The following is a 103,068-nucleotide window of genomic DNA, read 5'->3' as shown; positions in this document are numbered from 1 at the left end:
TTGAGGCACTTAATTAAAAAAAAAAAAAAAGTCAATGGTCATGATCTGACTCCCTGATGAAGACTTGATGCCGAAACACGTCAGAGTACTTTTTTTGTGATGTATTTTTGAATTTTAACGGATGGTAATATCATCCATGCATGTGACTTTTAATCGAGGGTAAACGGTTATTGAAGTCCTCCCACGTCTGCACTGGTAAAGATAAAGCTGATGTGAGGGTGACGCTGCTGTTTGCAGCAACACATGGTGTAATTCATCTGTTCTCAACGAGAACTGATGAACAAATACAGTCAAATGGTCAGAAGCAGTCAATATTATTCATCTAATGGTTTTATTTTGGGGCTTTTTTCTGTATTAACAACTCTGAAGGACAAAAATGTTCAATAACTCAGAGACAAGTAACATTAACCAGCTGTCACTCACACAGATGCTTTTAAGGGGCCATGACCCAATCAGCCCTGCATTTCAACTAAAAAAAAGTTTTATTCCAAAATACAATACTGTAAACAAACGACACCCTCGCTCACAGTGGGATTGTAAAGCAGAATATTATCTGTGAACGCTGACCAGTGAATTACAGCCAGATCTGTAATCTGTAATACAACGACTCAAAAACATGAGCGCCTCAGTTTTTTTTTATCATGTTGATGAATTACATGTAGTCTGTAGAAAAAATAGATTAATACACTTTGGAAGACAACTTTTCAAACATTTTATGGCATCTGTAGTTAAAAAACAAAACAAAACAACATCACTACTTTTGTTCAACTTCAGCATGTTTCTAGTGACAGCAGTTCAGCAGAGACACTAACTTGACTTTGGTAAAAGTTGAATGAAATGATAAACTATCCACAGCTTTCACACTTTTAAAGGGACAGTGCATCCCTAAATCAAAAACACATACTTTCCTCTGGTCTGTAGTGCTGTTTATCCATCCAGATTTTTTTTGGTGTGAGTTGCACAGTTTTGGAGATATAATGGGACTAAATGTCACTCAGCTTGTGGTGCTCAAAGTGGCAAAAATTTACATTTGAGAAATTCAAAACCAATGTCTCTTTCCAAAAATCATGACCCAGTTATTCGAGATAATCCACAGACCTTGTTGTGAGCAGCTTCATGAAACAGGGATGTGATGATACATCACTCTGGATCGATATATTGATTTAATGTTCAACGATCCAATATGATGGACGCAAAATGAAAATATCGATCTATATTGTTGTCTTTAAGACGTCTTTATTATGGAATTGTGTCACTATTGTCTGAAAGAGTTCAGTCATAAAACTGATGAATCATAATTTAGTTTTGTGGGTTGATATAACTAACAGAACTGAATGTGTTAAATGGACATATGAAACTGTCTTACAGTGATCTGGATCCCTGAATTGAATCAAAGAAAGAAAGAAAGTAGTTCTGGTAAACTCGAAAGTTGTTCCAATAGATTCAGCTGCAGAAAGAAAGTAGTTCCTACATGAAACTGCTCACAACAAGCAGCAGCAACCATCATACTGGAGAGAAAGCAGACATCTCTATGGCCGATATCTCCACAACTCACACCAAAGAATTCCACATGGATAAACAGCACTACAGGCCAGAGGATAAATAGGTATTTATGATTTTTGTGGTGAACTGTCCCTTTAATTTCTCAAGCCTGAATTATACTTGTGTCCCCACATGTCACCATAGGCACTTCTGGGAGTCATTCTCTGTGTGCAGCAGTGACATAACAGTGATCAGGGAGTGTGGAATGTGAGAAAATTCATGTTGGAGCTCATTTTGGACAGAAATTTTGCATTAAAGGGATAGTTCAGGTTTTTTGAAGTGTGGTTGTTTGAGGTACTTATCTAGTCAGTGTATTACCTACAGCAGATGGCTGTCGACACGCCCCAGGTTTAGAGAAGCAGCAGGCGTACCGGTGTGGGAAGCTAAGCAATGTACTGCTGTGGACAGGGTCAGCAGCAAAATGGATTGTAGCCACCTAAAGAAATCAGTTTAAGTGTAAACTATATTTTCACCACTTGCTGTCAGACAGACTTTTCTCATTTGAAACCACTGCCAAACATCGTTCTCTCTAAAGCAACCATTGGAAATTCATATTCAGTCATTTTACTTCATGGAACAAGGGAGTTGTTGGTCTACCACTGCTTACATTGTTTAGTTTGTGTTATTATGTGACATCTGTGTTTTAAAGGGCTACTTCAGATTCTTCAGAGTCACACAATAACACATCCATGTTCTGTGAGGTAAAATGACTGTTTTGGTCAAAGAAATCTGGTGGAGAGAGTGACATGTGGCTTATATACCAGTGGCCTCCCATCAAAAAAAGACCCTATGCAGATAATGAGTGGACAAAACTGATGGAACTGAATCACCCTCTGATAAAATGTAGCAAACTATTAAAACATGACTGAAGAGTTGAAACAAGACAATTACACTGGATCACATTATATTTTATATGTGGTCATGTTGTCATGTCCAGCCCTTTACAGAGACACTGTCACACAGACAGAAGTATAAAATCAGTCTCCACCTGGAAACAACAGCTTTTCTTCTACATAAAGTTCAATAAGTTGGTGTGTTTCCACTCAATGCTAAGTCCAAATCCTTTTCCAGGCCAATGATTCTTCAGTTATTACAATTAATCAACTGGCTGTTCATTCAAAGCATTTTCTGAAGTCTGATATTTGGCGAAATAAGCCTGTGTACTGCGGCAGAGTAAGAGGTTAACCAACATTGTCCTGTAGAGACAGGCTCCGCACGAAGACTGGAAGCAGAGATCAAACTGGTGTGTATCAAGTCAAAAAAGTCTTTTGGGTTGTTGGATGGCTTTTCTCCCACCTGCTGCTGGAGATGATGGAGTCCCAGTCTAAACACACACCCTGGACTGGATCTGACCCCTGATACAGGACTGTAGTCACGGTCCTGCATCGCCATCTCCTGGAACATTTCAGTCACTGAACGCCTCAGTAAAATTCACACAAAAAATAAAGTCACAAAACTCTGTGGATGGCCAAGAATGAACTTTTACACTTGACAAAAAAAGTATCTTCCACTGAAGTCAACACACACTTACATACTATCATACTATTTAGTAAGCCAGAAAAAGATTTAGTACATCTCAATACACAGTATGTCACATGCAGTATGCCAAAAATTCCAGGATGTCGTACTGCATCGGTCACATTTTGCAGAATGCAAGCCACCATCCTTTTCTGGCTATTCTGACCCACAATCCTTTGTGATGAGTGTATGAGAAAGTAGTATGTTCCAAATTCATGCATACTGCATGTAATAGTACATGCTAAAAGTAAAAAGTAAAAGTATGTGATTTGGAGTGCAGGGACTATGTACAATCAAAGATGGTGCAGGTTTTCTGGAGCGCTGTGAACTCTGCTGCCACAGATGGCTGGAAGGTGTACTGCAACAACACTGATGAATTAATAACGTGTCCACAATGTTTCCCTTGAAGGGACAAAACTGAAACTTCATGGTGGTCATGGTCTGTTGTTGCAAAACGGTTCCCTTGATTGACCAATTCCCTCCCCGCTATGCTCAGATTATTTTAAATATTAATATTTAGGGCACTCACATATTTAAAGAGGATTTTACCTCACAAAAAACTATTTAGATGAGAATTTTTAAATGTTCATTTTTATTTTTTCCCCACTTAAACATCTGGTGGGCCAAACTGAACCTTATAGCAGGCCTGCAGGCATCTCTTTGGGCAGTCTTGTCCTGTAGCTTCCTTCTTTGTTCAGGATCTTTGATCTGAAATGGTTTATATTGACTTCAGTGGAAGAGACCCGTCTTGGTTGGGCTGAACAATTCTGAAAAAATATCTAATTGTGATTATTTTGACTGATATTGCAACTGTGATATGCCTCATCATATTAGAGGGAATTTTTTACATTATCTCATTTTCATTGAAAACATTACTATGATGATAATGGTGTGATATTCACAGGGATCTGCAAACAATGTCTTCTTAAGTCAGTAGAATATGATGTGTAGACCAGGACACCTCTGCAGCACAACAGTATTTAATGTAAAATGATATTGTGACACATTTTGCCTTTAACAAATATTGCGCCTCTTGTAATTTGTAAAATGCAGTATACTGTGATTTCAATATTTCAAGTAACTGTTTGAGCCCTGTTTCTTTGTCAGAGTGAGATCATTTCTGTTACCTTGGCTCTACTGTGTTATTCCACTTTTTAATTTGCCTATTTTCAAAAGGGTCCATGGAATGAATTTTATGAGCCGCTCAGTGACTGTTTACAGAGTTTACAGAGAACGCAGTCCAGGACTGGAATAGGTAGTATGACAGTCTTATCTCAGGACTAACTGTGGTTCTGCACAGAGATTGATCACCGTCGATCAGTCATTCTAACTAAGCAGGTATGTTTTCCAAACTGAAACTAGGGGTGTCACATTTCAATATAATATTCAATTTTCAGTTTCAATAATCCAAATGAAAAGGGGATTGCAGTCATTTTTTTCTCTCCATCTTTGCCTACTTTCACACGTCCAAAGAAAAGACAAACACTTGTTTGACTGACCCTTCCTGTCCACCGTCACTACATCTAGCAGCGCTCCGTGTTTCCACTGGGAACATTTATCTGTTTCAAATGGCGTTTTACACAACTCTGCTGTGAAGGATGCAGGACGCTGACATCTTAACGTTGCACGAATGGGAATTCTTTTTTACTTCACATCTGTCTCAGTCAGTAACTATATTGAATGTTTGCTTATCTAACCACCGCACAGATGACTTAAGTTACTTAATGACCCCTTATAACCTGAAGCGCTGTGACTGTAGCAACATGCAGGCACCGGGAATTTGAAAGATTTTGAAAGTGCTGAAATCTTTTTAAATTTGAAAATCAACATGTGACCTTAAAATCCAAAGTCAACTCAAATCATGGATTTGGTAAATTGTGACACCCCTAGCTGACACTGCAGGCACAGATGAGAGATGTTCACAGGCGCACTCCCTGTGAGAAATACTAACATAAATCAACTGCTAACCTTGAACCTCTCCTGCAGGAACCCGAGGTTCAGTAATATGAAAACAACATGTTCTCCCAACACAGCCTAGCTAACACAGCATTCTTGTCAAACTACAGGGTGAGGTTTTCCTGAAGCGGTTGCACAGTGAAGTGATCAGTGTCAAAGGTGAGTCAAACAGTCCCAGCTGATGTCCTCGTGTTCAGCAGGCCACGACAAAACATCCATCAAACTACTCTGGCCCCGAACCTGAACGCAATTCAGAGTCAGTCAGCATGTGGGATCCTGAGCATGTTGTGTTTGTCCAGTCACAGCTTTTGATAGCAGTGTGTGTGTGTGTGTGTGTGTGTGTGTGTGTGTGTGAGAGGGGTGAGATGGGCTACGAGTCTTTGAGCATGCTGATCTGGGCAAAGATCTTGAGCGCCGGGCCCAGTTTGATGTTCATGGTTCCCATGAGATGATCCTCCTTGAGCAGCAGCAGGGCCTGTCCGTCGATCTCCTGAGAACGGAACTCCTCAGCGATCTCCAGACAACCTACAGACAGATTACAGCACAGACAGTCAGATTACACCACAATGCTGCACAGAGGAAAGAAGAAAATCTTGCAACAATCATAATTGCCTAAATGCAATTTGTTGATGTTTGGTTAAAGAAGGAAATAAATAATTTAAAGAAGTTAAATACAGTAAACATGATTTAAGTTAATTGATTTAGAAGGAATAAGAATTATTTACAGGTATTTTCATGTTATATGTAGTATAATGTAATCGTTTAAAATGTGTGTGTATAATTTAAGATGTATAAGATGTTTTATTTGTAAGGGTTGGGAGTAGGTAACAGTTTGGTGTTTTCAAATATTTGCCCACCTTTCATTGACTTAACTGCTGCTCCTGTGAGGAGGCAGGTTTGGGGTAAACCTGAGGGCAGTCAGTCAGACAAACAGAGAGTGGAGCCACATGGTTTTTATCTCCCTCTTTTCCTCACATTAATGATTCTCGGTTTAATTTAATGGAGTAATTTTGCAACTTTGGACATCTTTTTTTGAGTTAAACTTTGTCGTGTGGTCCTGTCAGAACTGTTCTTTGTTGTCAGATAGATTTGGTTCAGTCAGAGCTGCTGAATATTACATCATCCATCTTTGCTCACTAGGTTGCTCTAAGGTTGCAAAATAGAGGTAAATATTTGTTCAGTGACTCTCTGTTGGGCATCACTCACATGTTTACACAAAACAGCCTTGAAACATAAACGCTTCAGGTCACGGTTATTCCTGAAAGACTACAGGTGTGTCATATCGTATCCTTCACAATATATGGTTATTTTTTTAAGATAAAAAAAAATTGATAATGGAAAAATTAGAATATAAAATTATATAATATTACCTACTTTCTATATGCAATGTTGTACACTCAACTGTTTAGTCTGTTTACTGTTTATATTTTATTGCATCCAATGTTTCTTTTTTATATTTCCCCGTTTATATCACTCCTATTGTTTATTTTTATTTATCCTTCCATTGATGTTATTCTTTTCTTTTATATTCCCTATTGATTATGTTCCTAGTTTTAATCTTTCCTTTCATTTACATTCCTTTGTTACTTACTCATTAATTTATTGTTTTTTAATTGATGCTCTTTTTATTTTGCTATTCACTTTGCTGCAAATTTTCCTGTTGTGGGACTAATAAAGGAATATATTATCTTATTATTCCATTTTATAATATCTAGTCTTATTTCTGCAGTTATTTTGGTGAACGTAATGCACAAATAGTGAAACAGATTACTCTACACAGTAATGTTGTAAAGTAACTTATTACTTTCAAATGAAAGGAACTAGTTATATGTAATTTATCACATTTTCAAAGTAACTTGGCCGACATTGTATCAGTAATATCAACAGTCTAGGTCTGAGTCCAGCCAAGGCTCTTTTTTTTGCACGCCTGCTCTCTCATCCATCATGTCTTGTCACCTCCACACTGCCACTATCAATGTTTTCCACTGGCCAATGATAAACTGCACAACATCTGTATAACAGCTGAGGCAGGCTGCACCCACCTGGCAGAGAGGAGATGAACTCGTAGACGTCCTCGATGTTCCACTGGCCGGGGTCACTGGGTAGGAAGCTGTAGGGCAACAGGGGCAGCTCAGGTTCTCGCATCTCAGGCACCCGCGGGGAGGCGGACAGGGGGGGCAGGGGTCTTTTGTAGCCAGACAGGTCTGAACATTGGCTGGACTCTCCTTGCGCAGGAAGGACCGAGTGACCAGTGGACAGAGAAGCGGCAGCGGGCTTCTGGACAGGGGGAGTCGTCTGTCACAGGGTTAAACACAACACTGCTGTTAAAGACTGAACTGACAGGAAAAATATTTACCTCTGACATGGTGACAGGAACAACAGAAATGAGCTATGAGACAGATAAAGACGACACATCACATACAGTCACAGTCAACAGCTGACTCCACTCTCACCTTTTTTTTTGACTCCAAACAGGAGTTTTTGTGGTTTCCGTTCAGTGCTCTTTGTTTCTTCATGTTCTCCACAGAGGTTCTGCGGTTTGGAAAGAGACCCATTCTCTTCGTGCAGCCCACATTGTAGCTGCAAAGAAAACGAACACAGTCAGCTGAAACTTCCTGGTACTCGATTATGTCATGTCAGTTTCAAGAGTCACATTCTCCATTTAACATTTTATTCCTATCATCATATCAGGTTTTTGTTGGTCAATGGTGCAGTCTATTTCTGCTGCTCAAAATAGAAATACATGTCCAAACCCCAATTCCATTATAGATTATGTAAAATGTAAATAAAAACAATGCAACGATTTGTAACTACTTTCAACTTGTATTCAGATGAATACAGTACAAAGACAAGGTAGCACAGTTCTGACTCTGTATCTTTAAATATCTGATATCAAAGGATCTGGGTGACACTTGATAAGGACATTCCTAATTTCCACCACAGGGTGTATTGTAGACATAAGGTAAAAGAAGAGACAGTCATGTCCTTCCTGCTTGGTCTTACCGTTTGGCACAAACTGTAGAACAAAACCTCTTGGATCTTTTGAAGAGGTAGGCAAAGTCCACCCTGCCACACAGCTCACAGGTCAGCATGGGCTCCTGCTGGGCCTTTAACTCTGAGGGACACACAACCAACGCACACACAATCAGTGGGACACATACAGGAGTGGCACCACTACCAACAACAACCACAGGAAACCCATCTGTGTGATCATTGTGACCTCGTGAATCACACGTAAGTACATAAGGCCAAAACAAGTTCACGTCTCAGGGTGTCTTGGATCAGCCTCAGGGCCTCGATCTACTGCAAACAAAGTGCTTCTCAAATCATCTAACTGCAGGTTGGGGCCAAAACTTTTGTAATTTCCCAAAACTTCACACAGTGATTGGACTGGTTTGAGAGGGCGTTAAAATATGTGGGCTTTGAACTTTTTTTTTAATCTACACACAACTACTTCTGTCACTTTTTACATGTACAGGCGAGTGCAATGAATGCTTTCAAGAAGAGACTGTCTGAAAGTGCGCTCTCTTATACCCATTTGTACTATTGCGGCAAATCCCTCTAGGCTTTTTCCTTCACCTTCAAGTGTGTCCATTCAGATCAGGTATAAACTGTTTTGCCTGATGAGATTGGAGAGCTACAACAATGCATATGAGCTGGAAGTAAAGCCACTGCTCCTTTGTTTCAAAAGGAGCCAGAAGTAGTTCAGTACACAGATGACAGAGGTATACAAATTGGACTGCAGATGTTTTAATTCTTGGACGCTTAAGAGCAACAAGCCCTTAAAGTCAAACCAGTGCAGGCCCATTGACAGTTAACTGGATCACGCCCAAGATGTTTTAGCTGTGACTAACAATTATTTTTATGGTTATTTAATCAGTTGCGTATTTTCTTGAATCATTGATTAATAGTTGTTTGTTTTAGAATGTCAAAGTGGTGAAAATGTCCGTCAGTGTTTCCCAAAGCCTAAGAAGATGTCCTCAAATGTCTTGTTTTAATCACAACCCAAAGATATTCAAGTTATTGTCAAAGAGGAGAAAAGAAACTAAAAAATATTTACATTTAAAGAAACTGAAACCAGAGAATTTGGACTTTTATCTTTATTCAAAAGACTAGACCAGCTGAGGTTCCTCAGTGGTGGAACTAGTGTGAATATGGTCTCTATTTGAGAGGTGTGAACCAGGCGTGCCAGAAGGGCCCGGGGTGTCATTTCTCAAGTGTATACACACAAAACGGTGGCCTGAAAGAGGCAGACGCCACATCCCATGCAAAAGTTGTGATCTGAAGAAACAAACATGATGAGAGACTGTGTGTACCTGTAAGTTAACTCGGACTCATGAGTGAGCATGTTTTAGAGACAAAGAGGAACTGTGTGGCTGAGGGTGAGCTGTGAAAGGGTGAGGTGGTGAGTTGAAGATTGTAAAAGTTGAAATATGTGAGAGGGCGACTGTGATGTCACAGTCACAAAGTACATCACCACCTGCATGTGTGGACTGTGTAAAACAAAGTGTGTAAAGTATAAAGTGCATAAATTCACAGCTCTTGCACTACTGGTCTAGTCCATATCCTCATCATCAGTCCTGATTACAATGCAAGTTCACCACAACAAAACTTCAATCAATAAATTGTGTTCATGTATCAAACTTCCATTTTCAGGCGATACCCTGGGATGGAGGATACCACTGATTGTCACAATCAGGTGTGATGCATCAGTCCGTTTGCTGTAAACATACATACCACGCCATCCTGGTACAGATACAAGCTGCGGTTCTTGCCAACCAGCTGTTACTAGTAGGGAATAATCAACAGATGTATGTGTTTGATATGATTTTTGTGTCAAGAGTTTCTTTCCTTGGTTTGCTGCTCTGCAGCTCATTACTGTGCTTCAGCATTCATGTTCTGCTTTGCACTGACCATTTATGTTTTACTGCGTCTGTGTCAATGATGGGATATGAAGCTGATCCATGTGCACACATTTCCAGGTGGTCTGTGATTTATAAAGACTGCAACTGAGCGTACACACAGTTTAATAAGTCTTATTATTTTTTATGATTAGGATTATTTTTTGGTGCGTGCCATTTTCCCCTTGAGCATGAACACTTTTAGTCTGGATCCTACACTCTGTTTTATAAATGAGACCCCCTGTGTGTCTTAACTCAAAATTTTGTGTCTGCAGGTCCACAGATGGTCTATCCAGATTCACTTTGCTGTGGGCAGGTTTATCTATTTATCTGGTGTACTATAAAGGAAGGTAAATAACTGATAATCCCTGTTAGCTAACCATGATCAAGCAGTGAGGTGGCTGCAGCCTCCTGGTTGGCTTGTTCGTAGAAGCAGAAATAATCCGATGTTGGAGACAGGCCAGAGTAGGAAGAAAACTAACCGCAGTGAAAGCAGTCACACAAGTATCTTTAGCAGTTAGCACCCTGCAATGGAGGTGTGTGAGAGAGTGGCTTGCTTCTGAAGTTGAGGAACTGATTAAATGGCGCCAGAGACGCTGTATCAGTCTTCATTATAACTACTGTCATCAATATTATTATGGAATTCATGCTGTGAAATATATTGATACTGGGAGAAGGTGCAGCTCTGCAACAACAGAATGTTATATATAGTATCAAATTTGTTCACTGAGAAGAGAAACGCTCCCCACATGCATGACAACACTGTGCTACCTGTCTGGAAACTTTACCCTTTGTTGAGAAGCCGTCCAACTTTGAGTCTGCTGTGTGTCTCCTCAGGCACTCAATTGAGAATGATGGACGTTCCACCTACAGACAGGAAAAAAACACATCATTACTGCAGCTGATAATGCTTCAAAAGACTGAAATTAACCACAAAATGCTGTAAGAACACAATGTACAAACATCACCTGGCTCCTGCCTTAAATCTTGCCATCACTGACTATTCTTACATGGACAAAATATTCCAGTCTTTGCCCTTCTCCTGGAAAATTTTAATATTCATACTAGGCTGCTTATATGGCAAATGAAAGTGAATGTTCTATTATTATCCTCATTCACATAAAGCTGTGCATTCTCCCAAAATGTTACTAACTATAAGTCTTCACTCCTGCTTTAACAGTCATTATGGCCAGTGATTCTTTTTGAGTCACTTTGCTTGCTGTCTCTGTCACACCGAGATCACACTGTGAGTTTGTGTATTAGTGATTTCACTCACAGGGAAAGGCTCAGCACCCTCCTGTATGACGAAGCCTTCTATCAGATGGGTGAGGATGTGGGACTTGAGAAGGGCCTGGGCTGGTTTGCTGTCTCCATTGTGCTGACTGCTGTTTGTGTTCCCATTCCCAGAGGTCATGACTGGAGCAATGGCCGCCCCTCACCTGTCAACACAAGCAGCACGGCAAACTCAGCAAGTGCTCGACACTTGGACCTGGCCCCCAATAGCTGCTGTTCAAGTACACACAGAATGCAATGTTTGAATCATTCAACATGTCAGTTTAATGTTGCCCAATGTTTTGGCAAAGGATGACTTGTTAGTGTTACTCAATTTGCTTGGGTGTTAACTCCTAGAGAACCACTTCTGAATCTGGCACGGATGTGGTTCACTGAAGCAGCTTTTAAAAAATTAAATGTCTACTTTTTAAACTTTAATAGGGCTGCAACTAACAATTATTTTCATAGTCAATAAATCTGCTGACTATTTTGTCGATTAATGGATTAGTTGTTTTTTCTATAAAATGTCAGAAAAATGTCTGTCACTGTGCCCCAAAGCCCAAAATGACTTCCAGAAATGTCTTGTTTTGTCCACAACTCAAACATATTCAGATTACTGCCATAAAGGAATAAAGAAAACAGAAAATATTCACATTTAAGAAGCTGGAATCAGAGAATTTGAACTTTTTCCCCTTGAAATATTGCTCAAAATAGATTATCAAAATGTGTTAGATCAATTTAATAATCATTTAATAAGCGACTATTATATTAATTTCTGCAGCTCTCAACTTTATTTCTCCATTGATCTTCTTGTAGAACTGAATTTTCCTGTATAAATGCCAGTGCAAGGAATTTTAATTTATGCCGATTTAAAGAGGGAGACCCATTGTGTCAAATTCCGTTTCGATTCCCCTTCTATGACCTATATATTTGTTGAGATAAGCAACGCAAACTAGAATTGACCAATTTCAGAATGGAGTTTGGTGTGACAGTGTTTTCGCACATGATCAGTCCGTTAGGCTAACGTGGACTTGTGTATGTTGTTGTTGTGGAAACGCATAGCTCTGATTATTTAAGTAGAAACGACTGATTCAGTAACATTACCTGCAATCCACATTATCTGGTAACGTTATTATGACTATTTGTAAAACAGCTTATTATTAAGTTGACGGGTTTAAAGAATTGTAACTTACAGAGCGTTAGTCAGTTCAATCCAAACGCGCTAACAAAAACAAAGCCTTTCCCAGTTTCCTTGTTTCCGCCCGAATTGCACAAACTTCAGTGGAGTTTACGGACACCAAAACCCTCCAAAATCCTGGTTATCTGCCAATCAGTGTTGCGCAATCTTAACAGCCTTGTATCTAATCATTTAGCCCAGTGGTTAACAGAGATTTACTAGTTCAACATATGAATGAATGGAAGTACACAGCATTAAAACCCACGTTTCCATGGCCCCTTTTTAAAAACAGAGAGTACAGCCTCACAGTAGTTGTCTTAACTTACTTCAACAGTCGGAAACCTCCTGTGAATGAGTTAGAAAACAGGCGCTGCGCTCAGTAACAATGGTAGAGGGAAGAAAAGCTCTTTGTTCAACGGCTCCAAACAACGCTTTCATTTACTCTCGCTCCCTCCGCCACAACGGCGAGGAGAGCGGCCAGTCCACCACTTGTAACACCGACGAAATGTTTAATAGCGAGCTAAACGAGCCGCGGAAGGACACACCACGTTACACGAGGACACGCAAAGTTAGCAAGTGATTCATATCCTCACTATGTTTCGACTTTCTGCTTATTCGAGCTGCAGACGCTACAATCCTGTTGGTGTGTGCGTGTGCGCTTCATGACCAAGTCGGAGTGTTTCACACCGAGGACTTCCGGCAACAACCTTCAAAATAAAAGCTAAGTGAATTATAGCATTTTGTAATTAAATAGTCAGTATTGTTAAGTATGGAGGTTAATTTCCGCAAATGTGATGAAAAATATCCTGTAAGTAATTATAATGACAAACTTTGTGAAAATAATTGGAAACTTTTTTCAAAAATAATGACTTAATATCTCAAAATCATATATATATACATATATATATATATATATATATATATATATATATATATATATATATATATATATATATATATACATACATACACATATTTATATATTCTATCATTCTTTATGCTCGTTCTATGTCTGTTTTCATGCGCAGCATGGCATGTAATTTCTTTGTTGTAAAGCACTTAGAGCTGCATTTTTATGACAGGTGCTTTACAAATAAAGTTTATATCATATTGTTATTATTACTAGCTTTTCTCTGGAGCTTTCACATGCTACTCTTAAGCTGGTATTATACTTTAAGTGTCTGCAAAAGCTTGAGGGCCTGTGTGACATATATACATATATTTTGTGATCAGAGGAAGTTCACAAAAGCTCTGTGGGTCCATCTGCATACCCCCAATTTGCTGTGACTGTGTGGATTTGCCCATGTCAGCTATATGTCTGTTTGGATTATAAAGGTGGTATTACACTGAAACTATTAATCAATTATCAAATTAATCGCAAACTGTTTTGATGATCACTTAATCAGTTTGAGTATGTTTTTAAGAAAAAAAAAGAAGAAAAAGTCTAAATTCTGAGATTCCAGTTTCATAAATGTGAATATTTTTAGTTTCTTCTCTCCTCTGTGAAGTAAATTTAATATCTTTAGGTTGTTGGCAAAATAAGACATTTGAGGCCATCATCCTTTGACCTTAGATGGATTTTGGTGTGGTTGAAGGCATTGTTTTCCAATGTCAGAAATGAATTTCAGTGCAAACTGCATCTACTGTGGAAGACTGCATTGTGACTGAAACCACTGGAAAAAAGCCAGTAAGTGGAGTTTATTTTCTTAACCACTTACACTGGTCCAAGCAGCCAGGTCCCTCTCTCCCATTTCCACACATTTATTCTGAAGGCAGAGGGCAGTAGTTATTACTGTGGCTCTGAACGTTAGTTAGCTTCACACTGTGTGTTGTAGTAGTAGAGGTGGTGTAGAAGTGAATGGGAAACAGAAGCATGTGGACATCCCAGCAGTGCAGTCACAGCAGAGTTCTGAATACAACTTCATGTCTGACTGAGAGCTTCTGGGAGGAGCTTTTATGGCGCTAATACAGCCATCCTGCTGTGTGGGAACTACAGGCCTGCAGAAACCCAAACTGAGGACTGAGTACACAGACTGCTTAATTTAGCCTCCAAATGAAACATTTGACCAACACATAAAATATCTTTAAACTGATAAACACATTAAGTAGTGTTCACGTCCAATGATGAAGATAATAAATGCTATTAAAAGTGAAAGTAATCTTTGAAGTGACAAAATCATCTGTGGTACAGCTGTCAAATATATAAAATATGATAATTCATATTATATATATATTTTAATCTGAAATTATTAATTTCAGATTAAACTCATATGAAGAATTTAAACTGCACAAATAATTTTATATATTCACAACTTATTGGCTATGTAATTAAATGTCATGTTTTATATCCACTCTCTTTTAAATGCATTTTAGAGATTAATCAAAACACCTCTGACAAATTGTCAATTTACCAAATTAAAACAGATTAAAGATGAATTAAAGACTATTCTGAAGCTGCAGTACAGAAGCCCGAGCACTTCCTGCCTAATGATTTCACTTTCAAAATAATACACACATTTCTAACATTGCCAACTTCACTGTAATTTAAGGATTGGGAGCTTGAATATTCTTGGAAACCTTTTGTTGAGTTAACCCCACAATGGATGGAAGATATCACCATGGACTTTTTTACACACATTGAATCACAACAACTCAATTACCTGTTCAAGAATACATTTTAAAAGTAAAATGATACATATTACAGGCTATTACAAATAAATTTGCTATACTGCCTCTGGTGTAATACCATATATAACTATCATACTGTAATAATACTACACTGTCAACTGTCATGAAATTTTTAGACTACATTTCATTCTTAAGTATAGTGCACACTTAAGCTTTACAAATGTAGCCTCATCTTTTAACATTGCCTATTTTGCTGGTTACTCAAATCACCAAGCTATGCTAAGTGAAAAGGCTAAAATGTTGTGTTTGCTTGCTAGCGAAGAAGATTAACAAAATGTTAAATTGTTTGCTAGCTAGCTAAAAAGGTTAAAATGTTACATTGTTTGCTATCTAGCTAAAAAAGTTATCCAAACATTGCATTGTTTGTTGGTTAGCTAAAAAGGTTAACAAAATGTTACACAGTTTGCTAGCTAAAAAGTTAGCAAAATATCACATTGTTTGTTGGCTAGCTAAATAGGTTATCAAAATGTTACAATGTTTGCTAGCTAGCTAAAAAGTCAAGATAACTTACATTACTTGGTAGCTAAGCTAGCTAAAAGTTAACAAAACGTCATATTATTTGCTAGCTAGCTAAAACGTTAGTTAGCCTACTCATAATGACTTGGTTTAGAAACTCTAGATTACTTTGTTCTCTGAGAAAAAAAACTTGGCCAAGTTAATGCAGCAATATGCCTATGGCCAAATAATAGATTTAAAAAGAAAGACAAAGAAAACGGTTGGTTTTAGAGAGGTTCAAATGTGTGTACAATGATTTAAACTGGTTGAAAAACTAATCTTTGGTGAGGCGACTCAGCCGTCAACTTTTATTCTGAAGTACGCTACCGGAAACAGAGAAGCCGCTGCTCCTGACTTGGTACTCCCGCCGCTTTCCAATAACGGGACATCTGTCCAGTGCGGTCCTCCCTCTTGTCTGTTCTGTTAGGACACTGTTTGAGATAGTACACTGACTTCAGCTCGAGTCTCATGTCATCGCTGGACTTGATGAAAAAAGAGTGTTTCACATCAGGGACCCTGTCCTCGACTTCTCTCAAAAGGAGGTTCATCAAGAAGAGGAGGGTCGCTCCGAGGGGGCAGCAGGATGCGGACAGTGACTGTCAGCTGTGCAGGTGAGACACACTGAACTGAACTCTCCCACAAAGTTTCATTCACTAGAATCAACGTTGATTCTTTCAATAATCATGAAGTCAGGATGGAGTCCTGCTCAGAATCACACCCTTCTGTCAACACTGCATGACTTTCTGATGTCAGGAGAAGGAACTGTCTCAATGACTGTGGAAACTGAAAATGTAAGGTGTTTCTTTAAAATTTGAGTAATTACTTTGTTTATGACATGATTTTCCACTTTGTTCCACTTCACAACCCTTTTCAAGATGTAATGTATTTAAGATTTAACCAGTGAGAATAGAATGAGAGGCTTTTTTTAATCACATGTATAATTTAGGGCTGCATTCATTACTTTTATTATCAGTTATTATATTGCTTTGTCTTATACCTTAGTCACATATAGGTAAAGTAGTGAAAAATGTTATATCAGTTTTCAGAGCAGCAAATAAATTATTAATATGATTAATCAACCATCCATTCATTCTTGAAAACTGGGACAAATTGTGTCCTACCAAAAGAGCTTTAAAAAATATTGATACCAAGTCCCTAATTCTATTATTTTGTGGAAATGTATTCTTTATGGACCCATATATGAAATATATGTAATGTATGATTTTTTAAAATGTATAAACTGTGCCGAAAAACACCTTCCTGTCCCAGAGAAGAATTCACAACTTCAATCAAAAATGTGTTAAAAGCCTTTAAAATCTAAAACTAACAATACCAACACATAACATAGGTATAAAACTGTGTTGTCATTGTCGTCTTTGTTTTAAATTCAGTTTTTAGTGAAAATGTTGGCCAGATTTTATTAGGGCTGTGCATCTTCACTGATCTCATGATTCGATTCTATTACGATCATCCTGTCAACGATTCATTTAGATTGGATTTCATGATGTATTTTCTATAGTATTGCACATGGCTACTTTTTCATCAATGAATACAAGCAGTCAGATAAATATGAACTCCCTTTTTTACTGTTTAGAAAGTGCTTCAGAAATCATATCATAAAAGTCTAAACAGTAAACTGTAAAATAAATCAATTGTATAGGTCTAGCCTCCCTGTATTTGTGTGAATTTGTTCCATCCTCAAAAACAAAAATATTTCTGCAGTCTAGCTGCAGCTTCTAGCAGCTGTCTTCTGCTCAGGTAATTGCTAATAAAGCTGCAACGATTAATTATTAATCCATTATTAAATTAATCACTAATCATTTATCATTAAATTAACTATTATGATAATTGATTAATGGTTTGGGGTAATTTCTTTTAATCATAAAGTGTCCAAATGTTCTAATTTTATCTTCTCAAATGTAAATATTGTCAGATTTATTGAGTCCTCTTCTGACAGTAAACTGAATGTCTTTGTGTTTTGGACACAGTTCTTGGCTGAGCTGGTTCTGCTGTTTTCTCAGTAGTGCCAGCTGTTAGCTTCTGAGAGTGAAAACAGCTAACGTGGTTTCTCAAGTCAGTGGTATTTTCAAGGTGGTTGATTTTTGTGTGACAGACTTAACACACAATGTGTGTCTTGTTCAGTTCGTGCTTCCCAGCAAGTTCATAAGATCTGAAATGTGCCCAGAGATCTGTCTTTAAAATACTAGGTGCGTTTTAAATCACTTGCTCTTGATAGTCACCTCCCTCCGCCATATTGTGCTTGCTATGTTGGTGGTTACTAGGCGGTGGTTACTATGGCAGTGGTTGCTACCAGGAAGTTATTTTGAAATTTATAACTTTATTGTTATTGTTAATTAAAGGTCCAGTGTGTAAGATTTCCTGGAATTTATTGTCAGAAATGGAATATAATTCATAGGTATGTTTTCAGTGGCATATAATCACCTGAAAATAAGAAGAAGCCCTTTACATGGGAGGGAGCAGGTCCTCTTCCATGGAGGTTGTCATGTTGCACCGCCATGTTGGTACAGAAGCCCAGAATGGACAAACACTGGCTCTAGTTATGGCATTTTGTGTTTTGCGCAAGTTTTGCAAAACTGGCACTGGTACTGGTACTGGCACGGTCCTGGCACATTCCAGAGTGGGATGGGTGGTTGCTGGCCCTGCTACGGAACAGGGTTAGCCCCGAGTTTGTGGGATTATCCCCTGAAAATCAACCAAACATGGGATAGAAGGTGCCAGTGTGAAACTGGGTTAAGGCTGTTAGTAGTCAAGCATAAGCAAACATTTAAACAAGAAATACTAGAACTGGAGTGTGACTCGTATAGTCCTGAGCTTAGGTTAACCCTGGGTTAACAATGTACATGTGAATAGGGGCGAAATTATCTCAGGGTCAACTCTTAGCCCAGGGTTAAAGATACAGCTTTGTAGTGTGAAAAACTTAACTTCAGTGTGTTGTATCCCTGCTTTTCCAGGTGTTCCATATTTTCCCAGTCTGGCAGTAGTCGCACTGTTCGTCGGATTCTGATAGCCTGCCTCCTCTCTTTCCTGGCCCTGCTCGGCTCAGTATCCATCGACCTCAGCTCCAACTTTGACTTGCTGCACACGACAGAGGCCGCTTACGACGAGCTAACTTCATGCAGGACAATCGCAATCCTGCAACTCGTCAGTAAGCTCCAAAAGATGAGACGTTTATTTGCCAAAGACATTGGCAATGAGACCCTAGAAGCAAGTTTTTCAGAGGTCGTGTTTCCTGTGTTCAGTCATCTCTGTAGCGAAATGGCGGGTCACAGCAACAGCCATGGGCTCCCCTGCAGCGTCGAGTTGGCTGGATTTTGCTGGGAGTTGAGGAGGACTGTTGAAGAATTTCTAAATGCTTCACTGGATACAAGCAGCACAAGCAAAAATGGTACATCTGCTTATTCCATGGCCATCGGAAGACTTCTGGACATCTGGGGTACAGTTGATGATATATTAGTCAAAGTCAAACAGAATTTTAACTGGAGGGATGTACTGTCTGCAAGACTTCTGGTAACATTTATAGAGCTCAACTACCAGTTGATGGACCTCCGCCTTTTGGCAACTCAGACTGACTTCCAGCACAAGTGGACTTATGTGCTAAATCACTTGGGCTTTGCCAGAGTTATGACAGAACGACTGAATGACTGCTGGTTAGAGAACATAGACCTCAAGTTAAACTCAAGCCAGCACGTGGATTCTTATATTTTTGACACACGTCCTTGGCAAATCTCTGGAGCAGGACCAGAGCTTTTGTCTGGGTCTCACACTGGAGTTCAAGCTCTAACAAACACTCAGCAGTGCTTGTTCGATCGCGCGGTGCCGGCTCTCAGGTTGGCATCTCGATCTGTGTCTTCGGGGCTCAGCATGAGGGTCTGCTTGCTGGCCATAGCCTGCCTCATCTACCCGGTGGTGATGTTCTCTTTTAAGCAGATGACAGAGTGGATACAGAACTATGCCCAGAGCTTGAAGGAGAAGACCGAGGACCTGAAGCTCCAGAGGCAGCTGGCTGAGGATCTGCTGCACCAAATGCTGCCCAAGTCAGTCGCCAAGCAGCTCCGCCAGCACAAACACGTCGAAGCTGAGAGCTATGAGAAGGTTGGTGCAATTGAAAAGAGTGTGTTCTTTTGTGCTTTTCACATTGTGGTTTAGCCCAAGTAGACGGTCACTAAGGACAGGTTATACAATAGATGAGTGGTAGGATTCCAATCTTGGAACCTGTCCGCTATCATGGGGCAACAGCTAATGTTTTGGGGCTTCCAGTGTAGCCAGCGGATATCATGACATTGGGTATCCAGGCTGTTTGTTCTGATAAGGAACTTGAGATGTGACGATGGAGTTGGAAGCTAATCTCTATAGATAGATATCTGCATATAAATATAGATAGATCTTGAAAAAGCTACACTGGTTGATGGGCTCCAAGATTACATTTTAGCCAGTGCATTCCACCTCTTGCTCTCCACTTGGACTGGTTACCTCCACGCAACCAAAGCTACTCAAACCTGATTGGTCAATACTACTTGGGTAACATATATACTTGGGGAATATATATATAATATTCATTTTAGGGGGGTCAATGTGTTGACACCTAGCGCAGCTTCTGGAGGTTGAAAAATGAAGCTAATATAGTGCATTTCCTCAAATGACCACTTGAGGCTGGTTCCAAAAGTGAGTGGGGTGCTTATTGGAAACAGGTATACAAAAATGTTGTAGTACTAATGGTATAGCATAGTGGTGTGTAATTCTCTAATTTGTGAAATAAAACACAAAGTAACAAATGCATATATATATCTGTACAGTAGCTAGGCTAGCCAGTTAGCTTAACAGTCTTTACCGTCATTATAGCAGTACAATAAATACACATAGCAGAGGGGATGAGCAGAAAGAGAGGGAAGTGGAAATAAACCCATAATTTCAACACAAAATTTCAAAATAGAGGTCTCTGAAGATTAATGACTGAACATGAAAAATTCCCAACATAACATGAAACACAAAATTCATGACTTGGACTTGACTTTGAACTTGTTGGTCTTAACTTGTGACTTGACCTGGGACTTGTTGGTCAGAACTTACCAACCCCCGTTTCCCTCTTTCCATGTTAGGCATGAAAAAGGAAATGAAAACCAAGATGTAACTGTTCTTGCATTAAAAGGACAGTTCATCCAGTAATAAAAAGTACATATTTTTCCTCTGCTATTTATAAATCTAGATAGTTTTGGTGTGAGTTGCAGAGTTTTGGAGAAATCGGCTGTAGAGATGTCCGTCTTCTCTCCAGTATAAGGGAGCTAGATGGCACTTGACTTGTGGTGCTCAAAGCACCAGAAATATACTTTTGAAAAATTCAAAACCAGTGGCTCTTTCCAAAAATCATGACCCGGCTACTCAAGATAATCCACAGACCTTGTAGTGCAGTAGAATCTACTGGAACTACTTTAGAATCTACTTCCCTCTACTAGAGAGAAAATAGTTCCCACATGAAACTGCTCATTTTTGGAAGGAGATACTGGTTTTGAATTTTCTAAATGTATTTTTTGGTGGTTTGAGCACCACAAACTAATGGCCATCTAGTCCCGTTATATCGGAGAGAAAGCAGGCATCTATATGGCTGATACCTCCAGAACTCCTACAAGAAAGCACAATAAAAACAACTGCAACACATGCAATACAAATACAAAAAGGTCTGAGGTTTGAAAGGTAGAAACAGACAACTGTGTGGAAGACAGAAGACAATAACCTTTCCTGTCCACGTTCCTCCCTATTCACTTTTAACATTCATTTGAACAAATTCAGAGCTTATAATGTTATGGGCCGCTGCAGCGAGGAGGCTACCTTTACAAGATCTGCAAACATAATGAATGAATTTGTGTGTTTGCTGCCTTTGTTGCTATTGTCGTCATAATTACCTATAATTGCCCTGTTCCATATTCATCAGGAGATAAAACAAGTTATACGGGTGAAAATTGCGTCTGGGTTATTGAAGAGGTTTGAAGCAGCTGTACCGAAAGCACTCTGCACAGGGAGGAGGGTGGGGGCCGTTACTGAAAGGGACCGTGGGCTCATTTTTGTAATGTCCCGGAGGTCTGGAGTATTCTGGAAGGAAAATGTAAGAGCCACAGAGTCTTTCTCGTTTTTCAAACTAAGCAAATCATGACTTACTGAGCCTTGAAGGATGATAAAGACCTTCCCGACACTGCTTGTTAGGAGCAGCAGATGAAACATCTGCTAGCATCAGAGGTGATCCTGGACTTTGAGCTTTACTAAATAGACACAGACACACAAAACTTGCATCATTAAAAATCCTTATGATCAAAGATGCCGATTATTGTGGCTGGAAAGACCAAGTGAGGCTGGGACTCCATGTAATCTGTTTGATTTAATCATTTAAAATGAAAATTAAAGATGATTCATGAATTATTTTGACCTCTCCTCCTGGTATGCAAATAGTTTTTTGATTCAGTTTGTGCCATGAATTACACATATGACTTGTCAATTAAAAACATAATTCTACAAATCAAGAATATCGATGTTTGTTGTGGGCTTGTCTTGTGTGAGACCTGATCTTATCTGAAGTGTTTTATCTCCAGGAAGAACGAGTAAGACCCGTTGCTTTTGAGACTATGAAAACACACAGACATTGTAGCTGTAGCAGCTAACATTAGCTTTTGGAGGGAGAAAGTCATGCTGTTACTTACCTGACTGTTGTGCCTCAGTGTGGCAATATAAGGGACACCTTGCCAGCAGCTCCATGACTAGGGGACATGAATCGAATGGGGGTGTCTGGGGGTCCGCCTCTATGAGATTTTGTGTGTCAGACACTTCATTCATCCTTTTTATGCATCAATTTCACAGTCCTTTGTTACTCTTAATGTGAATTTAAGGGAGATAAAGAGTCAACAAAAGGGAAGCACAGTGTCATCAGTCATATCAAGATTTAAAACATCAGTTAATAAACAGCTACATATGATTTGGTCCATCAAAATAACTCCATGGAGACCTGTATTTGGACAGCCTCTTTTTGTTGGAGATTTGAGTTGGAGGTATTCACCAACATTAAAAAATTCTCTTTCGCAAGTTCCAACTTGCATTAGAGTGGGGTATGCATGAAAATACAGGACACATTGCGTCTCATTTTAATTTGGAAAGGGACAGAGGACTTTCGGACTTTCTTTTTCAATAGGGGACAATCCCGTTTTGTAAGGGGCGGGTGGCAACCCTAGATGGTGTGTAGCCTTTCTAATTACGTATCTTCACAGTCTGATGCTTAAACACTTTTACGACAAATGCAAACTTCATTGACATGTAAAGTTGTCTTTTACATTGACGAACATCATATGGGTAATTTGTCAAGTCAGCAGTATTGAATCTGAACTGGAACACAACCTTTGAATTTCTCAAAGTGAAAACCCACATCCATGTTTATGAGCAGGTCATAAGGCCTGGCACTGCTACATCCATTGTAGATACCAGTTTAAATCAAGCTCAGGTCAATTAAAATTTAACTTTTTATTAATACTTCCTCTAATATTATATGCTAAATCTCTGCCACTTGTTTGTGGATCTTTCGCAAATATGTATTAACAATTAGGTTGATCTGGTTGTTCACCGCTAACCTTTACACTGAAAGAGTATAAAAATTAGTCAGCTAACTCCTGATTTACAAAGCTAGTTCATTTCCAAATGAGTCAACCCCACAATCATCAAACAAGCTCATTTATGTCAGTCTTTAAAGGTAGCATATGCAGGATTTGTCGGTTGCTGTTTGTAAATATATTAAGCTGGAATGGAGAGAGACAACAGCAATGGACGCAAGAGCTAAAGAGTGATTTAAGAGAGTTACAACCAATCATTTTACACAACTAATTCTGTTCCAGGTGACCATTTTTTTCTCTGACATTGTGGGCTTCACCTCTATCTCTGCGTCCTGTACTCCTCTGCAAGTGGTGGAGATGCTCAACAACCTCTACATGTGCTTTGATACGCGCATCGATTCCTATGACGTCTACAAGGTAACAATGAAATGAAACACACACGTAAAAACAAAAAATCACACGCTGCTTTGGCTCACAATTTGACTTTAATAGTCCACACTACTTTTCTTTAACTTTTTGAAAAATATACTTATTTTTCTGAACTTTGGATGGAGCCAGGCTAGTTGTTTTCCTCTGCTACCAGTCTTTATGCTAAGCTAGGCTAATCATGTCCTGACTCCACCTTTGTACTTTAAGTTTGTTTTGTTTTTTCCGATTTGGACCCTAAAGTTTCAGGGGACAGTTCACTTACACTGCAGTGGTAAATATTTGCAGATGTACATTTGAATTTGTTTTATTTACATGACTTACTTAACACAGTGTTTCCCAAACTTTTCTTGGGGACCCATTTTTTTGAAATGACAAACCATTATGACCCAAGTAACAATAATGCTTATCAATAAATTCTGATAAGATTCGTGTATAAATAAATGTTCCTAATCATTTTTACTGCTATTTTTGCATCATCCTTTGTTATGTTGTTGCTTTATTGAAAATATATACACATGTTAAGATTTATAATGACAAATAAATGCATTCAGGCTGAGTAAACAGACCATTTTGTATTTATTTCCTCTTATTGGGGAAACAACACAGGACATTTTAGCCTATTTAATAAATGAGGCAAAATAAGTGCATTTAGATGGAATTAACAGGCTGCTGCTTTTTTCTCTTATCAGCAAATTTGCCTAACTGGGGACCCAAATAAAATTTCCTGTGACCCACCTGTGGGTCCTGATCAAATCTTTAGGAATGACTGACTTAACCTGCTAATCCAGCAGCAACATCTGTCTTGCAGCCTTTTATTTCTCGCTCTCACCAACGACTAAAAGCCAGTCAGACATTTACTCTCTCCCAGCCTCTTGCTTGGTCACCTTCTGTCAACATCCTCTTCGGTGTCTTTGCCTTTCCTAAGCTGCTGTAGAACCTGCAGCGGAGACGGAGGCTGTTTCTTGTGCTGATAATGAGTCTGATCAGCAGCAGCTGAGCCTCCCTGTTTGTCCACCTGCAGCACTGAAATCACACCCCTGTGCCACAGAGAAGAATTACTTTTATTGTTATATGCAGCATATATTAACAACACAGGACATTCTGTTAAATGCGTTTAATCTTTTCTGCAGCCTGCAATATAAGCTCTGCCTGAGAAGACAACTATATGGGAAAAATGTCCCTGAGGCAATCACGTCAGATATTTTTATCTGTTGAAGCAGGAAAAGCACAGGTGGAATTAATATCCATTTATTCTCACAGAGTCAGATCCTGCTTCATGTTGGCTCACTGGCGTGGCCGACCGAGACACTTCAACCAGCACAGCCAGCATTAATTTTTTTTTTTGTCAGTTTGTTCATTCTCATCCATTAAACCATTACTAATGGATGGGAATGGACTCATTAGTACTGAACATTTCCAAAAATAAATGAATTGTATTAGACCAACTTACTGGGACAAATAGATAATTTACTGCTTGGGATTTCCCAGCCATTATTGATCGCTCTTGTCAGTTGAAGACCTGGTTAGCCATGTCATCGAGCCAGCATGAAGCAAACTTGCCTGTGCTGGTATAAATGGATTTTAATTACAGCTGTGCTTTTCCTTTTTGACACATAAAAATGTCTGACATGATTGCCTCAGGGAGTTTTTCCAACTTAGTCATCTTCTCAGAGGCAGAGCCTAGGCTGCATTCCTATGTTCCTCTGATTGTCCCATTTCCTCAGGTGGGAAGTTGTTCTCACTTTGGTTTGTGCCTGAGCTTTTAACTTATTGCTGCACCAGTACATGCCCTGAAACCACAAAAAAACATATTACACAGTACACATGAGCAGAAATTGATATGCAATATATGAATTAAAAAGTTCATCAACCAAACATTAAATGTCATCTGCCATGTATGATGTCAGCAGACGACAACTTGGCAAGTTGTGAACCAAAGTTTTCACCAACTTTCCAAGTTGCAGCTTGACTGGGGTGTTCATGTGAATTTTCCCAGTTGGGAACTCATTTTAATCCGACACCACATGAAAGCATTGCCTCTAAGTTGTAAACCACCCACACTTGGCTCCACCAATTTTCCAGGGCTGTCGGGTCTGCATGACAAAACCAGGCCAAAACCAGCTCAATGGCCAATAAAACCGGTGCCAGTAGATGGAGAGCACAGGCATAGGTGATGTGTGCATGTGCTTATCAGAGGGCTGCACTACAAAGGAAGCTCAACACAGCCAGGCTTTCTTTGCATGAGCTGGCTCGACAAAACCTAAAATCCCAGTCAGAGATAACAGGTATCACAAAGGTGGTTAGCAACTTACTTTGTTCGCCCAGGCTTTCTTCAGTCTCTGTGCACGCTCACATAAAAGGTGGCGTTTGTTGCGTCATTTGACTCTTCTTCCACGAAAAGTGAATCGATCATGAGCTGCCCACTTCAGTCAAAATGATCATGTTGTTATAATTAAGAGCTGGGGAACATAAACAAAATATATTATGGCAAAAAGCAGCACTGTTGCTGCAAATAAGGCAAGAGAAGAATGCTGTCAGAAAATTACAGACCGACTGACTGTGACCTTAATGCTGCCGTTTATTTTTAACATGACTGCACATTAAACAGTTAAATTCATGTATGTGGAAAACAGACTTTAAATCAAAGTGGTATGTAGTTGTTTCTTCATTATTTTAGTGTGTGGTTGATATACTGTGTAATTTAAAGTGTTAATATGATCAAAGCAAACAGGGAAAAACTGACTCTGCATCACCAAACGGAGGTTTCCATGGTAACACAATGCATAGAGTTTGTGCTGCTGTTACATTGTCTTACATTTCTGCATTACATGGCTTCAATCAGTGATATTACAAACGTACAGCTCAGCAACGTTTCATTTTTAACGTCTTCTCCAGTTTATAATCTATATTGCTCATAAACAACCTCATTAGGTCATTGAATAAAAAAGGTCTCTGTGCTGTCCAGCTACTGTATACTGGCATGCTAGATTAGTTTTTTGTCACCAAACACAATGTTTTGGTCAACAAAGTTTTAGCTATAGGCTAAGATGCTGATGCATTAACTCCTTTTATACATAGTTCTACCTGGAACAACATAAAAGGTTTAACTAGAACCATCAGTGAAAGATTTCACCAAGAACCCCTTATGAGAAGTTCTACAGAGAACCCTTCTACAGTGTAACTGTTCCACCCAAAAACTCTCTCTAGGGGTTCTATTCAGAACTTTTCCACGTTCTAAGGGTGCCAACAAGAACCCATCCAGGGTGTTCTACTGAGAATCTTTTTATATTTCAAGGGCATTATCCAGAACCCACCCAGGGGGTTCTACCAAGAACCTTTTTATATTCCAAAGTTTTTTTTCATCTTTATATTCCAAAGGTTTTACCTGGAACCCAGGGGGTTCTATCAAGAACCCTTTTATATTATTGTACAAGAAACCCTTGATGAAAGACTTCCTCAAGGACTGCAGCAATCCAACTCTTTTCATCCAAAAAGGGTTCTTTGGATGAAAAGGGTGCTTAATGGGAAGCGAATGTGTTTCCCTGGGTAGAACCTCAGCCCTACAGGAAGAACCCTTTTGGAACCCTTATTTCTAAGAGTGTATGACTGGTGTCAGTCTCTCCATATCTTTGTCAGTTGCTCATTGTCCTTCCCTGATTACTGCATGTATGATCCAAGGAGGATTCAGTTGCTGGTGTTTGGTCACAGTCTTGAATTCTGTTTGAGCAAAATGTTCTCAAACTATCTAACCAGGTGGAGACAATCGGGGATGCGTACATGGTGGTGAGCGGTCTGCCTGAGAGGAACGGGGACAGACACGCTGACGAGATTGCCAAGATGTCGCTGGATCTGGTGGCAGCTGTCAGACAGGTCACCATACCTCACATGCCCAACCAGAGGCTGCAGCTCCGAGCCGGCATCCACACAGGTGAGAGGAGCTCGCTGTAAGAAACCAAGATAAGATGTCAGGTCGTCACAGCTGACACAAAATGATCATATATCAGCACATTGATTCACTATAACCCTGCCAGCTCCCTAGTCCTGAGTCTGGGTGAGCCTCGTGTGAACAGAGCAGCTCAGTCTCTAGAGTGAGCAAGTGGGTGTGCTAATGATGATGTGCGGCGTGCAGCTTCTCACCTGTGAAGCCACTGATAGTTTTGATTTCATACAGACTATCTGTGTAATATGAGCCTACACAAGTCTAATATTTCTTGAGCTCCTGTTTTAATGCCTTTCTTCATCTGTGATATGAAAACACCAGAATACAGTCAGAAAAGTAAAAGCTGTAAAAGTGTGCATCCTACAAACAGCGCACCACTCTCCTACCAGACAGTGATATTTTCCCCCAGGATGATGACGGCATTCCCTGCCCAACTCTGACATGCCTTCACCATCCTGGGAAAAATGTTGCTGCTAAGTTAGACACAGAGATCGGCTAACTCCAGTGGAATTTTGTCCTTCTCCCTTTCCATCACAATTTGTAGTATTTCCAACGTCTGACACGGGGCCCCATGTTATTCTGCATGACATGATGCCTCTCAGTCATATCAATAAGATAAGATAATATAAGATTTCATTGCGGTACAAAAAATACACAAATCTATATGTAAATGAAGCCTGATTTGACTGATTGATTGATGGACATCAAAATTTATTGAGAACTTCAATATCTTCATCCTCTCTTGTCCAAAACCTTGGTGTCTTATTTGACAACCAGCTCTCATCATATCAATAACATTATCGAAATTTAATTCTTTCACCCATATTACAAAACTAAGATCATTCTTAACACTCCTGCTGCTGAAACATTGGTACACATATTCAATTAGGTTTTATGTTTTACGGTTTGCTGAATGTTTTTTGTATTACTGTGTGTATCATGTTTTATGTTTTTTTTAAGTATTTTTTCTGTGCTTTATGGCTAATGTTTTGCATTATTGTCATTGTTGGGGCAAAGAAGATTTACCAAAATTATAACTGTTGTTGTTGTTGTTGTGGAATGTATTGAACTGTTGAATTCCTCGCTCTATAGGTCCATGTGTGGCCGGGATAGTGGGGCACAAGATGCCAAGATACTGTCTGTTTGGAGATACTGTCAACACGGCCTCAAGGATGGAGTCCACCAGCCTGCGTATGTGTACAGACACAAAATACAACACAACACACCACACACGTATCTCTGTGCATGTATTTCTACAGATCTCACACAAGCTTGTAAACTAAGTGTAACTTAGCCTTTAAGAGTTGGGCTGCTAGCTAACTAGCTAGCTAATCTACAGCAATTGTTAATGGAATGAAAATAAAATAAAAACAAAACTAAATAATATTAATAATAAAAATAATAAAGTCAAAAACAAATTAAAAAAAATGGTAGCCAGCTATCTAGCTAAACTATATAAATCGTTAGATAACCAATTAGCTAGCATTTTGCTAAAATTTACTAAGCTAAGACCTTTGTGCGTCGCTTTTACAGGTTCCCCACATATTTGAATCATCTCCAAAATGTGGCTTTCATATACGAGTTGATCAGGATTTCTAAGTACAGGAAACAGGAAAGGAGAAAATCGACAGAAGTTCTGCTGGGTACCAAGCTTGTGCAACTGTTATTGGAGCACAGCGCAAAAAGGGACAGGACTTAGAAAGGGTCAGTTGGTCACCTTTTGAATTCATATTGGAAACAAATCAACGGCAGCATATCAAGAGAAAGCTGTTGTTTCCACGCCATTGTAAGAAACAAGGAAATGCAAAACCCCTCCTATAGTTCTTTCTTTCTTTCAACAAACAGCTGACTTAGCAAAGATATGAAAGCTGTCAGTGACATTATACAATAAAGCTAAATTTTTAAGCTATCGCTAAATAGCCAACATGAGCAATAACAACTGTTGCTACTACTACTACTACTTGGCAGTCTGGAAGAAATGTTACGAGTTCAATATTAAACTTAAACCCTTTACTCACTGTTCAGCAGTCGAAAGCAACACCAATATTAACTGTTTTGCTTCTATTGCCACCTCTTCTTTGCTGAGATCGTGGTGTCTTGCCCTTGGGGAAGGGTTGTATCTAGATGGGAACCTAAGATCTGCAAGACTGTGAGATTTGTATGTGTTGTTTCTTCATTGTGCACATCATACAAACTAGAATCAATTTAGGTTTAGGGGCTAAAAACATTTGTTTGGGGTTACAGAAAGATGGTGGTCTGTGTTAAAATGATCAGTTTCATGAGATCCTTTGCTGGTCTGGGGCTCCCATCTAGACACGACCTCAAGGCAGCGCTGCTCCTATCGTGTTGGACTGAGGGCAGACTGGACGCTACAATGACTCAATATTGTGCACTATGTAGAGGTGCTTTTATGAAACAGGATGGACTGGGACTAGCTGGTTAACATGCTAACTTCAGTAGATATCTCTGCAACACAATGCATAGACGTCTGTCAAAACTTAGTTCTTCACATTGTGGTGATAATTTTAATTAACTGTTTTTTTGTTTTTTTTTACATTTTAAGCTAAAATGTGTACATACACCAATCAGGCATAACATTCTGACCGCTGACAGGTGAAGTGAATAACACTGATTATCTCCTCATCATGGCACCTGTTAGTGGGTGGGATATATTAGGTAGCAAGTGAACATTTTGTCCTCAGAGTTGAGCAGGAAAAATGGACAAGCGTAAGGATTTGAACGAGTTTGACAAGGAGCAAATTATGATGGCTAGACGACTGGGTCAGAGCATTTTCAAAACTGCAGCTCTTGTGGGGTGTTCCTGGTCTGCAGTGGTCAGTATCTATCAAAAGTGGTCCAAGGAAGGAACAGTGGTGAACCAGTGACAGGGTCATGGGCAGCCAAGGATCACTGATGCACATGGTGAGCGAAGGCTGGCCTGTGTGGTCCGATCCAACAGACCAGCTACTGTTGCTCAAATTGCTGAAGAAGTTAATGCTGGTTCTGATAGAAAGGTGTTAGAATACACAGTGTATCACAGTTTGTTGTGTATGGGGCTGCATAGCTCCAGACCAGTCAGGGTGTCCATGTTGACCCCTGTGCACTGCAGAAACCACCAACAATGGGCAAATGAGCATCAGAACTGGACCACGGAGGAGTGGGAGAAGGTGGTCTGGTCTGATGAGTCACGTTTTCTTTTACATCACATGGATGGTCGGGTGCGTGTGCATTGCTTACCTGGGGAACACATGGCACCAGGATGCACTATGGGAAGAAGGCAAGCTGGCGGAGGAGGTGTGATGCTTTGGGCCATGTTCTGCTGGGAAACCTTGGGTCCTGCCATCCATGTGGATGTTACTTTGACACGTACCACCTACCTAAGCATTGTTGCAGACCATGTACACCCTTTCATGGAAACAGTATTTCCTGATGGCTGTGGCCTCTTTCAGCAGGATAATGCACCGTGCCACAAAGCAAAAATGGTTCAGGAATGGTTTGAGGAGCACAACGAGTTTGAGGTGTTGACTTGGCCTCCAAATTCCCCAGATCTCAATCCAATCAAGCATCTGTGGGATGTGCTGGATAAACAAGTTTGATCCATGGAGGCCGCACCTCGCAACTTACAGGACTTAAAGGATCTGCTGCTAACATCTTGGTGACAGATACCACAGCACATCTTCAGGGGTCTAGTGGAGTCCATACCTCGACGGGTCAGGACTGTTTTGGCAGCAAAAGGGGGACCAACACAATATTAGGCAGGTGGTCATAATGTTATGCCTGATCGGTGTATATCTCCTTTAAACTAGATAGTTCCATAGATCCATGCTCAGCTTGACTTTGGCCAAGCCTCAGTTGTGTTTTATGGCATTTTTTGTTGTTTGTGTGTCAGCTCAGAAAATCCACGCCAGTTCAGAAACCTACCTGGCTCTGGCCAAAGACAACGCCTACGATCTGCAGCTTCGAGGAGAGATCGAGGTTAAGGTGAACAAGCCAAACTGTGAAATACATTGTCTGTGTAGTAGTGAGGTTTTTTTTTCTCTCCAGGTTTTCAGAAATTGTATTAAGTGTGGGATGGATGTCTCTGAAACCTCAGCATATAAAACCAAACTCTTTGGATAGTTTACCTTTGGTGAACAGAACATTTAAGTTGGATTTCTCATTTGTCATTTGATTGTTATTTCATCTCTCTGATGGATTGTGAGTCACATCCAAGTGTCACTGTTCCTTTCTCCTGTCTCTTCTTGTCCTGTTAGGGTAAAGGCAAAATGAACACATACTGGCTGATCGGCCACAAGAACTACAGTGTTCAGAATGACAGTCTGGTTTGTCACTGGAATCCCAACATGGCCAGAAAGAAGAAGGCGGCAGCAGCGGCGGCAGGCAGTCAGGCCTCTGTGGGCAATGTGAGTTGAACTGATTCATTTTTCTAATAGAGCAGGTACATCACCATATTACATGTCCATGTCAATGTAAATTCTCTCTTTAAGTTTCTTAAATTTCATATATATGTTTGAGCCTATCACAGCAAAATCAGTCTCTATCATTATGGGCGTATATTAGGGATGTTCCTGGCAACTAATTTATCTGTTGATTAAACAAAATTTAATTCAGACGAGTGTAACAGTAACAAAGCACTCAGAAAGCAGTAAACATTTTGCAGAATTAATAAATTTATAATGTTAACACTGTCTGAAAAAATACTGTGCATATTAAGAGTCATCTGAAGCTGTTAACACAGTCTACAATCGCCAAATCGTACTTTAAATGGCACTGAAATTCATGCCATGTTGTGCTGTTGAATAAAAACATTGCACATTAATCTACAAAACATGACAACAGCTCACTAAACGCTTCACCCTTTCAGACCGAAGAGGATCACAGTGTTTGTGGGTAAAGGACCCAGAGCTAATGTTAGCTGCCAGCCTGCTACACAGTGTGGCTAATGTTAGCAGTGCTAGCAACAGCAGCTGTTCTGCTTGCAGGTTAATGTCCATGTCTGTGCTGAATGTGGTCACATGTTGCTCCAGTCGAGTGATTATATACCAGTTTATTCTGTCACAGTCTACATTCAACGTTATTTCTATTTTCTAGATTAAAACACTGACAAACCACGCTAGTTTTTATGAGCTGTCATCTGTCCGACTTTGCTGATATAAATATCCGGGGTTGCCTGGGCCATTGGGGCATATACGCCTATGGTGTACAGTGAGAGGGGCTGCCATCTGATTGGGGCTGCAACCCAATCAGGTGGCGGTCGGCTGCATAACACCTTAGAGACAGTTAACTGGCAACTTATTATACATACTGTACAGTACAATCTTCACTGATCTCACGATTTGATTCGATTTCACGATGCATTGTGTAGCAGGCTGGCAGCTAACGTCAGCCATATGTAAACGATGTTGTTTACCCCCAGACACAGAAATCTTTTTTGGTCTGAAAAGGTGTTGCATTTAGTGAGATATTGTCATGTTTTGTATCTTAATGTGCAATGTTCGTATTGCACGGTGCATTTAAAATACGATTCAGGGACTGTCGACTGTGATTAACAGCTTCAAATGGCTCTTAATACACACAGTAGTTTTCAGACAGTGTTTAACATTATCAATTAGTAAGCTGTGTTCAATTTTAACTGCTTTCTGAGTATTTTCTTACTGATTACGAGTATAAATTAAAATCTGTGTTTAATCGACAGGGAAAGGCTGGGTGATTCTCTTCTCTTTCTCAGAGTTGGGCAGCAAAGTTGACAGCGTCTCCTCAATTCTTGGCTGGGCTGGCTCCACTGTTTTCTCAGTAGCGCCAGCTGTTAGTTTCTCAGAGTGAAAAGGGCTAATGTGGTTTCTCAAGTCAGTGGTATTTTCAAGGTGTTTGGTTATTGTGTGACAGACTTAACACACAATGTGTGTCTTGTCCAGTTTCTTTCCCAGCAAGTTCATAAAATCTGAAATGTGCCCAGAGATCTATTTTTAAAATGCTAGGTGCATTTTTAATCACAGTCACCTCCCTCCGCTTTATTGCTCTAGCTATGGCACTGTTTGCTACCAGGAAGTTATTTTGAACTTAAGAACTTTATTGTCCAGCCGCAGCTGGAAAATCAAAACGGAACATTTCTATGCTATAATCGATTATGTTCTGTCACTGCATCGATGCAGAATTGTTCACATCCGCATCGCGATGCATCTTAGAAATGACTAATTTTGACACCCCTACTGTACAGTCTTCATGTTATATAGGTGTAATTACTGGTGTCTGACTTGTAAGTAGTATCAAGATGTACTGATCACTGACTTCTGAAAGCTCTGATTTGACTTCAAAATACAGAAATGGCTGAAGGCAAACAAATAGGTTTGTCTCACGTGAGCTGAAGTTTGTCGTTCAAAGTCATTAATTACAAGTTTAATGGACAAAATGTTTCATCATCAATGCACAGCGTCTTCAAATCTCACAGTACCAACTGTGCAAACATACAACTGTCTTAAAATGTCCAGTGTTGGAATGGAATATTGAAACTGCTCCAGTCAAACCATACCTGCATTCAATCTTTTTGGGACCCAAAAAAAATGTATTTATATGTTTTTGCTCGCAGCCAGTCACCACAAGCATTCTTCATAAAAAAGAACCTTCAAGAAAGGTACTGAATGAAGTGCTCCAATTTTAGCAGTAGTATTGGTAATGGTAGTATAATATTTACCCAGCTCTAGTGCTGACTGGATGACATAAAATGGACATTTTGTGTGCATGGGTACAAAACTATAGATTACATTTTGATTACATTTACACTTTGTCACAAACTCCAGTGGTTAGAAGTGGCTGGATGGCTCCATCCAGTGACAGCTGCCAGGTTTTTGGTCTGCCTGCAGTGCTGAGTGCACCTTCACTGTTTCCAAAAACCCTCATTCCAAAAAAGTTCAGACAGCAGCATGTTTATCACTGCAATACATCAACTTTTAGTAAGCATTTGGGAACTGAGGACAATGTTTTAAAAGTGATATTCTTTCTCATTCTTGATATACGACTTCAGGTGCTCAACAGTCTGTTGCTGTATTTTGTGCTTCATAATGCACTACACATTTTCAGTGGGAGGCAGGTCTGGACTGCAGGCAGGTCAGTCTAGTACCTGAAAATGTTTCAAATCATTACATTCTGTTTATATTACAAAGGGTCCAAACTTTTTTGCAATTAGGGTTGTCTGAAATTCTAAGAAAATTAGTTTAACATTAGCTAGATCTGCATATATGTCATGAATTTACCTTCCATATGTATTCTCCGTGCTAGTCATCAGTGACAGTCCAATCCGGCGAGAACGCCACCACCCCGGTCTCCCTCCCCTCCTCGGTATCGAACCAAACCCCACAGTGACCTGGGACGGACCAGCCTGGCCTGAGGGTGGCAGCTCAGACAGAGCTCTGCAGAAGCTGGGGGTGGGGTGACTGTGGGGTTTGGGGGCTCCACCCAGTGAGCTGGAGCAGCTGTGGACACAAGTTACCTGACTTTCTGCCTGGCTCTGATCACCACGTATAATCAGCTCAAGACTTCAGATACTGTGGGAAAATCTATCAACCTTTGTTCATAGTTGATAGTGTAATAATAATGTAATCACTTGTCACTTTAAAGGAATAGTCCACTCATATGCTTATTTGCTTTCTGAATTGTGAAACATTTGAGTTGGTGAAAGTAGTATTATACACTGTGAGGACGTTCAGATTGTTTACATATAAAAGCATTTGGGAACAGTGTTCTACTCTCAAGTTCCACGTCAAGTGTGGACGACAAAAAATTCACTTAAAGGGATAGTTTGGATTATTTCAAGTTGGGTTGCAAGAGATACTTATCCATAGTCAGTGTATTATCTACAGTAGAGAAGCAGCAGAAGTACCAGTGTAGGAAGTTACGCTATACAGGGTCAGCAACAAAATGTAGTTCAGACAAAAAAATCAATATTACTTTAATTGTGTCCTATATATTGAATATTTTCATCACGTTACCTTGCTGTCAGACAGCTTTTACTGATGGGAAACCACCCTTATACACTGTAAAAAAAAAAAAAAATAGTTGAGACAACTTACAATTTCAAGGCGACACACTGCAAGAGATTTCTGAGTTTTCAGTCAAACTTAAACTCTTAAGTTCTGAAATAAACTTGAAGTTTTGCGGAACTATAATCTTTAGTTGAGATAATTAACTTCAATTCTTTAAATAAACTTGACTCTTTGAGTTTTAGGAACTAAAAAAATGTGTTTTAAAATGTGTTCAAATTAAAGCATGAGCTGATTACATACACTGTTAAAAATAGTTGAGACAACTTAAAATTTCAAGGCAATATACTGCAATAGATTTTTCTTTTAAAATTAACAGTTTTTATTTTATAATATTCAAATCAGTCGTATCAGCTGATATACACGTCTGTTTTACACATCCCACCTGTAAACAAGAAGGGTCAACCTATCTATAGAGAGGCTCACAAATCATTAATATACTACTCACCTAATTAACCAAAGAGAGACATGACAGAACAAATAAAATTCTGTAAGTAAGATAGAAGGAATATGGGTCCTGAGAGAATAGGAAAAGAAGTGAGGAAATATTTTTCTGTTCTGTCCTACATCCTATAAAACATCCTTTTATATGCAGTGACTTGTAAAAGATTGTTTTTATTTATTTTTTTAATTTGAGTCCAACTCAAAAGTTTTTAAATAAAATGTAAAAAGTTTTGCTGAATTATAATCTTTAGTTGAGATAATTTACTTTTCTTCTTGAGAGAAACTTAAATCTTTGAGTTATAGCAACTAAAAAAAAAAAAAAAAGGTCACACTGAGCTGGAAACATGATTTGACTTTTTTTGTGATGGAAAAATTACGTTTTAATTTAAAATATTCAAGTTTTAGCATTTACTTTCACTTCAATTAATTTCCTCAATATTTTTTTTTAATTAAATGGTTTGAGTTTCTAAATTTCAAAGCTTTATGTTTGTCTAAAGAATAAAAGTGAATTGTCACAACAAAAGATCAGTAGTAGACTTTTTCAAAACTCAAGAATTTGAGTTGGGCTAAAAACTTTAACATCTATTGCACTCCGTTGCCTTGAAATTTTGAGTTTTCTCAACTTTTTTCAGTGTACAAAGTCAATGCAAACATGCAGATTTACACCAGGTGACACGAATGATGTGAAATTCATGAGCTGAAATGATTTAACTCAAGTGAGAAGTTTGCGTGACGCTATGTAGCGAAAGCCTCCGGACATGTCCTACTATGAAACAGGAAGTGGAGGTCAGTGTCATACCAGCTGTCTGTTCTGGAGACCATGATAAAAAGGAGCTTGCTTGGAGGAAACTAAGTGGGAAAGTTGGACTATCTGGTACGTTCTGAAAACACGCTTTAACATCTATCATCAGCTGTGATTTAGTATGAACCATGTTAACACAACCGCTGGCTTCCCAGTGTCAAAAAAGTGATCATCTGCCAAAAAATGATCCCCATCCACTTTAAAGCCTTCATTCCTTGTGGCATCAGGCTGCTAAATACGGACAGTAGTGTTTTAAATGACTGTTACTTTTTTTTGCACCCAGTTGTATGAACTATAACAAAATACAGTATTTGATTGTATTTATTGCAACTTGTTGTTTCTTAGTATTGCACTGTGTAGGTGGTTCTGTTGCCTCTGATGTAACTGCTGTGCCTGTGAGTTTTGGACTTGTGTGTATGAATGGGGTAAGTTGGAAATGAATCCCCCGTCGTGTTTTCAACACGAATAGTCATCTGATTTTTTTGTTTTTAGTTGATCCAGTCGCTGAACTTTTGTAGCAGTGTTTCTTCCTGGTATGTGTGTATTTAAGTTATGTATTTTTATGTAAATATTCTGTTTCCTTTTTGTCATTGTGAAGCACTTTGTCTTAAATATGAAGTACAAATAAAGTTTACTTGCTTCCTTTTGTTTTATCCTTATCTTTTTGAAATTTTGACTTTTGTAGGATTGAGAAAGCATTTTTACTTTTGCTCCTTTAGGGAAGACTCAGTTCATCCAGATATAAAAAGAAAAATGTTTTTCCTTTTACCTGTAGTGCTGTTTGCCACTCACCAAAACTGTCTAGATGAATAGTTTTGGAAATATACATGTAGAGATGTCAGTCTGCTCTTCAATATAAGAGACCTTGATGGTACTCACTAATGTCTCTCTTCAGAAATCAACTACAGTCTGTGGCCCCTTCCCCGTCCTACCCTCGCTACGCTGATGATTCTCATTCGTATGTCTCATTCAGCCTTTAAGGACTGGACGGCCTCCAACTTCCTCCAACTGAACACAGATAAGACTGGAGTCCTGGTTATTGGTTCAAATTATATCTCCAACAACTCCATTTCCCAGAGGCTCCTTGGCGCTACGTGCAGAATGTTGTCATTTAATCTGTCTATTCTTACCATGATGGTAGTCTAATGAAATACTGGACCTCTCCATAACACTCATCCAATTTTTGAAAAATTGTGGATTGGAGCTAACTGAGGTTATGGCTTTTCTGAATGCATGGTTAGTTGTCTGTAGCCATTTGTATTAGACCTTTTGTTTGCATGAGACAAAAATCATTCACTTATTTAGCTTTATCATTTATCCAGGACTGTGTCACATGTCCTGATTCATGCTACTGTTTTATATTTAGTAGGCTATAAGCTACATATTTATTTTAACTATCACAAGGTCTCATCTGGACTCTTAAATAGATGAAGCAGATGACCTTTAGTGGTCATAGCTTCCTTTGTTGTAATATTAGATTGAGGTAAAATGATTATGGCAACACTTGTTATATTAAAATGTCATTTCAGTCAGACAACTCAGACAACAACAGAATGTTTATTCTGCAGTAGAACATAATGTGAGTTTGCCGTCTTGCCTCCGACTTCATCACTCGCTGCAGGTTAAGTTACATAGAGATGTAAGGGGAGTGATGAGCAAATTCTTGAATTTCTTGATTTGTTTCCAGTGAGATTTTATTAATTCTATACACTGACATTGCCGTTGTAACATTACTGTTGCTGCTCTAGAAACATTTATTTAAAATGTATTATAAAATGTGAATATGTGTTAAAAGTTTCTAATATATTTTAAAGAAGCAGCAATTTATTAATGAAGTATCTATTGATACAATCCCAACAATACCATCCCAAATTACAAATGCATTTAAAGTCCTACATAAGTACAAAATTAAAAGTACTATGTAACTAGTTTTACTGTAGTTCCATACTTAATCCTTTTACTGAAGTACTAAGATAAAAGTAAAAATAGTATTGTATGCAGAAAACAAACAGCAGATGTAGGTCACTCTTTAAAATATGGTATTTTGCCTGATGTAAATTTTGTGTTTTTATTTTATTTGCTCACATGTTAAAATCACAAGGTTTTTCTTCTGGGGGAGGACGCCCTCAGACCCATGTCACCTTTTTAACCTCCTCTGAGTTTGATCGTCTGTGGTTTAGAATGACCCACACTTCTTGTGTATGTGCCAATCTAGCATCACTTCAGTTATCTGGAAGTGACCATTAAGATTTCATCGGTTTAATAATTCCATGCTTGTTTTCATGAACCTATATTGTGTTGTTATGGACCACAAAACATTTGTTAATTTTATACTGACTGTAGGAGGAAGAGGAGTTTATTTGCGTCACCCGTGTCTCACTGAGATCTAAGTTCATGCAGCAGCTGGATCATCTGTCCTCTCAGCTCAGGACAGTTTTCTGAAAGAGAGGAGGAACTGCAGGATGAAAAATAAGGAGTACAAGGTGTGTTTTTCTAACAAATGTCTGCTCATCAGGAATAATTTTGTTTGTTCAATTTATTTTATGTACTGTTCGTGTGTAGGTGTATTCCTCTTGCATACTAAACAACATTTAAGACATTATCTGATTAATGGGAGAACATTTTTATGGCTGCATTTAACTATTATTTTTTAAATGATTAATCTATCAATTATTTTTTCAATTAATCTAACTTTTTTTTAATTATTCAATTATATAACAATTAATTTACCTAAATACATATCAAAGACTTGTCTCATTAATATTTCAATATTTTATTCAACCAAAATTCTGAAAAACAGACACATAAAACACATGAGAATAGTAATAATAGAGGCATATTTTAAAATTTGACTAATTTCCACCCTCCATGTCAGATGCCTGATCAGAAAAATGCTGGACCTTAAATCAAAAGGAGTTATGATGCATGTTAATGTAATAACTAATCACTGTAAGGCCTTCACTGAACTGAAGAATCAGTTTTTTGACTTAAACTGGTGTGTGTGTGTGTGTGTGTGTGTGTGTGTGTGTGTGTGTGTGTGTGTGTGTGTGTGTATGTGTGTGCGTGCACGCGAGTCAAAGCTCTTTCCAACTGACAGAGCTAAACTGCGTCAGCTGATGCTCCCTGATAAATTGTATTTTTTTAGTTAGTTGCCTTGTTTAGTTTTTAATTCTCTGCCATATCAGTGTCATTCTGTGTAAATCCTGTCAACATCTGAGATCACTAAATATTGTAAATATTGCTCAATACTATAATATCATGTTGTTCATGGTGAGAGTTGCCAAGTTTTGTGACTTTTGCTGTTGTGACTGAAAATGAGCTTGATTGTGTCCAGTGGTCGTATTTATTTTGTAATTACAATTTTAAAAGAAAAAAAAAGTTTTGGGGAAACACTTACATTAGCCTGACTTCTCAAAATATAATTTAGTACAAAAAAAAAAAAGTATTTAGTGTTCTCAAATATTGACAGAATTTACACAGAATGAAACTGATATGGCAGAGGACAAGATCCAATCATTAGATCACAACTTAAAAAAAATACAATTTATAAAGAGCTTTGACTCGCACGCAACTTGCACACGCGCAGCTGCCCTAAACGCACACTGAGACACAGTGAAGCCGCTGGTTTTCATGCTGTTTACATCAGCAGCCTATCAGGTAACTCCAGACTCACCTGAATAAAAGCTGCTGCCTCTAAAGGTGAGGGGCCTCCAAAAACTGCACTGCTGCCCTCATGTGGACTAAAGAGGACTGTTGGTCCCAACTTCAAACCACAGACAAGACATGCAACACCGTGGACACCCGTTTTCTCCAGTCTGAAGGGAAAAGAGATCCTGAGAGTTATTAGAACGATGGCTTCTTTTTACTGTCTCAAAATAATGAACTAGTATCTCAAAATAGCTAGACAGTTTCTTAAAAATGAGATAGTATGTTAAATAATGAGAGACTATATTAAATAATGACTAAATTTGTTTATTTTTTCACTAAGGACTGTATATTTCATCAGTTTGAAGACATTTTGAAATAAGTTACATTTTATAATTATGTTAGTCATCATTCTGTGTGACTGCATTTTAAACTATAATTGTAAATTGACACTTCAAGTCTTTCATCATTATTACCTGCTGTCAGGTGTATTGTCTGTATGTCTTTACATGTATGTCCAGGGGAACATCATATTTCAGTGACAGTCTTAATTTGACTGCTGATGCTGCTAAAGTGACAAAATTTTCTTTATGGAGAAAAGTTCTTCTTTTTACTCTTTGATGCTGTTTTCTTGAATGAACACTTCCTGACATACAGACCAGGAAGTGCAGCCATATTTGGTATTTCTAAGGCTTTAAATATGTTAATTTACAAGTCACATGCACGTGCACTCAAATACACACAGGTGGATCATTTAGCGTGTTCCTATGAGCCCACTGTACGAACAAAAGAACGAGAAATTTAAGATGAGAATATGAAAATGTTCTTGCACGAGGCCTGTTGTTTCCCAAAGTCTTGTTTTGTCCTCAACCCAGAGATATTCAGTTTACCATCAGAGAGGAGTAAAGAAACCAGAATAAAAAAAAAATAAATAAATAAAAAAAAAGAGTCAAAACCATGAATTGATTATCTCAGTAGATGGAGATTAATTTTATAGTCGATTAACAATAGATTAATTGTTGCAGATCTGAGTGTTTTATGTTCATTGTTTGGCTTTATTTAGTTGTGTATTTAGCTGCTCCTTCCTCTGCTGTGTGCAATTTATTGATTGACTGATTGATTTAAAGCCTAAAAACTGTGAAATTTCCAACCAGTGAAGCATTTTTTTTCATTAGAGGCCATGATAATGAATTTGTAACTGTGTGCACTGTGCTTGGTAGGATATCATTTTTTTTTATTTGGAAGATACACTTACTTTTATTTTGAAATACACTTACTTTTTTATCCAGATTATGTAATCCCATTACATGTAATCCATTACTCCTCAAGCCTGAACATGAATACATCGACTACTATTCCACCCAGACAGATTGTAACTAAACTGTAAGTACAAGTTTATCCCCACAGCTTGAGGTGGTGAACAAATAAGTGATATTTTCATTTTTCAAATTTTCTCTCCACTTTGATGACTCAGTTTTGTAGTTTGAGTCAGAACCTGAGATATGTCTGCTGAAGAGATAAATATGTAAACATGCTTTGGTGCAGTACAGCGAGAGCAGGAGGGCTGCTGGCAGGAGATTTTAACAGCACAGGTGACATCTCAAACAGCCAGAGATCAGGTACCTGCTCTCTCTCTGCTGTATTCATTATCTATTAAGCCTCTTTGTTTTTGGAAAAATGTTAACAGGCAGTGCAATATTTTTCCCAGCATTCTTCAGTGGACTCTGGAGCAATCAGCTGCAGGAGCAAAATGTTTTTTTGTGTCCATCATTTGAAGTACTTTTCCACAGCCTGGAAAATAGCTGACCATATGGTATCTCTTATCTGTTCGCAGTGCAGACACGTATAGATGAAACTGCATTTCTTAAGTTAGTGCAATTATGTACTAGAACTGTTTTAAAGAAAGAAATACTTTTACTTTGAAACTTTTACTTTCCACCAACTGACATCCTTGGTGTTGGGTGTGTATGTAGTTGGAGTGGTTGTAAGTGTAACAGTCACAGTCAGGAATTATGACCAGTTTTTACAACACAATTTGAGTCTGCCTGTAGTCAGTTGTTGAAATTCATTCTTACCCTCCTCGAAAAATGACAGTCATCTCACCAGCCAGGGGAACTGAACTGTCTGTGACGATGGTCATTTCCTTTCAGGTGGACAGAAAGACAGAGAAAGACCCCTCTGTGACACCCACTGAGGGGAAAAAAGGGAACTTTCCAGGGACAGAAACAAACTTCTGGTGTTAAGGAGGAATTCCATGGACACATGCTGCTTGGTCTGAAGTGAGTAATACCATGATGAGACCAGCAGATGGCAGCATCAGATAAACATATGACAGGATGAGACCCTGAGACCACAGCATCAGCACCACTCCTTCTCCATTCAAAATAAAGTGTTTTCAAATAGCAAGCATCATCAGCTTTTCATCAAAATTAATACAAAAATACCACAAAACATAGTCTTTGTCATTGGTTCCCAACCTGGGGTCCAAGCCCCACTTAGAAGGGCGCCAGAAATCACAGGGGGTCCCCAAGAATTCGTCAGCTCTGAGGTAGTCAGAAATTAGATTTGCATTGGATTTATAGAAAAGTCTGGATACAAAACTGTTTAAACAGATAAATTTCTTTGTCACAGAAATTTGCTCCAATGACATAAAACAAAAAAGTCTGCAAACGAAGATTACTTTCTCTGTCCATCAATCCTGTCAGTCATCTTCTCGATCAATCAATCAATCAGCTAATCAGTCCACTAAATGTCAGAAAATGCTGAAAAATATCAGTGCCTCTCAAAGCCCAGAATGACATCCTCAAGTGTCACCCTTGATTAGTCAGTCATCAAAACATTTCAATCAATCAGTTCAATAGTTAGCAAATAAATAAAAGTTATAAACGATTGGGAAGAGCACAGAAATGAGTCATTTTGATCATCTGTTAAATCTAAAATCCTTAACATAATTGATGAAGGGTCTCCAAATATTCTCAAATATGTGCTGTTTAGCCTTTAAGATGTAAGTCATCCCTTCTAATGGAAGGTTTGACAGAATCTGTCTCGTCCATTGAACAGTGCCTGGTCTGTGGATATTTTTACTGTGCAATACATTTTTTTGTGCTGAGGTCTATAAATGCTCAGTCATTTTTACTATAATTATGTATACAAGCCCAACAGAAAAAACTTTTGCACATACTGGATGTCAATACCAAGAGCAGATTTGGCTGGATGGTTTGACAGCTCAACAAACAAACTATGGCTTGAATAGAGAATGTGATGGCGTCACACTGTGCATGTTATAGTTTCACGAGGTAACAAGAACTGCAATCTGGTAGTTGAAAAAACAAGACAAGCGTTTTGAGTTTAACCTCATTGAATGTAAAAGGTGCAAAAGCTTAAAGAGAATTACGTTTAACTTTGGGCCCAGATACTTCAATAAAGCAGTTATGATCAAGAATTCACAGGAAAATGTCCGGAAAGCACGTTAACAGGCCTGCTTCAGTTCCAGTGTTGTGTGATAGTGGTGCTGAGGCAGGGTGGAGTGAGGAAAAGTTGTTATGGTGTATCAGGAGGTTTATCACTCTAAATCACAGGGAGAGGAAGGTTGAAGAGGAGACACATGGTGATAAGAGCTGCGCAATGGACATTAAATCATGAGGAGGAAAATTTACTTCCGAAAAATAGCCTTTTTTTTCTAAACCATGAAAGAGATGCATCCCAGTGGGTCTAATTGGCCCTTTCTAAGCCCCTCCCCTTTTGTAACTTTGTTAAACTTTCTCCTTTTCCTGTTTCCTGTTCTTAGAAATGGAAAGAAATTGGTAGAAAGAAAAGATGTCATCTAGCTCCATTATATTAGAGAGGAGGCAGATATCTCCAGGCTGATATCTCCAAAATCATCTAGACCAGGAGTGGGCAACTATTTTTCATTGGGGGGAGCACATGAGAAACTGATCAGGCTGCTGTAGGCCAGGCACAAATGATATAAGGTCCCAATAATGGGCAAATCTCTAATAACTGAATGGTCAGTGATCTATATAAGACACTTCTACTGTTGGTCACCCTTTCTGAATTAACCTGTGATGAATTTTGAGATATTTTCTTATCCAAAATGTGATGTTTTACAGTGTACCATGCAGGCTGTGTACAGCTTGCAAAAATAGTAACAGCAAAAGTAGAAGAACAACATAAGCAACATGGATGTGCAGCATTGAGTGAATAAAGTTACAGTTTAATATAAATGATACAGTGAATTATTTTTACCATTGAACACAGCACTGAGACCTTTCAAAATAAAGGTCTGATAATGGTTTAATGGTAAGCAAAATGTTGTTTTAAGACTGTCTTTGCCAGATGTTGCCCAGGTCTGATCTAGATGGATAAATAGCACTGCAGGTAAGAGAAACCTTTAAGTCTGGACCAAAGTTGTTAACTGACTGACCATCGATTTTGTCATCCCTGCAGCCATGCCTCCAGCAACCAATTATCTCAGGGTGTTTAAGGACTGCTTGGAAGTTTTGAAGTTGCAGGTTTGATCCTCAGGTGATGCCGTCCATTTTAAAAGACTAAAAAAGGCTGATGAGCTCCAAGTTTTTTTGATACCAGGTTCTTAAAAGAGCCTGCTGAACAACCAGGCCTTCAGTGGAACCTGCATCCATGTCTCTCTCTCTCTCTCTCTCTGTGTGTGTGTGTGTGTGTGTGTGTGTGTGTGTGTGTGTGTGTGTGTGTGTAACTACAGAAGAGAGACTCAGTCAGAGGTTGAGTAATCACTACAAGTGTCATATCCATGCAAAGGTCTGAGTGTAAATACTGTCCCTTACACACACACACACACACACACACACACACACACACACACACACACACACACACTGGGTACTCCATCACTGCTCAGGCATATAGAGTGTTTGACCCCTCGTGAGTCATTTGAATCCAACATGAGCATGTTTACATTCTGACCAACATGCCAGGGTTGTCTGGCGCCCAGAGTCCATAACACAGTCGCAACAATACAACATGAAGAGCAGTAAAGTCATATTAGTCTGCCATAAAGTCATATATAATATAATTATTATTGCTATTATTATAGAACTTTTCTTCCTGAGGACCCATTTTTTTAAAACTACGAAATATTGTGACCCATTTGTGCATAAATTAATGTTCCTGAGCATTTTTACTGTCATTTCTGCATCACCGTATATTATCTGAAAACCTATACACATGATAAAACTTTAGAAATGACAAATGAATTCATTTAGGCTGAGTGAACAGGCCATCTCATTGTTTTTATTTGTTCTCGTAAGGAAAACAATGTAGGACACTTTAACCACCTTCATAAATAAGACAAAGTAAGTGTATTTAGACAGAATTAACAGGCTCTTTTTCATCTCATCAGTAAAAAAGTATACATAATACATAATGTTTTATAAAAGGTGTACTGCAGATATGAGTCTTAAACTTGCTGATTTTTTCCCCATAGTCTTTTATTTATTCAGGGACCCAAATAAAATCTCCTGTGACCCACCTGGGGGTCTCGACCCAGTCTTTGGAAATGACTGGTATAGTGTAATAATGAGAATAGTGATTAGTATTAATTTCTTATTACAAAACCAGTCAAGATCAATGTGATTTCAGAGAAGAGGAAGGTCATGACAGTGTAAACCACAAGTAAATAGGCAGGTTATACAATGTATGTGTATGTGTGTTTGTGTGTGTGTGTATGTGTGTCAGTCAGTATCATGGCATAGAAAATGTTAATGAGCTGTTTCCGTTCATCCATTCATGTGGAAAACTAATTCTATTAAAAAACAGAGAGACAAAGCAAGAAGAGGCGACAGAGGCCTTTGGTTAATGTATGTTGGCTGCATATAAACGCTGAGGAAAAAAGAAATCTTTTTTAAATTACTGGGAAATGTAAATTTACTTTCCCAGTCCTCGCTGCTGTCAGTGTGTCAGTGACATGAGATCTAGTTACTGAAAATGCAACAGAAAAATACTGTTATCAGGTCAGACGTTTGATACACGGCTGATGTAAACTGATTTTATTTTTCATTTTTGTTTTCAGCTCAGTTTAGAGTGTTTATTAGTTAGTATTAGTTTTATTATTATTTTTATAATAATATGGGTGGCATTTGTTGGAGTAGAGATAGGCAGTAATTCAATTACATGTAATTAAAATATATTTCATGACTTTTGAGTATTTTGTAATTTGTATTTTGTTGAGCAAATAAAGTAAGATATATCAGAATACTTTAAAAACTTGTATTTGTGTATTTGAAATACTTAAAAACAATTTAATGTGTAATTTTATTCTTAAATAACAAGAAACCCTGTGCACAATTAATCTAATCTCAGTCTTTGGCTAAATGTCTCGGTCTATAATCAAAATATGATCAGATTTTACAGCTAGTAGAAGTTTACTTTCTTTCTACTCAAAAAAGAAAGTAATTCTACTGCAGAAAAAAGTAGTTCCTATATGGAAACTGCTCACAACAAGATCTGTGGATTATCGTGAGTTACCTGGTCACGATTTTTGGAAAGAGAGTGCCATTTAGTCTGGAGAGAAGGCAGATGTCTCTACTGTTGGTGGTGATGGATAAATAGCACTTCAAGCCATGGGAAAAATATGTACTTTTGAATTTGCTCTGTTTTATATGACTGTTGACAGCTGACTTCTTACTCTTCTTATCTTTTTCTCTGGCATTGATGAGATATCTTGTCATTTAAGACACAATGCCCCCCCGCCAGTGACGAGATCTTCTGTCAGTTGCTGTTTTCACTGCCAGGTGGAAGGGAATGTTTTGACGGAGCATCTGACAAAAATTTGTCTCTTGAAGAATAAGAGAACCGCTGGAATTCAGCAGCAGCAGAAGAAGATGATGTTTTGTAGCGTGGAAGCATCAGTGCTCAGCTGCAGAACCGTGTGACAGAGAGCACTGTGACCCGGGCACAGAGCGAGGCTGCTCAAAACGCAGCAATAGGCTCTACTTTCAGGTATCTGCATTATTTTACCATTTCATTTATGCCATCAGCTGTGTCAGAGTTGTGTTAAGTTACTGCTGATGAAACCCCCGAAAGAAAACATTTCCTGTCTGAGCTGCTCCATAATAATGAAACAACAGGGGACTTTTATTGTGAAGAATTTAAGGAAAGAGGGTGTTTATCCCAGAGACACATATGAGCCTTATTTGTTGCTTTACAGCAGCTCTATTTGAGCCTCCTCGTGCTTGTCTTCACCTTAATGACACACTTTCAAGTGGGTAGCCCTGTTGTAATGGAAATGCAAACCCCTGCCTTGCTTGGATGCACACAGCTAGTGTTAGCCACGCAGGTGACAGTGATGTCCCAGACGTAACATGAAGTGAGAAAAAAAAACAAAAATTCATGTTCTATAACATGATATTCTATAACACCAGGGCGTACCTTCTGATTAAATGCAGAAGAACCTGAAGGCAAAGCAACAGACCAACTCCTGGAGTGCTTTTCATTACATTAAATTTTGCATCCTCATCTCCTCTCTCCTTCATTGACCCGGAAGTCACCATGATGAAGGATTCTCCAATTGCTTAAATGCACCTGGAGGAGACGTGGGGTGAGGAGAGAGGAGGCTTCTGGAGGAGCTCAGCGCGAGGACACACCGGTGTATCCTAAGCCGAAGTCTTTTATCAATTAAGGGGCGTGCTGGTAAAATGATGCACTCCACATGTGGCGCACATTTGAAGCATGGCGGGAGCAGGTCTTCACAAATGTAAGTAGTCTGTGATCTTGATTCTTGTTTCAACTGTGTCCTTTTAACAACTGTATATTTCACTAAGAAAGAAAATGAAAATGCTTGGTATATTACGGTACATTAAACCAAGGCTGTTGGTTTAATGTACCGCACACCTGTCCTCTGTTACGCTTCTAGTGGCATATAATTTAAACCTTATATAAATATCAACTAACAGTACTAATATGGCACTGATTTCATATATGATGGTGTCAGATGTCTTTACACAGTTGACACTGATAATCTGCTGTCTTATCATCATCCTATTCTGTAGAATAAACTGTATATAGGAAAATGCACGCAGGCAAGGTATTTGAAAGCAGCTAATTGCCTGTAACACCTCCTTTTTTCATCCCTCAGAAAAAAATACTGACTGAGTAGGGTCTCCAATCAACGGTGAGCGCTTATCAAGTCTCAAAAAAGTGGGACAACCTGAAGCAAAAATATAAGGTATGCAGGCTGTTTGTTTCTGTTAACCTTATTTCAATAAGCTTTCTGCTTAGTGAATGAATTTATCTTGGCACACATTTGTTCAACAGTCTTGTCTTAGCCTTGACCTTTCTATTTTCAGGAGTTCAAAAATCAGAGGACAGAGGAGAGGCCACAGCAGCCACGTGGCCCTGGTTGACCCTGATGCACGAGGCCATTGGGGGGCGGGCCATCTATTGTGCCTCCCGTCCTGATTGATTGGTGCATCGGGGAAAACCAGCCATCAGCTGATGGTGTGGCCTTTCTCCTGAAGATAGTGGGCCGACATCACCATCATCATCATCATCAGCACAGCGGCCTGTCCCCGTCCTTACAAAAGAAGGGAAAGCAGGTTGCATTTATTTTATTTTTTTCCTTTTGTTTTGCCAATGCTCTAAAGGCCAAAATATGTTTGGATTAATCTTTGGTTCAGTTTGAATAAACTTCTGTACTAATTAAATTAAATGTTGTTATTTCAGTTTGCTGTGACCAAACACATTTCAAGCTGAGGAACAGGTGGACACATTTTTACTGTAATAGAGACCAGACATTACAAAAATGTCTATTTTTCTCTTTTTTTTTTGTAAAGTGTCTGAGTGTCCGGAAAGGCACTACAAGTATAATGTATTATTATTAAAAATCCCAAATGAATAACAGTACACTCGCAAAACCCTAAACCCTAGACGCAGTTTATTCTCACAGTTACATGATGAAACACAATATCATGCACCGTCAGTCTGTGTGTGATGTGTCTGGCACTTTAGGATATAAAGGTGACTAACTTTTTTTAATGAGTGATCAAACAACACAAACCCATGCATATATTAGATGAATTAAAAGAAAGTTTAAATGATCCACATATTTAAAACAAATTACAAAGTTAAAGTCTACTGTGAGTTTTTAGAATTTGTTCATAAGTAAAGGCTGCAGTCCCTTTGACAGCTAATACAGCTGTGCAACACGTCATCAGTAATTGAATTCGCTTCAGACCGATGCTGTGGAATGAGGATTTTTCATTTCGGATTTTCGTCTCCTCTGTCCTCGTGTCTTTTCCTCGCATCCCTCATTCATTTCCTTGCTGGGTGGAGCTAAGACGCGAGGAAAGGAAACGAGTTGAGGAGACAAGGAGACCAGTTTACTGAATGAAAAGCACCCCTAGTCTGTCAGGACCAAACATCCTTCACATGTTTGCTCTCAGTCTGTCTCTGTGTGTTGCTGAGTGTGGCCTGCTGGTTCCCTCCTCCTCCAGCTGCTGATCCTGCTCACCTGCACCTCATCCACTTAATAAATCCACAATCAGACATCCAGACTCTGCCAGATCATTCAGTCTCCCATGAAATTCATCTTCTCTGTGTGTCTGATTCTTCACGCCAGCTTCACCAGGAAACCAGTCATGACCAGCCTCATTTCTGGTTCCTGTCACCCAGTTGGATTGTTCAGTCATCAGCTCCTCTGCCTGCTCTGCTCCATCACACTTAGCCCGCCTCAGCCAGAATTCAACCAAGTCTTCAGCGTGCCATCTACAAATCACAATAAACTGTCCTAAACCATTCTCAGTCTCCAGGTTGTGTTTGCCTTTGGGTCTAAAATTGAACTGTTGAACTGAACTGTGAAAGTTTGACATGTGGGAAACACTGTCCATCAAGTGCAACAGACGCAACAGTCTCTGACGTCCTGCTGTTTGGGCAGCCCAAGTCAAGTAAAATGTGAATTATATGGTGAATTAAGCTAATACTGAAATACAGGCCGGCAGTGAAGGAAATGGGACTGGAGGGGCAGATGACCCCCTAAAAATGCAAAATGAAATTAAAGATCAAAATTGGCTAGCATGAAGTAATCATGATCAAACCATTCAAACTAACTTAAAGCTACTACAAGTAACGGTCATATTGTGTTGATTTTGGAGGCCCTTGTGTGATGACCACAAATATAACATCAAAAATAAATTTATACAAACAAAAAATCTCCCTATTTCTTTTTAACTGGCTAATGTAGTACTCACTATAACTTTGCCTGGTAAAATGTAAACAGAGGCTCATTTCATCTGATTTCATGGAGAATCCAATCAGGTGGCATGACATTAAGAATAATGATATAGAGATAGCCAATCCTCTTGCTGATGGTCTTGTTAACTAATATAGGTCATATAGAGACATTGTTATTAAATTGATACTGTTTCCAAAACCAGTTAAAAGCTCCTTGCTGTAGCTTTAATATGAACTTTGCAGTAGGTGCTTCGCCATCTGTTGCCTCCTCTAAAACTTAAATTGTATTTGTGGGAGCTGTAGTCATAGTAACAATGTAGATATAATGATGAAGGCTTTGAGAGACTTCTCAGAGGTGTCAGCAGGTCACTTAAAAAATCCACCATGAATCTTGTCTAATCTCTGGGATGAGAAGGGATGAATGATTAATGATGCTCCTAATCTGAATCCAGATCTTGATCCCCCTGTGTTGCAGTTGAATATTGTAAAACTGTCCTATGATATGATTGGTTGTTTAAAAAAACATTGTGCTAGTTGTTGTAAAAAATAACTGTTGGTTGTTGTAAAAAAAAAACAAAAACAAACAAACCCTATGTTGTAATTGGCTGTTGGAAGAAAAAAAAAAGATTTGATTGGTTGTTATGAAAGCCACCTGTCTTTTCACTGGCTGTTGTATAATCCTCCCTTCTGTTGTGATTGGCTATTGTCAAATCCCTATCTTGTGACTGGCTGTTGTAAAAACACCCTTTTTTGTGATCAGTTGTTGTAAAATCCCCCCGTGCTGTAAAATCCCTTTATTTTGTGACTGGCTTTTGCAAATTTCCCATGTAGTAATTAATGTTAAAATATACTGATATATCAATAAACATCAACACTAAAAACTTGAAATGCTTTTGAGAATTTTTTCACAGTATCAACAGTCTAGACACACTGTTGCAGTACCCACATACCTACAGTTGCTGTCATCTTCTCATTTGCTATGCTATAGCCTCATTATATCTGTGATATAAATGTAAAATTTCATGCCCTCAATGTTGAGTAGATTTTTCACCATGATATCGAAAATTCTATTTAATACTGATATTTTTCAAGGTATCACATCGAAATGTGAAATTCCATTTACATTATTGTGACAACACCGATGAGAGGAACGTTTTGTCAAGGCCATTGTGAAGACTGGATGTCAGCTACATGAATGCTCACCCAACCTCATTGTGTGCTCCAGTCAATATATGCACCTCATGCGGCCAGACAGAATTCTCATTAAGGCGCCTATGGACTATCATGACCCCAGCTTCAGGTCAGCCATGAGGTCCTTCTGGCCATCAAACTACACAGCAAAGACTCATGCATATATTGGTGCACTGTCAATCTACTAACCAAAGGAAACTGTTTCTTCTTTCTTCTTCTTCTTCTTTGTGTGATCTCCTGTGTCTTGAATGCTCTAAAGTATGTCCCATGCGGCAAGCACACCAGCTACCATCTTAATGGACATCTTACTCCTGCTGGTACCTGTGACATTTTTAATTAACTTAATGTGCTGACCACACGTGATTAGATTCAGCAGCTGGATTGCTGAATGACAGTGACTGTATGAACCTGCTCATCACAGTGGTGTAGTTAATAGCATGGCGATGCAAGGTTTGAGACCGTTCTGTCATTGCCATCAGTGAGCAGGTAGCTTAACAGTGGCAGAGGCAAACTATGACAAATGACTCCATTATAATGTAAATACAAGTGAATGTGTAACCAGCTGGTTAAAAGGGCTCATCCACTTGTGTCTCTGTGTGGTCTAATGAATGTCCATCATTTCTTCGTCGCATGCGGGGATGAATAACCCCTTACTTGTTGAGGCCACCATGCACAGCACATCTACGTCCTGGTTCTCATCCATCCTCCACACAGCTGCAGACCCACCACAGGCATTTCAGTAACGGTGCATTTTGCCCACCTGATTATGTTGACTTGTTCACATGTTGATTTGGTCATATTTCCTGGCTTTTTTGTGCTTCAACCATAGATAAGTAGGCTATGTAGTTAAATAGTTTGGACTTTTATGTTTTTATGATCGCAAGCTTGCACAAGGTCTTTTATTTTGAAAATACATTGGGCAGGAAGTCAGATACAAACACCACAGAGAATCTGTAGCTCGATGATGTAGCACAGGCATAACGCGACATACCTGACTTTATTAGTCTACTGTAAACTTCTTGGACCCAGTAAAGGTAAATTTCCTATAAACTTATGACTGAAATGTCATCCAAAGGCACACTGGACGGAATTCAAATTTGCATAATTAGCTTATTATCAGGTAAAATAAAGAGGAAAATCCAAAAATTGTTTTAGATTTCCTTAAGTATGTTTCAATGCTTGAACTGCATAATGCATATAAAATATAATAAAGCATATTATTATTATATTAATCACTAACATCATATTTAATGAATAAAAGCATTATTTAAGGTGTTTTTTGCTGGTATGTTGTCACTATCATGTTACAGTGCTCATGGTTAAATGATGCTTGCCATTGCAACCATACTTTCACCTAAACTACAAGCAAATCGTTAGAAATACAAGCTTGTTCCGATGAAAAGTGTATCAGGTAGCTAACATTAGCCAGGTGGCAATAAAGTTAACTAAAGTACAGTTTCATAACAGTGACATACCTTCATCTGCACATAATTGCACTTGGATTTCACAAACATGGACTCAGGCATAATTTTAATCATTTTAGTTAACTTGAGAGCTGATCTATTTCCAGTTTTTGGCAAATAATTACCTCATTGTTCTAGTTACTCAAAATGCATAACATGTAACTCGCAGCAACCAAGCTCATTTTTATCTGCTTAGCATATAGATGATGTTTTAATCATAAAAGTTCATAGGAAACATTGCATTCATATGTAACATACAGGAGTTTCCAGGGGATTGCAAATGATGTGCTGCCATCCTCAGAAAAATCCTCCAGTTGTAGAAGACGGCGACTCACAAAGACCGACAGGCCTGTCCGCTGCTCTCAAGGGTGAGAAACTTGTGAAAAGAAAAAAAAAAAACTGGAGGACTGATCCAAAAGCACTGGAGCGCACAGACTGAGGCAACAAAACTTTTTATTATTATGAGACAAACGTTTCAAAGCGCACTGAGTCATCAGAGTCAAACAATTGGAGGCTCACATCCTCTTAAATCACCTCCTCTAATCAGGCTCTGATTGAACACAGGCGGAAACTACAGGGAGGGGGTAAATACCAACAGCAGTTACTGCACAAAACAAATACAGAGCACACAACAAATGACAAATTACTCATATTAAAACAACTCATGTCACAAAACATCAAGTGCGCAACCTGTAGAAAAATATGATTAATTGATAAAAATGTACCATACAACTGTACAGACAGTCAGCAGACATCATTAACAGCCTGTATCAGGCAAAATAATAGAACAAGGAGAGCTTGGCTTGAGGCTACAAAAGAGCAGAGAAGCTACACTCCTTGTTAAGGTGGACTTAACATTTTCTTTGTCCCTTAATAATTAATTAATTAAAACAGCAGAGAAAAATGTTATATCATATTGGAAAGAAAAGAGAAGAGAGAAATCTGAATCACAATTGATAAACTCTATCTTCAATAGAGATGTGTGGATCGACTCTGCCGTCACACAAAACTGCACATACACATAATCCATCCACTCACCAATTATTGTCTTTAATTTAGAGACCCATACCCGCAGTTTAAGGCAGCCCCTGATGTTCTGTCAGTCGAGCAGGTTGTGACAGGTTGTAAACTTTACGAAACGAGTCTCTAAATCACCACAAACCACAAAACTGATGATGATGGAAGCAGAGAAGAGGAGCGCAGAGGTGATGCGGTTTGAGCCACAGGCGCACAGCAGAGCGCACAGGACAGGTGACGCTTGCTTGTTTACTTGAGCTTGTTTTTGACACGACAAGCTCAGACTGTTGTTTTAAGCGTCTGACTTTTTTTTTTTAGAATATGATACATTTTGCTTAACCAGAAACAGCTGTTTAAATTGCTCTCGCCAAACAAACCAGACTTCTACATCAGCGGCAGCTTCATTCACACTTGACAGAAACAAAAGAAAACTCAACGGAAAGTCTTGGTTTATCTTTTCACCAGCTATAGTTTGGTTTGAAATAATCCCTCAATTAAAAGGAGGGCGGGGTTTGCGGGTGCAGGTGATGTCGGACAGCGGCTGCTGCAGCCTCAGGAGAGAAGCTTTGTAGGTCCACTGATTTTATGAATGAACTATACACTGATGCACATCACAGATGGTGAAAAAAGACATTCAAATGTGAGTTGTAAAACATGTGCATATAGGCTCATATGTAAATTTAGTGTGGCGAGACAGGACCCCGCAACAAACATAATGAGTCTGCTCTCCTCATTAGTGCCCGCCTGTTAACAAATCAAGCATGTAATGTGTACACATTTTAGAGAAAATAATTCATATTTTACTCATTAATCTGATGTGTTCATTTTTATGATCCACCCACTCAGTCTGCCGTTTATCTGCATGTATAATTGCAGCCCCTGCATCTCTAATCTGCAAACAAATCTATAATCATGTGACAAAATATGAGTCAAATAAAAGATAAATTGTGTTAAGACACATTTGATGATCTTGAAAGGCGCTGTCACTCAAAGGCACTGGTGGGTTCACACTTGGCCAGTTACATCTCTTGTTTCACTCAGAAGTCTTCAGAAGATGGGCCCGGCAGGAATTGTCACCCCCAAATTTTCTTGCTTGTGTATTTATCGGCGTTGAGATGGCCCCAAAGCTGGGATGGGGACGATGAGCATGGCTGCTGTGGCCTCAGATATTTCTATCCTTCACCGTATCTGTTTGTACCATTTGGGGGACAAATGATTACTATGATCTTATTATATACAGGATAACAATTACTACACTAATATGAGAGTTGTGTGTGCTTTTTTTTGGACATCTCATCAAATTCATCATAGCGCCCCTTGAACAGGATTTTTTTTCAAGGGCTGGGAGCATTGGAGAGGGCTGTGGTACAAGGGCAAACGTCTCAGGGGTCAAGAAAGAGGTTGCAACAACCTAAGAGTGCTAGTTATGTTTACAGAAGGAGGTGGGGAGTTGTCATGCTAATGGCTGTGCATGTAAAAAACCCTTCAAACTTTGCTATTTTTCTCTCTTTAATCTGTTATTTTTCAGCGTTATTGCTGTAACACGCATCACCTATGACAGAACTACACTTGGATGCATTTGAAAATGAAGAATTGGGTTTGTATTAAAGAGCAGCAGACCCTGAGATGATCCACAAATGGAGTTGGCATTTTTTCAACATGCAGTCAGATCAGCTGGATGCACCGCTGCAGGTGACCGCCCCAGGAGGAGAGGAGGTGAATGGATAAGAGCCGTGCTACAGCTGCGAGTGAAGGCTGCTGCTGGATAACGTCTGGCCAGGAAAATGAAACAGACAGAATGGAACATCGGGACATCACAGAGTGTTGTGACCACGCAGACAGACCTGCTGCACAAGTCGCACCTCAGGGATGGATCACACTCTGAGCTGACAGGATGCAACACAAGTCCAGCCTCGAGCTCAAACTCAGTCAAAGTCTATAGACAATGGGCCTCATGCAAGAACATTTTCATAGTCTTATCTTAAATTTCTCTTACTTTTGTTTGTGTGGTGGGCTCGTACAAATATGTCACATCAGATTCAGCAAATATGCTTAACTTAAGATACCCGTGTAAATGATTCATCTGTGCATCTCCACAGTGTCAGCAGTGGAATTAAAAGACCTGCTAAGGCAAAGAAACGGGAAAAGCGAATACTGTTAATGCCGCGTGGGCAGTATGGAGACATTTGACCTTGTTTTTCATTTGAAAACTGGTCTCCAGCAACCTCCATTATTTAGAAGATTCTGCAGTGCTGTGTTATGTGGACTTACAAACTAAACCCAAACTGCAATCAATCAGGGTGAGCAGATAATGACTGGATTTTTATTTTTGGGTGAACTATTACTTTACTTTAAGTCACACGTAGACTTTGCTATGAGATAAGATTATTTTCCACATCTAAGTAAGATTTTATAAAGTACTACTTAAATGTGGCTTCAAGCATAATTTATACTTAAAATCCAATATAATCTTGTCTGTTTTATAAATGAGGGCTCAAAATTCAAATCATCCTGACACTTCACAAAAAAAAAAAAAAAAAAATTCTAGACATGGGATTCATTCCAGACCTTGAACAAAATAAAAATCTAATAAAAATGTAGTTATGTGAAACTTCACAGAATGTCTCAAGCTACAAATGTTTCTGAGAGGAGAATTCAGAGCATCAGTTTTGCCAGTGTTAATATAAATATGAAAAATTCTTACACTAGTTTGGATGGTTCCATCCGATGTTCCATCACAGCTGTGTTAAAAGAGAAATTTGTAATATATTTACTGTAATAAGTCATAAAAGTGGCCATGATGTGTCATCAGACATCAAGGAAACATGTTGAAATACTCACCTCTCTGACATGAACATTACACCACGGTGCTCCCCTTTAAAATATCTAATCCGGACTGGAATAAGTGTTTTTTTATGTCTGCTTCACATTAATCAGGGTTCAAACTAATGCCGGAAGTTCTTCGAACGACTAAGTGTCTGTTTATGAGTTGGAAGAAATCATTAAAAATCTTGTAGAACTTGTAGATGTATAACGGTTAAATTGAGCAAAATATTCTGGCGTGCAGCCACTGAACTCAAAGCCCAGAGTGTGTATTTTCAGAGCAGTGGGCTTTTGTTTCCAGGGTAAGGCTCTTAGCTTTACACTGACAGACAACTGACAGTTATAAACAGCTGATCAGCTTACAGAGGAGGACTCGTCCTTGCTTGTTGTTGTCAATTTACGATGCTGTGTGCATCTTGCCCCCTTATAGTGCCTCTGCAGCCTGCAGAGCTTCTCCAAGTCTACAGAGGAGGGTGGGGAGAAACAACATGCTTCAACCACAGATTGTATGTCATATAGGGCCTCAGCGTATTTCATACACAGTCTGTGGCTCCAACTCGCTATTTGGACTCATTTTTGCACAGGCAAATGTTGCATATTACTCCTTTAAGCATTTCTTTACCACAGTTACTCTGTAAATGTCCCTGGAGGAAACTGTACTATAACTCTCCCCCTCTCAGCTCTATGGTGCCCTGTCACATCCGTCTAACTCCAAAACCAAGGATGCTCTGCCTGCGTGGCAGCTAGATGAGATGAACCAGTGATTTGTTGTGTACTGCAGCAGCTACCATTCAGAAGCCGCATGCATCCAAGGCCAAGTGACAAGGACATGTAAACAGTGGACAGAGTAAAAACATGGAGCACTGACACAACATGATCCTGGCCTTGTTTCCTGAACGCACCATCTTAGAGGTGAAGAGGGTTTTGTAGAAGTGACACAGCACTCGTACCAAAATGTTTTAATCAGCCCTCCCACTCGACCTGCGACTTTAATGCTCACACTGCACATATGAATTTACCTGCTACAACATCGGCGCTCACACTGACGGTGAACATGGAACCATGGACCCCTCCCCCCCGTTCCAGTAGTTTATTCAGTGAACCTCCTCAATAGCAGTTTTCTGGAAGTCAGCTATGACTGTTTTATTGTGGATATCATTCATTCTTTTTTAGAAGTACTTGAATGTTGGTTGGCTGCATAAAAAAATCCACTTTTCAGAGCAAAAAGAGGGACAAAACTGTGATTTTGTGAAACACATTTTAAAGCAGAATATCATCTTCACATTTTTGCTTTTTTTATCACTTCATATTATGTGTGTGACATCACTGTCACCAGTGTGGTTAACATTACATGTGTGTGTACACTCTGTCCAAGACATCTGGGGGCTGGAGCGCTGTGGCGTGACTCACAGGGGCTGCGGTGGGAGGAGCCTTGCTGTGACCCGGCTGCTGTGGAGGTCCGGGGACCGCAGCGTGAGCAAGTCCTGCTGTTTGCGGTGCTCTTTGACCGGCTGCGGCGTGACTCCCAGGGGCTGCAGGGTCATGATGCTCTCTGACCCACGGATCTGTAGCTGAGCACTGACGCTTTCACGCTAGATAACACCATGTTCAATTCCAATGGTTCCCTTCCTCTTCCAGTAATGATTTTTTGTCAGATGATGTGTCACAGCGTCCTGTACCACCTCATGGGGAAAACAGCAATTGATGATATCTCATCAACGATGGGAATTGTGATTGGCTGCTACCTTGGCCAGGTCTCTCTTCTAAAAGAATAGGACATCCTGGTTAAATAACAGGTTAAAATAAAACAAATAAAATTAACAGAAAGTGAGAACAGATTTAAAGCACAGAGGCGAGACTAAAGGCCAGTCCTTGTTTTACAGGGTTAATTAAATTAAATCTGAAGCCCTGGTCACACCAGAGAGGACAAGCCCATGTCCTTGTGAAATATATGATTCTCGAAGCTCTTTGACATGGACACTGCAGTATTTATACTTTGACAGATAAAGGTTAAATGAAAGTCGATGAGGGATGAGGTGCTGTATCGGACTCTCCATCTCACCATTCCCTGAAAAATCTGTGCTGTCAAGATGATTTGCTGAAGGCCTTTACGCAGCAAATATGTTAACATCGTAGGACAGCTATAATTAATAACACTGATTTAGTTCCATTTAGATTTCACTTACTGAGATACTTAAATTAGCAGAGCCTTCTTTAACAGTATCAGTTCCACCTGTACATTTCCTGCTATTACACGTCAAGGTGTCTGAGAAAAAAGGCCAGCGTCACGAATCCTAGATTAATGTGGATTTACTTTGCGCCTGTGAGAAAACAGTTTGGCCAAAGGCACAGTCACATCAAACCCAGTCCGACAGGCCTGTGATCATTACTTTTCCCATCACAGCTGACCCCCAAGAACGGGTTAAACAGGAGTTCTGGGTGCCACAGATTGCACACACCAGTTAACAATGCACTCATCTCATCTAGCCATGACTCTCTCATACTGGCCAACTCTGTCATTCCTGCAGTCTTCCAGGGGGATCCACACACGGAGGGGAGGCTGTTAAATTAAAGACATGGCTGATTACGCCTTATCTCATGCCTTCACCAGTGTGTGAAATTCAGTTCAATTGAAAACACGAAAACATGCACTGTAACAGAACATTTGGATTGCTGAAAATGCCTCTCAGATGTTTGGATAAGTCAGGTGGAACATTACTACACAGCCCTCAGAGAGGCGCCGCCTGCTTCGTGGCATGTTGTTTGTTGCGTAACGTTGCCATGTATCATGGATGCGTCTTGACCCTAAAGGAGGACACGTCACAGGACCTGAGAAGGCGCGATGCTGAACTGCATGCGCCAACGCCAGCTGACACAAACATGCGACCAGCAGCAGCAACAAGTGAGGAAGGATCAGCTGACAGAAGAGCTGTGTCATCTGTCGCTTGGTAAGCAAACTGAAAGGTTTGAGTGAAAAAGAATTAAATTAATGAAATACTATTTATTTGGGGCACTGCAGTGTTGGAATGTGGTGAAAGAAAGAAACCTGGGCTCTGAGCCAGTACTAACACTGAGTCTGAACCTCCCTGTGGCCCCAATAATAATAATATCATGACCACTTTTCTTGCAGTCATAAAGGCACAGACACTATGTAAGTGAAACAAACCAATCATGGTGATTTATGTTTTTGTGCATTATTTATACATTCTACAAACAAAATCATTTCAAGGCAACTTAATTCAATAATTTGTGAGTTTTGAGCCCACCTCAAATGCCTACATTTTGAAAACTTTTGCCAAATATTGATCTTAAGATTATTTACTTTTCTTGTTTAGATACACTTGAATCTGAGTTTTAGAAAACCCCCAAACTGAGTAAACTCACTGAAGTGAAATAATGGTTAATATTTTAATTCAAGCTTATTGCAACCAACTTTTGAAATGAGTTTCTAAAACTAAAAAAAGTGAATCATCTTAACTAAAGATTACAAGTTAGCAAAATTTTATTTCAAAACTTAAAAATCTTTTTTAAAAAATAGTTGTCCTGCTTTTTTTTTTTTTTTCAGGGTAAATTGAGCTAAAATTTTGAAAGATTGAGCATTCTCACTTTCTTTGTCTGTTTTGTTCCTGGTCAAATGTTCCCCTCTGACAAAACAACTGGCCCCAGCCTAAACCTGCCCCCCTCAAGCTAAAACTGGTCTGGATCCACCACTGCTCCCAGCAGCAGTTCAGTCACCTGAGCTGCATCTACACCTGAGGAAAGGTATAGTCAGGGTAGTTTTAAAATGAACCAAAGTTGTAATCAGAAATAATATGGCTTTCAAAAAAATAGTTCTCTTAAAGGTACGAGAACTCATGTTCTCAAGTATTCTGAAAACATGCTAGAAATTTTAATTTAACTGAACAAATTCAACTTATATTTTATATTTATATTCATATATCCTGTAAGATTTTTTTTGCAGTGTGATGGCTGGATGACTGCCGTTGCCAATGAAATGGTCAGCCACAAAGCCACTGATGAGGACTGATCACTGCAAACGCTGCTGGACACAACCCAAAAAAACTCTAAGAGAAGGCCAACCACAGACACAACCCCACTGTCAGCTTGGTGTGTCAGGACTCTGTTTGCATTCATTTAGTCAGTTTTCACTTGTTTACTAGGCAGGGTTTAGAGTGGAATTGAATGCTGTCAGAATGGGCAAAACACACTCAAAGAGCTGGAGCAGGCAGATGTCAAAAGCAATGTGGGTGATCAGAACAGGGGGAAACACACAGGACTGACGGAGTGTGTGATGGAGTGTGATACTGATTACTGATGGGGAGCAGCTGTGCAGACAGGTGATGAGATCAGGTGGTGAGGAGGAGAGGAAAGCTCAGCAGTGGAATAGTTAGAGGGGTTTTTGTGATGCTCTCTTTGCAATTTTTCATTGAGTTTAGTAAGCCCTCTGCATTGCAACAAATACTAAATGTCAGGCTGTGTGTGTATGGTGACTGAGTAACACTCCTGCAGAGGCTGCGTTTTCACTGAGCCATGCAGAATCCCTTCCATTTTCTTGCTAATGTGACCCCTTGTTAGATGTCTTCTGGTTAAATGAACCTCTCAGAGCTGAGGCCTCATTTTTGAAGGTTGTTGCGCAGAAAAAAGTTGCGTCAACAGGGGTGAAATGTGCGTACATGTCTTTAGCCGCAAACATTGGTATTTATAGAAAAATTCTGTGCGGAAAAGGAAGTGCACTCCTACGCATCCTTTCACCCATGCGTGAAGCTCATGCCAAATTTTTCAGGCACGGGAATCAGTGACGCCCGATGGCGGTGCTGCAAAATTAAGATCAGTCTTAAGATGAAAAAACACAGATGAACTATAAGAAGCATAGCATCACATATTTCACCATATATAAGCCTACCGGTAATTGCAGATATGTTGCACTGTATATGTATCTGTTAGAGCCTAAATATGTACATGTAATTAATTTCGTTATATAGTGTGAGATGAGATTCATTTTAGGGAAGATTTATTAGATAGATTACCTTGTTTTCTCAGGTTCAATATTTTGATTTTACATAACTGAATGATAGTAATTCAGTTCTATAGTAGTTTAATTCAGCAACAAGTAAGATCATATTTAAGGCAAAGAGAAGCCTGCTTTATAATAGTTTGCATGCATTTTTGTTTATTTTGCTACATTTTGAATTGAATGTGTAGATAGGTCAAGGGGTGTGTCTTTTGTTTGTGTGGCCAACAGGAGGGCAAACACATTTTGGAGGCAGGCTACAGGTCAACAAATGTGGACTGGAGCAGAATATTTTGTTAGTTAAAATCAAGTTATGAATTGAGGAAATTATTACATCTATCTTTTGTCAATAAATTTCGACTCTGGGAGTTTTTAACACTGTAGAGTTGTTGGAAATGTTTGGATCCCACGAGTTGGAAATATCATTCCTTACATATGTTATAGGGTGCTAATATGGGTTAAACAACTATACAATAACCAAATTGATTGTGCCAATCATGATATGGGTATCACCTTGTGTGTGTGCTAGTTACGGTGGTGCAAGGGATAAAAATAGTGCTCATGGTGATTTGTGTTGCGTGACAGTATGGCTGCTTTGGCATTTCTAGAGGACTTGGCCAACAGAAGGCTGAGGCGTGAACATGTTTTAGGGACCTTGAAGACTTCCTGGTCCACGATGATGCATGACTAATGAAGCTCAGCCTAAGTTCAATCAGGAAGACCTTCTATTACACTGCCTTCATTCACAACTTTCCTTTACTCCGTCTCTCTCCGCCTATTCCCTCTAATCAGCTGTTTGTGGACGTTCACCTTCGTCTTTACTATCCAATCAGATTTTGCCACGGTCGCGGTAGCCAGTCAATTTGCTGCTTCCAAACTTTAAATCATCTCTGTCTTTGCTCCATCAGTTGTCATTCAGTCAGTCACACGACCCTCCTCCACCCCTCTCTCCTCCAGTCATTGGACCCAGGTAGCAGAAGATGTTCACCTCGATCCTCCCTGACGTCCTCTCCTCCAGTCTTCAGGTCCAGGCAGCAGGAGTCCAGAGCCACTTCACCTCACCAGTCTCTGCTTTGCACCTCTTCACCACCACCAGTGTCTAGACCCTGGGGGGTTCTCTTCACTACAGCTTCATCACCCCCATTTATATATGTGCTTATTGTTTCACCTCAATGGGGTCTAACCACCAAAGACTTTTCATGTTTCATATCTCATGCACGTGTCAATAAACCATTTTCTTTTACTCTTAGTCTTTCCTGATGGAAATAAGTCGATCCAGATTACCAAGAGCCATTCCCTTGTAAAGCTGTGCTGAATTGGGTGAAACAGCGGAACAGGTCCATAACTGTGCTGGTCCAGTTAATGACCACTCTGGGCTTCCTGGCCACTGGGCCACCTTCCAATGTGAACTGGCAGACAGGTCGGGGATATCACAGCCATTGCTGAGCGCAATTATGCCAGCCGTCTGGGACTGCTGCATTACATATAGTTTCCTTATACTGTGGGTGAGCAGGCCAACATCAAAATGCAATTTGCAGCAAAGTTTTCCGAGTGTAGTCGCAGCAACCGACCGCACTCACGTTGCCATAAAAGCACCAAATGAGAATGAGTTTGCCCATGTTAATTGTAAGTGTTAACACTCAATAAACGTTCAAGTCATTTGCAGTGCTGACATGCTGCTTGTAAAAGTAGTGGCTCGGTGGTCTGGATCAACATTTTGAGGCAAAGTAGTGTGTGAAGACGGCTTCACGCTGTCGCTGTACGTGACTGCTGGCTTTTTGGTATGTTTTTTTCCTGTTATCTTCCTAGAGAAAGCCACATCAGCCCGATCAGTAACTGGGCTCCTGAAATCTCAGTAGAGATGCCTCACAAATCTGGTGGTATTTAGTTAAACCAGACAAGGTGAGAGAGCTCTTTATCCTCTTAAACATTAAAGGCTTTCTTATTTACTTTGATATGTAGCTTATTTTGCTCAAAGTGATGTGACTTTTAAACTTTTTCAACTAGTCATTTTTATTGTCATGTAAAGCACTTTATTGAATATTAAACTGTTTTTTTCATACAGGTCTGCTGGATTATCAGGGCTCGTGCTGTGCCCTAGAATGTGGCTTTCAGACATCCACTTTGGTTTTATTGTGTTAAGTTTACCTTCAGTTCCCTTTTACACACAGTTGATATGCTGCCTGGTCAAAAAAATTCACACATTCACCATGGCATCATTTTAATAAACTTGTGTAGTATCACAACATTTATTTCTGTCACCAAGATCTTGTATTGATGATGGGAGAGTTGGATCACTGTGTAAAGTTTTCTCCAGCACATCCCAAAGATTCTCAGTGTGGTTCAGGTCTGGACTCTGTGGTGGACAATCCATGTGTGAAAATGATGTCTCATGCTCCCTGAACCACTCTTTCACAGTCTGAGCCCCATGAATCCTGACATTGTCATCTTGGAATATGTCTGTGTCATCAGAGAAGAAAAAATCCATTGATGTAAAAACCTGATCATTGATTATATTCAGGCAGTGAGCTGACCTCAGTTTTTGGACACATAATGTTGCTGAACCTCGACCTGAGCAACTGAAGCAACCCCAGATCATAACACTGCCCCCACAGGCTTGTACAGTAGACACTAGGCATGATGGGAGCATCACTTCATCTGCCTCTCTTCTTACCCTGATGCCCCCATCACTCTGGAACAGGGTAAATCTGGACTCATCAGACCACATGACCTGTTTCCATTTCTCCAGAGTCCAATCTTTATGCTTCCTAACAAACTGAAGCCTTTTTTTCTGATTATCTTCACTGATAACTGGTTTTCTTAAGACTACACAGTTGTTTAGTCTCAATCTCTTTACTTCTCTTCACACTGTGTGTGGAAATGTTCTTACTTTCACTATTAAACATAGCTGTGAGTTCTACTGTTGTTTTTTTATGATTTGATTTCACCAAACGTTTAATTGATCTCTGATCACCATCATTAAAGATTTTTTATGACCACATTTCTTCCTTGAAGATGATGGTTCTCCACTATCCTTCCAGGTTTTAATAATGTGTTGAAGTTTCATCAGTCTCAGTTTTTTTCTTTGTTTGATGCAGGTCAATAATTTGACTCTTCTGAAACAGAGTAACATCTTTTCCTCGACCACAGGATATGTCTTCCGACATGATTGTTTAAGAAATGAGAAGCTGCTCACTGCATCAGTTAGAGTTCAATAACTTGTTACCAGCTGAAACATATTGATCACTGCAGTAATTATACAATGGAAGACCTGCACCTTTTTGCTTAGTTAAATCCAGGTGGTGATAAAATGTGTTGCACAATTGAAAAAGCACATTTCTCATATTATGAACCTCTTGAGCTCAAATTTCCTTGGCAGTAATTATGTCTTTCTCTGACTGCAGAGCCACATTAGTGAGGATGCATTCACTGGCACATGGAAAAAAAATATAAAATGGCAAAAATGAATGCATTTGATTTGTTATTTTGAATACTGTGTGAGTTTGCCTGTAATGTAGATAGTTAAGCTTTGGTATTATAGAAGGCAGCACTTACTGGTTCCACTGGTGTCCCCTGAGCCTCTGGCACGATTCCAGATAAAAGGGTTTCCTCAATGCAATTCTTCATTAAAATGATGATGCTTCAGGTTCTTCCTGGCTGCAACCAGTCGCTCACACACTCACCACGCAATGCATTTCTTTGTGTCTTTTTGATTTCAGCATCACTTCGTGGAGCTGTGGAGCTGGCATTATTAACTGCATTGTTATCTCTGCCATTCAGCTTGCCTCCTTTTATTAGAAATGCCTCTACTACACCCTTCAAAAAGAACTTTTTTATGGTCCTCGACTTCGGCAATAAGCACCTCTGAAGCACACAATCTGCTTTCATTCACCCTTCTTCATTTTCCCCTCCTTGACAGCCAACACATGATGCTAGCATCACCACATTCATGAGCTATTAAGCACTGACCATTTATTGAAGGTAGTGGTGTACACACAATTCACTGCAGGTGGGTATTTATAATAAGAGGACTGCCTACATGTGTGCGCTGCATGGTTTTATAGATCTGAGTATTTTCTTGCATTTGTAGATTTTGAGGTTTGTGAGTACACAGTGTTTGGGGGTGGAAACCACGCAGTTTTATAAATGAGGCCCCTGGTCATGCCCCTGTCAAAATATCCAAATACATTCTCTGCTGCTCTTCATTCTCTGTTGTTTGCTTGCTAGGCTCACCTCCTACACACCTTTGAGGTGAGTCATATAAAAGCATCCTCTAACTATTGTCCACACAGAGGCTGCTTTAATTCCTACTTTACCACAACCAGAGGAAAGCTCCGCTGCCTCTCGCCTCTCTTGAGACCTCTCTGTCACTGTCAGGCTGTAACACGTGGAGCTCTGTCTTTGACCAAACCTCAGTCGCTGCCATTAAACAAATACAAATCCCCTGGTGGAAAGGAATGCGTGTTGAAGCCCAAATAAAACCATTTAAAGCTTCTATCTCAGCCTGTCTTTGTTTCTTTCTTTCATTCATTAGACACTGTGCTCTGAACTCTAACATTGTTCTTAGTGTAGTTTTAACAGAAAGGCTTTTGAAGATTTAGACATGATATGGCTGAGACATATTATATTATAGCAATATTATTTCATAAATTTGCCAAAAAGTTTACCAGTGCTTGAGCAGTATTCCCACCAAAATTTTAAAACCAACATAATTATAATGCCATATTTTTATACCTATGTTATCAGTAGGTATTGTTTTAGATGTTGAAGGCTTTTAACACATTTTTAAATTGTTTGATTTGATTGCAGTGCTTCCTGTTATCTCCTCGGTTTTCCATCTTCCCCAGCATGTTTCTCTTGTCCGTCTTTGTGTTGTGGGTCTGGTGTTTCCGGTCTCATCTCCTGCTTCCCATGAGCTTCGTTCCTTCCACACCTGGCAACAGCTGGTTCATCAACATCCCTAGTCTGCTCACCTGGATCTCATCAGTGCTTCAGCAGATCCATATGTTCATTCAGTCTGCAGTGCGACCATGCTCCTCTCCCCTGCCTGGGTTCAAGCTCCGGTAATCCAGCCATTCTTCACCACCCTCTGAGTGGCATCTTGTCTGTGTGCAGCATGTGGGTCAGTCTACCAAAACTGGGACAAGGGTGTTTTCTGACACAGAGCTTAGAAAGTAAAAAAAAGAATAAAACAAACCAAAACATTTCATAAAATACATATACTGTGTGTGTGTGTGTGTGTGTGTGTGTGTGTGTGTGTAAATCAATCCTGTTGGAGGCCCCCCACCCCTCTTTTATTGGTACAACACTGCAGGAACCATTCTTCACCATACTTAAGAGCAGGTACTCTCCCAGCACAAGAGGTACTTTTTGAGTCATGTGCACAATGATCGGTCCAGATGTGAGTGTACGCTGATTGGTCGACACATGAGCCAATGCATCAACAGCAACCGCTATTTTCAAAACCCTCACATTGGTTTTAAGTTAGCAGCGCAAACAACAGCTCATAATGATTAAAAACATGGAACAAAACGTGAACAAATGGCAGTGGAGTCCTGGGGCCTGTAGGACCAAGCAGGTTCAACACACCCAGGGTATATCTAAGTGATCTGACCTGACTAAACCTCACAAAGGCCATCAAGGATAAGCGATCACATGTAGCTGATTATCAGCTCGGTTTGTCAGTTTGCTGATCTAGACACGAGTGTGTTCACATAAACGGGGCGTTTGCAGCATCTGACCAATCGCAGCATGGACAAGACTACTGACAGCACACCGGCATATTTTACAAATGAAGAGCAAACTAGTAAAATTAGTAAAATCATAATCATAATAGAGACTTGAAAGAAACACTCCTGCAGCTGCCACATGCAGGAAGGACAGACAGCATTTTTTGTGTGAGTGTGTGATTGTGTGAGTAAAATAATAATAATATATTTATTCTGTTGTGCGCTTTTCAGGATACTCTAAGACACTTTACATCAGTACAGAACCACAGAAGACAGAAAACTGTGTGTGTGTGTGTGTGTGTGTGTGTGTGTGTGTGTGTGTGTGTGTGTGTCTCAGTCACACATTTAAAAACAGTTCAGTGTGTAAATTAATCGTCCTCCCACTGCGTCTCCAAAGTCTCTCATGTGCTCTCAGCTGGGTGTTTTCACAGGGCTGCCTGATGTTTTCATCTGGGAAGAGCACTGTGGACACAGAGCCTTAAAATATCACTGCTCCATCATTAGAGCAAGAGTAGATCTGACTATTATTACATCTGTCCAGTCTGTTAAATTAATGTGCTGCTTTTGTGTGTTCTTGAGACAGTTTTATTCTCATTCTCTCAGCAGCACCGCTGTCAAACTGAGTTGGGAAAGAAATTTATCATCCAATACCTTTGATGATCATCTGATCTGCAGACAGATGAGCAAACGTATTAAATGATATAATTGTGTGATCCAGTATTCTTAGTGTACCAGTCAGTCAGAGTGCAGTATAAAACAGACTTGGTGCAAATAAAAAGTAAATACAAAAGCAGAATTCAAAATGATCAGCAGGCTGATTTTCATATGTTTTTAAGCACAAGTACAAGGTTTAAGTGCTTCAATCAGTCATTGTTGTAGGATGAAATTAATTAAATTAATGTAAAAGCACAATGAAATGACAGTTTTCCTTCCTCTGCGCATCATGGTGATGCCAAGTACCGTTTAATAAAGTGATTTGATTGGTCAGCAGGCGGTGCTTTATCCATATTGAGCTCTTATCTTGAGCACAACCTGCTCTGGCGCTGGTTAGGTGCTCAGCTTAAGTTACCATGGCGATATGCCTTGGTAAAAAGTACAGAAAACCCCGGGGTTACCCTGAAAATAATCCTGCTAACCACATATTCTGCTTCATAGCACAGGCCTCAGGCATTACTGAGTGTCTGTATCCAACAAAAAAAATATAGAGTGATTTTGACTCGTCAAAACAGAACATAAACATCTTCGACAGCATTTCCTGTCAACTTGCTACATTAGGTATTAGTGAAGCAGTGCAGGAAGAAGATCAAGAAACTGAAACAGGATTATAAGAAAATAAGAGATCACAACAGCCAAAGTTGATCTGATCAAAACAGCGGTGAGCACTGGACGCCTTCCTCGGGCACAGACCGCCATACGCTGGTAATGTGGGCGCGAAGGATTCAGCTGTTGGGTTTTGAAGGCCATCGCCAGCAGCAGCACTCCTTGTACACTTAGCAACACATAAAGAAAAGAGTTACTGGTAATGTCATGTTATCAGAAGCTGACGATAAGTTTAATTACCCGTCTGCAGGGCTGTCTTCTTTCTTCTGCCTGGATGTGAAGATTATGAAGTGCTGACAATTTCCAAATTAAACTTGCAGAAGTGACACTATGAAGTCAGATTAATTTCATTGAAAAAATTACAATGAATTTCACTGCTTCACACCTGTGTGGATAAAGGACTTAATAAAGTGTGTTTGTCTTTGTATTTAAGAGTCATGATGTTAGTCCAGCTGCTCACAGAAAGATATTATTACAAAAAACCCCACTTTTCCATGTCTGAAGACCAGAGCAAGCGCTTTCTTGTGTTTAATTAAAAAGCAAGTCTTTCATATAAACTGAGAGATGGTCTGTGGTTCGCCGAGGCAGCAGCCACGGGCCGCAGGAGCGAGAGCGAGAAGCGTCGCCTGTGATGTTGTAACATGTTTTAACGCCCAGATACAGCTGGCTCATTAAAACAGACTGCACTGCTGTTTGGATATGATGCATCATCAGTGTGATTAATTGCTGTGATTCCCATTCATTTCACAGCAACCTCGTCACTACCCATGCATCCCTGATTAGCAGCTAAACTTCCACGATAATTATCCCTACACCATTGTGTGCTCTTTTTAATTTGAGGGGTTTTGCAGGGTTTATTATCATGACGGCACATGGCAGAGGCTCACAGCCTTTTCGTTAGGTTTGTAGTCATTATTTGATATTTTGCTAAGTTGATATTAAAGGGAATTTTTCTCCTAAAGACATTATACTTGATAGAAAACAGTTGCCTCTCCCCTCCTCCTCCGTAGCAGTCAGTTACAAACGTACCTTCAGTGACTCTCTCAGTCCAGATCAGCTCAGCAGTTCACTTCAGCTCACTTCAGTTCCAACAACCCGACACAGAAGAAAAGAAAATACCATCCTGTCACCGTCCTCTGGCTCTGGTGGCTTGGTTGTTGAAAATTCCTCATTTTGAAACCTAATTTTATAAACTTTGCATTTTTTTTTTATCTTTAAAATATTGCTGGGTGGTAAATAACATGTTTCCGTGGTGTTACAAATCCAGAACACACATTTGTTGTTGCTTGACACAGTCCTTCATCTTAACAACAACAGGAAGAGCTGTGCAGGTGTAATATATGATTATGAGCTAACTTAAAGGCAGAGGTGGAAGTAACTAATTACAACTACTCAAGTTACTGTAATTAAGTATTTGTCTACTTGTACTTTCATGAGCAGATTTTCAAGTCTGTCTGTGATTACTTGCACTGAAGTATGCATTACAAGATGTAATCAGTTACTTTTAAAATCATAGTTGGGTACAGAGTACAATTTGAATTAATATCTTAAACTTCCATCTGCATTTTTGTGGCCAATCAGGTGATCTGATCACAAACAGGCCAATGAAAACACAACATACAAACGAAAAATAAAACAAAATGCTGCAGCAGCAATGATTGATTATTAATAAATTAATTGCCATTAAGAATTTAACCAATTAAAAATGTAATCATGGATATTTAATCAACGCTCATGGCAGTAGCTGCACCTCATTTGACATTCTTTTGTCTGGTGGAGCTGTTTGTTGAAAAGGAAACTTAAAAGTGGATTTAAAAAAAGACATAAAAATGTTGTGACATCAATGTTTAAAAGTAACTGACACTCTGAGTAGGTTTTGCAATGAATACTAAATACTTTTACTTATATTTCTAACACTAGTACTTTTACTTGTAATTTAGTAATATTTTAGCAGTGTAGCAGTACTTGTACTTGAGTATAGATTTTCAGTACTCTTTCCACCACTGCGTAAAAGTATACGTATCACCCTAGCATTCAAAAATGGCAACATTATGCTCTCACAATGACAAGTGACGACAAGTGCATCACTGTAGGTTGATCAGCTATTTATAATTGTCTGTCAACGTAAAGCTAAGCCTCTTATCCCCACTGCTCTGATAATACACACTTTGCAGTTAGACAGTAACTGCCTGTCTCACTGCCTGCCAAACTCCATTAATATTTTGCTAAATGTAACTGTTATAAACATCTGCTCCTTCTAAAAGATTATCAATCATTTCTCGGACTGCTGGGATGTTTTTTTTTAATTCCGGTTCATGTTTATTCTATTGCTGCTTATGGCAGGCTTCAACCATTGAGTTCTGCAAGTCTGTGTCACGTGCCACGTCTAGACAGATTGTCCTGGTCCTTCCCGCTCGCCGACCCAGACTGGCCGGCTCAAATGTGTGCAATTTTTTGCAACAAAAAGGTTGATTGAACAACACAAACTTTCCCTTGAATCACCCACCTGCTGAGACAAGAGGCACATGTTGCAAGGCCTTGTCCTGCTCTGCACTATTTTCTTGAAGTTGCAGGCGGGGGTACAACCAAATACACCTCGGAAAATCTATTAAATGTATGAAACAAAGACTTAAATAACACAGGAGCACAGGTGCATCTATTTAATATAATAGGCACTGCCACTAGTGAACCATCAGCAATTTGTGTGATAAAGACCACATGGACAAAAACGTTTTCAATGGATGAAAAGTTACTCTTCGTCATTCATAAATATAAATAGGGGTACTACCGAGCGTGGCGGAAACTCCGCGTCTGTGAATACCATAGCCACCGGCCGCGACTCTTTTCAGGTTGGAGTTTTTCAGCCCATCGAGCAAATCATCAGGAGTGCAGAAGCATGGATTACTATATTCTGAGAATCCACAGGGCTGCACAGCTTGTGACCTTTTAAAATTCACTCTCCGCTCTACATCATTGTGCTCCCTCTGGACCAAGTATTCCCACTCACCCTCACGCCATAACCTCAACCACAAAACAAAGTGTTTCTGGAGGTGACGATGCATTCGCTGTCTCCTTTTACATGCTGCACTATATATTTTGAGTTACACATATATTCCAGCCTTCCTAACACTATAGGGTTTTTCCACACTGCATATCTTTAGTCCTGGGCTAAGAGTTAACCTTAGGTTAACTTTTTACACACATATTTATAAGCCAGGGTTCAGCTAAACAATGGGCTATATGATTCACACAGCACTTCTGCTAGTCCTGGTTACATCGTACTGTAAACATTTTAGAATGAAAGCGGAGAGAAAGCAAGATGGCCGCTGTGAGTAGTGAAGGCTGAAGATCAACCAGCTTGTCCCAAACCTAACATAGTATTGATGGGAAAATCATGCTCCATTGAGTTTTCTACATTTATTAATGTTTTTTTTTTTTTTTTAAATAAGATGAAAATGCTGATTAGAGGACAAATAAGTGTCAGATGAACAAGTAAGATCAAGACAGAAGGCTAGTTCATGTTTGGCGTGCCCTGATACTTTGTTTGGATGCCGTGTAAACACCACATTTACAGCTTGTGCTGTTGATTATTATTATTATTTTTTTTTCTTTTCTTTTTGAAGCTTGGAAAATGCCTGGATGTGGTCACGTGAACACTAAATGAGGCCAAAGCTCTTTTGGATGGAGTGACCCTGCTGCTGAGGACTACTATGCTACATGCTATCTCTAACCAGCTTCAAAAGCTGGACATTTTAAGTGACTTAAAGACCGACGTCTGAGTTAAAACAACAACCTTGGCAAGTGAAAATGCAAAGCTTAAAATGATGCTGCTGGACTTGCAGTGTAGAAGTGTGATGAAAAGGGGCAAGACCTCATGTCGTTAAATTTACTAGTTGTAAGACTAAAGATCAAAAAGGACAAAAAGTTCGACTAGCGATGGACAAACTGTATGTAAACGGTGAACTTCACAGAAGCGATGGATACTAATCAAGAGTATGAACACTGTGGAGGAGTCGACATAATACGACGTCACTGACCTGCCTGCATTAAGATTGGATAAAAAGCTGTTTACATCTTATCCCCATAGTAACGCAGTCACATGAGAAAACTGATGGGGGCGTGTTGAAGATTACACTGAACAAAATGTTGATTTGGATGCATCGTCCTTTAATAGCATCCATCTAATTTTTTTTCTTCCTTGCTAATTGATGGAGCTTTAATCTATATTGGGACTGAGATGAACGGTTGAACCGTGGGAGAATGAACATTAGTTTTATGTTATATGTTTTGTGTTTTGTTTGTGTTAACCCTTTTGTGTTGGACATGTCCCATCGGTGCATCAGACTTAATAAGTACTTAACGAGGTCACATGATCAATGAAGAAATAGGAATAGTTAGTTATAACTGTAATGGTCTTGCAGATTGAAAAAAACGGCATGCTATTTTTTCATAGCTTAAATAAAAAAACAGGAAACTGCAGGAAACTCATTCTACTCAGACAGATGAAGTAAGTTGGAAAAAAGAATGAGGTGGTCCAATATATTTTTTTCACATGGCCAGAAATTCAAAAGGTGTTACCATTCTCTTCAAAAAGCAATTTGATTCCCAGTTGTGCTTTGTGTGCACAGACTTAGAGGGAAGATGGTTATTTTTGAATTTAATAATTCATGATAGATGACCCTGCATTTTTTCAGGAAATATTTAATAAGTTGAAGGATATAGACAGAAGAATTATAATATGGGGTGACTTTAATATTGCCTTTAACAGCACAGTAGACCAAAAAGGAATCTCCAATTAATTCCCATCCATATGCATTTATGAAGATAAATAATCTTATACATGCTTTAGATCTTGTGGATATCTGGAGATTTAAAAATCCAAATTTGACCAGATGTACGTGGAGAAGACAGAATCAGGCTAGTAGAATTTTATATTTCTCAATTTCCTTCTCCCTCATTTCAAAAGTAACTGGTGTATCAACAGAGGATAAACTGCAGTCTGACCATAATGCAACTGGATTAACTCTTTCATTCTTAGAAAATATCCGTCGACCTGGATATTGGAAATTAAATCAGAGTCTTCTCCAAGATGAGGAATTTGTTGGGAAGACTGAGGGATTTATTAATGATTTTTTGCACATAATAATGGTACAGCAAATCCTTTAATAGTCTGGGAAGCATTCAAATGTAGTTTTAGAGGACATGCAACTGCTTACTCATCTTGGCAAAATAAAAGAAATTCAACTTAAAGAACAAACCTTAGTAGCAGAGGTTGAGCAGCTGACTCTAAATATTGATAGTTCAGCTGACACTTCTTCAGAACTGCTGCAAAATTTGAAATAGAATATAAAATAAACAAAATGAACTATATGATTTATTGGAAGACGGGCTGCTTAGATGTTATGACTCTAAAAAGGCAGAGCGGATGGAGAAAGTGGGGAAAAAGTTCAAAACTTTCTTCAGCATAGAAATAACTCAAAAAACAACAAAAATTCTAAGCTAATTCTGAATAATGGAGAAGTACTGTCTACCCAGAGAGATATTTTAAAGCAGAAATTATTTTGCTAAGATATTTTCATTTCAGTCACCACCAACTCCGCACAGCTCTTACAATCTCTTTCCACAAAAAAAAAAAGAAAATATTTTTGATGAAAAATGAAAAATATAAAATATGTGCAAAAGCAATACTGTGAGGGATTGATTACAGAGGAGGAACGTTGTTCTGCAGTTATGTCCTTTAAACCAGGGAAAACACCTGGAATAGATGGAATACCCATTGAGGTTTATCAGAATTTGTTTTTGGACCACTACTTTGTTGTTTTAATTTTTCATATAATGTTAGGTACTTGTCTGATTCTCTAAAAGAAGACATTATCTCATTGTTACTCAAGCAGGGACCCGACGGCCAGTTTAAGGACCCTGTGAACCTTAAAGTGATAGTTCACCCAAAAATGAAATTTCACTCAATATCTACTCACCCCTGTGCTGATGTGAGGATGGGTGAAGGTCTCCAGTTCATAAAACACTTCAGCGGAAAACAGTGCTGCAGCCAAATCCAGTACAACTGAAGTGAATGGTGACCAGTTTTAAAATGTAAAAAAAGAACACAAAAAACCCCACAAAATGTCTTGTGTGGTGTCCGTAAGCTCTCTTTAAGAATTAGAGACCAATAACACTCCAATGTTAGCCAATAGAATGAAGAGTGTGTTAACAAGTATTATTTTAGTTTTTAGTTTAGTTTATTTTGCACGATTAAAATAAATATAAAAGGTAAAAAAAAAGGGAAAATAGGAGAATACAGGGCCGTTATATTGGTAATCATATTGAAAATTATGTTGACTAAAAAGGAGGGGCTAATGTTTATCACCGATTTGGAGAAAACCATTGATAAGGTTTGTTTAGATTTTATTTTTGAAAGTGGGTAAAAGTGGGTAAAAGTGTTAGATCATGATACCATCTGCAGGATAATCAATAATGGTTATATCTCTAATTCTGTGCCCCTAATTAGTAATAAGAGGAGTAAAACAATGATGCCCTTTGTTACCATATTTATTTATAATAGCCATGGAAATATTAGCTGTTAATTTGAGGTCTAATGAATGTATAGAGGGACTTGAAGTTTGGAATATGCAAAAATCTCAATGTAGACGGATGATACTTGTTTCCTATTGAGTCCAGAATGTTCTTGAATTACTGGAACATTTTTCAAATTGTTCTGGTTTGAAAGCAAACTAAAGTGCAAAGTGAAAAGTGTAAAATTCTTAGGATTGGGGGACTGAAAGGCACAAAATATAAATCGCCAAGTAAATGACCAATTATTTGGAGAGATGGACCGGTTAATGTTCTAGGTATTATGATCCCAGAACACTTTGTACCATGAATTACAATAACAGACTGAGAAGGACAGATAAGCTTTTATAACCATGGAATGAGAAACATTAACTCTACGGGAAAATCTGTTTTGTTAATTTCTTGGTAATACCACAGTTTATTTACCTTTTTATGTCCCTCCCAACTCCATCACAGTCCTTCTTCAAATCTTATGAAAAAAACGATTTTTGAGTTTCTGTGGAATAAAAAAATCAGAGAACATCAAAAGAGAAGTTATCTATAACAATTATGAACAAGGTGGATTAAAATGACTAAAATTGGAAGCACTGTGCTTCTCTCTGAAAGCATCCTTTGTGCAAAAATTATATTTGAACAAGAACTGGTATTCATCTAAACTACTGGAGAGGATCCATCCAGTGTTTCAGAAAAGATTATACCTTTTCCTACAGATTCAGCCGGCTCACACACAATCTGTGAATAATCTGATGCGAAATGTCTCTGTGTTTTTAAAGGAAGGAGATCAGTGTTTTTGGGAATGGCGTATTTGGTTCATGAATGATATTGTGTGTGGAAATGGGAAACGTATGAGCTATAATCAGTTTGTTGAAACACATGGTACGATTTATTCTCCCTATTCATATAATCAGTTGATCTCTGCTTTTGGAAAATACTTGAAACAAAAGAGTAATTGTGAGAATGCCAAACTTTTAGTATGTCAGCCAATTTTAAAGAATACAAGATGGTTAAAAGGAAGTAAGATAAATAAAACTGTTTATAACTTATTGAAGGTCAAAATCTCTAAGAGTTATTCCATGTAGTGTTTAGAAAAATTGGGAGGACACTTTTGATTGTCCTGTACCATGGGAACAAGCTTTCTTCATTTGATATATAAAACAACAGTAGACAAATTTAAAAGATTCTTTCTGTTAAAATTTATTTAGGATTTTTTATCTAATAGGAAATATTTAAAAACTTGGGGGATTGCCGAGTCAGATAAGTGTTTTTTTTTTTTTTCATGGAATCTGAGTCAACTAGATGATTGAGGATTCCTTAAACATCAATCATTTTAAAATGTTTATTAAGCGTCATTTTATTTTGGAAGGACATATTGCAAAAAGAAATTATGACTTTAAAAAGCACAGGGGAAGGTGGGAAAGATTTATTGAAGTTGAAGGCAGGCAATAACCTCAAGGGTGATCCTGCTGTGTCTATATAAAATAATGAAATTATATTTCATTTAATTGAATTTGGTTATTTGTTACCTAGAGTGATGGCTCTGTTTTGATGTATTGGTTGTGACAACATACGTTGTGTGTTTGTGTTTACATGGACATATAGTTTAGAGTGAATCTGGTGTAGTGTTTGTTTGTTTGTTTGTTTTTTTGTGTGTGTGGATTGTGGTCTGTGTCTGTTTTGTGAATTAAAAAAGAAAAGCAAACATTTTAACATGTTCCTGTGACTTCTCTGCTTTTCTTTTAGCCCTGATTCACACTGGCAATTTTTAGCCCGGGGCTTAGTCAATTTCCAGGGAATTACCCCACAAAGTCGGGCAAGCTCTGGGCTAAAGTCAGAGATGGTCCACTCTGGAATGTTTCAGGATTGTGCCGATGTGAAAGCTTTCTTAGCCTCGGGCTAACAGCTTGCTTAGCCTGGAGCTAAGTGCAGTGTGAAAAGCCCTTATATGCATTGTTCTACATTTTACTGCTTTTTACACTTCTGCTCAGATGATAAACTTTTATTTTTGTTTCAGTACTTGTAAAATAAATTTGAATCTCATCTAATGCTTCCTCTAAAGAAAGCTCTGCCCGAGGTTTTAGATTTTTGTAACTGCACTGTTGAAAGTACTGGTTAATTTATAGTAGTGTAAGAGGGAAGTTCTCCCTAATGCCATTGTTCAAATTGGCCGGATATACAGTAAGTCAGATTCAATATATAAAAAGAAGTCCTCAGGTTATCATGCTTCACTTTTTTTAACAAAGAAAACACAGATACAGATTAGAGCTTTAGATCTGTGCCCGAACCTGACGGGACCTGATGGGGTCAGGTTGGACTGGGCCTCATTTCTCACATACTTAACGGGCTCATGTCAGGTTTGGGCTGTACAATGTTTTAAAATGTATTTTCTCCCCAGTTGAGTCGTTGCCAATTTCAGTTCACTGCATGAATTGTCCTTGTCAGTGAAAAATCCTGCTGTTTGGTGCGTAGAGGGAAGTTTGTTAAGAAAAATGTTGGGGTCAGTCTGAAATATGCTAATGAGGGTCAGGTTTGGGTTGGTTTGAGACAGGATTTTGTCGGGATCGGGCCTCATCAGATCAACTTGTAAGGCACCATTAAAGCACGAGTTCAGATGTGGGACATACGCTAATAACTGACTGCACTGTTCACTAACCCTGTCCCCCAAACAGTATTTATAGTGAAAGCACGACCCGCCCTCCTATGCTTCTGATTGGCTTACCGTATTATTCTCACCCTAACCCCAGTGTTTATTTTGTCAAGAATTTTAAATTTAGTTTAAGTCTTTGTTGCTTACTGAAAATTTTAGTGAGTTTTAGTCATTTCTTTTTGTTTTGTTTTAGTCTAGATTTAGTCAGTGGAACTCTAATTTTAGTCAGTGTTTTATTCATAATCTTTTTTTGTCACTTTAAACTGTTCACTTCATGTCAAAACAGTTTTTTCTTTATCCTTTAATAAAATTCTTTCATAAATTGAATAGTGTGGATCTTAAATCAGCAAATTACCTCTCACTGTTACATCTGTCCCCAGTTAGTGTTACAGCTCACCCCAGTTGTGGGGTAGGTTGTAACAATGGAACTCTTTGCCTTTGACATTTAACTCAGATAATGTGACTGTGTAGTAGACTTCCAATAGAGTTTTATCTGTAGTACTGTGCATCAAAGTTTGAGAGATCTTACTGATGCTCAAAAAAAAAAAGTGTTACTACCATCCCCATCTCCCCTATCATATAAGAATGAATGCACAAGTCATCACAGATGCATCATTATTGATTATCATACACTGTTATATTTATTACCCAATAAACAGATTTTTAATATATATATAAGGAGGTTTATAGATTGTTAATTGGTTCTTTATGTACCTTGTTAAAAAATTAATAAATGTGGTTTCTAAAAAATATTTAACTTTGATTATGTGTGGGCTACACATAAAAAAATCAATAATTTGATACAAAATATTAATTTAAAATACTTTTACAGATTTAAATATGATTTTATAGCTCTTTCAGCGTCATCCATCCATATACAGACTTAAAATGTGGTAGCTGGCCAATCAGAATTGAGTCTTTAAGAAATCCAGGTAATAAGATGGTCCTTTTTAACACTGAAACACTACTTTTCTGCCCTTATATTGCCACTTTACTTCTATAAACTGTAATGCATATTACATATTAACCTTTATAAGTAACTGCACTTAACTCATGAATCCTGTATATTTATGTACACAGGGTACATGAAAAGTTACTAACTTCTCTGCAAACGATCAAATGACAGCAGCAGAGGTTCCTGTGTTGCTGATCAGTCTGTCAATCCACTGTTACCTTGACCACTGCAGAGACTCACAGCTCTAAAAACACCAAGCCGGTTCACTCTGGTCTGGTTTACTACGGCTCTCTCAAACACTCATCCCACTTGTTGCTGTTAATAGCAGAGCATTAAGACTTCTATTAGCCTCTTTATATCATAAAATATGTTTGCCTATGGCTGGTGCTTGACCTAAATAACCAACTTGTAGGTCCTTTTAAACATTTACAACCTCATGTGTGAGTTGAAGTTGTGCCGTGTGCCTGTGTTTACTATAAATGAAACAGTCTGTACCGTGAAATGACATTTATAGCCTACTCTTAACGGTACAATATTTGTTTATTACCTGCAACCCACTGTCTATAGAATCAGATTTGTGTCAATATAATCAAACAAAACTTTTTAAATATTAAAGAAAAATGAGAATTTCTCTGAGTCGGAGTTGGAAATTAAAAAAAGTTCCTGTTCATGGGATGTACTCTTTATTCTTGATTTTTGCTGTGAAGTGGGGTCAGTCTCAACCTCCTACTACTTCAACAGGTGAACTATGTTAATTCATGTGTATTGTGAAAATATTATTAAAATATTGTGAATTAACTGTTGGACTTTCCCACACCTCAGATACATTTAATTAGTGCTATTAATCTAAATGTGCATTCACGCAAAACTGACAACAAACAATAAACATTATATCAGGCTAAACAATTTAACTATATTTGGTACTGAGGTAATCCAAAAGTAACGGAAAGTAATCGAGTTAGATTACTTCAATATTGTCATACTTGGATTAGAATACAGACGACATTTTAACAGGTAATTAGTAACTATCAGTATACAGTAGAATATAGAATACATACACTGTAAGTCAAAATTTCAAGGCAGCTTACTGCAATAGATTTTTAAGTTTTGAGCTCAAATTCTTAGTTTTACTGACTACTAATCATTTGTTGCAATAATTTACTTCTTTAGATAAACTTAAATCTTTTAGAATCTCCCCAAAATTGCATTTAAAAAATCAAGTAAATCCTTTGAAGAGAAAGTGAATGATGGTTAAAAGTAAAACCATTTAATTTTAACCACCAAAATAATAACAAATCTGGTTCAGAACTCACTGTGACCATTTTTTTTTCTTTGAGTTTCTAAAACTCAAGGTTGGCACAAATTTTTTTAAACTTTTATTTCAAAACTAACAAATTTGAGTTGGGTTCAAAACTCAAATCTATTGCAGTAAGCTGCCTTGAAATTAAAGTTTTTCACAGTGTAGTAACCCTCCCAACCCTGGAGAATTTTCCCGCCATACCTCCCCTTGCGTCTTACCACTTAGCCTCACTTCAACTATAACTAGGCCCCGATGATACCGGACCCCTACAGTAAGATAATGTATAGGATGCAGAGCCTTACTTGTGATCTATTGCTCAACAATGGTTAAACTGTTACTCTTTCCTTTCCATCATGTACATGTACGAATTCAGAAAACATTTCTCTGCAAAAAACAGACTTCAGGCAATGCAGTGGCACTCTCCTTGTTTGTACTACGTTGTGTAGCACAATGCATGCACAGATTATGTTACAAGCCTGCTGTGGCTGCACACATAGAGAGAATTCAAGCGTGCAGATCTACGCGTGAGCACGTCATTTAAGAGCCGGATTGTCTCTCGTCATGCCATGGATATTATTGTAACTCTGTTGTGAGTCAAAGTTGTGGTAGCAGATGGGGTCATCAGCCAGGGTAGAGGGGGTGTAACTGCTGATCGCTGAGGGGGATGCCATCTGGAGCAGTCTGCTGAACTGTTGCTTTCCCTCAAAACAATCGCATACAGACCCAGGCCATCGCACAACATGTTTGGTGAGGGCTTTCTCTGCCACCATCACTAGACACCTGAGGGGTCCTGCCAGCTTTGTCACTGGCCTCCCAAGGGGTTCCAATCTCTCGAGCGGCTGGCAGCGAAACCCCTCTGGAGCCTAGCAGTGAAGTCAGTGGACCCCCCCTCAGGTGGCTGATGGCAAATGAGGGATCCCTCAGGAGGCCAGCAATGAGGCTTGTGCACAGGGCCTTTGTTGCTGGTCTCCAAAGTGGGTTTTGCTGGACTTAAGAGGGTTTCTGCCATCTTCATCACCTGCCTCCTGAACTATCCCTTTAATGAGCCTGAGGGCTGAACAAAAACAGAGTAAAAGCGTGCGACCTGCCACACTGTAGAGCCACTCCGTGTCTGCTCTTCATAGCAACACAATGTTTTTTTCTTTTTACAAAGAAAGAAACAACTGAGGTATTTTGGAGCAGAGGGGCAGTCCTGAAGACCTCAGCATCTGCCATCTTCAGTGGAGTCGTCTGCTGGGGCAGCAGTGTCTTGGCTGCAGACAGGAAGAGACTTGATGGGCTCATTAAGAAGGCCAGCTCTGTCTGGGGATGCCCCCTCGACCCAGTGGAGACTGTGGGAGAGAGGAGGATGATGGCTTAGCGAACATCCATGATGGAGAAGGAGTCCCACCCTCTAAAGGACACTCTAACAGCACCGGGGAGCTCTGTCACTGAAGGGCTGCTTCACCCAGATTGTCTGAAGGAGCGTTATCGCAGGTACTTCCTTCCTGCTGCTGTCAGACTTTATAACCAGCACTGCTCCTAGATCACTTTAATTATTGACGGCACTACTAATGCATACTGACTGTGCAATATGAACATTCAGTCAGGTGTAATTTAAATTTAAAAGGTGCAGTTTTAACATTTCAATCACGTACATTTTCATTTCACCCCTGCAATATCAATATTTTATATTCTGTTTTTTCTTGTATATATATATTGTTACAATCTTTCATTTTTCCTCTTTTTTATATTGCGTGTTTACTTATTTATTATTCATTGTTTTTATTGATTGGTGCTTCTATCTGTTTGCAAACCACAGGTTTATTGTATTTAATGCTGAATTTACAAGAAGGGACAACTGATTAAGAATTCACTATAGCCGTCCAATAAGAGTTGGAGCCACAGAAAATAAATTAAATAGGTTGAAATTCTGTTTAATTTATAATCTCTGGTTGAGGTGACTTGGTTCCCTCCCCAAACCCCACCTCCACAGACTCCAGGAAGATCAGGCAGACTGCAGGAGCTCCACAGGAGTGCAAGACGAGCGCCACATCACAAGTCCTCCACTGTAAGTTGATCAGCTCTTTATAACTATATAAAGTTCAGCCTGTTATCCAGAAAACAAAAGCAAACTGCTCTGAAAACCCACACTCTGGACTTTGAGTTCAGTGGCTGCCTGTCTCACTGCTCGCCAAACTCCATTAACATTTTGTTCATTTAAACATCTACACCTTCTACAAGATTATTAATGATTTCTTACGACTCATAAACAGACATTTACTCAATCGGTGGACATTCAGCATAAATTCTAACTGCATTTAACCTGAAACGGGCAAACAACAACAGCCATTCCAGTGTGGAATAGAAATTTCAAAGGAGGACCCCACAACTGTAGCATTGTTGTCAGAGAAGCGAGTATTTCAATTTTGCACATCTCCTGAATCTCTGAATGATCTGTATTTCCCTTTATGCTGCTCACAAAAACAACAACAACAAAAAAAAATCCACTAAAAGCTATGAGGATGAATTTAGGAGTGTCACAACCTGAGAGTAGTGGTAAAATTGAAAGCACAACTTCTTTTTGATCACTTAAAGGACCAGTGTGTAATAATTACAGGAATTTATGTACATAAATGAGATATATTATATATAAGTATGTTATTTAATATTATCAATCAACGTAAACTCATAATCTATATGTTCCCGTTACTTTAGAAATAGCCATTTATAGTTACATACTGTCGGGTCGACTTACGGAGATCATCATCCTGCGCCGTCTACGGCAGCGCAGAGCGGACAAACTGCACTAACAGTGAGTCTTGGGAAGCCCATGGCGACCTTACGTAGACGCCGCAGCATAAACATGGAAGTAGACGGGGAGGATAGACGCAGGTGATTGCTGGCAGACCATTTAGCGTTGTGAACCTTGACTGGCACAGTTTTGACAAATGGAGGATCATACATACACTGTACCAGAATAAAAAGCAGCGGACAGTGAATCCCCGTCATCCAAGAAGCGGAGACGTGAAGAAAGTAAACGCAAGCATGACAGGAAACGGCAAAAACACGAATCAACATCGGCATAGCGTTTACACGATGGAAATCGCTGATGGAGGACAAACGTTTTCACAGTGACGCCGAGGTTGGCTGTTTTCTGCTGGACAGGTAATTCATCCTACGCACATGATTGTAGTTTGTTGTGAGATAGCTTTCGCTCGCCAGTTTGTCTGCTGACGGCCACCGTACTCTTGGTGAGAGAGGGGCGGTGTCGGGGTAAATCCTCTTAGTTACAATCTAAGGTTTGAACGTTAGATGCCACTGGAAATCACACACTCCTCCTTTAAAGAATAAAATATGAAAGCTTTATATTTGTGTGTTCCTGTTCTTTGAAATAAAAAAAATTAGACACAGGAATGTTAGAATGTTAGTAATTAACATAGATATGTGACATGATAAATTATCACTATTCTGATGTGTGTGCACGTACATGCAGGTATGCTCGCACGAGACTTGTGGCCCAAAGTCAGAAAAGTCAGGAAACACATCTGCTTGTCACTCCTTACTCCCCTCCAAACTTACTGCTTTTCAGGGATATGCCAAGGGTGTGTTGGATTGTGTAAAGTGTGCTGCCTCTTAACCTTGACGTCTCTCATCATCCCCGTTGACTGCTTCATACCTGAAGGCCATACAGTCAACAAACTGGAAGACATGAGTGGAAAGAAGAAGAAAGAAAGCCAGAGCTAGAAAACTTCTTTTTGGTATATGTGCCAGGCGAGCAACTATATAATATAATATATGTGTCCCGCATCCTGTTGTGGATACATCAGTGACCATTACACCTCTATCACTGAGGGAACATGGTGTCACTGTGAAGTCCTAAACAGGTCTTGAGCATCAGCTTGTCAACAATCAAGAGTGGAAAAAAGAAGAACAGCGACTGAGGAGAAGAAGAGCAGAGAAATACGTGGAGGTGGTGAGGATGAGGAGGATAAGGACAGTGTTGTTCAAGTTCACACTTAAAAACAGCAGCTCAGAGTTCAGTTCATAGATTAAAATGATCTAGTTCACATTCATAGTTAACACAACTAAGTTCACATTCCCCAAAACTAGTTCATCTTCATTTCTTACATGTTTTTTTTTTTTATTATTTTAATATATTTTAATTTAACTTCCTCCTGGAGTCTACATAATATTGTTATACTAAATGATGTGTAAAATTCAAATCCATTTTTTTGTATTTAACTAATTAGTAAATGTTAAGTTACTTTTAACGATTCAAATATCTTACAATAGTGGCCCAGTCTTCTATAAAAATAGAGATAGACTTTTGCTTTGAAGACAGACGATGTCTGACATCTAAAAGAATTCAAACTGCGTACAAAAAAAAAAACCTTCAGTGAAAGTATTAGACACTTCAGCAGTAATGTGATTACTTTAAGGTGTACTTTGTGGTAACACTGCATGAAATTTAATATTAGTCTTGTCCTTTTTGGTGTGTTTCTCATATCAAAAGATGAATAATGTATTTTAATTAGTATATGAGTTAAGAATGAAAAAAAAAAAAAGAAATGTTACAATAAACCCTGGTCTCCCCCATCTTTAAATATTAAAATATTGAGTTCTCAGAATAAAAAGAAACTTTCTAAAAATAATGATTTCTTAAAATAATGACTTAAACTTTCTCAAAATGACTTACATTCTAAGTAATTATTTTAAGATGTTCTCATTATTTTGAGATACATAGTTAACATTTTGAAATAATAAATCATTATTTTGAGATTCCAAAACATTTTGACAAAGTTTATTTAGTTTATAATAATGACTGACAGGATATTCTTTTTTCTAACATATTGGCAGAAATGAGCTTCCAGCTTCCACAGATACAGAAATATGGAGATGAGCATAATGCTGATTTATTTTATGCCTTTGATTGATAGGGTAGCTGAAATTATGACAGGAAGGGAAGAGAGAGAGAGAGAGAGAGAGAGAGAGAGAGAGAGAGAGAGAGAGAGAGAGAGAGAGAGTGGGGCATGACATGCAGCAACGGGCCACAGGTGGGAGTCAAATCCATGACCACTGCAGAAGACTCACAGCTTCGGAACTGGAGGCAAACACTCTACCCTGGACGCCTCTTGTTCTTTTCTGAGACCACAGCACCTTGCGAGGCAGCTGGATTCTGAGATTGCATGAGAATCCATCTTGCCAGGCTCTAAGTTATGTGTGTGTCTGCAACAGAGGTGGTGCAAGCCAATCATTATTCTTGTAGCATCATTTATATCAGAACTGGAACGTATTTCTTCATAGAAAAGTAGAGAAAAGAACGGCACTGAAGGCGTTGTTTGAAAAGATGTTTTCGTTCCTCTCTCAGCCGGCTCCGGTTTGGTGAGTTGATGTGATTGGCTGAAGCAAGCCTGTGTTAGAAGTACCTGCCCTTTTCCAAAGAGTTTATACGGATGGCTAGCTAACCATGTGACCTGCCAGGTTAACTCCAGCCTGCAGTGTAGTTCATACACTTCACTGATAAACCACAGAATTATAAAGAAAGTTTTTATATCACGTTGACACTTCTGTCCATATTCTTTTTTTTTTTTAAATCAACTGACAATATGAGCACCGTTATCTCTCTCTGGGGTGAATAACATTCATGTTCATTAATTGCAAACTGATCCATTCACCTCACCGTTCACCAAAAGTATGAGCATATTCAATGAATGCTGCTCTATTAGTGTGTTCAAGCACAACACCGGATAACGAGGTGAAGATGAAGGGTTATTGGAAAGGAAGAACAGCAAGAAGTAGAAACCATGACAGAGAAGAACGCTGGTAGAATTCCAGTTTGATCACTGAACAAAGATTGAAGAATGAAGTCATATAATTTCCTTTATTTCTCACCAGCAGCAGGTGAAATTACTTTATTTGGTGCGCCGGGAGGGCTTCTCCAAGCGGACGTTACGAGGCTCATCAGCACTCGCAGAGAGCCTCGCTGGCCAGGTTGGAGGTCAGTGTTCACACCTCAGTGCAGTAATAGAAGGGAAATAATTTCAACCCTGCAACCCAAAGAGCCACAGTTCAAAGGAAAAGAATATCACTTCCCTCTGAATTAAATTGAAAGCAGTAGGTCATTATTAAATTCAGAGGTGGGAGAGAGTGAAATGGTTTTAGAGAGTGGGCCAGAGATTTTGCAGGTAGCTCCCTGGGGCAGATGAGGCATCATTAGCAAAATATTATCTTTCCCACAGCACCTCAAAGTTGACCCTCTGTATTTCTGTTAATAATCCCTTTCAAACACTTATATCATATATAAGTCATTTTGCAAGTAAAGAGGGATGAAGAGCAGAGCATAGAGAAACTGTTTCAAAATGTCCTTTTCTCTGATTTCTTTGCACTGCAATAAAATGAAACCGCTCCAAGGAAATGGGCACCCTGCATGAAACCTCATAAAACTAATGAACATAACAAAAATGGCTTAAGTAAATGGAACAGAAAGAGAAACATTTAATGGCATCACATTTCTTCCTTGAAATATATTTTCATTTCAGTTATGATAACTGTTTAGGCACTGACAGCACTTGTTGGTTGAGGTTAGGAAAAGTTTTAGTTAAAGGATTGAGATGCAAGCAACCTGTGGAAGACGACTCCAAACAAATACGGGGCAGCATATCACAGAGTAACCTCTTACTGCATCTCACTATAGAGAGCCGAAGTCTCGCCCCCTCTGGTGGACCACCGTGGGACCTGTAATTTTACAAGATAAGAAAGTTGCAACTTGAGGTATGTTTGTTGTAATGTGTTTTAGGTTTTAGTAAAACTGCTCGGTGAACTAAATGTCTTTTCTCGTCATCGACACAAATATTGCTGTCCCCTGTAACAGTATCTTACCCGAGGTGTTTTATCCAGTGACTTCTGGTCCTTTTATCAGCCTCAAACAATGAGTAAGACCTGTTGTTGTGTGACTACAAGAACACACAGGCATCATAGCTTCATAGCTGCTGTTGGCAGGAGAAAGTCATGCAACTTCTGTCTGTGTAGTCCTTCTAATTACTTATCTTCACAGTCTGATGGTCCAACAGTAGCCCAACAAAGGGCAACTTTATTGTCATGTAAAATTAGCTAGGTAAAAATTATAACTTAAAAAAAATAACTTGTTATTGACTACATGTTTTTTCCGAAGTTAGCGGTGGTCCTCCAGAAGCGGTATGACTTTGGCACTCTGTGGTGCCACTTCCTGCCCACTCAATCTGCTTTGTGCGGATTGACGCAGTATCCGTCAGAAATAGACCCAGTGCATATTTGAAGTGCTGGGACGCGCTGTGGTGCTGCTGGTGGAATCATAAGCATTGTGTAGAATGGCAGCAATCAGCTCTGGCGTTCATGGTGCAGCCGTAATGTGGCACACCTGTGACTGGTGGCCTCAAGCTGTTGGAGACTTCGCTCTTCCTCTGCTGTGGTGTGCACTGTTAATACACCGTTGCTTATTAAAGTTTTTGTCATTCAGTTAATTGTGCCCTACGCTGGTGTTTTGGTGCCCCGCTGTTTTGGGTTGTGTGAGTGGTGTATTCCTGCAGTTGGATGTGTTGAAGTATCCAGTCAGGAGACCACCGTTGGGGGCCACAAGGTTACACACCATAAGATCGCCACTGTTGCCTTGCCTTGTTTCTTTCTAGGCCTTGTCTCTCAGTGTTAGCTTCTAATGTAACTAAGTAAAATTAGAAGAACATGGTGGCTGTTGAGCTCAGTAGGTAGAGCGTCCGCCCCATGTATGGAGGCTGTCATTCCTCTGCAGCGGCTGCTGGTTTGACTCCTGCCTGTGGCCCTTTGCTGCGTGTCGTCCCCTCCCTCTCCACCCACCTTTCCTGTCTACTCTTCAGCTGTCCTTTCAAATAAAGGCAAGAAAAGCCCAAAAAACATAACTTTAAAAAAAAATGAAGAACATTAATATTGCCATCCAAAAACCTTAATCAGTTACTGAGGGCCACTGTCTAATGTCATCAATCTTATTATCCATGCTGTCAATGTCAGCAGGCAACAGCAGACGCACTGTAGACAGGAACCCATGAATGATCTCATGAGAGATTCACAAATCTAGGGCTGCCTTCTAGACACAACCGGGAGACACTGAGTGACAGACACTGCAACATGCCGCCACGCTACTTGGCGCTGCGTCTAGATGAACACATAAAGTGGTTGCCGGATTTGTGTATATCAATGACTGGATGACTGACTGTTTTTTTATTTAAAAGGCGGTCTTTAAACCCTTACATCTCTGGTCCTCTGACATGCCAGCTCACAGTTTATCAAACCACTGTTGCTTCACTTGAATGAATTAAAGACAGCAACAGGTTCGGCTCACAAGTCACTTTGTTTAGCGTGGCCCCTCATATAGGAGCAGTGGTATCAAGAAGATGTGTGCTTACTATTGAGGAGAACCTTATATCTTTCAATCTTACAATTTCATTTGACAGATGCTTTCATCCAAAGCGACGTACATCTGAGAGTTGATGCAACACAAGCAAGGATCTAGTTAGGAGAGATCAACATGAGTAAGTGCCATGAAGCAAAGATTAAGTCTGACAGGACGAGGTGCCTACAGGCAGTGCCGGTGGCAATGTGCACAGAGTGCATAAGATGCATTGGATTTTTTTTTGTTATAGAAATATATTTATATAAAATCCTGTGCAGTCAATCAAGTGCAAAGGTGTTTGCGAAAGAGCTCTTCAGTCTTCTCTTAAAGACTGAGAGTGACTCTGCTGATTGAACATGGTTTGTTAGCTTGTCCACCATCAGGGAGCCACAAACTGGAAGATACTAGCTAGCACCTTTGGGCTCTGTTGTGGTGGTTGAATCACATGTCTTTCTTTAGCAGTTGGAGTTGCTGTTGCTATTTTGTAGGCAAGTGTCAGGGGTTTTGAGTTTGATTTGGGCAGCGACATGAGCCGCTGCACTCTGGAGCATCTGTAGAGGTTTGAATGTGTATGGGAGGAGAGCATCATTTCAGGTGGCATGTCTTTGAAAAATCTAAAGGAGTGTCCGCTTGTTAGCGGCTGTTCTTGCACTGTTCTAGCTCTATTCAGAAATCCCCAGAAGATCGGTGGACGGGGAGATCTCTGCTTGTCTGGTATCAGCAGAGTAGCAACAGGACGGACATGGATCTATGAAGTAAAAATGAAAACACACTAATATGACATCATTATGAATGTGAATGTTGAAGCAAATACGCTCATACAGTTCCCCATCCTGAGAGCTACAATCCATTCACAGTCAATTGAGTTTAAGGGTCACTCCAGCAACGTGGGCCATTAATAACTTCCTGTAAGCCATCCACATTTCACCCCATTTCTTCTGTCATTTTCACCACTTTCTTTTTATTTCCGTCAATTATCTTTCACCTTTGTAATTCAAGCAAAACTATTAAATCTCTGTTAAGGTTGATCAGAGGGTCTTTATAACCTCTTGGTACATTAAATAGTCTGTGCCTCACACCAGTTCAAACACATTTTGAACCATGAAATTGGATGATCACAGACAGGGTAAGTTCTCCATCTTGCGTAGCATTTATCAGTTTATCAGCCCGTCTGCTGTTTAATTTTGGTTCTGCGCCGCAGCTGCCATGTAAACACCAGAGACGTGTTTCAGCCTTGCCAACCAAATGTCACCGTTTTTTCCCAAGCGGAGGGGACACAGCATCGAAGCATCAACGAGAAATCAGAGGGGATGAGAAATAGAGATCTCTTAAGAGCGAGATAGAAGAAACCACGGGAACCTGTCAGTCTGCTCATTATACAGCTAACCGATGCTGACAGCCTGGTGGTAGCACTCGAGGTGTAATTGTAAGCCTCGTACTTACATCGATGTAGACAAAGAACCAGACAGTGGGCAGACAAAAAAAGAAAACACAACACAGAGGGTCAAAAACAAGTTAACCTCTTCTGTTATTCTTTCTTTCTTCCAGTGGAGTCAATTCAGTTTTTATTTATAGAGCCTAGTATCACAAATCACTATTTGCCTGAAGGGGCTTTACAAGCTGTACAGCATACGACACCCTCTATCCTTAGATTCCCTCGATTCAGATAAAGAAAATCCCCCAAAAAACCTTGAACACGGAGAAAAATGGAAGAAACTTCAGAAAAAGTAAGGAGGCATCTCTCCCTGGACAGATAGACATGCAATAGATGTGTTTACAGAACACAAGGACAAAAAAAATCAGCGGTTATCAGAAAGGGCGGTGGTAGCAGGCACAACGCCTGAGGTGTTGGATCTAAAGTTATGGCAAAAAGATAAGCTTTTAGCTTTGATTTAAAGGCTCAATGGAATCAGACTGTCTGATATCAGCAGGGAGAATATTCCATAGAAAAAAAGGGGATCTGCATCCGGCTGGCTTCTTTTTAACTCTGCGGACAGGCAGGAGCCCTGTATTCTGAGAGCACAGGGTGGGATACAAGGTATAACTATAGACCAGACTGACATGATGAGAACATTTACAAATTTCTGAGTCATCAGAAACAAGTCCAACCTGGATAAAGAGCTGCTATGGCAGCGGTGGTGCATGTGGATGCACCAGTAGCTCCTTCAAACTTTTACCTGTTATTTTTTCGGCTTCATTACTAAAACATGCATCACCTATGACAGAAATACACTTTGGACAATGAAGATGTGCGGTCTGGATTAAAGACATACGTGTACACAAACCTATAGACATGATTGGGTTAGGTTGCACTCATACAAAGAGTCGGGCAACCAGAGCAGTCAGGGTTTCGGCGTGTTGCTCAAAGGCACCTTGGTAGTGCCCAGGAGGTGAACTGGCACCTCTCCAGTTACCAGCTCAAACTCCGTACTTTGGCCATGCAGGACTTGAATCAGTGATACTTTCTGTTCCCAGTCCAAGTCCTTACAGACTGAGCTACTACCGCATTATGTGTGTGCTATGAAAGAACTGCAACCCTGATTTTGTTGCACAACCCTGTGTTGTGTGATAAATAATAAATGTCCTTGGTGTAACACAATCAAATATTCTAGTTCGAGTTAAGAGACTAGCTGCAGCATTCTCAATCACTTGAAGAGAGTTAGTGGGAGTTAGTCTCTAACAAATCCAGCTAGTTACTCGGCTGAGAATCAAGCAAGTTAAGTCCTTGCTAAGTCAAACAAGTCATAAGCCAAAGTCATAAGAAATTCTGATGATCTCCCCCAGTTTCCACATTTAAATCACTGAAAAGACAGTGGCAATGAAAAATTAAGTTTTAACGAACGGTTGCAGTGTGTGGAGTTCTGAAATTATAATACAGCCTTATACTGTAGCTCTAAATGTCTGTAAAGTGAAAACAGAAGGAGGAGGACCAAGAATAGAGCCATGAGGTACTCCATATTTCACATCAGTATATATTTTGGGATCTTTTTGTAAGTGGCTAAAATATGTTTGCTGCTCCCCCTGTCCACAGCAGTACTTCCGTTCTGGTGCTCCTGCTGCTTCTGACTGCCTTCTACTGTATTTAATAAACTGATAAGTAAGTCACACAATCCCACTTCAAATTATCCATATAATGCATGCATTCTGAGAGCTGCTATTGAATCATGGGCTGCAATTTGAGAACGCCTGTGGAGGACTTCAGAGTTCAGCGCCACTACTTCTATTATATCTATAATCACAATACTTTAGTTCTTGCTTCTACTTTTCTAACGTATCAACGTCTTCCAGTACTCTTGCTTGGCAATACTCCCCGACCATTAATTAACTTGCTACCAATTTTCTAAGTAATTTTGCTTTTAAGCAAAGCAACACCAGCTCTGTGAGAGTGGAACATCTTGATATTCTGGCAACACTTCAACAAGGTTTAGCGTGTCAGAAGAGAAAACTACGTGATGAAAATGGAGGGTTTGGAGCAGGCAGGAATGGCAGTGACATAAAATGTAACCTGGTATGTAGAGGCTGAAGGACAAGACGCAGAGAAATAGAAATAAATGACAAGTGAACAAGTAATTTGATTGTGGGGATGAAGGGACAGAAGGAAGAGTGATTGAGTGATTGAGACACTGTCCTGTAGAGGCTGTCCATACAAGTGCCGACGATGAAGCTTAAGTATGAGGGTAACATTTTTCTGTATTTTTATGGTGAGAAAGAACAGTTTATCAAGACAAGTGAAGTGTGTCATTTAAGCTTTGAGTCATTAGTGGAGAAATATAATTTATCAAAATGTACAGATATATTTGCTCGTGCCTTGTTTAGTCTGTTTTTAGATTTGGATTTTCTGTATTTGGTTGGTTTTTTTTATCTCCACCAGTTGTAAGCTGGGAGGGGATCGTTTAATCGCTTTCATGTGTGTGGATGCATGAATGAGTGTGCGTGATCACTGGACTTACAGCTTGTCCACAGCTATTCTCGAATACTACTGGACTGATCATCCTATTTTCTTTTGTGTACATTCATGACCCTATGCTGAAGGACTTCTATGATTCAGAATATTTGAAAAATAATTTTTTTTAGTGACTTTTATGCCTTTATGTTTTTATGGTTAGAGGCATTGTGGGTTCTGGACATCCCATTCGTGATCTCAAGAACACCTTGAAGGAATTTCAGATTTTGAATTTCACTCAAATGTTCACTTGGACTCAAAAAGGAACTGATTAGATTTTAGTACTAAAAGGTGAAAGGTCACGTGACCTCACTAAACACATTTTTGGCAGTAACTCAAGAATTCATGTGCTAAGTGTGACATAATTACACGCAAATATCTAACTGGATAAAATGATGAAGTGTTGACATTTTATATCCAAAGGGTTAAAGGTCAATATCACTGTGACATCATAATGTTCAGCTCTCTATCAGTCCTCTGTCCTCTGTAAAAATAGTCTCTAAGTGAAGGAATCACACATGTATAGTGAGAACTTCCATTTTCCAAAAAATATACTTTAATACTTTATACTTTTTTAAAATTTCTTAAAAGTTACAGGTCGATATAGTTGTAAGTTCAATATTACGTACGACTTATACGACCACTGACAGCTGATCAGAAGTGATCAACAACTGCTTCAGTTAGGCTGCATCTGGCAGTTGTGGTGGCTTTGCAGTAGGTGCTTCACCTACTGAATCTGCACCCTGAGTGACCCTCTTCTAGTCTGATTATGTTATCTTTATTTGGATTGCATTTTTATATTTCTAGTGTATTTTCTATATTTTCAGCTCATTCTTGTTTGTCGTCTTTTTGTTACATTAAGCTGCATATGGGTGTTGTAAAACTGGAAGAAATTTGCATGTGATTTGTCTATTTTCATGTGTTTTCTTAAGTTATTAATTGCCATCTGAGGGGCACTGTATTTTATTTCAGTGCTTAACATTACAGCCAACACACATGGGACATGGCGCAACACTGACGCTGCTACACTGACCGCGGAAACCATGAGCTCATCTCTAGGTTTTCCTCTCTATGTATGGCTGTGTGGTGCAGGTAAAAGCAACATATTTCTGTGTAAAAAAAAAAACAAGTACAACCTGTTTAATCTGTTTTTCAATCAGTCTGTTTTTTTTTTTACTGTCTCTTTCACTCTGCCCTCCACTTCCCTTTGTACCTGTCCGCAGGCACAAACACGACCTGTCGCTGATCGGCTGCAATAGTGTCACGTGGATCCATCTGAGCCACTTTTTTCTCAGTTTACAGGGCCAGGACTGTGGAGAAGCATCAGAGTTTTTTCAGCGCACACACAAAACAGGGAGCTCGAGGTCCATGAGGAGATATTTGCTGAATTTGACAAAAAGTGTATTGGATTAGAATCGCTCAGCCCACCTCTAATTAATTCTGTATGACTGAATACAGCCTACTCTTCAAAACCCTGCATAACGACTGCATTATCACTTATGAAGTGAAGCAGAGCATCTATGTCGAAAAATCTCCTCAGCACACAACCAGATGCTGCAAAGACATAGTCTGTGTGTACGTATACATATATATTTTTCTGTGTACAATTTGCTTTGATTTGATTTGCATATGTTTTTGAGTTGTAAGTTGAAAAATGACTGAAATAAACTGATCTAAATACTGAAGTGTGTCTTTGTTGGTCTCTTTCCTGCTAATGCGTACTACACAGCATCCAGACTGCTGCTCGAAACAAAACACTGTCAATTTTAGCAAAATGTAAAATCAGAACTTTGAGTGAAAATTGGTTGATGGTTCACTTTTGTGCGTAAAAACAGGGAAGTGGCGAACTAAACAAATACTAAATTATGGAAATATCACAGAGCATTACTTTAAAAGTAAAAAAAAAAAGAAGAAGAAAGAAGCAACATTTTTTTCCCCCTCAAAAAGTATTTGACATTTGTGAATAATGTGATCTGGCTACCTTGACTAACATCAGACAGATACAAGCACCAGAGGGAACACTACAAGCCTTTTGTCATCCTCTGGAAGAGAACAAAGACAACACATGCATGCTTCAGGAAACAACTCAGCGCAGTACTTTGCATGCACTCAGCAAGGAAAGACTCAAACTTCAAAGATAAGGAAATCTTCAAAGAGGAACAGGTTTTCTTTCATGCCACAGAGCTTCTTCTAATATACAATTCAATTTTTTTTTTGGAAAGTATTTTAGTTCCTAGTTGTCTGCTGCCACTGTATGAAACAAGCACAATCCAGCTGCATACTGATTGGTTCATTAATAAGATGCTGCCTTACTTAATACAAAAGCTCTGATGTAGCTCTGGCAGTTTTTGTGCAGCAGCATCATCTTCACTCTCACCATCATGTGACAGAATCTGCAGCTCTCAGTCACACTGAGATGATGGTCAGATGATGGTCTGATGGTCAACAGCTGGTCCGTGTCTCCTCTACAGGAAGCCATCCTGTACTTGTCTGTGAAAGACCTGAAAACACGCCGGGCGTCCTCCCCAGTGTGCTCATCTCTGCTGACACATACAAGGAAGAAAAAAACAAGACAACATCTATCCGTGGGCAGAACACGTACATGCCTGCCGAGCCTCCTGATTTTCCCAGGAGAGTCCTCTTTTTCATCGCCCTCTTCCTGTTTCCCCCCCAGGATCACAATTCTCCTGTATGTCTCTGGATCTATGACACATTTTCACACTTGTTTTCCCTTTTCATTATCACAACCTGTTTCTGACTGACACTGTACAGAGTGTATAGCCCTATGAGTCTAAAACTCTACATGCAACATAAAAATTCAGTTGCAGTTTGATTATAATATTGTAATTTTCAGTCTTTAAAAGGCACCCGAATGCAGGAAACAAAGTCTCTGAAACTCAGACTTTGGTATTGGAAACAGGAAAAAAACCCCAGAAAATATGTGAAATAATGGGTGGGTGAAAAATGTCAATCAGTGTTTCCCAAATCAGTGTTTCCCAAAGCCCAAGATGACATCCTCAAATGTCTCATTTCACTCAACCCAAAGATATTCAGTTTACTGTCAGAGAGGAGTAAAGAAACTAAGAAATATGAGCAAAGAAAAGATGCCCCTCACCCAGCTGGTCCTGACACTTAGTTCACGTTCTAACCCTGTTCTGCCTCAGGACCAGTCTGAGAACAAATCAATTAGAGTCAACCAAATTCTAACACAACAGAAACAAAACTATTGGAACACACAGATCAAAGCACAGAGCAAAATGCAGTGCTGTCTGGCCCTAAACAAGACAGTACATTGTGGCAAATTACCTGACCACAGTAACCGATCACAAACAAAGAACCACGCTGACAAAGTACAGACTCAGTGATGACAGCCTGGCCATCAAGACGGGCAGATACAAAAAATGGCTCCCCGGAGCTGCATTTTCTGACAGAATGCATAAAACTCTGAGCCAAATATTTCCCCAAATTTAAACAGAGACACCCTGAATTCAACCACACAAACAGCATATGTTTTATCACCTATTGCCTGTGTTTAGGTATTTTGTATCTTAAATGTGCTTTGGCAAAACTATCCTTTGTTATGGTCATGACAATAAAGCCTGTCTTTGCATGCCATATACTGTTCCTTTAAAATGTGAATTTATGCTGTAGTTAATGATAGTGGCGTGTCGGTCGCGAACGATCCGGATCTTAGAGCCGGCTCTTTGAAGTGAACAACGGGAACCGGCTCTTGATTGGGAGCTAATTTGTGTTTTTTCTCCTCTTTTTTTCTGTTAAAGTTGCACATGATTGGTGGCGTGTGTGTGTGTGTCCACACTGAGTAGAAGGGGGAGGGGAGGGGTTATAGACACAACACAGTGAGCACATAAGCAAGTGGGAGGGAGACAGATGCGCTACAGACAGAGACAACACACTTGAAAGGTGAGAAAATACACTCATTTGAGATGAACTGCGCCTCGCCTGGAAAGTAGACGAGATCAGGCGGCCGCAGCAGGAAGTGGAGACGAAAATCTACAGTCAAGTTGGACAGTTTTCAACAGAGTTAAGAGAGAATAAAGGAAGAGACCACCTGTAGGTTACCTGTAGTCTGCAGACCACGTTCATAGCTGAAGAAATAAAGTGCGTTCTTGATCGTTGATTGAAGTTAAAATAGAAGAGATCCACCTTCTGATACATGTAACATCTGTTCTTTTATCTGCCTTGTAAAACCAAGTCATATATAAGTCATATATATAACCTTTATTATTATCAGACTAAATATCTGCTTGTTGACAGATTAAAACTTCATTGCACAACAGAAGACTAATATATCCAGTGTTAAATATTACAATTACACAGAAAATTAGTCATTGATATAATATGTGGTGTTTGTTGTGAAAATTAAGCACTCTGCTTAATATTGTAGTACTCTCCTCCATGTTGAGTATATTGAGTGTATAAATAAAGCCATATAAATAATAAACATTTGATATAATGTATGTTTTTTACATTAGTAATTCATTTTACATTATTTTGGGTAATAAATTAATTTGAGCAGCAAAAAATCTGAGGAGCCACTTGGGAACCGAAAGAGCCGGCTCTTTTTAGGGAGCCGAGCCAAAAGAACCAGCTCGCTAAAAAGAGACGGAATTCTCATCACTAGTTAATGACTAAATACCAGCAAAACTAATAACAGTACCAACTGCCTCAGCTGTACTTTCTGTTTAGTGCTAATTAGCAACTGTTAGCATCCTAACAGGCAGCTAAGATGAACATTATACTGAAACTTTCTCTAATAGTTTTGTTTATGTAGTGAGAGAGAAAAGCAGGCCCCAATTTCAAATTTCCCCCATTCCCCAGTCAATGAAAGCTTGCTTCATATTTACCAGCTGTCTTGACAGTTTCAGTGTAATGTTCATTTCCTCAATTCCATCAACAGATGTTTTGAATTTTCACCAAAAGAAATTACAGGTAGAGTCAGTAGGATTTGACAGAGCTGTTCATAAACGCATCGGGACATCAAGCACCAGCGTTGTGGTTGGTGAAATGTCCCGAGCACAGTAAAACAATGAGAAAAAAATGTGGCATAAAAGGTATGGACAGAAGGACTGGGCGCTGACGGGGCTGCAGTACCACCTGAAACCAGGTGAAAGAAAAAAAAGCTCACTGCAGAATTAGGGATGATGGGAGGGAGGAGGGAGCGTGTGAATATGGACAGATGTATCAACGTGATATAGAAACTTTTTTTGATCACAACTCACAAATGTTACCGTACAACGTCACCTTTTTTTTAATCCCAAAATCCTATGTGTGTATTCAATTACTCAGTGCTAATTAATTATAAAGATTAGCAAGGGAGGGGGAGAAGGGCAGCAGCGAGCAAGGGAGGGGAGTGTCGACGTGATATAAATACTTATTTTGATCATGCATCAAAATGTTACTGTAAAGTTTTGTGGTTTATACATTACAGACTGGCAGACAGACATTCGCTCTAAGAGACGTCATACTGCGCAGCATTACTAAAAATTATGATGAACTGTCCAGATGCTGTTTCTCTTTTGTCATCTACCTGGTGAAGTTGTGTGTTGGTGCTCAAGTTTGCTGTCTGCTGGTGTGTAAAATGTTCTCAAACTATTGTATATTGTTGTTAATAACATACTGATATCCTGGCTGCCAAATACAGAAAACATGAAAGGTTCACTATTGGGTCTTTGCATAGAGCATTTTTTTTCACCCAAAGCCACAGTATTTTATTAAAGAAATAATTCATTAATGATAATAATAAACAAATTTTGTGGTGTTGGCATTTCAAATCTAATGCCTGACTCTGTTGTTGCACAGATGAAGTTGGCGCTGTGGAAATGGACATTATATTAAATTTACCATGTGAGCAGCTGTGGTAGGCTACAGGTATTTTAATCTCACTGCATGCTAATACTGATACTTGATCCTTGCTTGACCCCGGAGTCGGAGTCAATGACTGTCATCCCACCATCGCGAAGGCCATGTCATCATTGCGTTCTTTTCTGTTTTGTGAGGAGGGGTCCCTGAGGAGGGAATGTGAGAATTTACATGACACTTCAAACCAGCACACTTCCGATTCTGTTTCATTTATCGCATTACTTTCGTCATTGATTACTGACTCATACACATGCATGTATCTTTTAAAAATTTATTTCAGTCCTACTGAACACTTTCACAGAAGAATAAATAAATTACTGTAGATAACAAAAAACAGTCATTAAATTGCCTGAGAAGGTGGAGGCTTTCTGCCAGTGAGGTGGACCTATTTTTTTCTAAAGCCATGTTGATGGTCACTAAGTTAAGTTGTGTTTTTCTATGAAACTATTGAGCCTTTAGCTTTTCTCGAATTTTTGTGAACTGAGAGCAGAGAAATTGGTCTGTAGTTTGATGATAAGAATTAATTTTGCTGTTTCCATTTTGCTGGAAAATATACCTGTTAGGGAGGACTGGTTGCAGATGTGTGTTAGTGATTTTTTAAAATACATTTTATAATATTTTTTAACTAATTCCAGTCCAATCAGATGACTTTTTTATTCTTTAATTTATTAACAATATCAAGTATTTCATTTACATCAACACCTATAATAAAGATGGAGTAGGAGTTTTTTTTTAACAAATTAATTTTCATTTATCATTGTTGTAGGTCTATACTGTAAAAATGAAAATGAAAGTTGAGAAAACTCAAACTTAAAGGCAACATGCTGCAATAGACCTGAGTTTTGAATCCCACTCAAATTTTTACATTTTGAAAAACCTAACCACAAATCTTTTGTTGAGATCATTCACTTTTCGTCTTTGGATAAACTTAAATCTTTGAGGTTTAGAAACCTGAAAAAAATTTAATTGAGGTGAAAAGGAATGATGGTCGGAATTTTAATATTTTCAATTAAAACCCTTTAATATTCAAGCACCAAAATAATGACAAATCAGGTTCATAGCTCAGTGTGACCAATTTTGACATTTTTTTCTTAGTTTCTAAAACTCAAAGATAAGAAAGAACTTTATCTAAATCTCGACTAAAGATTATAGTACGTCAAAATGTTTTAAAGTTTATTTCAAAGCTCAAAACTCAAAAATCTATTGCACTACCTTGCCTTGATATGTTGAATTATCGCAACTTCTTCTTTACAGTGTAACTTGATTCTTAAATTCTTTAACTGTAAAAACATGTAGCCTAGACACCAAAAAATATTTTGTTAAATACATTTTGACAGTGGCTTGTTTTCTTGAGTCTCCATAATGATGGATGCCAAAAAAAGTCTTCAAGGTAAAGAGTGAATTTAATTATTGTTGTGGCTCCAGAAAGATTTTTCTTTCTTTCTTTCTTTCTTTCTTTCTTTCTTTCTTTTTTTTGGCCAAAAATGGCTCTATTGATCATAAATGTAGTAGACCCCTTTTCTCTTGGCTCCACAATCCCATTTGCTAAAGTATATCCAATATTTACAAAATAATTATTAAATTCATTGGCAATTTCTTTTCTTTCTTTTTGTCTGCATTTCCAGCACCTTATTTTTAATTCAGCTGTTAAACACATTCTGCGCTCCTTGAGTCCTCCTTCTCTGCTGCTCCAGTCGTTTTTGATAATGCTCCTTCTTCTCATAATAATCATAATTTGTTCTATTATCACATAATCAAAACACAAATCCCCCAAAACCACAACTGATTTTTCTTTATTCCACCACAGCTTTTTAAATGACTGCTTTGATCTGCTCTCTTGCTCAGCTGTCTTCATGGTGTCGGGTCTTGAAGACACGTAGGAGGTCTTGTCTCTGATCCTCCCTGATCCATTTCAGCCAGCAAGCCCTCTGTTGTTCCTCTCAGACCAGTGATTCAGCATCAGTGGACCCGTTGTCCTGCTGCCTCCATCACTACTGTATTCCCTGAGATTACACAATCAATAGCATTATGAAAGCTCTCAGTGCTTCAGCGGGGCAGACTCAGATGTAGATGGACGGTATTCTTGGCCGTGTTCCACCATGTCTGCGAAATACAAAGACCTTTTGAGTTAATGAAAGTATAATAACGGCCCTCAAGCGTCCTTTGAGTGGTCCGCTGATTGTTTTTATTGACCATGGCCTCACGCATTTGAATTTAAATGAGTCCTTTCTTGTTCCAGGTACATAGACAAAGCTTTTCGTTATTCCGGGCTGTTTTTTCTTACATGCTGCCACATCTTTAAATACAGACAGGATCAGTCAGTAGAAATGAACTGCTTCGATCCTGTTATTTGCCAGTTTGCGATTAAGTTCTCTTTTTCGACACCAACCGTTCCTGCTCCTTGCTTCAAAAAAGAAAAGCTCATTTTCCATGTCCAATTTGTTTGTTGCTTGTATGAGCGCGGTCTAAATGGACTGTTTCCCCTTCATAGCTTCAATTTATTCCTCCCATCTCTGCAGGTCTGGCGCGGACCCCAAGATACCTCTGTGGGTGGTAATTCACCAAGCATCTTGATGGATATAATCATCTATTTCATCCACAACACGCAAACACAGGCAACCAGAATGCTCCTTGTAATTACATACATGGTATACATTCAAATCTGTTTCCACTCATGCTGGTTAATGTAATTACATTCATTGCGAGGGCAAAGTGTAACAAATATGATCAGCGAGCAATCAGCTGAGACAGTAACCTCATTAACACATACAGTGGAAAACAAGCCGCGGGGACAGAAATACTGATCAGTTAAAGATTTACCCAGAGCTCCTGCTCAGCCAAGAGCCAAAAGGGCATAAAATCACTGCAGATAGCATTTATGGCTCAATAGATGTTCCCCTGTTACCTGGTAAACACAGTGAAATAATCTGAGAGGAAAACCAAACCTGCTGCAAGGTCATTCTGTTAAAGGTAAGAGCTGTGATACTGGTCAAAAAATAAAGTCCTGGGACGTCATTTAGAAAAGTGTGCATGGGATTCACACAAACCTACTAGGGATGATCCTGGTGACTAATTTCCCTGTTTATGAAATGAAAAATTTAAGATAGACAAGTCAACTAACTGAAGAAAACACTCAGAAAGCAGTTAAAATGGAGCACAATTTATTAAATGATAATGTTAAACACTGTCTGAAAAAACACTGTGTGTAGTAAGACCATTCGAAGCAGTTTCACAATCAACAATCCCCAAATTGTATTTTAAACACCGCTGAAATGTGTGCCACTTTGCGCTGTGCAATATAAACATTACACATATCATCTGCCCTTGTTGCCTGGGCGACCAGGGTATATGTGCTTACGGTGTACGGTGAGGATGGCTACCGTCTGATGGGGCTGCAGCCCTGACTAGTGGCGGGCGGCTGAATAACACCTTAGAGGCCACAGTTAACTGACATCGTGCATGAATAAAATATTGATAAATAGTTTAATCGACTAGTATTTCCGGTGCTGACAAGCAAGGATGATGATTTTTAATCGACTAATCGTGCACATCCCCAGTGCTCACAGAAAAATATTCAGATTTATAAAACAGGGCGTAGTCATGTCACCAGTTTTCCTTCATAAATCACAATCAACTTGAAATGTGGCGCACCTTTTGCACACGTCATGTAGCGCCCAAAATTGCCTATAAATGGTTGATGAATTGCCCCAAATTAACATTCATTGACAGTGACTGCATGAGGACGATCGTGGCGAATGCTGAAAGAAAAGCTAAAAAAGGAATGTCAAACAGAATGAAATCATTTTTGTTGCAGAGGTCGAGATGAGGAAAATATGTTATTTCGTGGACAAACTTTGGACATTACAGACGCCAAAAGAGCGTCAGAGTGGCAGCATGTGGCGGATGCTGAGAATACTGCTGCCTCACAAGAATTAGTCTGACAGAAAAGCATAACCCACAAAGCGCAGAGTCACAGGCCATGTGAATGTCTGTATTTGTGTCATGTTTAGTGGAACGGCACCTCGCTCCTTTGATGAGAAACTGACTATCAGGGAATCCCACCTGAGCGGAGGAGTGTTGGAGACAAAGGGGGGCACAGAGTGAGCCAGGCGCACTGGATGATTCGGTAGCTAATCTGTATCCCCTTGTCTGAGTTGAGAGTAAACCAAATGCACCCACACATTTCT

The 103,068-nt window shown here is 39.2% G+C and overlaps 2 protein-coding genes across 4 annotated transcripts; one reads left to right on the top strand and one right to left on the bottom strand.

The window, feature by feature from the left end:
* Window positions 1-2,429: 2,429 nt before the first annotated feature.
* Window positions 2,430-13,032, bottom strand: LOC146325694 (polyhomeotic-like protein 2). 3 transcript variants are annotated; one of them, XM_084721830.1, is made up of 7 exons: window positions 12,693-13,032; window positions 11,194-11,423; window positions 10,706-10,784; window positions 8,020-8,131; window positions 7,470-7,596; window positions 7,059-7,311; window positions 2,430-5,541 (listed from the first exon to the last, which is right to left on the bottom strand). In XM_084721830.1, exons 2-7 carry the CDS (start codon window positions 11,329-11,331, stop codon window positions 5,387-5,389), a joined length of 864 nt encoding a protein of 287 aa, XP_084577956.1. In that variant the 5' UTR covers window positions 11,332-11,423; window positions 12,693-13,032; the 3' UTR covers window positions 2,430-5,386. The 3 variants fall into 3 exon arrangements, with proteins under 3 accessions (XP_084577956.1, XP_084577957.1, XP_084577955.1); XM_084721831.1 differs by having other exon boundaries at window positions 11,194-11,420; XM_084721829.1 differs by having other exon boundaries at window positions 11,194-11,356.
* A 2,783-nt stretch (window positions 13,033-15,815) lies between these two features.
* LOC146325693 (uncharacterized) lies at window positions 15,816-58,702 on the top strand. The gene is given in 9 exon segments (XM_084719883.1): window positions 15,816-16,160; window positions 18,522-19,662; window positions 23,436-23,570; window positions 27,336-27,510; window positions 28,615-28,713; window positions 31,412-31,503; window positions 31,776-31,925; window positions 34,798-34,943; window positions 58,522-58,702. Coding segments are annotated over 9 exon segments (2,262 nt in total). The 5' UTR covers window positions 15,816-16,017.
* The last annotated feature ends 44,366 nt before the right edge of the window (window positions 58,703-103,068 follow it).

The sequence above is a fragment of the Lutjanus erythropterus genome, chromosome 6 (assembly GCF_056507025.1).
Source record: "Lutjanus erythropterus isolate fLutEry1 chromosome 6, fLutEry1.hap2, whole genome shotgun sequence".
In the NCBI taxonomy this organism is placed as follows: Eukaryota; Metazoa; Chordata; class Actinopteri; order Lutjaniformes; family Lutjanidae; genus Lutjanus; species Lutjanus erythropterus.
This window is presented reverse-complemented; position numbering and strand designations above follow the sequence as displayed.

What these genes read in the sequence shown, in the direction of transcription:
- LOC146325694 (XM_084721830.1), bottom strand. Translation starts at nt 11,331, where the DNA reads ATGACCTCTGGGAATGGGAACACAAACAGCAGTCAGCACAATGGAGAC. An exon ending in TCTACAGTTTGTGCCAAACG is followed by an intron (nt 7,597 to 8,019) that starts GTAAGACCAAGC and finishes TTTTCTTTGCAG; the next exon opens with CTACAATGTGGGCTGCACGA. An exon ending in GTTCATCTCCTCTCTGCCAG is followed by an intron (nt 5,542 to 7,058) that starts GTGGGTGCAGCC and finishes ATCTGTCTGTAG; the next exon opens with GTTGTCTGGAGATCGCTGAG.